The following is a 118,958-nucleotide window of genomic DNA, read 5'->3' on the forward strand; positions in this document are numbered from 1 at the left end:
ACTTAGATAAACAGTCAGATAACTACACTCCATATCTACTAGCTGCAGTGTTGCTCTTTTGCTTTCGTCCCTCATTCTTTCTAGCGAATCAACAGCTGCAGCCCCAACCTCAACCCGGAGACCAGGATACTGCTTCAAGTCCTGTAAATCATCCAAACTATGCATTAGCTGGGAAGATTATGAACCCCATAGAACTTTGAATTAATGGAAAGAAAAAATTAAAGCTCCAGTATATGTTAAGTAAAATTACACTGCCAACATGACGAACTATTTATTTGGATAAATAGTTTTTAAAATTATTTATTTTTAATATTTTGAATTTTTTTATTTATATAGGCCAAAAAGCCTATTATCTATCCAACATCTACTTTCTCTTCTTTCTTATCTTTCCGTCTATTTCTGTGTTCACTAGTTTTTCTTCCTATATTTATCTCACGACATTCAATTCGTCTATCACTGTCTTTTACTCTCTATCTTCATTCCATCCATACACCTAAAAAAAAGTGTATATTTAACATTTTCAGGGTCAAAATGAACATTTCTACAGATGACCCTTTAAGCTAATATTTAAGACCTTGTAATTAATGCAAAAGTTGAAACGAAAAATCGTTACAAATCCTAGATCAGAAGGTCACAAACTTCATAGGCATTGTCATTTTAGCCCATATGCTAATAAATTGGGCTACAAACACGGACCATTCAATAAGTAAAACAATATACAGTTTAGTCCCCAAAAAATATAAGCTCGGATATAAATGATACTCAATGGAACAACATGAAATCAAACAATCGGCAACCATACCTGACATCTTTTTCCATTTCTCTCCAAGTACTCTTCCCACATCCGTAAATGAAATTCCAGGATTAGTTTTCTTCAGATTCTGTCAAACAAAATTCAGGAATATTATGTAGAGAGAACTATTTCGGGTAGACTTTGTTAAAGGTCATTTGGCTACAGAGTTCGGTCTTAAAAGCATGCCTCTTTCACTTGCATTAATTAGAGAATTTGTTGGATGATCTCATTATTATTTATTTTACCCGGCATTGTAAAGATTTTTTTTCCTTACCCACCCTGAGACTTCTATGTTCTCCACCAAAATATCCAGTAGAGCAAACAAAATGAAGTATACAATTCTACTTAAACTACCACTGTAACCTAGAGCTATGCAGATGTGATAAATACTCCCATCCAAAACCATACAGCCCATCTATATGATATAGAATAGAACACACCTCTCTTTCCAATTTAGAAAAGAACATGAAACCAGACATTGCCCTCTTCGGTGCATTTGGGTCCTTTTTCTTCTTCTGTTTTTTCTTCTTTCCATCTTCATCATCTTTTGGTTTCTTTTTAGAAGTAGATGCCTTAGAAGGCAAGTCCTTCTTTGATTCTTTTTTGGCAGGCTTCTGAAAATTGGCCATATTAAGCTTGTTAGACACCATATATTTAAAGAATATAGAAGAATCACAAAGATAACAAACAAACGCAAAAAAAAATCACTTGCCTCTTTCTCATCACCACTATCACTGCCATCAGAATCGTCTGCCCCAGAATCATTAGTGGGAGAACCTTCATCATCCTTGTCAGCAACAAAATCAGAATCCTGTAGACATTTACCACCATTTAATGTATACAGAAACAAACACTATGAAATCCAGCCACATTTAACCCCCCCCCAACCAATGACCAAAATGGTGCCAAGTTGCATAGAGTCCATACTGAAAATGTGTACATAAGTAAATGACAAATGCACACAAACACAATAGAAAGCAAAACAGACAAAATGAATAAACACTTAAAATAGAAGAAAGGTCAACTGCATGAATTCAATAATTGCATAAACTGAAACCTAAGCTTTAGGTTCACTCAAGTTTTTTCACGGCCAACTATTTTCAGATGTTGGTCAACATATATAAATTTGTCTCCTTGATTTATAAAACTAGAACACTTATTAACTAAATGCTACTCAAACTGAAAGATAAGGATGAAAAATATATTAAAAAAATATCTGTTTGATCACCTCCTCATCACTTTCATCTCCACCAGCTTCATTTTTTATGCGCTCAAGATGTGGATCAACAGCATCATCATCATCATTCTCGAGAACCTTCTTTATACCAACAGTGGGTTGGGCATCTCCCAAGTTCAAAATTTTTAAGCCCTTCGAACTGCATGTGCAGGAAAAAAAAACAAATTATTTATATAACAGTTAGTTGTGTGTAAAATTTGGCATTAGGCTAACAGTTACCTGATAAATTCATACAAATTGTGGTACTCGTTTCTCTGAATATTATGGAAGAGATGCTCTTGTGCAAATTTTAATCTAATAAGAAGGTCAAAATAATGCATATTGGAACCACCAGCAGCATGCCGCTCAAATTCCACATAGTCAATCTAATAGGAAAGGGAAAAACATAGACAAAGTCTAATATCATTTTATCACCGAAATAGATTTAGCTTCCGAAACACAGAAAGAAAGTAGAGTACAATAGATAATTGGAATCCAAATTCTTGTACCGTGACAATATTTGCCTGTCAAGTTCCTCCTTCAGAGGAAAAGCAGTTCCATACAAGTTGACTTTGCATTGCCTCTTCATCGCTTCTTCCATTCTCCTTGTCTACACATGAGAAACACAAGAAAAACAAATGCAGAGTATAATTAAATACACCGAAGCTATAAACCTGCTAGAGTGGATAATAATTTAAATTATTTTCATTTAGAAGGTTTTCTTTTCAAAATGAACCCTAATTTAAAAGGGGAAATGGTGACGAGTGAATGGGATAAAGCGGTTCCAGAAGCAAAGAGTAGTAAAAAAAACGCAGAAAAGATTAAAAGCGAGAGATAGGGTTTAGAGAGATTACAGATTGGAGGGAAGATTGGAGAGGGTGAGAACCAACGATGTCGCTCTTGACTCCATGGAGACCGAATCGAAGCGCGTCGTTTTGGACACCTCCGATTTCGTGCGGGATGAACTTCGAAGCTGATGCATCCTCCATATAAAACCATATAATAATGAGTTAGGTAAATATGCTTCAGCGCGTGGCCTTTGCCTCCGTCAAGGTCGAAGGCCGCATCGTCTCCGAGATTGGCCTCCCGTCAAGGTTGAGAGTTATCGGAGGGCCGTCGCTGAGAATTTGAACGCAAGAATGTGGAGAGAAGTGAGATAGACTGAGAGAGAACTGAGAACTGGGAGACGGAAGGGCGCATGAATTGAGAGAGGACGTGCGCGCGTTACTTTTGGGTCTCCATCTAAGTCGGTTATACACAAAAACGGTAGTAGATCACTTAACATCTAAGTCGGTTTTACTATAAACCGTCGTAGATATATTTGTGTAGGCTATTCTACTACGGTTATTTTCTAAACCGTCGTAGATTACGTTTATTTTATTTACAAAATTGCCACCGCTTCTTATTTTACATCGTTTTTAATAAACATGAACCACTTGTTGTAGTGTAGAGGTCAATATAGAGCAATAGTACGATATTAAGAAAATAAGAATTTGTTTTATAGAAATAATACATTTTCGTTTGGTCTTTATAGTTATCCTTATTTTTAGTTCCTATAGAAGAAAATTAAAAATTTTAGTTCCTACTTGGAATCTCATCCTTTCCATAAAAGCATATCTTTGGAGAACATTTTATGTGATTTGATTTGCAAATTTTTGGATTAGATTCTGATGCAGTAATGTTTTCCATTTGTTATTTGATGTGTTGTAGGAGAAAATCGAAAGGTTGTTTTACAAGATTCTACTTGATCATGTTGAGGAGTTATTTCCTTTTGGTACACTCTAACTATTGGTGAAGCTTTCTAGAAATATGGAATCATCTTCTTGCATCCTCATGATTTTTATATAATTTTGAAGGAAAAGTTTAAGTTCAGTTATATTTTCATCCTCCTAGAATTCTCTATCCTTATAACCTTTTAGATAAAGGAGTTGTTTCTATTATCTGTCCAAAAAGTAATTATTTCATTTTTTGGGATATGGTTTAAAGAGGGAGGATTTTTGAAATGCTAGGGGATTGGCCTAAGAAGAACATTCAAGTCATTATTATAATTGATGGAGAGCGAACTCTTTGTCTTGGGGATCTTGGTTGTTAGGTACTTTTATCATACTTGTTCATGTATTATGATGTTTGTATTATATGATCTAATATTGTAATTTCTCCTTTGATAATTAATGTTGTGTTGTAAAGGAATGGGAATACCAATAGGAAAACTTTCTTTATATATAATAGTTGGTGGAGTTCGGCCTTCTACTGTAAGTATTTTTAGTTTACTATTCATGTTGTCACAAATTTCTTGTGATCAGCTAATTCATTTTAATATGTTGCTTGGCTTTCACTTCTTATTAAAATTGTGTTATTACATTATCAAATTGTTTTAGTGCTTGCCTATTACCATCAATGCGGGTACAAATAATGAGAAGTTGTTGAATGATGAATTGTATATAGAGTTGAAGAATAAACAAGTAATTGGGTAGGTTGGTTCATAATTTGTTTTCTTTAATTGGTCTCGTTTTTAAATTTTCATTTAATATTACCATAACAATAAATTTTCTTCAACTTTTTTCAATTCCAAAAATATGTTGAACTTTTGAATGAATTTATGACTACAATCAAGCAAAATTATGTTGAAAAAATCCTCGTTCAAGTATTAAGTAATATATGCAAAGACATAATTTCTCCCTTTATCTAATAGGAAGTGCAACACTTGTTAATTTCAATATTCTTGTCATTTTAATGTTTTCTTATCAACAAATTAAGTGAACAATGTTAATTGGAACATCAGAACAAGGGAAAACTTTTACTAAAGATGTGGTTGAAGCCATGACTTCCAATAAAAAGGTAATATTCCATTCTACTTATTATGCATTTGGAAGTCCACAAAAGCTAATCTATCTATCATTTGTATATACTTGTAGAAATCTATTATTCTTGTTCTTTCCAGCCCAACATTACAATTTGAATGCAATATTGAGGAAGCATAGCCAGGTAATATGAAAAAAAATGCTATACTCTTTTCCTATTATAATAATCATAATATCACCTAACTATATAAATAATTAGAGTTCATTGAGATCACTACAAAAAAAGACAATTTAGTGACCATTTTATTCGATTTGTTTAATTACATAAATAAGTTATTATTTACCATAGCGATTGACTTAAGGTGGTTGAAGAAACCTTGTCATAAAGCCATTTAGTGACAAAAAATACATTGTCACTAGTTTGTGATTGAATATTTTTACCTCACATAGATAAATTATATGTTACTGTCATTTTGGCTGCTTTGCTAATGGAACTCAATTGTGTAATCGAACTATCTATCACCAAATCGATCACTATATTTAATATTTAATTTTAAAAAATTAAATATACTCTTCTTTTGATCATGATTTAAGTCATTAACTAATCAAATATAACGATGCATTTTTTTTGTTGCTATGTCGATGAATTTAAGAATATAATTTATTATATCATATTAACATTTCAGTTACTATTTTGAAAGTTACATTTACATAGCAAACTTTGTCACAAACATATCAAATCTATTTCCTTTATATGGCGAGCTAAAAAATATCAATCACTAAATGTGTTCCACAATACTATTTTATTTATTCATATGTCAATTTATATTTTTAAACTACTTAATGGTCAAAAATGATATATAAATAGAATTAATAACATTGAAAAAGATAATGCATATATAGTAACAATATTAATCATAGGAAAAGTGATTATTAACATATACAATGTACAATATAATTTTCAAAACTACAACCGGTAAAAACATTCAAAAGTATATGATATATAACTAATAGAAAAAAAACCAACATAAGTATATGATATCATAAAAGACAGATACATATGCAATCAATAGTCTTTTGATGTGTCATTGACATGATCATCTTGGACATCTTCATCATGGTATTTGGTGTCATCCATAGTCATAGTCAATATATTAGGCTTTAGCATGAAAAGGTTAATATAAAGTGTCATAGGATTTACTCATCTTATTGTCACATATACTCACTTTGTTATCTCTTTGTTCACTTTGTAACTCATGATTTTGCATCAATTGCTCCATTTTTTATGCAAGCGTCATCTCCTTAGCTTCCTTTGCCATAAGCTCAACATTCAATTTCTCAATTCTCTCATTCATTTTCTTTATTTGCTCTACTACTAGAGCTTGGGATCACATAAATTGAGTACGTGTTGAGTGATTAAACTTTTTGTTGAATGTATTAAGTCCATACACATTTCCTTTGTCATTCTCACCTCCAACAACTCCTAAATATATTTCATTGTCATTGATAAAGGTACAAGAGACTTTTGTGTAGATGTTCCTTCCCCGACAACACACTATAGGACTTCCTTTCAACATTTTTGATATCCTTCTTGCAAAAAATAAATTCAAATATCTTTTTTTTATGATTAATACATAATGATAAACTTCAAAGTATATTTAGAAAAGTTGAAAGGTAAAACTTATAGCAAGGTCAGGGGTTTTGTCATTAACCCATGCTCCAATCTTCAATTTATTTGTTCTCTCCACTACCTCTTATAAATTATGCATAGTGGACCTACAAGAACATCAAATATATTTCTATTGAAATTACGTGAACATGCAATTGTAGTAAATACACTATAAATGGTCTAGCTTTTATTGAATTATTCTTGCTAAAATTATAATAACATTACAATTGGTAAAACGATCTAACACAAATTTTCATTAAGAAAAACATAATAGTGATGTGAAAAACTTCTCATAAAAACTTAAAATAGTGACTCTAGTCTTGATTTTTTAAAGGAAATTTTGAATACAAATTGTTGCACCACAAATATATCAACTTAGTGTTCAACAAATTATATAAGATATATCTTCATAAATTTTTATAGATCATAGATAAAGTAGCATACTTACCCATTATAAAGCATCAAGGGCATTTCTAAGCCATTATCTTGTACAAATTATAATGTCTACTTTCTCACACGGAAACATAAATACAACAATGTAAAAAATATTGCACACTATATAATATGGATCACTAATCATTTGGATCACTATATATATGCACTTCCTACAGTTATAATCCTAAGGCCTTCCTACTCAAACAAATACATTCAAATTTTTTTCTTTACTCTGTTACCTTTGCATAACAACTGTAATTTTCAAATAGAGTATTACAAGTTTGTCCTTAATTTTTCTATCAAAATCATAAAACCATGCAACAAGATATTGGGCTTAAATTTGAAATAAAAATACCATTTCCCATAATGAGTTGCTCTAGATATGGATCCACCACAATAGGTTGAAACTCCCTTATCATTAGCTCGATTTGCCTAGGTAGTGGAGCTTTTATTTTGGAAACTCACGGAACCCCAATGTTGGTCCAAAGCTACTTGAACATTAGCTTGAATCCATGCCCCTTTATCTTGACCATTCCTGACCTTGTTCATGGCATTTTTTTTAAAATGTGCAAAATTTTTGCTTGAAAAACATACTTGATGACTTGCTCTTATTGTGGGTCCCACCTAAACTCTTTATGCAAAAAAAGATTGAATAGGGTAATAATCATAATTCAACAAACAACACATTTTAAATTGAACTCCCATTTAATTTACCTTAAATTCTCCAAACCATTTGTCTTGAAGGTTAAATGTTACCTTTTACCAAGATGAACTTGGTTGATCGAATTTTTGCTTGATGATCCGTGAAATTACAACAGAAGGGCCATTGGCTAGTATAAATCTGTATAAAAAGATATTATCAAAGTCATATTTGAATAATATTATAACAAACAAAAAATATTAAATCAAAATTTACTTACTCACCTTTTTCTACATAAAGCCAAAGCCTTTGATAAGTTGGATGTCCAAACTTTAAAAAAGGTGGGTACTCAGGTGCAAATGAACCTTCTCGTGTCAAAGGTGTATCCTCTTTAGAAAGAGTAGAAAGAATTAATTCCCCTATGGTGGTGGGATTAGGTTCTTTTTGAACTATATAAACTAGAGCATGTTCAATAGGATTTATCAACTTTGAGATTGAGATGTGAATTTTGGTAGGAAAGTTTGTAGTGAATGAAATGCTAAATCCTACCAATGACTCCAACACCCTCAAAGGCCATAAACACATCTTCTCATTCATCAGACAATTCCTTTGAATCATCCCCATCAAGAAGGTTAGCCTTATTCATAACTTTTCCATCAATAACGTCAAAATCGACATTTAACTTACTACATGGAAAATTTGGGACATGAAACACCACTTTCCTCACAACCCTTTGAAAACCACGAGTGTGCTCCCAAGACACAATCTTTTCCAACTTTGTCACACGGGCCTGACAATCCCTACTATGTTCTAACAACAACGTCCTCTTGAATGACAAGTTACCTACGTCCTCAGTGAACTTATCGCACTCTCACAACACCATACCTTTCTCGATAATAAGCTTTTCCATCTAGGCAGCAAAAACATCTCCCTTCCTCCTCAAAGATCATCTCTTGCCAATCAACCTCTCCCTTTTCCATAAAGACGTGTGCATGTAATGGCCAACGCAACCCTCTCTGACTGGCTAACATCCAACTCAAAATAATCATCAATGCATCTTTATCCCTTTGAGCAAAACCACTATCACTCAGCCTAGCAGCTAATCCCTAACCATTGTCATCAATCTACTTCCACATGTCGTCTCTCCAACCAACCTACACAAAGACCATGTTATGTCATAAAAATCCCAAGACATAAATACACACGACCACCCTCAACTCAACAACGACCCATACACACAAGAATCTTTGCTAGCAAGGTCTATTAACAAAATCAATAAGAATCAACAAAACGGAGAAATGACAAGTGACAAAGCATTCTGCCTTGTTCTCCTTTCACAAAAACAACAAAGGGAAGGAAGAATACCTACGATCTTGAAGGTCTTAAAGACAACGTGGAAAGAAGACACAAGAAAAATAGAAGAATAATAAAGAAATGGTGCAAAAAAATCACCAAGACACCATCTTCATTAATGGACATATAGATAACCAACACTTATATGCCACAAATCAATAGACAACACTCACCATCAATTTCTCGCCAACGACCCATATTTCATGACATATTTGTAAACACCAATTTTTATTCCACTAACTTTTCTACTAATTTATTTCTCAAAATTTTCAAATTAATGATTCAAGAACAAGTAATTTACAAACCAGATTTTAACTTAAATAAAAATATATACAATAATAATAATAAAAGAAAATCAGAAAAGACAAAGGAAGAGGGAAACAATATCTTCCTCTGTACCAAATCTCTACCATCCTATACTTTTCTATGCTGTTAATTCTCCTCCAACAAGTTTGTTGAGCTTCTCTGCCATAGCCACCAACATGTCCCCATGAGCATGCTTCTGCCATATATGCTTTCAAAGCATGAGCTTGGCACCAACTGCCAAAGAATAATTAAAACAATAGTGAGTCTATAAATAATAGAACAGAACATGAACAAATTTTTTCAGAGGCAAACAGAGAACCACGGATAATAACCAAATTTCAAACAGGGAGAACTCAAGCAGAAGATAAAAGAAGAGGCTAAAGCAGTGCGAGTATCAATATTTCTCTCTGATTTTATGATGTTGTTGTCATAGAATGCAAATTAATTTCTAATCATTAAAATAATTTTATTTTTTAGTGAACCTTTTACCATGAAACTGAAACCCTCATCTTAGCAAAGCATTTAACAAATAAAAATTAGTTATAGTAAGAACAGATAGTAATAAAGAATCAAAGAGAAGACTAATCCATACCAATGCGACAAAAGATCGGTTCCTATGAACACTGGAAACGATTTTCGGTGGATGTTGCTTCCGTCTTCTCCCTCACTTCCTTATTACACCAACGAGCCGCTGCACTAACCAAACCACTGTAAACACCGTTGTGCACCACCATCAGAATAGTAATAATAATAATAATATGATAATAATAATAATAGTTATTATAATTGTAATTACTGTAATAGTAATAGTATGATCGAAGCCATATCCGGTCAAATAAATACAATTAAATGTAGTACTAGGAAGTGACTCCTAGGTCGTCTCCCAAGGACCGTCTTTTACTGTTAAAGGCTTAAACACACAGGGGGGTTGTTTTCAGTTTTTCAGTTGGTAACACAATAATACGAAATAAAACAGTAAGTAAAACGGATTGGTTCCCTGCTCAGATTGCAACTATTTTATCCCTGGTTCTCAGAACATTTCTCTGTTCATAACTTAATCCTTGTTCCATCCGAGTTAACCAACTAAGCGAAGATTAACTCAAGATTTCCCTACACGAATTAAGTAGACGTATACAACATTAAACCTCCCCACAAGATTAAGCAAATTGTGAGCAACCTGATTCATTAAGCATGATCAGCTATCAAAAAAACGAAAACGTTTCAGAGGTTCAATGAAGAGGAACCAAGTAGAACACAGATTCAAATACAAATAAAACCTCAAATAGATATTGCAATCTGCTCAAGGAACCAACCCCAAGGGTTTTTAGCCTTCCATTAAAACAGAACAGCAACATAAATACAAACAGAAAGTAAAACGAAAATGCAAGGAAGAGAAGGAAAACGAAATGGCAGCTCACAGAACAAAACGTAAAAGAACCTAGCTATATGAGAAGCAAACGTGAAGGAAACAGAAAACAGAAGCTTTATAAAGAGAAAAACGTGAATACAACAATGGATTTTTTCACCAGAGCAGACCAGGAGAAAACAAAACGTCCAAGAACAGCTACAAGAGAGAAAACGTAAAAACTAAACTAAGGGAGGCTACTGTTCACGTAGACACTTCAGCCTCTCATGTTAGTGCTGCCCAGTCAGCCTTACCCTAGGTGCAGTTGACCTAAAACGAAAATTGGGCCCCCATCATACAAGTCTGACCCAATAATACAATAAAATAAAATACAGATTGAAATTAAATGCTGAGGTGGAAAAATGGTGCAGTGGTGACATGGAAGATGACGTGGCAGTTACTCTTGAAGTCCAAAAATTAATTCCAAGCTCAATTAATTATTAAACTGTCCTGAAAAAAAAATTTGGAATAATTAGATTCAGAAAATTCAAATTAGTTAAAATATGAATTACCGGTCCAATTAAAGCCCTAATAGAAAATAGTGCAGAATATCAACAATTAAGCACAAATCGGAGATTAAAATAAGTACGGAAAGGTAAGAAAATAAGGGAAAATAATAACTCATCATAGTAATAATAATAATCAATAATAGTAATAACAATAACTATGAGATTCTTCTTCAACATTTATAATAACTATTATTTTAAAAAAAAATGATTATTTGAATGTAACATTCTCTTGATTCTAGAACTTAAATGTACAAGTTGTGACAAGTTGTTATCTTAAAGTCCTTTTATTTAAAATATAATTAAATATCAAATAATATTACTGCAATATTCAACATAAATATTCAAAGTTATTATATAAAAGATTTTATTTGAGAAATGGTTAATTAGATGAGACACCTTTTTAACTTTTAAATTTAAGATACAAGTTATGTCAACTTGATATCTTTAGATTTGTTCCCAAAAATAAAAATATCCAACAAAAAATCTTTTAAGTATATATCGTAATAACAATAATATCAATAATAATGATTATAATTAATATTAAATATATATATATATATACACATTTTTTGAATTGACTCTGGTGTACACCTCAGTCAATTTTATATTTTAAGGTGAATGAGCTAAGACAGTTCAAAAATCTTAAATTTTAAAAGAAATTAATTAAAAATATATCAACATAGAAATTTTTTTTACAAAGAACTACGTGACTTTGATTCTTTATTATACATAGAGATACATAGGAGCAAGAAATAAATCTTGTCGAGGCAAAAAATAAAAAATAATATTATCTTCCTTTTTGCATAACAATAATAAATTTAACTTTTTTTTTAAATGCATTGGTTAAATTAGTTAAATAAAGTACATTTGATCATTATAGTTAATTAATTTAGGGTGAGATAAATATTTTATAAATTATAAATAATTTGTTTAATTAATTAAATGTAATCGTCTTAGGACGAACGTCGCGAGGTGCTAATACCTTCCTTACACGTAATCGACTCTCGAACTCAAAAATATGATTTTTGTAGACCATTTTCTATTTCGTGATTTTTCTAATGTTTTTCCATAAAAATAAACATTAGTGGCGACTTCATTATTTTAAATTTTATTTTTTATCGTCCCGTTGTGATCTCGGTTGCAACAATATTGAAGCATTAATTTCCCATTAATGCATGCAGGAAACTGTCAACAAAACATAGCACATGCAGTCAAAACAAAATAAATAGTATAACTTCTTTACTTTAACTAACTTGGAGTTCGGGGGACTTATAGATCGTTTTGCTCAAACGAATCGAGCTAACCCCTCCTAATTCAAATGTGCCCACCAACTTGGAACGACCGCACTTATAACTCATTTGTTCTAATAAGCTCAAAGCTTAGGGGGAATTATATACCATCCAACTCAATCAAGTCAAGCTAACTTTCTTTTACTCACCTACACCAGGCCTTCAATCCATCATCATAAAAGAAAACCCTAAACGGCTAACTCCTAACAACTAGCGGGATATCTTGGCATGAATATCTTTTAGAATATTGTAATCAAACACACTATTCACCTAACAAAATATCTTCACTTATCAAAAACAATATCTCTACATAATCACCATAATATATCTCTAAGATATCATTCAACATTATCTCAAAATCTAATTATAAGAGCAATCACCTATATATGGAACACTAGGTATTATCCTACCATAATCTCATTCTTAACCTAGACTCTCCTCTAACTTGAGTGTCAAAGTGTTTTTGCAAGTGCCCCCATCGTTGTAGATATCAAAGCAACTAAATGTCATTCCTACCATTGGAGAACTTGTAGATTTTGCTAAGAACATATATTACCTCATTTGATTTACATCCTATTACCTCTATTATTTATATATTTTATTTTTATTATTTAAAAAAATACATAGAGGCATAAAGTACCTTGACTCTACTAATCTATATTTACTATATTTAAAGGAGACACCACATTTTGGTTTCCACTTTTTTAAGACTCATTTACCCTTTAACTTATTTATCTATATTTATTTAAAATATTTTTATTTTTACCCTTATTTGTCATTTTAACTAGAGATTTTTTTTAATAATTACACATTATCTTCTCTAATAATAATCTTCATTGAATAACTATCTTCTCTCATTGAATAAAACCACACTCATTATCTTTTTAATAACTTTTGTTATTTTTATTTTTTTTTAAATATATTCAATACATATGTCATGACACAAAATGTCTCTTTCACTCCTATATACTATCATAATAGATAAAGAGTAAAAAAAATTGTTTAATCTTTTCTTAAGATACATTTATCCTTTAATTAATTTATTTATATATTTTTTAAAAATATTTTTAATTTTACTCTTAGTTGTTATTTACAATTCTCTCTTTTAAATAAACTACCTTTAATTATAAACACAAAAAATTAGATTTAGCATACTCTCTTTCTAGTGCAAACAATAATATCATGTCTTATTTAAATTTTTTTTCCTCTAATTCTTTATATTTTACTTTTTATTTAAATTAAAGAGATTAATTAGCATACATTGTTAGTGTAAACCCACTTTACACATACATCAAATGATATTTATATTATTAGTCATGGAAACATTGTTATTTAAAAAACTATATTTTAAATTAAAAATAAGTAGTTATTTAAAAAATGTAAAAACTTTTTCGTGCAGTTCGTGTTTCTTCTCACAGTATTCGCATATAGTGCTTGAGAAATTAAACCATGGGGTTGTCATTGTTCTGCTGCTCACTTTTCTTTGTTATTATACAACTAAAAACAATGACTTTTTTTTCAACTTAAAGTTTAGAGTAAAAAAAACACCATTTATGTAACAACTTCTTTTGTCCTTTTTTGTAGGTATGTAGAGGGAAATATTAATCATGTTTTGTGGAGTTTCTTTATAACCAAAAAGATTTAGATGTTTCTCATTATGGGTATGGCAAAAAAAATTTTCTCCCAATAAGGGTCATAATATTTGAAACAACAGTGGCTAAAGAAGGAGTTATATGTACTATTTCAGTAGAACTAAAGACATTTCCATTTTTTTTCTTGTAGAAGGTTTTGTATTACAAGAGTTGTCATTAATCAACCTTAGTTGATTCTCTATTCGCATAGTCAGAGAAACTTCATGGTAGGGACTTAGAAACAAATTCCCAACAACATTGTTAAACAAATTCCCATATAAGTTGTTAAAAGATACATTGAATGTAGGGTGTGTTGTGGAAAATCTTTGGATAAAATTGTGTCATGATATGCTACAATAGCCATTGTTTTGTCTTAGTTTGTAGCTTTATCCAAGTTGTGTTTACATTTTTACTTCTTATCAAGTTATGTGGTGACTTATTTTAGGACTTAAAACTTGCTTTTAAATGTTCCTATATATGCAAAATACAATGAACTGTTTAACTACTTGCTTATTTGTACAAAACATTGTTTCAATTTTGGTTAGTTTATTTTCTTATAGTGTCATTCAAGCGGTGCATGGTGCAAGAAGTTTCTCAACCTAACCCCCATCCTTTTATTATTTTTCCTTTTCTTTTGTATGTCATGTGCACACCAAAAATCAAGTAGTTCTAAAAATTGTATACTTCTGCTTAAATTGCAATTGATAGATCAAATAAATAATCCAAAGAGTTGGTGGTTGCAAAATTTGTGAGCAATTATTTTCTAATAACTTGTACAACAATGATATATTTTATAAAACATTTGAGTTAAGATTATTGTTTCTAATGCATTTAAATTCAAATCTAGTGAACCTTATTGCTATGGATAATCATGGCCTACCAATCATTGTGAATGAATATTGAGATAGTTTTATAGTAGAAAAGCAAAATCACTAATAAAAAACTAAATATAGAATTACAATAAGTTATCTATTGAATATCAAGCATCTAACCTCCAACATAGAATCATGAATTTAACAATCAATACAAGAAATTTTTTTCAAAGCATTAATATCGTATCTTAAGACAAAAAGTAAACAAAGTTGCTGGGAAATAGTTCAAGCCACTTCTTATTTGGAAAGTTTATGAAAGTCTTTTAGTCATCATAAACGAGGATCACACAAATTATGATTCCATACTTTCCTACAATGTAAAGTGATAACAACAGTTTTAGGATGAAAACAATTATTACAAATGATAGCAAATAAAATGCTAATATTGCTATCTTTAAGTCAGCCAAACTAGAAGCTTCAATATTATAATTTGAAAACTGATCATTAATAATGCCACACCTAAAAAGCATGATGTGTCACACTGTGGAGAAAAGATAAACATTCAAAGGAGACTTGAATAATGTATATCAAAACTCGCACATTTTTTTATAGTAAAGTAGTAATGTCAGTCAGATAAAGCGTGAAGAGCAATCAAATGGAATACTGAGTATTTTTATATTGGTTCATCTTAACTACCAACATTACATCCAGTTCTCAATCTAATTAGATTGAGTTTCACTATCTTTAAACAAATATATAAGTATTCTTTTAACAAGTTACTTCTTGCTCAACCCTTAGTATTCTTTGACTTATCTATTCAAGCAACTACTCAAGTATTCTTTTAACAATAAGTCTCTCCAAGCTTAACAACCAAGTTCAAGCCTCTCTAGGCTCAAAACAAGTATTATTTTTGAAACAAGTCTCTCCAGGCTCAACCTTATAATAATGGTTATGAAAATTACAGAAGTGTTGTGTTCATTTCACTCAAATATTATACAACCAGTATGGAGCAATGGATATTTACAAGAAATAATAAATTTACAAAGTATGTTTCTGTACAAGTGTATCTATATGTCTATTCTTCTTTCTTGAGCTTTGAATCTTCTTATATAATAGCTCAAAGAAGATGAACATTGCAATGCTGAGTCTAGCTCACAAATTTTTTTCGTCTATCTTCATCGTTTTTCCTTGTGATGGTAGGTAACCATTCAACTCATTTAATGTGAGCACTAAATGTATTTCACCAGATGGTACCTCTTATTGATTAAGAAAGCTACTTATCAACTTTCCATACCAATCAGAGCTTGTAGAAACAATATCAACGTAGTGCAATAGTAATAATGACTTTATCTACTTTTCTTCATGACAAAAATTATAATCTTGTTCTCTTTAACAAATTTGTGAATTCTGAGATAATCTTCTTGTTCGATCTGTTAAGGAATGAAGTATTCAAAAAGTTTTAGTTATTAGTCTCAATAAATAATAAGCATATAATGTATGTGAGACACACTAGATGTTTTGTCTAATTTACATTATCTTATAGATAATCAGCATCTTACACTTTGTCTGATAAATATTTTTAAAGATATTTTTTTTGAAAATATTTTCTCTTATAAAAATATTTTGTTTGTTAATATTAAAACTCTAAGCTCAAGAGGTTCAAGGTTGTCTTTTGACTTAACATACACATCCAACTTATCATAGTGAAAATGAAAAGCAAAAACTAACAAGATATTTATGAGTAATGTGGATTTTGAGCATACCGTGATTTGTTTAAACTTGGACATTAGCATTCATTATGATCTTTCTTCTTACAATTATTATTGTAATGTATAATAGTATAAATATTAATCCCAATTTTATACGTATATATGTATATAAATTATATATATTTATAGATTGAAAACACAAGTAAGTTATTAATAATATTATACGTGATAATAAAGAAAAAATTTTCAAACTCACATACACATAATTAACTTATAATGACATTAAAATATTTGCAATAACATACGTAACTATAAACTACTTATATCTTACATTATTATTTCAATATTTACATTACATATTATTCTAATAATATTTACAACACATACCTATTTACATGCCATTTTTTTTCTCTACTTATACGTTAGTATTTACATTGGTGGAGGAAATAAGTTTATAATAGGATTAGCATGGTTAGTGGGTGGTAAAAAGAAAGTGACTATTATTGAGCCGTTGATGTAGGGACTTCTTGGTTTGGAGAGAAGGTAAAAGATGACACTACCACTCCATTGAATGTGACCGCGTTTGCTGTCGCGTCTACACTCCATATAGTTCCGAAAAATACTATAGATATCACTGAGGGAAAAAGGTCCTGGAATGGCTGGCACATCCATCTATATGTATATATATTTGTTTTCTATATAAATTAATTACAAATTTTAAACAAGAAACATAAGGAGTGAGAACAATAATCCAATAAATATCAACAATTACATAATATGCATAGAAATATTTAATACTAGTAAATATATATTAATTTTTCTTGATATAAAAAATTTGAATTATACTTGTAGTGACTAGTAAGGACAAATGAACATTATAATAACAAATAATTAAAGGTTATTTCACCTTAAATCTTTACTCATTTAAATCCCTAAGGTAAACCTTCGAATTAATTCAAATTTTCATTCTTATGGCCATAGAATAATATTTATCTTTATAAATGCATGAAGAAATAACAATAAATTTAAGATATTCTTAATAAAACTATATTATAATTAATATTAATATCAAAAAAATACTTGAACTAAATTACATAAATGGAATGTATTAGCGAATATTAATCAAATAATTGACATTAATAATATCATAAAATAATTAAACAACATAAACTAGGAACACCTCATTAAATATTATGAGTAAAAATTATCATAGATTAAGCAAATAAATGAGATTAGGGACACCTCACTAAATAAATACACATAAAATATAACATAATTAAATAAACATAATAGCATATAAAGTTTTAAAAAGATAAAGTTTTCCTCCCCTTTACCTTAAGAAAGTGATATATCCTTGAAATACTTCAACAAGTTGTATTATATTTTTTTCTCTCTCTCTTTCTCTCTTTTCTTTTCTCTCTTTCTTCTCACTATTTTTCTATACATGATCTGTTGCTTTTCTACCTTCAGAATTCTTCAATTGCATCTCACCTATTTATAGTGAATTTTGCAATGATGACTTTGGTTAGCATTGTATAATATTTTTTTACATTTGGTTTGATGTTAATTTCTCATTACAAGATTAGTTTCTTATAGATAAGGGTTAATAAATATAGGATAAGAGAGGTTAGTATAGTAGAGATTTTCTACTGCAGATTTTTTTTCGTTTTTTTTAATAAATTTTCTTTTTGTTTTTTTTCTTTTCCATTTTTTTCATATATATTTTTATATATAAAAATTTAATATAATTACTTACATTAAACATTTGAAATTTTAACAATATATATATATATATATATATATATATATATACATATATACATATTTATATATATATAATGATTAAAATATCAATAAAAAAATTTATATATAAAAATTGAATAATAAATATTTCTAAAATTATAAGGTAATAAAACATTCATATTTATTAATTTTTAATAAGGTAAATAAAAAATATTATTTTAAGAATATATATAAGATGAAATTGAGAATGTTGTATCACAAATTTAGGATATTACAATTACAAGTAGAGGAACCTTTATTTAGTAACTCCAAGTTGTTTTTCATTCACAAAGTTTGTGGAAGTCCTTTAGTTGCCACAAGAAGAGGATCACACAAAGTTATAATAGTGTTAGAGACTTTTGAAATATCTTATTTTATTGAATTACCACGTTTTTCCTTTGATTCTTTAACTTCCAATAGTTCAAGCTTTCCTATTAACTCTTTTGTGCCTACAATTGCATCATCATGATGTTATTTTAATTTTGAAGCTCTTTCAAATAATTCAAGAGAATGAACCATAACACTATTAAACAATAAAGTGCTATAAGCTTTGTTAGTGCCTTTATGAAAATTTTCACATGCTAATCCTTTAACTTTCTCTTTCTTAGCATTAATGATCCATTGACTCAGAATATATTATGCAGGGAGATATAAAACTTTTTTTCTTTAAGAATACATGTAAGATGTGTATACAAAGAATACCCAAAAATTCAAACATGTGACAACTACAATTTATTTCTTTTGAAATGACATGAAAAGTCACATAATAGTTGGACTTCTCTTTGTGAATTTAATGAACCTTGTATGTGGAAATTTTAGTAGAAGGTTTAACTTTCTTAGAGATAAGTAACTGAGCACCAACCAATTCATCTTAAAATATTCTAAATAATTTTCTCATATAACATGTTGGAACTTCTTCCATAGGATAGAAAGTTCTCACTAATGGTTTTGATTTGATTGTCTTGGAAGTCTTCTATTTTTCCTTGTTGTAACATGCATCAAGAGTCTCTCATATTGTATCACAAGCTTGGTCAATGGAGTACTTGAACTTACAAAATCCTTAAAAGATTTATTCATACTTTCACTCCTTTGTGTGGTGGACTTTTTGGCACAAAAATTCTAATGTACATAAGTAAGAATCATTTTTTTTTCTTGAATAGAGTATATTTTCTTTAACCACGTATTATCTTGAAGCCTATATTTATCAATAATTGTTTCCTAATTAGATTCAAATTCTTTAATAGTGATAGATTGGTAAATGCACCTAGAAAATTGACTTTTTAATTCCTTATGCTTCTGATAAATATGGCTCAAATACTCTGGATTTGTTTTTCTACCACATATAATAATGATGACTAACCTCCAAAAACATCCTTACAATTGCATTTGCGATAGCAACATCTTGATTGGTGACAGTAGCATTAGGACAAATTTTAGACATTGCTTCTAGCCAAGTACTTAACAACCAAACAAAACTATCTTCTATTTTATCCCATAATAGACCACAAACAAAAACAATGGATTGTTAATGGTGATTAACTCCAATGAATGGAACAAAAGACATTCTTTATTTATTTTTCAAGTATCGGATCAAAAGTCACCACATCACCAAAATATTTGTAAGCCATTCTAGACCTTCAATCAACCCAAAAGCAATTTGCTAATCGTTCTTCAGCACCATTTCAAATGCATAAAAAATTCCAGGATTCTTCAATTGTCAATTCCTAAAATATGACAACATTAATTGAGCATCACCTTTTTCTAGTTGTTTTTGTCTCTTTCCAATTAAGTAATTGACAACATCATGTTGACTAAATCCAATATTATCAATGCTTCCACTTTCAATGCATAACATAGATGTTATTTTACTACGACCTAAACTAGAATCATGCAGCGCATCAATAAATCAATTTTGTACTTTAGTTTTCTTTTTATGCACTCGAAGAAATTGTGAACTTCTTGGGGAAAAAATTCATGATTATGGTATTTTACAAATTGAGAAATAACCCACTCATCTTCGTTTTTCTTTACATATAACATTGTCTTGCATCCTATCCTTGTTTCATCATGTACTACAAGGTTACCATTTCCTTTTATTGCATAGTTTTTTGCTTGAAAACCCTTTTTTGAAGAAACAATCTCTTGACCAATTATCATTCAATTTATCTTGGATTTAGTAACACAGCCCATTTGAAAGCTAAAACCTTTTTTCTTTGCATACCATGTATAGTAATTTTTTTGCATCTTCAATTGATGCAAACTTCATTCCTTCATACGGCTCTAATGGTTGTTCATGACAAAGAAGATCTACATTAATAGCACTTTCAATAACTAACATTCATAACTAAACACTACACCAAAGAAAATAGATTTTTATTCACTTTTAGAAGAGATGAGGTTAAGATAACCAGCAAGTTAATATATTTTGTCTTACTTAAATGACATCCATTTTATTTCATATATTCTTGAAATTAAAATAATTATTTTTGTACAATAAATTACATATGTTATCGCTTTACATAAGTTAGTGCATACCTTATGTTGTTATTTTTGTCTACTTCGATGACTTGTGGTGTTGAGACATAGGAAACATGACAATCACCTTTCTCTTGCAAATAATATATATATATATATATATATATATATATATATATATATATATATGTATATATATGTGTGTGTGTAATGTTAGATATGGGTATCATACAATAAAAATATATATATATATATACACAATGTCTGATATTGATATCATACAATAGATTGAATACATGAAATTTAGTTTCATCATTCAAGTTGCAACAAGACCAACTAAAAATAAGCAAAAAAACATATATTTTTACCACTACAAGGCCAAAATAGTAGACAACTTCCTATTTACTTGCTTCTTTGATTGCCAACATAAAAAAATAATCATAGTTGAGAAAAAAATAACTAATACATGAATTTAATAGCATAACTAGAGTGTCATAGAGTCAAATAATAAATCAATCTAACCAATATTAGCTATTCAATAATGTAAAGACAACAACATCATTTTAGTAACAAGTAAATTCCTATTTTAGTCATCCATTCATGCAACTAAAAATTGTAATTAATTTTGTAAAAATACCAATTTGAAAATCATTTGATACTTCATTTCATTAATTCAAATCAATGTACGAAAGGATTTTATGATTATCCGTTAATTTGAACATACTCTTAGAGTAAATTGATCCCTCCTCATATAGAGGAGGGATCAGTTTAATATAAAGTTATTGAGCGGTGTAACACTTAGTAAAAGTTACACCGGTGTCGTTTGAACCCTCCTCATATATATATATATATATATATATATATATATATATATATATATATATATATATATATATATATATATATATATATATATTTGCTAAGTTCTGTAGAATCTCCTCTAAAGTTAGAGAACTCAATCTTGATCCTACTATCCAGGATCAGTTAAACAATCTCTTGATCAACTCATCTGATAACAGTGATGAAGATGTTCATAATCAAATGTCCTCTTCCGAATTTGACATGAAATCTGGATTTTGGCAAATCCAAATCAATCCCGGTGACCGCTATAAGACAGCTTTCACTGTTCCGTTTAGGCAATACGAATGGAACGTAATGCCTTTTGGTCTTAAGAATGCTCCTTCAGAGATTCAGAATATCATGAATGATATTTTCAATCCTTATTCAAATTTTTGCATTGTCTATATTGATGATGTTCTTATTTTTTCTACATCCATTGATCAACATTTCAAGCATCTTGAGATATTCTTCAATGTTATCAAACGAAGTACCTCCTAAAAACAATATCTTCGAAGAGGAAGTCTGCTTTGAAGATATCAATCAAGCAATCGATAACTGGGAAATCCCTAAAATCCCTCAGGATGATCTTTACATCCCTGATGAAAACAAACATGTCCGCAGTTCTGATTATAAGCCTCAATCAGATTGATCAGAAACTCAACCAGATCAATTTTCTTAAAGAAGAAATCTCTTTCAAACATATTGAAAGCCAACTTTCTCAACCCTTCATCAAACAAAAGATCATGAGTCTCCATGATCGTTTTCAAAACAACGTATGTTCTGATCTTCCTAATGCCTTTTGGGACAAGAAAAAATATATGGTAAGTCTCCCTTATGAAAAGGATTTTTCTGATAGACAAATCCCGACCAAAGCTCGGCCAATCCAAATGAGTCATGAGCTTGTCAAACACTGTCAACAAGAGATCAAAGATCTTCTCTCCAAAGGTTTAATCAAGAAAAGCAAGAGCCCTTGGTCTTGTGCAGCCTTTTATGTTAACAAGGCTTTTGAAATCGAGCGTGGTGCTCCCAGATTGGTTATCAATTATAAACCTCTCAATCAAGCTCTTCAATGGATTAGATATCCGATTCCCAATAAGAAAGATCTTCTTGCCCGATTACATTCAGCAAAGATCTTTTCTAAATTTGACATGAAATCTGGATTTTGGCAAATCCAAATCAATCCCGGTGACCGCTATAAGACAGCTTTCACTGTTCCGTTTGGGCAATACGAATGGAACGTAATGCCTTTTGGTCTTAAGAATGCTCCTTCAGAGTTTTAGAATATCATGAATGATATTTTCAATCCTTATTCAAATTTTTGCATTGTCTATATTGATGATGTTCTTATTTTTTCTACATCCATTGATCAACATTTCCAGCATCTTGAGATATTCTTCAATGTTATCAAACGAAACGGCCTTGCTGTTTCCAAAACTAAAATCTGCCTCTTCCAGACAAAAATCAAGTTCCTTGGTCATGAAATCTTTCAGGGAACTATCCGACCAATTTGTCGAGTCATAGAGTTTGCTGATAAATTTCCAAATCAGATTCTTGAGAAAACCCAACTCCAGAGGTTTTTAGGGTGTTTAAATTATGTTTCTGATTTTTTCCCACAACTCAGTAACATCACCAAACCCCTTCATGAAAGACTCAAGAAATCTCCTCCGCCATGGACCGATGTCCATACCAATATTGTAAAACAAATCAGACAACAGGTTAAAGTTTTACCCTGCCTATACCTACCCAATCCCGATCTTCCAAAGATTGTTGAAACAGATGCCTCTGACATTGGTTATGGGGGTGTTCTCAAACAACGCATGCATCACACTGAAAATTGCATTGCTTTTACATCTAAACATTGGAACAAGGCCCAACAGAATTACTCTACTATTAAAAAGGAAGTGTTGGCCATTGTTCTATGCATTTCAAAATTCCAATCTGATTTGTTAAATCAAAGATTTTTAGTCCGGGTTGATTGTAAATCAGCCAAAGATATTTTACAGAAAGATGTAAAAAATTTAGCATCAAAACAAATTTTTGCTAGATGGCAAGCTATTTTAAGTGTTTTTGATTTTGATATTGAATTTATCAAAGGCACCTCAAACACTTTACCTGACTATCTTACCCGTGAATTCCTACAGGGCAAGACAGAATGAAATGACGCCAAAATTAAGGCTTCGATCATCCTCTTCCAGGGGAAGGGGAAGGGGAAAAGGATTAATTTTGGGCAAGCCAAACCGCCCAGAAAAATCATCATCCTCTGCAGAGGATATCCAATCAATCAAGGTCTCCTCCGAGACCTCTAAGAAAGGGTCATCTACCCAAGCTAAGTCATCTACTCAGCAGGCCATTGTAAAATCTGGGTCATCTACCCAGCAGACCAAGCCATCTGACTATGCTATGGCTTTACCAGCCTTTCAAGCCCTTCTAGATTGTGGGCTTACCAATCTCCCTTCCAAATCATGGAAACAAATATTTTCAGAAGAACCTAATGAACTCTTCTAGGACCAAAACCTGAAATCAATTATTTCAGAAATAGCCAAATCCAAAATCACCTTGCAACCAAAAGAGTTGGTTGAGCAGCCTCGGCCAATTACCCAAAAACAACCGTCTTCCTATCAACTGAAAGAAGGAAGATTTTATCCAACAATCCAAATGGAGCCCGAATTCTGGGATCCAAATCCAAATAAAATTTGTGAAATCATCTTTCCGCCAAGTTTTCTATTTAAACCCCTGAGTCTTAATAAGACCAAGACATTTTATGAATTTATTTTGGTGGATACTAAATCTGTTTCTGTAAAACACCATTTTCAAAAGGGGGATAACCAGTTTATCACCCATTCAACATTTCAAATTCTTAAAGTTCTAACTTTCAAAGATTTTGAAAACAAACCAAATCAAGTCAGGAAGTTTTCCCAGCCTTTTGATCTGATAGGATATAACTACTGGGATTACATTAATGCTTGGACTTATGTTTTCTGGTTACAGAACAAAAATCATAAGCATTCTTGGCTTATCTATTTTAAACAAAAAATTCGATATTTCTTCCCTTAGTGGTTTTCTGAATGGTGGGAATATTTTGGACCGATTCAAAGCATCCTTCCCCAGGACATCAAAGAAGGATACAATCAATTTAAATCAAGGTTTGAAGAAGGAAATAGTGCAATTCATCCTTCTCTTCACTTCTTTTCAAAATTTTCCCTGTCCTGGATTTTTGCCTGGCAACATCAATATAAGAAGAATTCAAAGCTTCTTCCTATCCTGGGGAAACAAGCCTCAGTCAAATGGTGGGATCAATTTGACGCATCCCGGGCAAATACTCAAGGAGTGGCTCTATGGTTTCAAAAGAACCCAAAGAGTCTTAAAGCTGCCGATCCAGAAACCTGCCAGTTTCTCAATCGGAAAGCTAAAATCGCTGCCGCACTTGCAGCCGCAACCAGTGATGAAGCTTTAACCACAAATCTTCATCAAATTCTTGATCTCCTACAGACAGACTCAGAAACCAGTTCGTCAAAAGGAAAAACTAAAAAGGAAGTCTCTTCACCATCTTCCTCATCCGGATCATATTTCCAGAATGAAGATGACTGCTTTGGTATCAATCTTAATGAAGCATTTGAAGAAGACTAGGTTACTTCAATCTTCAAGATTATCCAGAATTATTATGATAATTTTGTTAAGAGGAGGACATGTCCATGTTACAACTTGGGAGTTCCCTGCTCCACATATCATCATCGTCACTTATCGATATTACTCCCAGACTATGACCATGGTCATCCACCCAATCTGAAGAAGTCAATCAAAAGTCAACAATCACTGCTCCTTTTGCGGAAAGGAACTGTTCACTGTAGCGGAAGTGGAAGTGCACTATTCACTGTAGCGGAAGACTTCATTTTACTGTTGTAATAGTAACTTTAGTTTTCCTATAAATTTGTATCCTGCCCACATTAGAAGGTAGAACTTGTAATCGAGAGATATCTCCGTGTAAGAGAGCCTAGAGTGAGAAACTCCTCCTTCTCTCTTCTCTCTTGCCTTTGTAATTTCTCTTCAATCAATACAACAATTTTGTATTAAACTTATTTTGCATTTCATCTTCATAAAATTTATTGTGAAAACCTGGGATTTGTAAGCTTGATTCGTCAGGTGTGCCCTTGATATCCAGTATTGTGCGGACTACCGCCGAGTAAATCTGGTTCATTGTTGCATGTTCTGCATATTCCTTCTTTCCCCGTTTTTCCCGTTTTTCTCCTAGATCCACTTCGGGACTTCCTCCGCCATGGACCGATGTCCATACCAATATTGTAAAACAAATCAGACAACAGGTTAAAGTTTTACCCTGCCTATACCTACCCAATCCCGATCTTCCAAAGATTGTTGAAACAGATGCCTCTGACATTGGTCATGGGGGTGTTCTCAAACAACGCATGCATCACACTGAAAATTGCATTGCTTTTACATCTAAATATTGGATCAAGGCCCAACAGAATTACTCTACTATTAAAAAGGAAGTGTTGGCCATTGTTCTATGCATTTCAAAATTCCAATCTGATTTGTTAAATCAAAGATTTTTAGTCCGGGTTGATTGTAAATCAGCCAAAGATATTTTACAGAAAGATGTAAAAAATTTAGCATCAAAACAAATTTTTGCTAGATGGCAAGCTATTTTAAGTGTTTTTGATTTTGATATTGAATTTATCAAAGGCACTTTTACAATATTGGTATGGACATCGGTCCATGGCGGAGGAGATTTCTTGAGTCTTTCATGAAGGGGTTTGGTGATGTTACTGAGTTGTGGGAAAAAATCAGAAACATAATTTAAACACCCTAAAAACCTCTGGAGTTGGGTTTTCTCAAGAATCTGATTTGGAAATTTATCAGCAAACTCTATGACTCGACAAATTGGTCGGATAGTTCCCTGAAAGATTTCATGACCAAGGAACTTGATTTTTGTCTGGAAGAGGCAGATTTTAGTTTTGGAAACAGCAAGGCCGTTTCGTTTGATAACATTGAAGAATATCTCAAGATGCTGGAAATGTTGATCAATGGATGTAGAAAAAATAAGAACATCATCAATATAGACAATGCAAAAATTTGAATAAGGATTGAAAATATCATTCATGATATTCTAAAACTCTGAAGGAGCATTCTTAAGACCAAAAGGCATTACGTTCCATTCGTATTGCCCAAACGGAACAGTGAAAGCTGTCTTATAGCGGTCACCGGGATTGATTTGGATTTGCCAAAATCCAGATTTCATGTCAAATTTAGAAAAGATCTTTGCTGAATGTAATCGGGCAAGAAGATCTTTCTTATTGGGAATCGGATATCTAATCCATTGAAGAGCTTGATTGAGAGGTTTATAATTGATAACCAATCTGGGAGCACCACGCTCGATTTCAAAAGCCTTGTTAACATAAAAGGCTGCACAAGACCAAGGGCTCTTGCTTTTCTTGATTAAACCTTTGGAGAGAAGATCTTTGATCTCTTGTTGACAGTGTTTGACAAGCTCATGACTCATTTGGATTGGCCGAGCTTTGGTCGGGATTTGTCTATCAGAAAAATCCTTTTCATAAGGGAGACTTACCATATGTTTTTTCTTGTCCCAAAAGGCATTAGGAAGATCAGAACATACGTTGTTTTGAAAACGATCATGGAGACTCATGATCTTTTGTTTGATGAAGGGTTGAGAAAGTTGGCTTTCAATATGTTTGAAAGAGATTTCTTCTTTAAGAAAATTGATCTGGTTGAGTTTCTGATCAATCTGATTGAGGCTTATAATCAGAACTGCGGACATGTTTGTTTTCATCAGGGATGTAAAGATCATCCTGAGGGATTTTAGGGATTTCCCAGTTATCGATTGCTTGATTGATATCTTCAAAGCAGACTTCCTCTTCGAAGATATTGTTTTTAGGAGGTACTTCGTTTGATAACATTGAAGAATATCTCAAGATGCTTGAAATGTTGATCAATGGATGTAGAAAAAATAAGAACATCATCAATATAGACAATGCAAAAATTTGAATAAGGATTGAAAATATCATTCATGATATTCTGAATCTCTGAAGGAGCATTCTTAAGACCAAAAGGCATTACGTTCCATTCGTATTGCCTAAACGGAACAGTGAAAGCTGTCTTATAGCGGTCACCGGGATTGATTTGGATTTGCCAAAATCCAGATTTCATGTCAAATTTAGAAAAGATCTTTGCTGAATGTAATCGGGCAAGAAGATCTTTCTTATTGGGAATCAGATATCTAATCCATTGAAGAGCTTGATTGAGAGGTTTATAATTGATAACCAATCTGGGAGCACCACGCTCGATTTCAGAAGCCTTGTTAACATAAAAGGCTGCACAAGACCAAGGGCTCTTGCTTTTCTTGATTAAACCTTTGGAGAGAAGATCTTTGATCTCTTGTTGACAGTGTTTGACAAGCTCATGACTCATTTGGATTGGCCGAGCTTTCGTCGGGATTTGTCTATCAGAAAAATCCTTTTCATAAGGGAGACTTACCATATGTTTTTTCCTGTTCCAAAAGGCATTAGGAAGATCAGAACATACGTTGTTTTGAAAACGATCATGGAGACTCATGATCTTTTGTTTGATGAAGGGTTGAGAAAGTTGGCTTTCAATATGTTTGAAAGAGATTTCTTCTTTAAGAAAATTGATCTGGTTGAGTTTCTGATCAATCTGATTGAGGCTTCGATGGAGAGGTCGATTGAGGAATTTGAATGTAATTGTTTTTCCTAAGTGTTGGGTAGAGATTCCTTCACTAGAAATGTTGATTGGAAAGATTGATTTAATAAATGGTGTTCCTAAAATTACATCATTCTTAAGGTTTTTTACCAAGAGAAAAGGGGTCTCAACTTGGAGATTATCATTTTTGATAATTGCCAAAGGGAGCTTATACTGGATTTCAAGCCGTGATCCACTAGCCGTCCTAAGCTTTTCAGAGGTTTTATAAAAGTATTTGGTTGGGATAAGTCCTTCCAAAATACAATTGGAATCAGCTCCAGTATCAAACAGAGCAATTGTTTTTAAGACAAAATCTTCGATAAGAATAGTAACATCAATATAAAATTTCTGGATGCTACATTGATTAATCAAAGCATTGAAGAGAGTATCTGCGGAATCATGATTAGAATCATGGTCCTCCTCGTGATTGTTATGTTCCGGCTGAACCATGTCATCAGAAAAAGCTTCAGTTATCTGAGATATAAAGGTCTCATGTAACTGTTGCTTCTTTTTGAGATCTCGGACCTCAGTTTTTAGGGAACTGATTTTGATCTGCAGATCCTGAATAGTAACCGGCTTAGCTGCAGATTTTTCTAGGCGCTTGAGGGTTTGAGTGAGATCAAACCTGTTGTTGACAAACCTATTATCAAGTTGAGAATTGTTAGGCTTGCGCAGGATCTGCTTGAGTTTTTCAAGATACTCATCCCTTTCATGTGGATCTTGAATAGATTTTAAAACATCGAGGAGAAGATTTTGCTCATCATTGTGAATGACATTGATGAGAGGAGAGTCGGAGCCTTCATCACTGGTGGAGGAAAGGTCGTCATCGGCTTGATCATCTTCGGAAGAGGACATTTGATTATGAACATCTTCATCACTGTTATCAGATGAGTTGATCAAGAGATTGTTTAACTGATCCTGGATAGTAGGATCAAGATTGAGTTCTCTAACTTTAGAGGAGATTCTACAGAACTTTGCTAAGTGACCTTTGCGGCCACATTTAAAACAAGTCCTGGTTTCCCTAAAATTATTTGGGAAATTGGAGCCCTGAGGGGTGGTTTTGACAGCAGGAGGCCTACCGGTTCTGGGATTAGAATGCCGAACCTTAGTCCTAGAGATCTTTGGTCTAGTTTTTTGGGTTTTTCCCAGCAAGGGTTGAGAAGGTTTTCTGCGCTTGTGGGTCTTAGTAGAATCCTTAGAGCAGGGAAGACCAAATTGCTGGCAAAAATTTCCCAAATCCTTGCGGTTCTGGGCCTTTTCTTTGGCCAGTTGGTTTTGGATTTTGTCATCTTGACAGATTTTGAGAGCTACTCTTTGGACATAAGCTATGAGATTACCATAACTTAACTGGTTGTAAGGGATGTCACCATTAATTTGGGATCGGATTTTTTCTCTAACCTTATCTCCTAAAGACTTTGGAAGACCAGCTAGGAATTTTTCTTTCCAGAAAGGTTGATTACTATCATCCCGTGTATAAACTCTAGTAAGGAAGGTGTCCTTATACCACCTAAAATCTCCCAAAGTTCTACACTTAAGATTGGATAGGAGTTCACCAGATCGGTCTTTCCAGATGCTAGGATCTCCGATAAAATGTTTGATGATGGCCATGATAGGAGTATTGACAACATCAGGGATCGACTCACCCTTAGCTGTGGTGATGAGATTACCTTCAGCATCAGTTTTGACTGCTGTAAGGATCTCATGTTTCTCTTCTCTAGAAACATAATTATCCCACCAACCTTTGAGTTGCCCAGAAAATCCGGACGTTAAAATCTCAACAATAGCTTCATCAGCACTATCGAGAGCAGTTTGATATGTTGTAGAAACCATTGTCATATGTTAAAGAGTATTAAGGATATTATACTCGGTTAAACCATCTATGTTCCACTCATAGATGTTGGTAGCACTGAATGACCGGAAACTTTGATCATTCTTTTCCTCAAGAAGGAGGTCAGGGGCTGTGGCCCGATTATAATAAAGCTTAGAAGGCTGCTTCCAGTTGACAGCCTTAGTAATAACAGGATTAACCTGAAGAGCGGACTTATTACTGGGTTCAGTGTCTTCAGAGTCAGAACCTATAGAGGAGGTTCCTAATTTGTTAATCCTAAGAGATTGTTCTCTTTGAGAGGTACTCCTAGTAACAGGTCCTATCTTGACAGATCCGACTTGTGATGAACCAGGGGTATCTGGAATAACAATAGAGTTATCCTTGACTCCTTTAGAATCTTCTAAAGTTTTAGTCCAATTAAGATGGATGGCCCTAAATTTATTTTTAGTCTGACTAGAAAGACTAAAAGGTTTAAACAAGGGTTTGGTAAATGATTCATCATCCTTAGTACCAGAGGACGAGGATTTTCTTTCAAGATTTTCTCCTAAAACCTGGAGATACTTGTTGGTGTAGTTGTTTTGTTCCATAAGGGCTCTAATATCCTGAGCTCCTACGGTTTCATCCGATTTATACTTAAAAGGTAAAGCTAAATACTTATCCTCTAAGTTCGGGATGTGATAACTACTGTTAGGCGGAAGGTCAGATTTAACCAACTTACCATCCTTTCGGTGCCACACAGTAAGTGTATTAACAGAAAGGTCTTCTGTGATGGTAATAGTCCAAGGAGGATAGATATTGTTTCTACGAAGGTAGACATTTAACCAATCGAAGAAACACACATGGGTTTGGACATTGTTAAGAAAAGTATAGAACAAATCTATGATTTCTGACCTACGGTCACCCTTAAAACTATTAAGAAACCATTTTCTCTGAGTTGTCCAAACATCAGAGTAGAATTCCTTTGAAGGGAAGGTTTGTCTATGGTGTACTTATTCATAAGTGACCATATTGCATTTCAGATTGAGTAGGGGAATGGATTTCAGATGAGGTTTCTTCCTCAGCCGTACTGTAGATTGTTCTAGGAACAGACGAAGAATTGTCTAATCCTTGAAGGTTGGTTTCAGGAATAATGATTCTAGGAGCAGAGTCCTTAAAAGATTGAGAGGCTACAGAAAAAGACCTTCTAGCACTATTGTACTCCGATCTAGTAGCTTCTGATCTTGAAGAGAAAGAATTTCTCCGGTCAAAGATGATTTCTACCTTACCAGCCTCAGACTGCCTAATTTCTTGGAATTCTGGGGCTTGTCTAGGTAAAGTTGGGGTTGCTCTATCAATTTGCCAGGATGTAGGTAATTCAACCTCATCCCATTTTATGAGTTTGGGAACGGCCACGTTGGCTTTTGTCATGTCTGTGACAAACAAAGTGGTTTCCCGATTAGTTGTTTTAAGCAGAACCCTTGAATTACAAGTGTTCATGACTTTGTATTGGATTCTGTAAAGAAGGGCTACAGGGATAGATCCTTCTTTCATGTCCAACCCATGCAGTCTGATGTTTAAAAACAGCGAATCTAGAACATTTCTGTCTAAAAGACTCACAGTTTTGTTAGGGAAACAATTGAAATAGACAGGACCATGTCCTAAGCTTGTTTCTACGGTTCCTATAAGAGAATCGTGGAAGTCATTGTGCCTAATATCTCTAAGACACATAAGGATTGAGGCATTAAGCCCTTCTCTGATGAGAGGTTTGACAGCTACTTGGACACATCCTATATGGAGGTATTTATACTTCCTAGAATGCTCAGTAATTGATTGCTTTGTGAGGAGGTGGAATTCTTCACCAGTTTGGGGGTCCAAAGGGATGTTGTTTTCGGCAGTCTTGATGATATAATCAGAACTGCGGACATGTTTGTTTTCATCAGGGATGTAAAGATCATCCTGAGGGATTTTAGGGATTTCCCAGTTATCGATTGCTTGATTGATATCTTCAAAGCAGACTTCCTCTTCGAAGATATTGTTTTTAGGAGGTACTTCCTCCGTAGATTGGTGTTGCTCTGTGAGCAGATTTTTAGAAGAAGAAGACGAGGAGGAAGAAGCTTTGATAGTAAGACGACGGGAAAGGGAGCGAAGGAAATTACTCATGGTTTATCAATATCTAGTATCATTACCCTCACTTGGTTCCATAAGAAGTTATAGTAAGGTCTAAGTTAATTTTAATACAAAACCATCATATAAAGTTACTGAAGAGTTAAGGATCATAAACTAATTTTACTCAGAAAAACTCTTTTTTTTTTTTTTTTTTTTTTAGTTCGTGGCGTTGTTGGTGACTCTGTGACGAGTCTCTCTGGGGGTGTATGAAGACACTCTTCTGTACCAAAAGATCCAGAGTTTTCCAGCCAATAAACCAGTTAGAGAAATCTTTACAAAAATTTTCCAGATCTAGTAAGTATCTATGGTGATCTACGGTCAGCATATAAACTCCTGGACTTACAGCCTCTCCTTAGGTCTTACAGCCTCACGCCCCATACCAGAAACACCATAGATCCTCTACTAGATCCGAATGAAGATTTACACAACATTTACAAAACAAAATTTAAAGAAAGCAGTAAAGGGTAAAACATAGCTCATAGATCCAAAACATAATAACCTTACATCATAATTTTAATATTAAAAATAAACTTAAACCTTGCCATAAATTCCTACTTCCCCATCAGGCTCTGATACCAGAATGAAATGACGCCAAAATTAAGGCTTCGATCATCCTCTTCCAGGGGAAGGGAAGGGGAAAAGGATTAATTTTGGGCAAGCCAAACCGCCTAGAAAAATCATCATCCTCTGCAGAGGATATCCAATCAATCAAGGTCTCCTCCGAGACCTCTAAGAAAGGGTCATCTACCCAAGCTGAGTCATCTACTCAGCAGGCCATTGTAAAATCTGGGTCATCTACCCAGCAGACCAAGCCATCTGACTATGTCATGGCTTTACCAGCCCTTCAAGCCCTTCAAGATTGTGGGCTTACCAATCTCCCTTCCAAATCATGGAAACAAATATTTTCAGAAGAACCTAATGAACTCTTCTGGGACCAAAACCTGAAATCAATTATTTCAGAAATAGCCAAATCCAAAATCACCTTGCAACCAAAAGAGTTGGTTGAGCAGCCTCGGCCAATTACCCAAAAACAACCGTCTTCCTATCAACTGAAAGAAGGAAGATTTTATCCAACAATCCAAATGGAGCCCGAATTCTGGGATCCAAATCCAAATAAAATTTGTGAAATCATCTTTCCGCCAAGTTTTCTATTTAAACCCCTGAGTCTTAATAAGACCAGGACATTTTATGAATTTATTTTGGTGGATACTAAATCTGTTTCTATAAAACACCATTTTCAAAAGGGGGATAACCAGTTTATCACCCATTCAACATTTCAAATTCTTAAAGTTCTAACTTTCAAAGATTTTATATATATATATATATATATATATATATATATATATATATATATATATATATATATATATATATATATAAAGTAAGTTTAGAGCGTCCGTGTATACTAATTAATCTCAATTCAATATGTAAAGGTTAGCTTACGTAGCTGGTAAATATAAAATGAGTACTACAATGGTCCAATTGCAAAAACGGTTTATCATTATCCATGATTTGTCGGACCTATTCCACCTTCTATTTAATTTTATTTTTGGCAAAACATCTAATTTAGTCCCTTATAATAACTAATAGTTTCAATTTCGTCCCTCAATACTTTTTTATTTCAATTTAGTCCCCAATAATTTTAAAAAATGTCAATGTGGGACTTTCTGTCCAAATTTCACAAATGGCGTTAAATGTGATGACGTGGATGTCACGTAGATGTATAGGTGGCATGCATCCTCTCCCCCTTCTTTAATGATCTGGAACGGTCCGTTCTGAAATCAAAACGGTCCGTTTCGCTTGCATTCCTTGTGTGTTAATTTTGCATCTAGAACGGGCCGTTCCAGATTCAAAAAAAAACACACAAAGAATGCAAGCGGAACGGGTCGTTCTGGTTTCAGAACGGGCCGTTCCAGATCCTAGGTTTGTTCTTGAATATCTTAGTTCTCTGCATATTGAAATTTTAACCGGGGCAAATTGTGAACCAAGATTGATTTTCTTTAAACTTTTTAATATAGAGTATCGTCTCAATTTGGAGGAATTTAATGATATCTTTGGATTTCAAACCATAAGGGAAAAAAATCCAAGATCATTTAATTCATACATGTTTTGGGGGTTGTAACAGGTCATACGCCTAATTAATTTATTATTTATATGGGCAATGATGAAAAATAAGGATGAAAAGATCAACTCTAGTGCATATTTTAATATTTGAATTTATGTTATGTTATTAATTTTTGTTTTCAATCTTTAAACTGCTACGTTTTGTTGAACATTTTTTTGAAATGTAACACTTAAATTTAAACATTAATCCTGGTTGGCGTTCCAGAACGACCCGTACTGAATCCAGAACAGGCCGTTCTTAAACCAGAACAGCGTGTTCTGATTCACTCGTTGTGTGTTACATTTGCATCTGGAATGGGCCGTTTCAGTTACAAAATTAACACATAATGAGTGAGATCAGAACGACCTGTTCTGGTTTCAGAACAGGTCGTTCCATTAAAAAAAGACTATGAAAACTTGTCATGTATGTATCTACGTGACATCCACGTCATCTATATTTGACACCGTTTGTAAAATTTGAACGAAAAGTCTCACATTGACATTTTTTAAATTATTTGGGACCAAATTGAAACAAAAAATTATAGAGAGACGAAATTAAAATTATTAATTATTATAAGGGACCAAATTAGGTGTTTTGCCTTTTATTTTTAATTTTCAATTAAGTTTTTATTTTATTAAATAGAATGACATCTTTAGCCTTAATTAAATCATATCATGACCTTTATAATCTTAATGAAATCGGTCTAAGATCCTTGGTATTTGGTAATCTCTACAAAAGAAACATGTTGAATTAGGTAGACATTACATTAGTAAGACAATTTCCTAAGAATATCCTTACACGTGTGAAAAGACCCTACAACTTAGTATCGGAAGGGATCATAGAAAGCGTCAGCAACAACACTAACAAACCGGTTTCCCAATTCACAGACGGTGAAATCCCATGGCGGAGGAAGCGAAACCCGACGCAGAGCTCTTTCAGCTTCTCTTCAATCTCCTCCACGAGGTTCGTTTCCCTCTCTAAGTCTTTCCGTCTCAATATGTTGTTCTGTTTTCGAATTAAGCTTCAATTTTTCATTTTTGTGGAATTTGATCATCTGGGTATCTCACTTTTTGCCTTCTTGTTGTTCCCAGATCTGTGAATTGCGTTTCTGTTGCGATTTTTTTATGGTTTTGGGCTTGAATTCAGTTTGATTTTACACACTGGAGGCTGTTATCTAGCATAGGCACATACTTTGTTATCTCTCTGAGTGTGTGTTAGGTTTGTGATTAGTCCTTGTATGAACTCTGAATTACTGATGTTGCCCCTCTGTATGCATTTATAGTTTTATATGCTTCTTATGCTTAAAATGTGTGAATTAGGGGGATTAATCATAAAAGAAATTTTCCTGTTATTCTGATGCCATGATCTGAATTTGTATGATAAATGCAATGTAAGATGAATAGTTGGACAATCAATGGTTGATTGTCTTTGTCTCCTGGTGACATGTAGTAAGATATCATCATATCAAAACTTTGACGAGTTTTTTAAAAGAAAAAAAAATGAAACGAAAATTTGGTGGGTGTTGATGTGAGTTAAAGGATAACTAGCCTGAAGTTGCGACTATCAATTTTCATTGCTCCACATCCATCTCCATTTGTGAGTGGTTTCTTTGGTCAGCCTTCTTCTAGCGGCATGCACTTCTTGTCTTTATTTGCTTTCATTATATTTGTGATGGCTGCATGATTCAAGCATCCAAGAATTTGACTATGCATTTAGAGGTGTAATCAAGTTGGATTGGGTTGGGTTTGGCATGTTAAGAAATTCAAATCAATAAATGAGTCACATCACATGTTGGATTTTGGGTATGCAACCCTCACCGAATAAACCTGATCTCAATTGGGTTGGGTGATCGAGTTTAGGGCTCTTTTTTCTTGCACTGACTGGTTGAGCCACAAACCCCTGCTTGCAAGCAGCACACTACCACGAGATCTGCAAAGTGAAAGATTTACAAAGCCCTCATTTCCTTAGTCAGTATATTTTTTCATTTTGGGTCATTTTTGTCGGTTTGAAAACCAGTTACCTTAAAACTGAACGGAAGAAGATTGGGTTGGGTAGAATATAACCAGATTAATCCAAACCAACAGAATTGGGTCAGGTTGACTGGTTTGTGGTTCATCCCATACCCACTTAGACTCCTATGTGCAATGATGCACCTTGTAGTTCATTGTGCCCATCATGTATTACATACAGTACACCCTTGTAATATCGCTGCACATGTAATAACAGATAATCACATGCCTTTTCATGAAGCTGCTGTTATCCATGTTTCAATTAGGAATGATGTTTGGATAATAATGATGCAAAGGAAATAAAAAGTTACCCATATATGCCTTAAACAGTGTGTTTGGACCAAGTAAATGATTGATACGAGTCATGTTTGTTTGCAAAATTTGGAGATGAATGAGCATTATTTAGTGAGGATATTGTATGACAACCAAAACCTTTTCCCATTAAATGGAATTGGCAACATGGATCAAACAATATCATTATTCATTATGTTGTGTCAAAAATAAAATCTTTGTAGAGGCCAGTTGGAATTAAATTTATTTTAATGGTTTCACTTGAAGTCTTTATTTGCTTCCTACTCTAACTAGTGGATTATTCTCCATCTTATCATCACTTCCAACTGGCTCTTCTATTGCTCTTCTTCTCAACTGTAAAACAAATCTATGACTGCCAAAAAATAAAAGGGAGACCAAGTTCACGAGTTCCAATTATTGGGGCCTAGGGAGTGTAAATGCACACCACCTTACCCTTTCAAAAGGAAAGGCTGTTTCTAGAGTTGTTACCCATGATATGACCCTCCAGTGAGGATACTGTACCCAACAAAAGAAAAATCTAGAGGCTTTTTGTGAAAACTATGGAGTTCTGGATTTCTCCATTGGGAATCTGTAGTGTGAATTACACATAATCATTTACAGTGTAATGAAATGAATTTCTTTTATTAGGCCCAAGCTAGAGCAAGATGAAGATCAGTGTTTTATGGTGGAGAATAATATATGTATAGCATTCTGTGATCTTCATTTTGTTGAACTATGACCTTAATCCCCTGCTTCCAATAATAAGATTTAATTTGTTTCCACTGTTCTTGTAAACATAAAAATATTTGACTACTTTTTTTTATTTTTTTATATTATTATATTATATTCATAATTTTAATATCTTTGGTCATGCTTCTACAAATTGCAAACTTCTAAATCACTGAAGTATACATTCTAATGCTTAAAAATATTGAAGAATATTACATATGTATGCTGCTTCTCTGGATTCCATCCATAACTTCCTCCACATTCTCTCTTATTGGCCGCAGCTATATAATATACTCATGCATGTTTGATGGTAACTGTGTAGGTGGAATCACTAACGAATCAAGAAGAAGTTGAGCTGCGTTCTAAAATTGAAACTCTTGGATTAGAGGTTACAAAAATTCCTTCAAAGTCAACCCAGCACCTTGACGAGGTAGTTTTCTCTTTATAGTTTAGCCATTCATTACTTGAGTTCTTTTATTCCTGTTTAAATGTGTTGGAACATACATGAAAAGATTTTATAATACCTTAGATTATCTTATGTTTTTTTTTTATCTCCTAGGATTATTTATCGTATTTTCTTTTCTTATCATGATTTATTATCTTAATTAGTTAGGATTATGATTATTATAAATAAGGGTTAGTGCTTTAAGTTTTATGAACATATCAAACACATAATTTCAACAAAATGCAATAACATTCTCTCTCTGTTTTTTTTTTTAATTCATTTTAGTTGGAAATAGCCAAGGAGTTGGATAAATTATCAGCAAGATTGGATGATCTTGATGAAATGGTATCAACGTCAATGGCTTCAGATCCACAGGTTCAGTCACTCTTGAGTGGTACAGCTGATGTGTGGATACCGGTTATCACTGCTACCTCTGAGGAAAGACGCAATTTCACGGGGTCTACTGTTGACAACACCACTCAAACAGATGTGGAGAAGTCCAAATAGATTCCTATTTTCTTGTATTTGAATGTAGACATATTTTTGGTGCTGTCTAGTGTACTATTTCCATTTATGTGTAATAAACTGAGTTGAGTTACACAAAGGAAGTTCTTCATTACATTGTTCCTTTCATGGACTTGCTATTGATGCCAATCAAATATTGAAATTGGAAACAGATGAGGAAAAAAAAAACATTTCTTTCAAAGATTTTGAGACATTCTACAAGGAGAACTGAGCATGAGGAGTTACTTTTTTTCTCTCTCTTTGTTTTTCTGGGTTAAATGGTAAGATCTTTGACTCAAGAATGGAAGAGGAGAGGTTGATTCCTGCCATCTTGATTTGATTTTGATTTTTCAATTTGTTAATCTTGAGTGGGGAAGTTGAAACCCAGGGTCTTGTTAATGCGATTCATGTGGTGCCTTTAATTTAATATCTTACATTGTGGATTTGGGATTCATAGTGGAGCAGATTGTTTATGAAACTAGAGTAAAAACATATTTTATGGGCTTTAGTTAGTTGTGAGCCCTGTTTAATATGTAAGGAATGGAGAATTTGTCATCTCACAATGTAACCGGGTGACAATGCCCACATTAAATAAGAAGCAATTATGTTTTTATGACTTTCCTTTGAAAGATTCAGAAATTTGGAACCTCTAAGAACCCAGAAAGAAAGTTTTATGTGTGTGGAAGATATTATTATTATTATGCATGTTTGGTAGATGTGTTGGTGAATCATGTGATGTTGGGGTGTGGGGAGGATGGAGGAGAGGGGACTAGCTGGGTGTGTTCCGAGGTGTGATTGGGTTTGGTGTGGTTTGGAAGGGATGAATGTGGTATTGAGATGCCAAGGGGGAATTTGAATGCTCAATTTAATTCCTTCTGCTTCAGTCCTATTATTTATGCCACTAACTCTAAGTTAACAGTTAATAGATAGATTTCATGTTATTGTTTCCCCAATTCTATCCATTTCTTCATCCCCATTGGCTTCTTTTAACAACAAACATTTTAGTCCTAACAACACCACCCCTCCTAGACCTTCTAATGTGAGGAATGTGATAAAGACTGCATGGTGCCGCTTTGCTTTATAAACCACAAAGCCGGTAATATTAAGTATGTTTAAGATTTAAGATTGAAAGAAGAACAAGAGTTTGTTATGTGCTTCTGCTGTTATTCACTTACACAGACATGGATTTGCATATATTAGAGTGACTTAACTTGTAGTTGAAGTGATCCCTTGTCATTTTGAAAGGTTGGATTCCATTCTATCATGAGTGGAAGTATATTGTTTCTTATTGTTTCAAATGTGCCTTGATAGTGTTAGACGTCATGAATGCAGCGCAGGGAATTTGTCGAAGTATACTAAATAGTCTGTGATCAGCCAATTTGTTTTTAGTCCTAGGGTATGCTTGAACAAGCCTTTCCAGAAGCATTTTTAGATGAAAAAATATAAAGCCAAACTAAATTAAATTTTTTTTATAAGCTAAAAATAACTTATACATAAGTTAAAAATAAGATTTTTGAGAAGGTAATAAGAGAAAGCTTTTAAAGAATAACTTATGTATAAGCTAATTTTAACTTATGGAGAAGTTTATTTTATTTTTTCTTTTTATTTTGCTTTTTTAGAAGTACTTTTAGATAAATTTACCCAAACAATTCCTAAATAACATGATGTACATCAAATTTTGCTCTTAGATTGGTCAAAAAACTAATGTAGAACTAACCAACTCAAGGGAGATCATAGCTCATAAACATAAATGTCAATGTTATTTTGGTCAACTGGAAGTTTCACTTAAGTGGTTAGAGGACCTGTAGAAATGCATATACTAAAACAATGGAAATATAGGAGAGGAAACAGAATGAGTCCATATGGTAATCCTTTTCTCATAGGAGAATTTAATTTCTTTATATATAAATTTATGAGCTAAATTTAGAGTTCACACTTATATAGACGAAAATTTAATGAAATTAAACTTCAACTGCTTTCTAATCGAGAGCAATATACGTATCTCCTCCTTTCCTCTAATCAAATATATTGATTACCAAACCAACCCCATGTCAAATTTCAATTTTGGACTATAAATATTGACAAGAGGAACCCCTTTTGTTTCAAATTTCTAAGTTTCAACTTTGAATTTGTAACCCAGTATTATGAGTTGTATGTTTTATATATATTGCATGTTATTTGATTTATGTTGATGTGATGTTTTTAGTGTTTTTAGAACTTTAAGGATTAAATTTTTTTTAAGAGTTTAATTATTTGGAGTTATTTTGTGTTGAGATCAAAGTTGATCTATAATGAAGTTTTACAGAGAAGTTTCTTAAGAGATAGACTTTTTTCTTTTATGAATTCATATAAGTGTTCTAATATTTTTGCAGAGTAAAGTAGTAGTAACTGAGTTGAGATTTGGAGCTAAGAATCAGTAAAAGAAGTCGTCATACAAAAGTTTGGGGTTCTCGAGATTTCCTTTTTCTATTTCTTATTTATGGAAGATTTGAGAGGTAAGGAAAACTTGTAGTTTAATCTTTTTGTGTTGAATATATTGGTTTTGTTGTGTTGATCACGCCTTGGATGACATTGATGTTTGTTAGGTCAAAAGATAATCTTAGACCCAGACTTTATGTTTTAATGATAACAAACATAAACATATTATTAAAGAAAAAGTTTTTCAAATCAAGCCTTAAACAAATAGAGAAAATATAATATATTAAAACGATTAGTTATTAGGATATTAAGTCTTATAGATGAAACACTTCTTCTAAAAGGCAAATGTTTTGTATTTATATCATTTATGATGTCTAATAACAATAATTATCTTTGTCTACATAATTCCTTAATAGATTGAATGAAAAGTTTCTTTGATACTAACAATTCACTAAAGGAACTAAAGGTATGTTTTGCATTAGAAAGGAACTAGCATATCTTGTAAAGCATAAAAAACTACAGGAAAAGATGCTTAGAACTAGCACACGCATGGTTCCTCTGTTTTGGTACCTAAAAGGTGATAAGTAGCTTCTTTGATTAAATAAGAAGTGATAATTTGGTGAAATGCATTTAATGCACCAACAAACTCTTTTCTCTACATCGAATGAAAATGAAGACAAATGAAGCAAGTTTGTGAGAGACGTTTAAGGATTTGTAACGGTCACCTTCATGCACCACCTATATAAAGAAACTTGAAGATTCAAAAGAAAGAAAATAGATAGATTTGACATGAACATCATTGTACATTTCTTTATAAGTCTTGTACTTAATTGGTTGTATCATGTCTTAATAGTATAACGAAACAACATTGTTAGCTTATCCAACTTTAACTTTGTGTTATTGCTTTGAGTTTGAAAAGGCTTGAATGTAAAAGAACACTTGGTTGAACTAAAAGTGACTTATAAAAGCATACTTGTATCTTTGTAAAATATAATGGAACTTGATCGGGTTGATCAAGAGCTGAACGTAGTCTCAATGATCGAGATGAATCAATATAAAAACTTAGTGTGCTCTTCTTACTTTACTTTATGTCTGCTTTCTTATGATCTTGTTACTATTTCACTATTTCAAAAAGGTTTTGATTTTTTCATAGACACTATTCAACCGTTATTCTAGTGTCTCTCTTTTCTCTAAAATATTGAATTGGAAAGGCTTGAGCCTTGATGTTTTATATTCTTGGGTTTTTTCTTGGTGTTGGAAGAAGAATTGATGATCTTGTGGTATTGTTGTTGCATGTCATAATTATTTCAATTTATAAGTTGTATGATATAAGTAGATGATGAATTTTGAATTGCATGGATGAATTATGATGTATAATGAGAGGATTTTAAGTGAAAAGTTGGATTTTGTGTGTGAAAACCCTATTTTTGCCTAAAAAGAGTTCATGGCGCCCAACTATCATTTATGATCTAATGAACACCTACCTAGAATTATGATCTCGCTCAACTATTGATGTGTGATCTAGCGAGATAACAATTATATTGCTAAGCTCGACCAGCGAGACATATCGTGTCCGACAACAGGTCCCACAGAGGATCTTGATTTCCTAACAAGATATGGCCACCCAACAAGAGGACCTATGATAGACTATGGCCAAGGCCAAGGAATCCAAGAGATGATATCTTAAAAGAACCAAGAGGAATGGGATGATATTAAAGACCTTTCATATGTTTGTACATATAGTAGTCTCTTTGTATAGGCTTATTTTTGCCTTTGTATTTGTAAGACACTTTACTTGCTTTTAACTAGTGATTGTATATTGATTTTAGGGTGGGTTACTTGGAGAGTTTAACTCCATTTAACCTCCCTAGTTGATACATTCATTTTGTATTTTTCAGTAGAGAAAAAGGGGTGACAATTAGCAAAGCTAGGGAGTGTACTTAGAAATTAGGCCTGAGTTGGGCCTAGGCAAAATTTTGCATATTGGACTCATTTTTCTCCTAATTTTTCATAGATTTGATTTAGCTAGGTCTCATCATCATTTGATGAACCTAACTAAACCAAATCAATAATTTTTGAAACAAATCAAAGGAGAAAAATAAGCCAAGGCCGCCTAGCTCCTTCATTTCTCTTTGGCCGAAATTTCCATGTACATTCTTGAGTTTTTGAAGCTTATCCTCCAAGTTTCTAAACCATTGTAAGTTAGGTTGACCTTACCATGGTTCTTAAGTGAACCATGGTCAAGGATAGCTTCTCCTACAAGTTTTAGAAACCATGGATGGTTAGCTTCACCTTACCATGGTTCCTAGTGAACCATGGTTAAGGTTAGCTTCTCCTAGAAGCTACCTCTCCCTATATATTTGTAAAACCTTCTCTTGTATTCACTTTTGGACATTTATGAGAAAAAGAATTCAGAACTCTCTCTCATTTTCAAGAGTCAAAATTCGTGAGAAACCTTCTCTTAGGTTCTCTCTCAAGGTTCCTTCTCCTAGAAGCTTGGTTTCTCAAGTTTCTTCACTTCTTCAAGAGGTAACCGAACCTCTCTTAGGTGCTTCTCCACCATTGGAGAATCCTCTAAGGTGATTCCGCCACCTTCAAGGAGTTCAACCTCATGGAGCATTTCGGTCCTTGCATGGAAAGCTTGGAAGAATATCAATCCTCTCCAAGTACTTCCATCAACCTATAAAAGTATTCATAGCTTAATGAGCTTTTGATCGCCCAACAAGAAGCTCTAGAAGGGTTTGGCTCCCGAAGAGCCAAAATCCCTCTTAATAAGGAAAGTCACGGAGCATTTTCTTCGTTAAAAAAGGGTAGTGTCACTTAGTGAGGATCTCTAAAGAGCTTATGATGGAAACTTGGTTTGGAACCAGATTTATGTTGATTCCTCTTCCAGCTTCTCCCTACACTTGACTTCTTGGTTCTCCTTAAGCTTCTCCAAAGCTACCAATGGACAAAGAAGCTTCAGATTTCACCTTCAATGGTGAAGAACACTCTCAAGTGGCGCCACTCCTTGGAGAAAGATTAGCCACTTCAAATCTCACCACACTCTTGTATGAAGAGGATAAGAGAAATGGATTAAAATCAAAGAGGTTGAGACTTTTGGAAGAGAGAAAATCTGAACAATTTTCGAAATTCTCTCAATATATGCATCAAAAGTGTTTACAAAGTGAAGGAAAAGACTTATATAGTGAGGAGGTGGCTTATGGTGCAAGCTAGGCTAACTATGGTTCAAGGAGAACCATGGTTAGCCTTCTTACACTCAAGCTAACCGATCTAGTAACCTGGAAGCTTGTGGAACAAACTAAGCTTCAAAGCTTATGGAGCAAGCCAAGCTAGAAGCTTATAGTACAAGTTAACCAAGTGTGTGGGAGAAGCTAGAAGAGCTAGGCGAACTATCTTGTTTTCCTTCACTTAATCCAATCCAAAAATGTTGGAATTGGTACAGTTAGGTTCATCTAATGAGGATGAGACCTAGCTAAATCAATTCCTTGGATTAAATGGAGCAAAACAAGCCCAATATGTAAAAATTAGCCTAGGCCCACTATAGGCTCAATTGTTAGCTTCACCTACACACTTTACTATTTGTCACCCCACTTTTACTACGAAAAATATGAAAATCAATGACCCTTAATACAAGGTCAACTGTAGCAAAAGTCTCCAAACAGCATACCCTAAAATCCCAAAGGGGTGACCTATAAGGAAAGGAAAATGTGCCTTATAAATACAAAGGCAAAATACACCTATGCAATTATCTACTAAATACAAGGTACAAGAATTCAAACTATACAAGGAATAAAGACTATGAGACTAAAAAGAGGAATCATACTCAATGTTCGTATTGAGCATGGGTCTAAGAAGCACCTCCTCTATAGAAGTCTTTTCTAGCCTCCTAATCATGGACCTAGTTAAAGGCCTAATGGTCTTCAAGTGTGAACTCTCCTATGGATCAACCTTCACCTTCCTTGGTATTATTTCTTCCAAAGGGATCCTTAGGAATTAGATTTCCATCGGCTTAGCTCTCCCAGCGAGAGCACCCTTGCCCAACAAAAGCCATGTTTCATGACTTTTTATGCTTAGTGATTTTATATGATATGTTGAGATGATAAGTTGAACATTTATGAAATTGTGTTGTATTGTGTTGCTATGATTGATGAATCATGTTGTAGAAAGTTGAAAGTGAAGTATGTTAAATTGTTTAAGTTGAATTATATGACGTTCCAATGTTGTAAGTTGTGTGTTGAGTTGAATCATATTGATAAGATGCATGATGTTGAACTATGTTGTGAACTTAGAAATAGAGGAGAAATTGTTATTATTGAAAGTTGGAATGTCCCATTGTATGAGTATGTGTTGTGGTGCTCTAAGAGTCCAATGTTGAAAAATCATTCTTAAGTAAGTTACCTCTTAAAGTGTTGAGTCTCTTAGAAGTCCTCAGTTGAGATCGTATAGGGCCAAGGTAAGATTGGTTTAGAAGTGACCAAATTGAGTAAGGTATAAAGTTGATGGATAAAATCCTTAACTGATTACTAGAAAGGTGCGTGGTATCGAGATAATAGTCAGCGAACTAAACCTACATGTGACTTGGTTAATGCATGTCAATATTGTTGTGGACTCACACCCAAGTCATACTATATTTGACGTGATACCAAACTTTTTTGGTTTAAGTGACAAAATTTGAGAAATCATTGTTGCCTAGATATTAAATTGATATCCAAAATTGTGTTGTATGACCTAGATATTATGAGTCTTTTGTGTTGTTGATTCAGTAGGGTCAAGTCACTTAACTACTCACTTGTCTTGTAAGAGATCTCTTAGTTGAAATGTGTGAAGACACACATAAATGTGTGTTATAAAGTTATTGTGTTGTTATGTTGATGTGATGATATGTTGTTAAGTTGAATAATGTGTTGTTGTGTTGTAAAGTTGGAATATCGATATAAGATGTAAAGATGTTGAACTACATTCACTTTATGAAGATGCTTATATAGTTAGTTGATTGCTCTATATTATATGTTATTTTCTTTTCATACAAGTTTATTTTTACTTTTCTATGTTGTTGATTTGCAATGATCATTTTATTATAAGAGTAGAATAAGATTAGGTTGAAGGGTGAGTAAAATGTTATGTCATGCAAAAAATAGTGTGTTTTGATGGAGGTTATTATAATATAATTAGTGTTGAAGAATTTTATTATAATTTAAAACCTCATTAAATGATTTTATTTAATTACTTTTTTTGTTATGGTGTTTTATTAAATCAGTTTTATGTTTTAATATATTTTTAATTATTTTTAATTAATGTTTTAATAGATTAAATAATTGTATTTTTAATTTTTTTATTTAATCCTTTTAACATATTTGACCAAGTCTTATTTTACTATTTTGTTGGGAAGTTATTTTTCATTTTGTACATTAGAAAAACTATGCACGTTACAAATTTGTTATTTGGTTATTTATATATTATGTGGATTTTGGTCCTTTTGTGATCATAAATATATCTCTTGGTTTTAGATTAAAACTGGACCGTCCCAGTTGCAGTCCGACTGACGCTCCCTGCGCGCACAGGACCGACTATAAACCCACGAAACATCCCAGTGGGAAGCCTGCCGAGTCCCAAGGGACTAGGAATCGAGGCGACAGGCGTATATCCCCATTCCCGACATGTCTACAAGGGCCACATTTCAAGCCTTTCCGCCTTATAGGCTCAAGGCTAGAAGGCTAGTGGACCATCCCGGTCAGAACCCGACTGGTCAACGTGACCCGACCTGACTCCACCATATATAGCAGACTGATTAGAACCTACGCCGACCCCCTCTTTTAGGGGTACTCGGTCTATGACTGACTATTCCCCTCGCGTGAGCCTGGCCGACCCCACATTAATCCCACTTGTCTAAGAACCTACTCGGTAAATTACTGACTAGGTCCCCCAAGTGGTCCTAGTCGGTAGGAAGCCGAGCCCTACCCCTTATATCGATACCATCTCGTGGCAAGGGAAAAACCCCACCCTTGCTCATCAGTTGTTTTATGGATAAGAGCGATTAAGGAAATCCCTGTATTCCCGGGGCCCGCGAGGCCTATAAGCAAGAAGACTATATAATCTAAAACCATAGAGTTAGGATGGCAGATTACACTTTTGAATGCTCTGGCTCTAAGGCACGATCTAGGAAAAAACCCTAGTCCACCCTTTGGCCAGAACATTTTGGCGCCCACCGTGGGGTTACGGTGAAACTTTTCCTATGCCCCAAGAAACACAAAAAACCTACACTTTACCATGGCGAGAGGCGGCAACAACAACAACAACTCGCAACCACCAACCATGGAGGAGATGATGGCCATGATCAATGGCTTAAGGGAGGAGAATGCGTGATCCAGGGAGAGAGAGGAGGCCATTCAACGAGAAAACGAGGAGATCAGGAGACGAGCGGATGAGATGTAGGCCAGAATAGCAGCTAGTACCAGGACTGTGGAGGAGGACATCATCCTGGAGGTCCCTAGAGACTTTCGACCATTCTCGGAAGCCGTAGAGGCTGAGATGATCCCTAGGGATCATCGGATACCACAGGTCGAACCCTTTGATGGAACGCAGGACCCCAGTCAGCATTTGACGGACTTCCGGGCTCAAATGTTGATCTGTCGAGGGAGCATGGAAGTCCGCTGCAAGTTGTTCATGGGCACACTCAAGAAGGCGGCGCTCGACTGGTTTAGCAGTCTTCCGGATCGATCGATCACCGACTTTGATGTATTTAGCCGACTCTTCATGGCGCAGTTCGCCGCTAACAAAAAGAAGCTGCCGATCACGTCGGATTTGTTTGACCTCAAACAACAACGCGAGGAGTCTCTGAAAGATTTCCTACAAAGGTTCAACGAGGTCGCCTTGAGGATAGCGTCGTTGGACGAGAGGATGGCGGTCATCGCATTTCAGAAAGGTTTGAGGTCTGGAGCCTTCGACATTACGCTCGAAAGGGCGAACTGTCAAACGATGTCGAAAGTATGGGCTTTCACCTTGAGCCACATTAAGACGGAGGAGAACCAGATTATTAAAAGGGCAGCTAAGAACCGAGAAGTAGGGGGCAGCAATAAGGAGGGAAATAAGCACCTTCGACTGTGATCAGACTGGAGTAAACGACGTGACCGATACAACGTGAAGGAGGGCAATTACAGGCAGGCCGATCATGGTGGTCGGTCAAGGGGCGAGTGGATGCGCAACAATGAAGAAGAGAAGTTTACTCCACTCACTGTTCCCAGGCAACAGATACTCCACGATGTCAACAGCGCATCATTGTTCGAGTTTCCGGCGGCGACGGAGCGTCAGTTGGGGCCCTTCAAAATCGATTGGTGTGAGTTCCATATGGCTCACGGGCACTCTACTGAAAATTGCTTCGTCTTGGGGAGGCAGATTGAGTGCTTGATCAAGGAGGGACGATTGAAGGAGTTTGTGGCAAGAAAGCAGGAGGGAAGTTCGTCGGATAGGCGATCCAGGCGCATGCAGGATGACACCAGGAGGGATAGGCGTAGGGAGAGATCTCCCCCTAGAGACACACCAGCAAAGGTGTTAGAAACCCATCAGCAGCCCATCCATGGGGATTTCAATACCGTAGCAGGGGGCTTTGCCGGTGGGGGACCTACCTCCGCTGCCCGAAAGAGGTACTCTCGGTCGGTGTTAACTGTATCGGAATTCAGGCGACCACCCCAGCCTGAGATTTCATTCTCAGACTCGGATTACGAAGGAGTAGCTCCTCATGAGGATGACCCCGTCGTTGTATCGGCGATTGTCATGGGGTACAATGTGAAGCGTGTGTTGATCGACCAGGGAAGTTCCGCGGATATTTTATTCTGGGAAACTTTTGAGGGAATGAAAATACCTAACGACCGACTAATTCCTTATGCAGGAACTCTAGTGGGTTTTGCAGGAGACCAGGTCATAGCAAGGGGATATGCCGATCTGGAGACGACCTTCGGCCAGGGTGCTCAGATGAAGACGGTGGTCGTTCGGTATTTGGTGGTTAATGCTCAGTCATCCTACAGCATACTGATCGGCAGACCGACCCTGAACAAACTAGGAGCGGTAGTGTCTACTCCCCATCTGAAGGTAAAGTACCTGTTGCCGAGCGGTTCTATGGGGACTCTCAGAGTGGATCAGGAGGTTGCTCGGAAGTGCTACGGTGATAGTTTAAAAGCACGAAGGCGACTATATACCGCGCAGGTCGAGCAGGAGGTCCACTCCATCGATCTAGACCCTAGAGTGAGCCATTTTGATCGCTGACCAGTCCCTGTCGAGGACATTAAGGAAGTGACGTTGGCGGAAGAAAAGAAAGTAAAGGTCGGTACGTCCCTGAGCCAGGAGGGCGCAGAGAAATTGGTTGAAGTATTGAAAGCGAACATGTCGGCATTCGCGTGGCATGTCAAAGATATGCCAGGAGTGGACCCCGATTTCATGTGCCACAAGCTAGCCATTGATCCACGTGCGAAGCCAGTTATCCAGAAGAGGAGGAAGTTTGGCGACGACAAGCGTAAAGCCATTGCTGAAGAGACCGACAAGTTACTGACGGCGGGGTTCATACGAGAAGTACAGTACCCGACCTGGCTTGCAAATGTCGTGATGGTACGTAAAAGCAGTTGAAAGTGGAGAATGTGCACAGATTTCACTGACTTAAATAAGGCATGCCCGAAAGATTCGTACCCTCTGCCGAATATAGACTGCCTCGTTGATGGTGCGTCGGGGTACAAGCTGCTAAGTTTCATGGACGCGTATTCCGGTTACAATCAGATCCGAATGCACCCAGCCGATGAGGATAAAACCGCGTTCATTGCCGACCAGGCCAATTATTGCTACAAGGTAATGCCTTTTGGTTTGAAGAATGCAGGTGCAACGTATCAGCGTTTGATGGACAAGGTGTTGGTGGACCAGCTGGGTAGGAATGTGGAGGCTTACGTAGACGACATGGTGGTAAAGTCAATGAGTTTGGATCGGCATTTAGACGACTTGAAGGAGCTATTTGAAACCATAGGAAAATACCAGCTCAAGTTGAACCCCGAGAAATGTTCTTTTGGAGTCCAAGCAGGAAAATTCCTCGGTTTCTTGCTAACTCATCGCGGCATCGAGGCAAATCCTGAGAAGTGCTCGGCAATCATCAACATGAGGAGTCCTTCCACGGTGAAGGAGGTGCAGCAGCTCGCGGGGAGGATGGCTTCATTATCTCGTTTCCTGTCCAAGTCAGCCGACAAGGCGTTGCCGCTATTCCAATGCTTAAAGAAGAACGACCGATTCGCCTGGACAAACGAGTGCGAGGAAGCCTTCACAGAACTAAAGAAATCGCTAGCATCGCCGCTGATCCTGACTAAACCGCGGCTGAATCTTCCCCTATTGATTTACATATTGGCATCCGACCGAGCAATCAGTGCAGTACTGGTTCAAGAGCCGGAAAGCACCCAAGTTCCGGTATACTTCGTGAGTCGGGTCCTACAAGGCGCAGAAACAAGGTATCAGAAGATCGAGAAACTGGCTCTTGCAATACTGGTTACAACGCGGAAGTTAAGACACTATTTCCAGAGTTATGAAGTGATAGTCCGTACTGACCATCCGATTAGACAAGTACTACAGAAGCCCGACCTGGCAGGAAGGATGATGAAGTGGTCTATAGAGCTATCAGAGCATTCCATCAAGTATGAGCCGAGAGGAGCAATCAAAGCTCAAGCACTAGCCGACTTCATAATGGAGTTGACCGCGCCCGCCGACGAGGGTGAGGTCGGAGAGACACAGTGGATCTTGTCAGTGGATGGAGCATCGAACCTTGGAGGAAGTGGAGCAGGGATCGTCTTGGAAGGACCGGGAGGAGTTTTGTTGGAACAGTCGTTGCGCTTCGAATTCTGAGCAAGCAATAACCAGGCCGAATATGAGGCGTTGTTGGCTGGCATGGCATTGGCGAAGGAAATGGGGGCGGCGAGTCTGTCAGCACGAAGCGACTCTCAATTGATCACGGGGCAGGTAGCAGGCACTTTCCAAGCAAAGGACCCTCAACTGGCTAAGTACTTGGAAAAAGTTAAACTTCTATCGGAGAATTTCCGAGAGTTCACGCTTAACTACGTTCCACGAGAGCAAAATTCACGAGCCGATCTGCTCTCAAAGCTTGCAAGCACAAAGAAGCCAGGAGCCACTCGGTCAGTCATCCAGGAAACATTGACTCAGTCGAGCATCAACACTCCACAGGGGAATGTTCTTTTCATCCAAGAAGAGCTCGATTCATGGATGGGACCGTACATTGCATACTTGACTCGGGGGGAGTTGCCAGAGGATAAGAAGGAGGCGTCACTGATACAGAGAGAGTCGGCCAGGTTCGTAATCATCAATGAAAGATTATATCGAAGAGGCTTTAGCTCTCCCCTCTTAAGGTGTTTGACCACGTCACAAGCGCAAAGAGTGATGGACGAAGTGCATAGCGGAATGTGTGGAAGCCATATCGGGGGACGAGCTCTGGTGTACAAAGTGGCAAGGGCAGGTTACTTTTGGCCGAGTCTGAGGAATGACTGCGTCAATTGGGTTCAGAAATGTGATGGATGTCAAAGGCATGCAACTCTGCACCATTCCCCGGCTGAACGACTCCACTCGATCCTGTCTCCTTGGCCATTCAACAAATGGGGTATTGATATTCTCGGTCCATTTCCGATTGCTGTGAGACAGTTAAAATTCTTGATAGTGGCTGTGGACTACTTTAGCAAATGGATTGAGGCAGAGCCTGTAGCAACCATCTCGGCAGAGAAGGTTAGAGCGTTTCTATGGAAGAATGTGGTGTGCAGGTTTGGCGTTCCCCAAGTACTAGTTTCTGACAATGGGACACAATTTGCAAGCGCGAGAGTTCGCGACTTTTACAGGCAGATCGGCATCCGAATGACATTCACCTCTGTCAAGCACCCTCAATCTAACGGTCAAGCTGAGTCGGCAAACAAGGTCATACTCTCGAGTTTGAAGAAGCGCGTCCAAGACTCAGGCGCTTCATGGGTAGAGGAGCTTCCCCGGGTGTTATGGTCATACCACACAACCGTTCATTCGTCGACTCAAGACACTCCATTCAATTTAGTGTACGGAACAGACGCCATGATCCCGATTGAAATCATAGAGCCCTCCGTACGCACCACATCTTTTTCTGAAGCGGAATCCGACCAGGGAAGGCGAGTTGACTTGGACTTGATCGCCGAGACGAGAGAGAGAGCAAAGATAAATCAAGTAGCAGCCCAGAGAAGAGCAGCTTTCAAGTACAACACAAAGGTCGTTCGAAGAGACTTCGTTGTAGGAGACCTCGTTTTGAAGCGTGCTCAGCTAACACAAATGAGGAACAAGTTGTCACCGAAATGGGTCGGCCCGTATAAAATTGATGATGTGGTCGGCAAAGGAGCTTACCGACTCAGGACCTTGGATGGAGGGATGATACCAAGGACGTGGAACGCTGCAAATTTGCGCTTTTACTATAGCTAGTCCGTTTATCCATTTGTATTAGGTGCACTCTTTTCCTAACTCAGTATTTTGTCCCTGTAAAAATATGAGGGGGTTTTGCTGAGAAGGTTTTTAACGAGGCACCACCTTTTCAATCCTAATAAATGTCATCTCATTGCTCTCTTTTATTGACTCCTAACATGTCTTATTTTAAAGGCACAAAACTCGTGATTGTCGGCAAAAGTCCGACTGGGCGAGTATAAATAACTCGAAGACAAAACTCGTGATTGTCGGTAAAAGTCTGACTGGGGGAGTATAAATAACTCGAAGACAAAACTCGTGATTGTCGGCAAAAGTCCGACTGGGCGAGTATAAATAACTCGAAGATAAAACTCGTGATTGTCGGCAAAAGTCCGACTGGGCGAGTATAAATAACTCGAAGACAAAACTCGTGATTGTCGGCAAAAGTCCGACTGGGCGAGTATAAATAACTCGAAGACAAAACTCGTCATTGTCGGCAAAAGTCCGACTGGGCGAGTATAAATAACTCGAAGACAAAACTCGTGATTATCGGCAAAAGTTCGACAGGGCGAGTATAAATAACTCGAAGACCAAACTCGTGATTGTCGGTCAAAATCCGACTAGACGAGTATAAAAAACTCGAAGACCAAAAACTCCCAAATCAAATCGAGAAACAGTCAACACGACGGATGACAACATTTAATATAGTCGGATTTTAGGCGACTCCTTCATGCAAGAAAATTTGATTCTTTCACTAGGCTAAATGTTGTTTCATTCCCAGTCAAGCAATTAGTAGGGAAAGAAGATCGGAATCCAACTGATCAAGTGTTTTTCACTTAAATATGTGAAGTCGGAATTTGGACTACCAGTTCCATCAAGACGGCATTCGGCCGACTGGTTCCGTCAAAATTCAAATTTTTAACGGAAAAATCGTTGCTTTGTTTCAAGTCGGTAGCTAGACGATTATTTACATTAAAGTTCTTTTTAATCTCCTTACTATGATCGGGATTGGGCCGATATTATGGCCAAAGTTCACTTTTGATCTTATAACATCTTCCTTTACTAAAGTCGGTATTTGGACGACTTCGGCCTTGAGATAAAATTTTAACTAGAAAATTTTTGGTATTTTCTCGTCGGTATCTGGACGACTAGGTGCCTTGAATTTCACTTTTTAACTGAAATTTTTTTTCCATTTCCTAGTCGATTTTTGGACGACAGAAAAAATCAGTTATTTTTCCAGTCGGTAATTGGGCGACTGGTTGCATTGATTTTCAAATGATTAACGGAGAATATTCGTCATTTTAGTAGTCAGGATCTGGACGACTGGTTGCATTGATTTTCAAATGTTAACGGAAAATACTCGTATTCTTTCTAGTCGGTATTTGGACGACTAGATACCTTGAGATTCATTTTCAACTTAGAAAAATTTTGCTAGTCGGTATTTTGACGACTAGTCACCTGGAGATTCAATTTTTAACTTAGAAAAATTTTGTTATTTTTTCTCTAGTCGGTATGTGGACGACTAGTTACCTTGAGATTCATTTTTAAGTTGGAAAAAATTCTGGTATTCTCTCTAGTCGGTATTTGGACGACTAGTTACCCTGAGATTCATTTTTAACTTAGAAAAATTGTTATTTTATTAATCGGTATTTTGACGACTAGTCACATGGAGATTCAATTTTTAACTTAGAAAAATTTTGTTATTTTTTCTCTAGTCGGTATTTGGACGACTAGTTACCTTGAGATTCATTTTTAAGTTGGAAAAAATTCTGGTATTCTCTCTAGTCGGTATTTGGACGACTAGTCACCTGGAGATTCAATTTTTAACTTAGAAAAATTTTGTTATTTTTCTCTAGTCGGTATTTGGACGACTAGTTGCCTTGAGATTCATTTTTAAGTTGGAAAAATTGTTATTTTATTAATCGGTATTTTGACGACTAGTCACCTAGAGATTCAATTTTTAACTTAGAAAAATTTTGTTATTTTTCTCTAGTCGGTATTTGGACGACTAGTTGCCTTGAGATTCATTTTTAAGTTGGAAAAAATTCTGGTATTCTCTAGTCGGTATTTGGACGACCTGGACGACCAATTGTCCTGAGAATCAATTTTAACTTCAAAAACTTTCCACAGTTGTGCGAGTCGAGATTTGGGCAATCCATTAGTAAAAGTTGTTTTTACTTGGAAAATCATACACTCAGAGTACTATGAAATATCATGCATTCGAATTATACCAAAAAAAGCAATGATGAGTAAAGTCATATCGGATTCAAAAAGGAAGGACCACAATCGTTTTTAAAAGAAAATGACAATAATGCGAAAATACAACATCCTAAACAAAGAACTTAGTCATCCTTGGGGGGATCCACCAACTCTCCGTCAACAATCTCTTTGAAGTACCCAACACCTCCAAGGTCCAAGTTGGCATGGAGGAACTTCACTTGCGTGGTTGCCGCATCAAAACCTGCAGTAAATTTCTTCAAAGCCTCCATTTTGGCAGCATGAAGTTCGGCCTCCAAGTTACTGAGTTCGATTTTGAGTTTAGACACATCGGTCTCAAAAACTTGGGCAGCATCAGCATTCTTGTCCCGAGCCAGTCGAGTCTCTTCAAGTTCCTTCTCCATTCGCGCTTTCTCTTCGATCCACGCCTTTCTTTCACTCTCGAACTCTCGGCGATCGTCGAGCAGCTTGTCTCTCTCATTGGACACCCATTTTAAATCAGCCCTCCCCTTATTTAAACTTTCCTCCAGGCTGTTCACTCTCTTCCCCTGAAGCTTAAATTCCTGCGTCAAACTCCGGACTTTATCTTCATTAACTATGGAAAGAACGGAAAGTCGATTAGACAGAGACTCGATGCCTTTCACAATGGAAAAAGCACTCATCTTCTCCAAATCTTCCTTGTCACCCTCCAACAGGTCAGTCCCACGAATATGGCCGGAGTGGTTGAACTTGTCGTCCCAGAATGAAACACCCTTTCCCCTCTTGGCCCCACGGTCTGTAGGCTCCCAGCCTTCACCAAGACACATGCTCAGGGTCCTTTCGGCTAACTGAGCCTCGTTCTCTTCATCTCTTTCACCACCGTCTTCGTTGGCAACTATAGTTTCCAGATTCACGACCGATACTGTAACAGCCCAAGCAACCCGCATGTGGATATTGTCCGCTTTGGCCCACGGCCGCACGGTTTTGCTCTTGGCGATGACACGCATGCCACCCCAAAAGGCCTCCACACAAGGAAGGTATCCACACCCATATATATGGCATGCTTCGTTCCCCTTCCTAACCGATGTGGGACTATATCCACCCCCCCTCAAGGGAGTCCAGCGCCCTCGCTGGCACACCGATCCGGGCCCCGGCTCTGATACCAATGTAACAGCCCAAGCAACCCGCATGTGGATATTGTCCGCTTTAGCCCACGGCCGCACGGTTTTGCTCTTGGCGATGACACGCATGCCACCCCAAAAGGCCTCCACACAAGGAAGGTATCCACACCCATATATATGGCATGCTTCGTTCCCCTTCCTAACCGATGTGGGACTATATCAAATATTTGGGTCTGTCAGACAACCGTGTGACCATCTCGGCCACCACTGGACCAAGAACGATCCTCTACAGTCGCAGATGAAGCTCCCCCTAGAGGAACACATCAGACAGTTAATCACGCTCTGATCACACGGTCGTGGCTCATCAACCAGACGTAGGTTCCTGTCTCCTTAGATCTCAAGGTAGTGATAAAAGTTGTACATCAACAAGGTAGTGATGTTGCATAAGAATTAGAAGTAAGAATGCGAAGAGTTTACCATTGCAAAAATTTCGGGGACGAAATTTCTAAAAGGAGGGGAGAATTGTAACATCCCAAATTTTATTTAATGAAAAGAAATATTTTTTTTATGTATTTATTATGTGAATAAGTATTTTATTTATGTATTTTACTATTTACGTATACGTATTTTTACTATTTATATATACGTATTTTACTATTTATGTATACGTATTTTACTATTTACGTATACGTATGTATGAATAGTATTTCACTATGCAATTGCACAGTGAAGGGCGGCTGACGCGGGTTCAAATTTTATAATAAATTTGAATATAATAATGAATAGTGCATAGTAATTTATAATATTATTTTAATGAATAGTGCATAATGCATAGTAATTTATAATATTATTTTAATGAATAGTGCATAGTGCATAGTAACTTCAAAAATTCTATAAATAGGGACTTAAGGTTTTGAAAATTTAGAATTCTAGAGAGAAGGAAATTCTGGAGAAATAGAGAGAGAAAGTAAGAGAGAGAGAAGGAGAAAGAAAAGGAGGTTCTGCTCTAGTGTCTTGTTTAAGGAGAAAGAGGAAGAGATTCTGCCCTAATTCCGATTCCTTTTAAGGAAAGATAGAGAGGAGGAGATTCTGCCCAAATTTCTGTAAACCCAGGTAAGGGGGGGAGTGGGAAACCTCGCTTGGGGGGTGTGGGAATAATTGTTAAATAGTTTGTTTGTTGGATTGGCTCCCGATCCCTTGCCTGTTGTTTATTTCTTTGAATATGTATTATTGATGTGTTTTGTTTTATATCTTATTTATTTACATATTAGAATCTGTTATTTGAATGGAAGGCTAAGCCTCCTAAGTATTTATAAATTTGTAATCTATTATTTAAATGGAAGGCTGAGCCTCCTTATTATCTTATATTACCTTTTAAGCTTCCTACTTTACTTAAAAGATCTTAATATATTATTATTGAAAAATATGATACCTAAGCAACCTCTGGACTGTTGGATTGTTGGACTGTTGGACTGTTTGGACTGTTGGACTGTTTGGACTGTTGGACTATTGGACTATTAAATTGGATTATTGAAATAATTCTTAATTATGAAATATGAATATGATATGTGTAACATGCTAAAGGTTGAGTCTGTGAATGTATGACATGCATCATATGCACATATTACTCCAGGTGTGCCGCTGAGGCCGCATACCCACGACTAACAAGGTGTACCTTTGGGTCACCCACGATATGCTAACGAGGTGTATGAACACCAATGATAGGTGTACCTTAGGGTCACCGACAATTGTATAGGTGTGCCTTCGGGTCACCAATGATGATATGTGAACTTCCGTATGGCGCCACATGCATACATTAGTGAGTCAAGTCAAGAAAATCATTATACATAAGCATATATGTGAGATTGATTATATATGTGAATTATATTGCGTGTGTGTGTGCTATTTAACTTTTATTTCTATATCTGCAACTGAGTGAGAAGTTTCTCACTCCCTTGTCATTTTTGTGTATATTTAAATTGTGATGCAGATAATTAGCATGAGGCTGAGGATGTTGGTGGTGAAGCTTAGGCTTCTGTTTGGGTTTCGCTCTGATAGGATGTGACATCGGGATTAGCTAGACTTATTGTTAAATTATTATTATTTTTCTTTTGTAATTTTTATGTTATTTATGTTGAAAGTGTGTATTTTTATCATATTATAATTTTACTAAAAGATTATAAGTTAATTCCTAACTAGGAGGCTCTGCCACCTTTACTGGGATTAATTTATAATCTTTGTTTTATAATAACTTCTTGATTTTTAATATTTATGTGTATGAATTATGAATGTGCATCTTCTACCTTATGATACTTATTGTTTTATATCATTCTATGAAAATCTTTTATAAATATAGTTTATGTTTATTAATGATGTTGGGGTAGAGGGTGTCACATTTAGTGACGAAGCATGCCATATATATGGGTGTGGACACCTTGCCTTGGTAGACGCGTTTTGGGGTGGCATGCGTGCCATTGCCAGAAACAAATCCGTGAGGGCTGCGGCCAAAGCGGACAATATCCACATGCGGGTTGCTTGGGCTGTTACATTGGTATCAAAGCCGGGGCCCGGATCGGTGTGCCAGCGAGGGCGCTGGACTCCCTTGAGGGGGGGTGGATATAGTCCCACATCGGTTAGGAAGGGGAACTAAGCATGCCATATATATGGGTGTGGATACCTTCCTTGTGTGGAGGCCCTTAGGGATGCCATGAGGGCATTGCCTAGGACAAAACCCATTGTGGGACAATATCTGGCCATGTGGGGTCGCTGCGCTACTCTGATGGGGTTGGCAGGACTTGCCTTGGAAGACGCGTTTTGGGGTGGCATGCGTGCCATCGCCAAGAACAAATCCGTGAGGGCTTGCGGCCAAAGCGGACAATATCTACATGCGGGTTCTTGGGCTGTTATAGTCCCACATCGGTTAGGAAGGCGAACGAAGCATGCCATATATATGGGTGTGGATACCTTCCTTGTGAGGAGGCCTTTTGGGGTGGCATGCGTGTCATCGCCAAGAGCAAAACCGTGCGGCCGTGGGCCAAAGCGGACAATATCCACATGCGGGTTGCTTGGGCTGTTACATTGGTATCAGAGCCGGGGCCCGGATCGGTGTGCCAGCGAGGGCGCTGGACTCCCTTGAGGGGGGGGTGGATATAGTCCCACATCGGTTAGGAAGGCGAACGAAGCATGCCATATATATGGGTGTGGATACCTTCCTTGTGAGGAGGCCTTTTGGGGGTGGCATGCGTGTCATCGCCAAGAGCAAAACCGTGCGGCCGTGGGCCAAAGCGGACAATATCCTCATGCGGGTTGCTTGGGCTGTTACATTGGTATCAGAGCCGGTTCCCGGGCCGATGTGCCAGCGAGGGCGCTGGACTCCCTTGAGGGGGGGTGGATATAGTCCCACATCGGTTAGGAAGGAGAACGAAGCATGCCATATATATGGGTGTGGACACCTTCCTTGTTTAGACGCGTTTTGGGGTGGCATGCGTGCCATTGCCAAGAGCAAAACCGTGCGGCCGTGGGCCAAAGCGGACAATATCCACATGCGGGTTGCTTGGGCTATTACATTGGTATCAGAGCCGGGGCCCGGATCGGTGTGCCAGCGAGGGCGCTGGACTCCCTTGAGGGGGGGTGGATATAGTCCCACATCGGTTAGGAAGGGGAACTAAGCATGCCATATATATGGGTGTGGATACCTTCCTTGAGAGGAGGCCCTTAGGGATGCCATGAGGGCATTGCCTAGGACAAAACCATGAGGCCTGAGGGCAAAAGGGGACAATATCTGGCCATGTGGGGTCGCTGCGCTACTCTGATGGGTTGGCAGGACTTGCCTTGGTGGAGGCCTTTTGGGGTGGCATGCGTGTCATCGCCAAGAGCAAAACCGTGCGGCCGTGGGCCAAAGCGGACAATATCCACATGCGGGTTGCTTGGGCTGTTACAGATACTGACTTATCGACCTCTCGGCGACGCTTAAGCGGGGGAGCACCCGCCTGTTTCTGCGGAAGGTGCGTTCTAGACTCCGCCACCTTCTCGGTCGCCGACCCTTCAACCCCGACAGCTTTGGACGCTTCTTGCTCTTTCCACAGTTTCCTAAGCTCTCGGTTACTTAGACTGGCCATGTTTTCTGCAATAAGTTCAGCAATACACTATGTTCACAATTGAATTTGGTTTAGTAAAGCAACGACAATAATCACAGAAAAATCGTAAATACCTATATAGATTTTCAGTTCAGTGGGCCTATTTTCTAAATCTAGAAGTTTGGCAGTGTTGAAGATGGTTTTGAGGTCTTCAAGTTTTTTAACCTCCTCTCGGTCCTTTTCCGATAAGGCATCGGCCTCTAACCCCTTAATAGGCAAAGGTCTCTCACACCAATACAACGGGTACCCCTCGAGCAAGCTTTCGTTACCCACCGTACAACGAATCCGGAAGTAAGCCCTTTTAAAATCTTTATAGGATTGTTGGAATAGGGATAACAACCCCTTGCCCATAACTCCACCGACCGACACCCAACCACTACGTTTAGATATTCGACTTTCAAAGAAGTAAAAGAACTTGTTTACAGTCGGCGAAATACCGAGACCTGAGCATAAAATCTCGAACCCACGAACAAAAGCCCATCCATTTGGGTGAAGTTGGGTGGGGGCCACATTTAACACTCGAAGTATTCCTTTCTCACACTCGGTAAGGGGCCACCTAAGTTTAATTTTGGAAATAAGTGTAGCATAACAAAATGTGAAACGTTCTAGCGGCGGAGCACTAGGGGTACTAACACAGACAGGTTCCTTATCTACACACGGCTCACAAATAATAATACCAGCACCCTCACTACACACTACGTGCTCCCGGCAAAAACCATCCATGGCAGCACAAGAATTCAGGGATGAATCACATCTTAGCACATCGTCCCTAACCCATTTGTACAAGTCTTTATAACTTACAGTAGCCATTTCCATTTTATAAACAAAACCTAACTTTACTAACGGCAGAGGAAGGATTTGGCTTCAAAATAAAAGCTACTAAGACGAGGAAATAGATGCGCGTACCTAGGGTTCACCCTCACAACCTTCTCCCACCCAACACAGGCACAGAACCACTGTGCACCGCCGTAGACCACAAGAAGGCAAAAACTATCACCGGAGGAAGGGGACGCGCAGAATAGGAGGCAAAAACAAAATCAAAAGTTCCAAAATGATGCATATTTATAAGGAGAAGGGCCGCGCGTGAGGGGTGAGGCCCAAGAGTTGCAACGCGCGCGTGGTAACTGAGACCCAAGGGTCACAACGCACGCGAGGCGTTACGAGACCTTCACTGGAGGGCCCCACACCCTCGACTTTAATGACAAACACCTCCACGTGGCTCCGCATTAACTCACATCCTGCAACGCCGGTTTCGCAATAAATACATGTCTCTTCGTTGATGAAATGAAAAGACACTTTTGGTCAAGTCCCAAGGAACCAAGAATCGAGGCGACAGGCGTATCGCCCCATTCCCGACATGTCTACAAGGGCCACATTTCAAGCCTTTCCGCCTTATAGGCTCAAGGCTGGAAGGCTAGTGGATCGTCCCGGTTGCAGTCTGATTGACGCTCCCTGCGCGCACAGGACTGACTATAAACCCACGAAACATCCCAGTGGGAAGCCTGCCGAGTCCCAAGGGACTAGGAATCGAGGCGACAGGCGTATCGCCCCATTCCCGACATGTCTACAAGGGCCACATTTCAAGCCTTTCCGCCTTATAGGCTCAAGGCTGGAAGGCTAGTGGACCATCCCGGTCAGAACCCAACTGGTCAACGTGACCCGACCTGACTCCACCATATATAGCAGACTGATTAGAACCTACGTCGACCCCCTCTTTTAGGGGTACTCGGTCTATGACTGATTATTCCCCTCGCGTGAGCCTGGCAGACCCCACATTAATCCCACTTGTCTAAGAACCTACTCGGTAAATTACTGACTAGGTCCCCCAAGTGGTCCTAGTCGGTAGGAAGCCGAGCCCTACCCCTTATATCGATACCATCCCGTGGCAAGGGAAAAACCCCACCCTTGCTCATCAGTTGTTTTATGGATAAGAGCGGTTAAGGAAATCCCTGTATTCTCGGGGCCCGCGAGGCCTATAAGCAAGAAGACTATATAATCTAAAACCCTAGACTTAGGATGGCAGATTACACTTTTGAATGTTCTAGCTCTAAGGCACGATCTAGGAAAAAATCCTAGTCCACCCTTTGGCCGGAACAAAAACAATTATAGAAGACATATTATTGTGAAAATTATTATTGCTCTCTTAGAGAATTATTTCTTATTATTAAATATATTTTGGAGTGGTGTTTTTTGATTCTGAAATTTTTTACTGCACACGATTGATTTGACATATTGTATCTTGAGAGAACATTACAAATTAATTAATTTATCATGATGTGTTTTCTTTCTAAGGATAATATTTAGCATGTTTTAACCTAATTTTCTTTAAATTTCTATCTTATTTATTTTAGTTTTTGTAATTTTAATTTATCATTTATTAATATTTATTTTGATGTAGTTTCATTTATAAATAATATTTGTTTTTTATTTTATTTCTATAGTTCTAATAATTAGTCATTATTTAACTGACAATTTTATTTATCATTCGTTGTTGATGTTCATCTTAATATAATTTTATTAAAAAATAATATTTGAATTTTCCATACATGAGCATGCTCAATCTTAATTGGTATCCAATTATAATTTGTTCATGTAACAAAGGCACCGAAGTTGTCAGATGGTAGTGGCACATTAGTATTTGCCTTGGATAAATCCATTTTGTTACTCTAACTATCATTATAAAAAGTGGATCATCTATCATGCACTTCAATATGTCCATTATCAATAGCTTATTTGTCCATGATTAGCATATAATATAAAGTTTTCTAACTTAAATCTTATAAAAATTTAGTGTGAAGCGTGTTGATCTTGAGCATATTATTTTATTTATACTTCATTTGGACACAAAAAATATAATGAAAAGATCAAGAAAACAAAAACTAAAAAGAGAAAAAAGAAATTCTCTTTTATGGGTTGGATGTAAAGAAAAAAGAAAATGAAAGAAAATATAAGTATATTATATCCTTTCTAATTTTTATTATAAAGTACAATTTAACAATTTTTTTATAAAGTATTATATAATTTTTATAAAGTGTTATTTTTTTAAATTTTTTTTTATTAAAGATTGTAAGTATATGCTCTTCTATTGATCAATGATAAGAACATTTAATAAATAAATATTCTCTATCACTTATTAAATTTTTCATCTATCATTTATCAATTATTAGTGTCTAAACTTTGGTATAAGATAATATTTTTTTTATTTAACTAAGAGATATAATTTCTCATCAAGTCAATTTTTATAGAGATATGGAGTAATATATTTGTCTTACAACTTAATAATAATTAATAAGAAAAAAATTAATCTACCATAATTAAAAAAGCTAATAAAATCAAGGTAAAAAATTTAATTTGGTCCCTTATAATATTAAAAGTTTTTAATTTGATCCTACTTTAATTTTTTTATTTTAATTTAGTCTCAATTTAATTTAAAATACCTGAATGTGAGATTTCCGTCCAAATTTAACTAACGAAGTTAACTCTTGACCACGTAAATGTCAACTTGATGCCAACTGGCTCCTGAATCCGGTATCAGCCAGACTGCCTGAGTCCTATGTACCTCCTCAAACATCCCATTGAAGGCCTTGAACCTCTCCCTTGGAACACTCTTGGACACCTCAGAAGAAAACCCTCCACTATCACAGAAAACCCCCATCAATACTAATATAGTACAGTCCAACACCACCAAAATTAATCCCAATATCGACTCAAAATATTCGATTAACAAAAGCCAATTTATCAATACCATTCCAGAATGCAGCGACAGAAGTCAAATGTGCCTCAGACTTATTAGTAGTGTTAGCATCATTAACAATATTATTTTCTTCCACCACAGCACCCTACAAAATAAATACCGCACTAAAATCAACACAAACAAACACGAAAAAAAATCCCAATCGAATCGAGACACATCGGAACGCAACAATCAATCAATCAATCAAACAACCCCTTGCGAGGAATCAGATCAAATTGAGAAGAGCATTGCTACGACGTCCGAAATTTTGTCTGAATCATGGTTTGAAAAATTAAAATATTAATATATTTTAATAAATTTATTATAAAATAATTATTTAATTTAATATTTTATAATTTAAAATATTATTTTATTTATTCAGAATGATTTTCAGCGTACAGATTCGGAGCCTCAATCATTTTTCAATTGAGAATCTTGGGCAAAACAAATTCCCTAAACGAAAATGAAAAGGCGTGGAATAAAAGAGGGGAAAATTCCAGTGCGCGGCGACGTTGATTCTGATGGGGTTCTGCTTACAGCGACGTCGATTTCGTCAATGAGAAGGGCACGACTGAAGCTGCGCGTGGCGGACTTGAGGTCGGCAAAGGCAACAACGCGGTAGTTGTTGGCGCGGTGCTATGTGAGGAATTGATGGAGGTCTAGGGTTTCGGTGGAAGAAGAAGAGAGAAGAAGAAAATTTTAAGTAAATCCACATAAGCATTCACGTGGCCAAGATTAATTCCGTTAGTTAAATTTGGACGAAAATCTCACATTAAGATATTATAAATTAAAATTAAAATAGGATCAAATTAAATTTTTTTAATATTATAAAAGATCAAATTAGATTTTTAACCTAAAATCAATTGAAATAATTATTTATATTATATTAGTTTATATGATTCAAGTGAAATTTTTACGTAAATAATATTTTTAAAAGAAAAATTATAAAAATGATACATGTATAACTTTATTTACAGGAATAGACCTGTTTACTGTTCATGCTTGAAATTCGGTTTTTCGGGAATCGAATTCTGAGTTTCAAAATTCTTTTTCTTTTCAGAATTCGGTTCCCCAGGAACCGAATTTCGAGTTATTTTAATTTTTTTTTTCTTTTTGTGTTTCTGGCCCATTTTGGGCAAATGTTGGAAGTGGAACGGCCCGTTCCGGAAGCAGAACGGGCCGTTCTGCTTAAAGACACAAAGTCTTTTTTTTTTAAATTAAAACGGGCCAAGAACGGCCCGTTCCAGAATAGAAATTTTAACATTTTTTTGAATCTGGAACGGCCTTGGAACGGCCCGTTCCGGAAGACGTTTTCAGGAAGTAGAACGTGGTTTGGAACGGGCCGTTCTGGTTTTGGAACGACCCGTTCTGACAAACAGTAAAAATGCTACAATTTAATCCTATAATTACTCTTATTTCTTCCTTTTCAAAACTTTTAGTGTTTTAGTCTTTAATTTTTATTCCAAAGTAATTAATGTTTTATAAATTTCAAATCTCAATAATTTCAAGTCGCGAAATATAGTATAAATATTAATTGAGATTATTTTAAACTATGCTTGACGGACGAGAAATTTTCCTATCAAAGAGAACACTTGGACGGTGAAGTGTGATAATTTGACCCTTAATTTTTTAAATTTAATTTATAACAAAATATATTATTTTAATAAAATTGATTGAATAGTTAAAATTTTATCCGATAATTATATTGTTGGAGAGAATAGATTCCCTATAGTTCAAGGATAATTGTACGTTTTAAGCGTAAGATATTATCTTAAGTGGTTGTCTAAATATATTATTTATAACTGATATTAAATGTTTCTTAACTTCTAAGCATTAATATTAAATATTATTTCACTCATCTTAAACTTTTGGCCATTTTAACATTCTTTTATTTATAAAGAAATATCATTAGAATTTTACAGTCTAATTAATATCTTTTTACTCAATTATATTCCTATCTAATAAGCATTTTGTTCATCAACTATTCACGTTTTTTTTACAAAAAAAAAGAAGATAATAAAGTTAAAATAATGGGATATTAAGCAATAAATTTTTAGTCCTCACTCACATTCATTGGATATTTCTTGATCCAAGATAATTAACCTTAAAGGATTAAATTTGGGATGGAGTTATAGTTTTGAATTCTAATAGTAAATTTTAATTTTTAGTGTATTGTTAACATAAAAATTATAATAATATCAATTAATCAGGATTCGTGAAATATACAAGATAATTATTATGAATAGAATTTGTAAAAAAAAAGTAAAATACTTCTTTCACTGTTTGTCCAGAACGGGTCATTCTAAAACTAGAACGGCCCGTTCCAAAACACGTTCTACTTCCTGAAACGTCTTCTGGAACGGGTCGTTCCAAGGCCGTTCCAGATTCAAAAAAATGTCAAAATTTCTATTCTGAAACGGGTTGTTCTTAGGGGTGAGCAACGGGTGGGTTTGGTCGGGTTCGGGTGAAAAATGTCCAACCCATTGTAAACCGACTTTGAAAAACTGTGACCCATATCCGACCGACTGAGCTTTCGATTTGAGGCGGTTCGGGTTGAAACGTATTCGGATTTAAGCGGGTGGGTATAATCGGGTTTGAATTTTTTTGTAAACCAATTTATCTTAAGGAAGATGAAGCTTAAAACGATAAAAAATATTTTTAAAATAGTGTATAAAAATAGAATGAAGGTGACAATAGATGGTGTAAGTAGATTCGTAGTTGAAACATTTACAAACTAAAGAAGCAAAAATAAAAGATAACAAAATTCATAGTTGTTACATGGAAAAGAAATATAAAGTTAGATTACAAAATCATAAGAAATCACAGTCACACAAAATGTACTCAAAATGGAGATAAGAAGATGGAAAAGAAAGACAAAGAAAGAAGCAAAAAGATAACTCTAAAAATGGACTAGTGTGTTGAGAAGTTGAATGAGGAAGGAGAAGACAAAATAAATATCTAAGTTATGAGAAAAAGGAAAAAAATAAGTTACAAATTGATGACTATATTATACTTGAAATAAAGACTTTTAAGTTTGGACCATTGTTGTTTAGTTATACAAAAGTAATAAAAATTTAAACTTATTTCATTTTCGGTTGGGTTCGGTTTTTGGCGGGTTTAAAAATTCAAAACCGAACCCGCCCAATATAACCCGTATAAAATCAAAATTTTAACCCGATTTACCCATAAGACCCGCCTGAACCCACCAAAAAACAATATTTTTTATCGGTTTTTCGGGTTCGGTTCGGGTGTCGGTTTAATGCTCACCCCTAGCTGTTCTTGGCCTGTTTTAAATTAAAAAAAAAAAAGACTCTGTGTCTTTCAGCAGAACCGCCCGTTCTGCTTCTAGAACGGGCTGTTCCACTTCCAACATTTGCCCAAAATGGGCTAGAAACACGAAAAAAAGAAAAATAAAATAAAATAACTCGGAATTCGGTTCCCCGGGAACCGAATTCTGAGGAAAAAAAAAGTTTGTAACTCAGAATTCGGTTCCCGGAGAACCGAATTCTGAGCATGAACAATAAACAGATCTATTCTTGTAAATAAAGTTGTGCAGGTGTCATTTTTATAATTTTTCTTTTAAAAAATATTATTTACGTAAAAATTTCTGATTCAAGTTTAAGTGCTTTATGGTGAGGATGGAGCAAAGGAAATATGATATTTAAACTCTTACACCCAGTGTTTAAAAAATCGGACCGAACCGACCGGTCGGACCGGGAACCGGTGGTCCAGCCGGTCCGAACTTTAAGTTGGATCGGTTATGCAGTCGACCCGTTTCAAACCGGATTGAACCGGTCAATTTTCCGGTTCAACCGGTGAACCGGTGGGTCAAACCGGTTCAACCACTTTTTTTTTAATATTTTTTAAGGGACCATAAATCACAAAAATAATAATGAAAATTGAATCTCTCAACGGAAGAACAAAGATTCTTATTAAATATAACAACGACTACTTGTTCTAATGTATTTGTTTATATAATATACAACTTAAATAACTTTTATAGTATATTATTAATTTTATATTATATATTTAATAATATAATATATATGTAGATATTACATATATTATTTTGTGATATCAATTGCAAGCATATTATATATGTACATATTATTTATATTTTTAATTTGTATTAATATACAGTTTAACATGTAATTTTTTATATATTTTTTTACAAAATAAAAATAAAATAATTTTAAATAAGATAGAAAAATTGAAATTTAAAATAAGATATAAATTTATTAAAATTTATAAATATAAAATATATTTAATATGAATATTTTTTTAATAAAAATAAATAAAAACCGAGTCATTCGTTTCAACTAGTGACCCACTAGTTCAACCTTTGACCCACTGACCTGACCCAGTACCTTAACCAGTTCCATCCAGTTTTTAAAACTATGCTTACACCGTTAGAATAATCGGAAGTTTGGAACAAAAGTATATTATAAATTTGTAATATTTATAAATGAATGACACAGCATATATGTGTTAGTTAATTTGGGCATGGCAGCGACGCGTTTGGGTAGACGAATAGGCACAGCGGCGAAGGAGGAGCTAAGAAGTAAGAAGAAAGCATGGCGTGATTCTTTCATGGCCGCTGCGTCTCGCGCAGTCGCCGAACGAATCCCAATGGCGGATCTCATCGTCCATGTCAGAGACGCAAGGGTTTCACTTTTTACTCATTCCCTTCCCTTTTTGCTTCTTCCACTACACTCTTCTCCGTTACTTACACCATTTTTATTTGTTTGTTCAATTTTCAGATTCCGCTGTCTTCCCAATGCGACATTCTCGCAAACAATTCACGTTCCTCGCCCAAACAAATCATAGCGCTCAACAAAATGGATCTCGCTGCCACATCGTCTCTCAAGGTGCTTCTTCTTCTTGCATTATTTTATTTATTTATTTATTTTCGATTTATCATTTTTAAGCTTTTTAATTTTTACTTGTAAAAACATTTTGAGTGAAGGTTGCTTCAATTGTTAATAACAAAAGAATATATAATTTTTCTGACATCAAGTTTGCTGACATCATTAGTTAAGGAAAGAAAGTGTCAATAAACTATGAGTCTTGACTCTTAAGGAACTTGAGACTTTTTGACATACAAGAACAAGCATCTGGGCTACGCGCCCAGATAAAGGATAAGAATGACCTAGATCCTCCTTCTGACGCCTATCTAGAGTTATACTGTCAGAATATGTAAGTATTTTTCTTTTGGAATGTGATTCAAGGTCTAGAAGAGAAAATTGAGAGAAAGTGGTGAGAGAAGAAAATGAAAATTAAGGGCATGTTTGTTTTATCATTGAGTTTCGTTGAATAAAATCACAAAGATATGCAATCAGAATAGAGAGAGCGTAAAAAGCTCGTAAGAATGATCAACAGAGGCCTGCTTTCATTATTACAGAGAATGGTGTATATATATACAATGCCAGCTAAGAGAATAACAGAATATTAACAGTACAGCAAAACAGAAAATATAACAGAAAAAATAACAAGAAACTAATTTCTGTTAAGATAAAAAAAAAAATACACATTCCAAAGCACCAAACCAAGAAGTAAGATTTTTTATCTTTTCCATTGAACCTGGTTTTGTGAGTTTCCAACGGGAAAGCAAACACACTAAATGAGAAAGGTTGTGTGTAAACAAAATAGTTATGGGCTTCTAAAGAAGCTCTCAAGGGAGCTAGTCTAATTAGAGTAATCAACAATGCAATCTGGGCTACAATGTAATCTGGGCTAAGGGTTTGTTTGGATACAAGTTAGAAGTATTTTTAAGAGTTTAGCTACTGAAAATGAAAAGTATTTTCCAATAGAGAAGTCTTCAAAAGTGATTCTAAGCTTATATTCAACTAGAATCTAACTTCCTAACCAAATAAGTTACTGCTTACTAACTAAAACTATTCTGAAAAATTGACTTATGGAGTTTAACCAAACTCAACCAAATAACCATGTTAGGTAACGAGTGAAAATGTATTCCTTTTAGATTTATTAATTAGTGAATTTTGTTTTATTTAGTAAATGTTTTGTGAATAGGCATGGATGGAATATTTTAGGGAAAGGAACTGCATATCTTGTGGAGTCAATGCTCATAACAAGGACAGCATCAAACAGGTAAACTGCGTTCCCTTTCTGTGCATTCTTCCAAGGAGCTTCAGGAATGAATGATCTCATTGTAAATATCATGGTGTTTTTAGCCTCATAAATTATTAAAGAACATGAAACCAAGTTTCGAATTTTGAATACTACTGTTGTGTACATTAATGTTTAAATAGATTTGAATTAATTTTGAACTCACATTTGATATCACTTGTATATAAGGAATATGTGTACATCTGGTGCATCTGTTGTTTTTGTCTGTAAAGCACATCAATAGTAGGGAGAATAACCTATCAGTTAGAGATTCTGAAAAATGTTTGAACTATATTGTTGCCAATTCTTTTGGTTCTTTCTCTTTTTTGTTTTCCTCTCCCTTTCCTTTTAATGATTCTGTGATTTTTTTATTTTTTATTTTTGCTTTGTTTCTATTGCCATTGCATCTTTAAGTCTGTGGAAAAGACCTTAGCAAATGGGCCATGGCTGGAATGACTTGTGAGATTCCATATTTGGTATTGGATGTCCTACCGTAGTACATTATATTCTCAGTACTAATATTGAGTTTTTTCTTTAATTTAATTACATTATTTTTTGTTAATTGATGCTGATTTTAGAGTTGTTCATAAACAAATTTACTAATTGGGACTTTTGCTTTTAGATAGCTTTTAAGCCTAATACAACGCCAAGTGAGTGAATTGAGGGGAACTGATCAGTGTGACAATAATTATACTGCTACAGTAATGTTAATTGGGATTTCTAATGTTGGAAAGTCGGCACTTACCAATGCCTTGCATCAAGTAGGGAGAATCAGTGCAGCAGGTATTCAAATTATTATTACAATTCTAATGAATAGGCTAAATGACGTGCTCAACTTGTGAGAATACTGGTGGATGCATATATTCAGATAATTTTCAGTTTTATCTTGTAACATTTTTTTTCTTGTTCACTTTTTATTTTATAGAAAAGGGAAAGTTAAAGCATGCAACTGTGAGTCCAGAGCCAGGGGAGACTAAAGATATACGAAGTTTTAAGGTTAGCCTTTTGTTTTCTCTATATATTATATTGACTTGCACCAGGGAATAACAGTTTTGAATGGGGTAAATGTCTGTTTGAAGAAAATATTCACATATGTATATGTTTAGATAAGGTTGTTATCCTTTTTGTTGGCCTATCTATGCTACTATGATCTCCATACTTCCTGTGCACGTACGTATTCATGTGTTTGTACACCTTTTGTGCTTTTCTCACTTTTAAAACTTCTGAATTCCTTTCAGATTGGTAGCCATCCCAACATCTACGTATTAGACACTCCAGCTATTTTATCTCCCAAGGTTCCTAGTGTTGATGTTTTATCTAAATTAATTTTAACAGGTATGTTCTATTAATTTTGTACTTCCTCTGGTTTGCTTTGTTTCATAGCTCAAATGAATATTATTGAAATTTGGAACCGCTGCATAAGATTTGGTATTTGTTGATTAAAACTGAAGACATTATTAGTTAGCAATCAACAATAGGCCAAATGTTTTTATATCATTGGGTGGTGGTTTAAGTATCTTGCGTCCTTCATATAAAATGAGGAGGAAATAGAGGATCATGTAAATTATAAGATTCAAACACGGTAGATGAAATGGAAAATTGCTTAAGATGTCATTCATGATAGAAAAGCATCGTGACAGCTTGAAGGAATTTTTTTTTACCGCACAAATATAAGACCTAGAATGTTGTGATCCAGCTAGAAAATAAACTCAATACCACAAGTTGAAAATGTTACAAGTTACAACAGGTGAATGGACACAGAAGACCAGACTAGCAAAAACAATTGAACTATCCTATTCCAAACTAATTATGTTGGTGCATATTAAAATGGTTCTCGAATATTCTTCCATTTTGCTCTGCACGTTGCACCATACTATCGCATATATGCTCATGCTTTGATATTTTCTACACAATGCACTTTCTACTTAGCATCATCCTACATCTTTTTTGTTATACCAAGTTAGTGTAGAGTAATTTTCATTTCACGAGCACACGGTAACTTCCAAGTGAGTGAACCCAAGAACAAAACCAATCCCATAAAAGGAAATGTGTTATTTATTTTGTAGTTAAAACTTCCACATAAACTATTCTAGTTTTTCGGGTTCTTACCTTCATTTTAATCTATATCCAGGAGCAATTGGAGATTGTTTGGTCAGGAGAAAAGAAGTTGCTCAATATTTTCTAGCTGTTCACAACTCTAGTGAGCAATATAAAAAATGGGCAAAATTATCTACCAGTGATAATGATAGATTATTCCTTAACGGCACAACAGAATGCTTCTTGACTAGCTCTGGGTTGCATATGAAGCAGAAAAACAAAATCCCAACTGATCACACACAGGTACCTTATTTTATTACAATTATTATCTTAATGCTCATCTAATGTTTTCCAGTGTATGATTAAAAAAATTATTAATTGTATTCTGGAAAAAATAACACAGCTAGCAAAAGAATAAAAGGACAATCAAAGAGATCCTTAGAATTTTGGGTTTGAGCTTGACTCAATTCCAAAAACTAGCTCATGAGATGAAGGTTATTTTCCCCTTGTATACATTAATGAATTGCCCAAACATGAGTTGTCCACCGATACCATGGCAGAATTCTATCAAGAGATGCAACTAACCCCAAGTTGATGAGACTAAAAATCATAGAGCTCATGGAACAAGATAGGATTTCCATAGAATTATTCCATTGTGTTGATTGATATGAAAAAGATCATGGAGATTAGTGATAATCAAAAGAATTTAACCCAAACAAAAGATTCCCAAGTTAAATATGTAACTACAAAATTTTGGAAACTAATAAAGGAGGCAAATTTTTGTAAGTAGTTAGCATTTCTTTGGAAGTTGACTGACTTCTATTGGAGCTCCAGTGAAGAATCAGCATGAGGATTTCCAGTTTGACACTAGAAATTGAAATTGAGTTGGATGACAAAGTTCCATATGTGCATTTATTTTCTTCATTTCCCATGGTTCATCTGATTGTGAAGACTAGTTAAACAAACTTCATTGTTGGTCAGTGTCTTTGCTCTCTCAAAAGTTGAAATGCTTTTGCTTTTTAACTTTTGGTTTCACAGGACTGCATAGTGCAGGATGTTCGACGAACACTTTTTGAAACAATTTCATCTTTTGAAGGCGATTTAAGATGTGAAGATGAAATGGAAGCACTTATTGCTAGGCAGTTTACTGCCTTACAGGAAGCGTTCCGCATTTCAATTGAATGTGAAGAAGAAGCTCATGACAAGGTTGCTGGGAAGTTGCTTAATCTTTTTCGTACAGGCCGTCTTGGACATTATATTTTAGATCATCTTCCCAGAAATATTCAATGATCATTGTTGGCTAATTGATACAAGTACTTCTATGATAGAGTCATTTTGTGAAAAGTCATTGCTTGCCATTGTATCTTCCTGTTGGTCTGTTGTATCCTTTTTGGTTGAAGAGTTAAGAGTAGTCAGGTGTATGTATAGGTGTCAAGCTATTGAATAATCAGAATTTAAGATTTCTTTCTTCTCTCAGCTCTCTTCCTCTGTTCGCCCCTTCTATATCATTTTACCATTTCTCCTTTTAACTACCTCTATCATTTGTATCAAAGCTTGATCCTTGGTCATGAACTCATGGTGAATGCAACCCGTTCTCAAGTTTGCTGCATTTAAGCAGCAATCGAATGGTATAAATGAAATAATGAGATGGCTTAGTAGAAATTACAAATCAAAACCATGAAAGAGGGTTGAATTGGACAATGCTCCCAGAAGCAACCCGACTAGGAGAATCAGTTCCTGCACCCATCTTTTTAAATACTGAACCCATCATGTGTTTCGGAATAAGTGTGCCAGAGTATATATAATGGGTGCAGCATCTATCGGACTGTTATTCACGTGGCTGAGTTGTATTTTTCATATCATTTTCTGGGTAGACTTTTCATGTTTTTCTTTGGTAGAATTTTTTAATATCATTTTAAGAACACGAAAGAGACAAAAAAAAAACCATAAATTTAAAATTCAATAGATCTAATGATCATGGTTAAGACATTATGGAGCCTCCCACCCTACCCTAACACCCGTTCTTGATTAAATGATAACTCACAACAAGAATGCAATTCTATATGAAGGGGTTCCACGGATAATAAGCGTTACAGGATGAGATGTGAATCTCATCACATCTTTAGGGAGATGCTAATCAAATAAAGTCGATAGCTACAAAATAAGTGGTGTATTGAAAAGTGAGGGAATAATAAATGAAATTTAAAGACTCGTGAATAGGGATGACAACGGAACTCGGTAAATATCCATAAAAAAAATATATTAAGATAATTACTTATTTAATGAATACAGATTCAAGTACGATTAATTATTCACAAATATATATAATATCTAATTTTATGTACACATATAACAATAATAACAACAATTATTATTGAAAAATTTAAAAGATTAGTGATTGATTTATTTTTAATTTTTTTGCTTATTTTTTAACTAATTTCATTAATACTTCCTATTTATTGTTAATTCAGGATAATAACTAATTAGTGTAATTTGTTGTTATTTTTCAGATTTTGGAGTGGAGGTTCTAGACTCAAGTTCATAGATTTGTTATTATGAAAGATTATTACAACATTTGTGATGTTTTATGATTATGATTATCATGACTTGTAAAAGATTTTTGAATTGGACTTTAATTTTACTATTCTTATTTTTTTAATAAATATTTTTTATTTATTAATTTTTTAGTTAATTAAAGGGCGAGTAAGAGTTGAGAATGAACATCTAAGTGCCAATTGAGAAGGGTATAAGTTTTAAAATTATTACTCACGTGGAGTGCATACTCTTTTTTAAATAGTGAGCTACTTATTGACATTCTTACTCGCAAAACACTTAAAAAGGTTAAGAAAGAAAAATATTAATGAAAAATGGTAAGAATGGCTACTAGGAGAGCAACAAGCAATACTAACAAAGGTTGAATATTTTACGTAAAGTTAGTATTTTAAAATTTCAATCCAATAAATATCTTACATTAAAATTCAATGGATTTAAAAAATAATAATAAATAAATTATTAAATATTCATAAAATTAAGGTTTTTGTTATATACACCTCCATTAATTAATAATATATCCCTTATATCTTTTTTTCTTTATTTATTCCTTAAATACCATTTTTTTTAAAAATACTTTCTAAAAATATATACTCTAGGAAAGTATTTTTCGAAAATATATCATTTTGCTTTTGTAAAGTCTTTCCTAAAAATATGATTTACACCCCAAATTTCAAGAGTAAAAATATACTTCTAAAAAATATTTTTTTGGAAGATAACAAATACATTTTCGAATAGTACTTTTTGGAACCAAAAAATACACTTCTAGAAAGTACTTTTTGAAAGTATATTTTTTTTCTTATGGATTTTGAAGTATTACACTCCAAACTCTAGGGAGCAATAGGTATGCAAATTTTTTTTACTTCTCCGAAAATCTTGGTTTTTCATGTTTGATAACTATTTAAGAAAAAAAGATTTTCAATAATATAGTTTTTCGAGAACCATTTTTATTTCACTTTCTCACAAGAATATTTTCATAGGAAGGTGGGAATTCAACTTTCCCGATTTAAGGAGAAAGTTTTATGTATTTAACTAAAAATACCATAATATCCCTTTTTAAAACAAAATAAAAATATCTCTTTCTCTATCTCTCTCTTTCTCCCTTTCTTGTTCTCTCTTACACACTCTCACTCCCCCTCTCCCTCTCTCTCTTTGTCTTTATCTTTCTCTCCCTCTCTTTCTTGCTCTGCCTTTCTCGCTCTCACTCCCCCTTCTCTTCCTCTCTTCCTCTCTCCCTCTCCCTCTCCCTCTCCCCCCCCCCACACACACACACTCTCCCCCTCTGTCCCCCCTCTCTCTCATATCTTTATTTCTCTCCATTTTTTATTTCTTGACCTTGTCAATTTTAATAATATTATTAAAATCTATTTTATTTTTACATTTTAACGGTATTTGTTAACACTTTTTATTTTTTATTATTTTTTTTTATTTATATAAAATAAAATAATATATTTTTATTCTTCTTAATTATAATTCAACATTTTTTTGTTGAATTATGTATTAAAATAATTTTAGGAAGCTTTTATTATTTTAAAATAGTTTAATGTCATACTTGTAATAAAATTTGAGTAAATAAATATATTTAATGAGTTTATTTTAATAAACGATATTTTCATAAAAAAAATATATATACCCTGAAATATATTATTGTAGTCAAACATAAAAATCTTTAATTTCTGAAAATCCCATATGAGTATTTTTAACAATTTTTATAAGGGGAAATGCTAATATATTCCCACTTATTTTTTAGTAAGAGTATGTTAACAATTTACACCAAAATTTAAGGACCAAAAAATCACTAATTTTTTTTAATTTAATTAATTCGTATAAAAGATAATATAATAATTTAATTTAATTTTAAATAAAAATAAAATATTTTCTCTCTCTTATCAATTTTATTCTAATAATGAAAAAACATTTTATCATGTGAAGTTTACAGGAGATATGATTAACAGGATGGTGTCGGAATGAAGAATTAACAGGATGTTAGCAGGACATTCTTTCATGATTTAAGGGCTAAACGACTAATTTGGTGTAGTTTTACAAACTAATTACCAAAATGGGGTTGTTTTGAAACATATTACACCTTTGGGGTACTTTTAAGGGGTGTCGCTATGGGCCATAGCGCCACCCGTGACACGTGGACTTTTTGAGTTTGAATATAAGCCATGAAAGCCATATTATGTGAGTCGCTGTAGCTGCTGGAGACCTCTAAAGAGGCGCTATAGCCCATAGCGCCTCATCCTAGCTTAAATTACAACCGTTGTAGCCTATAACACCACCTTTATATAAATAATATATAATAAAAAAATTTATTATAAATATTAAAAAAAAAATTATAAAAATGTCTGATAAAAAACAGAAAAAGAATTTAAATTTTAAAAAATATAAACAGAAAAAATAAAGTATATAACATGAAATAAACTTAAAAACGAAAAAAAAATATAAAATATGAGGCGCTATGGCTTCCAGCGCCTCGTATTTAAGAAAAATACTTAGTATTTTATAAATATAAAAATTAAAAAATAATTTGTTTAAAAAAGTCTGATAAAAAAGAGAAAAAAGAACTGATATTTTAGAAAATATAAAGTTAAAAAAATACAGTAATATAAAATGAAATAAAATTAAAAAGGAAAAATAAATAGAAAAAAATGAGACGCTATGGCTGGCAGCGCCTCATAGGCGTTAGGACTCATAGCGCCTCAACTAGTGTTTTTTTTTAACTTTATAATATTTTTTAAATTTATTTAATGATAAAAAAAATTTTAAAAAATGTCTGATAAAAAACCAAAAAAGAATAAAGATTTATACAAATTTTAGTTTTTAAAAATAGGCATTAGAACGTGAATGAAAATTTAAAAGGGAAAAATATATATATAAAATGAGGCGCTATGGCTTGCAGCGCCTCTTAGGCGTTACAGCTCATAGCGCCTCAAATGGCGTTTTTTGTGTAAATGTTTAAAACATTTTATAAATTTATAATATGCACAAAAAAAATTTTTTAAATGTCTGATAGAAAAGAAAAAAAAATTGACATTTATACAAATTTTAGTTATTAAAAATAAGTAATAGAACGTGAATGAAAATTGAAAAGGAAAAAAAAATAAATATAAAATGAGGCGCTATGGCTTGCAGCGCCTCTTAGGCGTTACAGCTCATAGCGCCTCAAATGGCGTTTTTTGTGTAAATGTTTATAATATTTTATAAATTTATAATATGCAAAAAAAAATTTTTTTAAATGTCTGATAGAAAAGAAAAAAAAAATGACATTTATACAAATTTTAGTTATTAAAAATAAGTAATAGAACGTGAATGAAAATTGAAAAGGAAAAACAAATAAATATAAAATGAGGCGCTATGGCTTGCAGCGCCTCTTAGGCGTTACAGCTCATAGCGCCTCCTGTTACCGCAATTTTGACCAATGACGTAGTGACACGTGGCCATGGGCGCGTTTGAGGCGCTGTGGTTCAAAGCGCCTCACATTTTCACCGCAGATTTGGCCAATGAGAGGCTGACACGTGGCGCTGCCGTTAAGATAATTAATTTTTTACCCTTATAAAATGCAGATGGTCCCCCCCCTCCCCCACTTTTACCTTCGTTTTGTCCTCCTTCTCCGGGTAAGTTTTTGTTTATTTTCTACTTCAGTTTTTTAAATTTTGTTTTATTAAAAATTTATTTTATTTATATTACGTTTTGATTAATAATAATTTATACTTTTTAATTAGATTATTGTTGATTTGGATTGCTGGATTGTTGGTGCTCGTGAGTTTCTGCATTTGAGGTAATTTTTTTTTAAGTTGTTTTTTTTATAAATATTTTAAAGTCGCTATAGGATATTTAAAGTTCAAAAATATTGACTTAATAATTGTTAATTAAAATTTAGTTTTTTATTTTGTTTCTGTGTTATTTATGCAATGTGTTCAATTTTTTGATTTATCTGTTAAGTTAATTAAAATAAATTTAATTATTAGTTATATTAATTAATTATCTGTTATGTGAATTGATTTATCTGTTATTTAATTAATTTATTTATGTGTTATGTTAATTGATTTAATTTATTGCAGTATAATTGATATTAATTAAAATAATTAATATATTTAATTTTTAAAATTATAAAATGATTTCTGTGTGATTTTTATTTATTTAAATAAATAAGTATTTTATTTATATTTGAAATTGCTTAAATTTATTTCTGTTTAATTTAAATTATTTTCGTAAATAAATATATTTAAAATATAAATTGGTATAATTTATTTCTGTGTAATTTATATTTATTAAAAAGTTAATTTTAATTTTTAAAATGATTTAATTTATTTGTGTGTGATTCATTTTTTATTCATAAGTTAATTTATTTAATTTAATTCTGTGTTAATTTTATTTAATTAGAAAATAAGTTTATTTAAATTTTAAATTAATTTAATTTAATTGTGTGTTGTATTTATTTATGGTAAAAAATAAAAATTATTTATATTTATATTTTAAATTGCTTTAAGAACCTTTTTGAAGATACTTTTTTATAACTGTTATGTTATTTATTTTTTTCAGATTATTGTTAGTTAATTTGAATTTATTGGTGGATTTCGTCATCTCAGATATTACCAGGTATTTATCATTTTTAGTTTGAATATTTATTTTTCTTTTAAAATTAAGTAGTCGGTATAGGTTTTATGAAATTATTAGTTTAATTGATTAATTATTGACATTTATTTGAAAATTATATATGATGTTAGTGTGTTATTATTTATTATTTTGGTTTAATAATGTCAATGAAATTTAAAAAATAAATGATATGTTTTAAAATTATTAATTTGATTACATTTTGTTATAGATGACATCATCATCATCATCTTCTACGGGCATGCGTGTGACATGTGGACCAGTCGACGATGATTTATTGTCGTTGCAACATATGCATGTGTCGCAACATGTTTGGAACAGAGATGAAGACAGGAGACTAGTAGCACGACGTGCTGCTCCATCTCGTACTGGAATTACAGGAATTCCACAACAAATAAGCTACCGGGGTAAAAAAGCATAAGATTCTTCCCAATCACCAAATATTTTAACAATTGCTTTTTGTTTAGCCATCCAAGCCTTCCTATATGATATCTTAAACCCAGTTTGAGATGTTATTCTTTCTTGGATAAGGCTAATCTTGATTGCTGGATCTTGGTTAACCATTCCTACATATTAAATATTCAAAATCAATGATATAAATTATTATTAATATAATATTATAAGTTGCAGTTGAGAACTTACCTTGTATAAATGATGCAATTAGCTCAGAATCTAACTTATTATGATCTTGTGACAAAGACATGTTCAAACATGTATGACGTCCACCCCATTGAGTCACTTTCCACTTGTCAGATTTCTTTGACTCAATAGCTCTCATGTACCATGGATATCCATCATGCGCATTTGGACATCTAACAACCCACTTTGTCGTTTTCGATTCAACAACATAAAAACTCTGATGCATTCTCATTGCATTTTGCTTTACTGCATTTTTTACTGCATCTTTATTCTCAAACTCTAATCCAACATATAAATCTTCGCCAATAGACCAATTATTAGCCACATCCATCCCTGGGATTTCTTCTTCATCAGGATGACTCCAATTGATATTAGTGTAGTGAGGTAAATTACCCCAAAATTGACTTCCACCTAATTTAATCATAGTAAATATTTTAAATTCAATAATGTAAATTTAAACAATATTTTTTAAACAAATAACACAAATTGTTAACAAATTTAATTTTTAAATGTTACCTTCAGTAGATGGATACATTGAAATAGGTTCAACCATTGGACTTTCAATAATAGCATCTGACTCCACGTCACTATCAGATACTTCACAATTATCGATTTCATCTTCATTTGATTCATCATTGCTTTCATATGACAATGAAACATGATAGTCTTCATCATCTTCGTCATCTTCATCTTCGTCTCTTGTCATCACCGGTGATCGTTCAATTGACAAATTTTCTAACGAAATTGTTGAAGATTCTAAGTTACCTATTTCAGCATGTAATTCCATTATTGCCATTACATTCTGACTCATAAAAGCTTCTATCATGCATTGTACATCATCATCGTCACTCAATTCCAATGAAGAATATTTGTTCTCATCATGCTGTGAAACAACAAATCTGTAAGTTACAGATAATATAACTTGATTTGACTTAAGATTAAATTTGTTGTGAATCCTTCTCTTTAATATATCCAAAGTTAAACCTCGTTTAATATACATCCCTTTTTTTGGTCCCTCAAATGTTACACCTTCTGCACTTTCATACATCCTTCCAGTGTAAATATAAGCTATAATTTGATCCATGATATCTGCAGAAAAAATCAATTATTAGTACAACACATACAATTTAAATAACAAAAAATTTCAATCATAAATAACAATTTAAAACTTAACTTCACGGGAGTAAAGAACCAACCTGACTGATTTACTGAAAAAATAACAAATACTGTAACAAAATACTATGGCAGAGATAGAGTTGAGATATTGACGTGATTTTTCAGAATGGGGGTATATATAGTGTACAAGTCGCTGTGGGTCACAGCGCCTGTAATAAAAATATATGTAATATTTTTTAATTATAATATTTGCTTAAAAATTTATAAAAAAATATTAGATAAAAGAAAAAAAAAGGTTTCAAAGAAGAAAAAATGTACATTTAAAAAAATAAGTAATATAATGTAAAAAATAATTGAAAAACAAAAAAAAAAAAAATGGGGCGCTGTGACTCACAGCACCACTACATGGGGCGCTGTGAGTCACAGCGCCACTTGCCCCCTCTGCAACAGATCATGTAAAAAAAAATTTTTAACCGAAAAAAATAAAAAACGTGGGGCGCTGTTAGCCACAGCGCCACTTAGGTGCTGGGCCACAGCCCCTGCAAAACAAATAATGTTAAAAAATTATTTACAAAACGAAAAAAAAAAAAAATGGGGCGCTGTGAGCCACAGCGCCATTCAGGCGTGCTGGGCCACAGCGCCTCTTGAGCAAATAATGTAAAAAATAATTTAATAAAGAAAAAAAATATATATAAAAAGGGGGCGCTGTGAGCCACAGCGCCACTCAGGCGTGCTGAGCCACAGCGCCTCTTGAGCAAAATAATTTAATAAAGAAAAAAAAATATATAAAAAGGGGGCGCTGTGAGCCACAGCGCCTCTTGAGCAAATAATGTAAAAAATAATTTAATAAAGAAAAAAAATATATATAAAAAGGGCTCACAGCGCCACTTTTGCGTGATGGGCAAGCCTACAGCGACACTGGTCCAGCCCAATCCAGCCTAAAAAAAAAAAATTGCCACGTGTCATTGGTGTCGCTATGGCCCATAGCGACACCGTACAAAACAGCCCCAAAGGTGTAATATGTTTCAAAACAACCCCATTTTAGTAATTAGTTTGTAAAACTACACCAAATTAGTCGTTTAGCCTGATTTAAGTGAAGCACTGTTATAAGAGATTCAATGGTGTTTAATGTCCATCACATCAAATTTTATCATTTGGTGTTTCTGCCATTTGGTACATCTTGACGTCACTTTCACAAAATATGAGTTGGAAATTTGTGAATTATAGGAGGCTGAACCAGTGCCGTGGCTAAGCCAAGCCCTTAATAAATAAATAAATAAATAAATATATATATATATATATAATATTTTATATAATTAAGAAATATATTTAATTATATTATTTATAATCAATTTGTTAATACATACAATTATACAATCATTTAAAAATGTGTTTATGTATAATATTATGGTAGAATTATTAGTTTATTTTTTTTTTTATAATTAAAAACTTATATTATATTTGTTTGAATTGAATAAAAAATGTTATTAAAATAAATATAAAGGTTAAATTTCATAAAAATATTATATCTTATAAGAAAATGATGCTGAATATAATGATAATGATAATGATAAGAACATTTAGTTAAAGAATAATTCTTCTAATTTTTATAAAAAAAGATATATATATATATATATATATATATTTTATAACTTATTTAAAAATTTTAAAATATGAAATTACTTTGAAATTCGTATTTGAATTTCAATAATTTTAAAAAAGTAATATTGTCTTATTAGAGATTATGACTTTTTTCTCTAAATTAAAATTACTAAAAAAAATATTAACAAGAAAATTAGTGTTTCATTATAAATATTAAACTATATTAAAAAAAATATTTTTAAAACGTGTTACATGTGTTAATTTATAGAATATTATAAATAATATTTTTTATATTCATTTTTTAGATTAATTTGAAACTGTGATGCAAAATAGTTATCAAAAGAATTATCATTAAGTGAGATGTTCAAACTTTTAAACTATTAGATTTAATTGATAATTTTTGTGGAAAAATTAAAATAAAAATCATCAATTATTTGAAAGTAAATTTTAAATAAAATTTTTGTCTTGAGCCTAAAATTTGTTGGACACGGCCCTGGGTTGATCAAGATATGTGAGAAGCCATTTCCGTATCCCATTAATTATTAGATGAATTTTTGAGCTAGATCTTAAATCAAGTTACCACCAAATTCGAATGAGAACGGATGATGCAGAAAATTCTGTTCTGTGACACCCCAAAACACTAATCTTAAACTAAATGTCTGGTTAAGCTAGTCTGGGAAAACATGAATTTAAACTTTTTGAGAGGACTAACAGAAAAATCAAAATTTCTGACATGCTGAAAGCAAGTCTAAAAGACACCCATGTTAATATGCACACAAAGTAAGCCAAAACATACACAACTACAGTTATCCAAAATAGTCCATAATAAAAAGAGGGTTGACAATACCCAGAGATGAACACAAACTCTCAAAAGGTTTTGCCAATTCCTCAGGTCATTACTCCCTCTTCTGTTTCTTCCCTTTATCCTGCTTTTGGCTCACTTTTTTTACCACTCAAATACTATTAAGTCCAAATGCATAAAAAGAAAACTATGACTAAAAGCACAAGGGCCAATGCAGTGGCTTAAAATACAAACATAAACATTACAATAAAATTTATTTTGGAGGGGGTGCATTAACTATTAAACCTATCAGCCACGTTAAAATGGACCAAATGCTCCAACAAACGACAAAAAGGACAAAGAATCCAGCCAAAATAGTAAGGAGAGGAGGTCCCTGAGTAGCTTTGCTAGTTTCATTTACATCTGATCCTTCTTTGGGTGATTTTTCACCTAGAGAGTTGGGGTTTGATGCAAAAACAGTCAATTGCCTTTGATTCACTTGTAATCTCCTAAAACCCTTGCACCTGGATACAATCAAAAACCAGAAGATATATACTCTGATGTTAAATTACTAGCTACAAGATAAAACGTTTGTAATTAAAAAAGATGCAAGTAATACAACAATGTAGTATAGACACACAAGCACACTGCCATTAATTCAACTAGCATGTTTGAATTGAAGAGGAGAGTTGTGCTACGGATACTTAATTGTATCTATATCCAATATCCAAGACTTTAAAAATTTATGTAATCTCGATACCCTTAGATATTTATTGGTGAAATGTATTGGTAAAGGACACGAATCAATAAGAAATTATGAATTAAATAAGATATATAAACATGTTTAATATAAAAACATTGAAAAATTATTTCTTGATGAATTAAAAATAGAAATTATCTTCTTTATGGATGATTATGAGAAAGAAATGAGATTGAAAGTATTATTTCAATTTATAAATAAAAATATGTAATTTATGATGAAATGATTTATAATTTATTTGTTTTTTTAATAATATATAAAAAATATGTTTTTTAATTTGAATTTGCAAAATTAAAATTATATATTTATTATATTTATAACTTTTGATCAAAATTATAATCACACATTATATTTTATGAATATTGATACATATAAAAACATATATTTTGCACGCACCTTCCTTTCATTCCTTGATAAATTTTACGAGTACTTCTATCATTCTCTGAATTTAGAAATGAAAAATAATCCTTCCCAACCTTCCCCTCCAAATTCCATCTATCCAAACATTCCCAACCACATGCAATTAGGGTCTGTTTGGAAGCGATTACTTACAGCTAAGCTTCTTTGAAATTATCTCATGACATTAGCACATTCGGAAGAACTTATGAAAATTTTCAACTTATTGTAATACACTCTGCAGGATAGTTTCTGAATGAAATCAGTTTTACCCTATTTATTCTTCGATCATAAATATTAAGTTTTCATTGAATTGAACAAGTCTTTAACAACTTAAACCCTTAAAAGATTTTCTTTGTTATTTAACTTCAGAAGCCTCCAGTTGTTAAATAAACACAAGGATAAATAACAAAAAAAAAATTAAAAATGATATTAAACAAATTAGATCCTACATTGTACATTTTGTCCAATGAAAATTGAAGAAAGATGAATCCAACCCTCTCCAAAATAAAATTGTCATTGCAAAACAAAAAAAAAATGAAAAACAATAAGCAAAAGCTTATAATAACAATTCAAACCACAACTCTGGTAGTGAGATAAAGTTCAGCACACTGCAAAAACAAACACCGGAATCTACCACCATACAAATTTTGAAATTAAGAATAAAAAAGAAAGTAGCGAGAAACTTGAAATCCAGAAAACAAACAAATGCATAGAAAAATAAAAAACTAAGATGCGAAAAATAAGAAGAAAAAAGTGTGAACCTGAAAGCAGAAGAAGCGAAAGAGGATTTGATAGGAGCAAAAGAGAGAAATTGAGGTGAGGAAGGAAACCCTAGTGTGAGCTGTGTCTGTGCGTGTGACAATCTCAGATACGCCATACCACCTTCTCACTACCCACAACCACAAAATATGATTTTTGTTCTATGTGTTTTGTTATTTAGCTATGGAATATGTATATATATATTTATTTATTTTTTGATAGGAGAGTTAAAGTTCCAAAAACAAAATTTTATACTAACAATAAAATAAATAATCTCATGTAGTACCATGTTTGTTTTGCTGCATATTTTAAGTCATATTCATAGACAGGTATTGAATATTGATGAGTGGTTTGTGATTTATTTATGAAATGTAGTTAGAAATAGAAATAGATTAAGTCAGTGTTTAAATATATAGGTTGTAACTGTTGTGTAAAATTAAAATTTAAATCTTATTATTTATTATAATTTTTTTTAAAATTTTGTTTAACATTTTTAAAGTCTGATATAATATATTAATCTATTAAAAATTCATTTAAAATATTAATATTAATTAGGTCAATAAATTTAATTTTTAAAAATTAATAAAATTATTTTTAAAATATGATTTATTCAATATTATTAAAATTTAAATTTAAAAGAAATATAGGAGAAAAATTGAATCATGATTTGTTGAAGGCCAATTCGTAGCATGTATGTTGATGTATACTAATGCACATGTCTCATGCACATGTCGTATAAAAAATATTATTAATATTAATAATTTATTTTTGTTTTATAAATTTTATTTATTTATATTTTTAATAATATATATTAATTTTTATTATATTATATAAATAAATATGTTGACCTATCAAATCTAACAGATTTTTTTGTAAGTCTAAGTCTGACCATTTTATATAAATAGGTTTTTTTTAGAGGAAATTTTATATAAAGATTTTTTTATTTTAAATTTAATTTTTTTATTAAACAGCCTAAAGTCCTTGTTTAAGATTTGATGTATTTTCGTCCCTAAATGTAATGTATGATATTGTCCGCCAAAAATTTAGATTATACTAAAAAAATAGTTGGCACCAAAATACTATTATAGAGGATTTATTCCTAATACTTATATGATAAAAAAAATAAATAAAAAAAAAACTCAGAACTTAGAATAAAGAGAGATGCAAGAAAGAGAAGAGGCTCAAGTGTGTTTTTCTCCTTCAATAGAGAGTGTTAAACAAAGGAGATTGGACATCACACAAACTAAAAGGTAATTAAAACAATTAAAGAGTAATTAAGCACCAATAGTCTAAAAAAATAAAAATTATTAAAAAGATTTTATGAGTAGAAAATAAAAATCATTAAAAAGATTTTACAAGTAATGAATGTCTAAAGATGCTAAAATTGTTACTCTTATGTAACTTCTTTAAATAAAAAAAGTTAAGAAAAATTGTATCAGTCACATAGAAAAGACAAATCAACTAGTTTGCACTGCAACAAATCCATTAGACCCATGTACATACACACGAGTCTTCACTTTTGTTAACCTTTTTTATGTTTATAAAGGATGTGAGAAAGAGAAGAGAATAGTATTTTTCAGTTTGCTTTTTCCCATGGCAAAGAGTGCCATGTATAAGAGGTTGGATCACATGAATTAAAAGGCAATCAAAACATTTAAAGAGTAATTAAGTACCAATGACCAGAAAATATAAACCATTAAAAGAATTTTATGAGTAATGAATTTTTGAATATGATAAAATTGTTACTCTCTTGTAACCAATGCTTTAAAAATCAGACTCGTCATAAAAAAGGTCAAGTATTAGTAGATTAAGAAAGGTCAAGTATCAGTAAATTAGGAATTGAACAGGTAGGTCACTCATTAAGCTGTAAAAACAGGTTTTAATTAATTTTAAAAAAAAATATTCATGTCATATATATTTAATACCTATAAAGTTTATTAAATGCACAAGTTATCACTCTATGTCTCTATTTTTTAAGCTAAATAAATTAACTAATATAAAATCTGAACCGTATAATTACTTTAATATATGTGCCACTAGTAGATGTAGTAGAATTGGGATCTCCATTTCTTTTATAAAATTGAGAGGATATGAACGAAGTATAGCTATAATGATTAATGAAATTATATTAGGATCCTTACAGTCTTATGTTAATATTTAACATCATAAAGTAAGATATTAACAAATATAAATTTGATAAACTCTAAATTAATAATAATGATAAATCATACCTGGTGATGTTATTATTGTAATTCAGATGTAAAAAGAAATTTTCATATTATAACCTTTTATTAATCTTACATATATTTCTTTCTTTCTACATCATATATTAATTATACATATATTACTCTTTTCTTTTCATAAATATAAACTAACATGATAATCTTTATCTATCAACCTATAATATATATTTATAAATTTTAGGGAGGCAAAAAAACACTTTTAAAATGATTTTGATACATTTTTTAAAAATCTCCCTCTGCCCGAGTAGTACTCACATGAAATTCCAAGCAGTAGTGTTTAATGAGAGCATTAGGGAGTGTATTGATAAGATTTATTTTCTTTTAAGAGAAAGCTACATTTTGTCCACAAGCAAGACTCAAAGTAAATACATGTTAGAAAGAATACAAGGGGACAACCCCAAAACAATAATGCCCTTATTCTTATGCTCCCTCAAACCTAATTTAGAAAAAGTGGAAAGACAACTGTGAGAGTGAAAAACCACTCTCTTTACCTAAATACCAAAATCTCTTCTTAAGCAAACACGATGGGGGAGGGTAATGAATATTCATCATTACAATCGTACCAAATTTTCAACTCAACAGCACCACACATCTGCCGCAGTGTGTATTTTAGCAATTATTAACAGAGAAATGGGGCTTTAGAGTTCAGAATTATTTGGCGCACAATTGCTCGAGTTTCTCCAGCGTGACACTTTTGGGCCTTTCAAGTGGCATTCCAAGAGCCCGGTCCCATATCAACTGAAATCCACCGAAGAGAGATGTTAACCCAAGATAAGAAAAAGAGAAGTGTTAACAAGGAAAAATATGGGGCACGACAGACCTGAGGGCCAACTCCAATGCTCCTCGATACACCAAAGAGAACAGTATAATAGCTGTCCACAAATTTTAACAGAGCATCAGATTCATTCACCCTAAAAATAATTGAAAAATGAAAGCTATTTCATGTCAAAAAGGCGAGATATGCAACATACTTTTCCTCAGTTAGACCATAGTAGTTCAGTAGCACTCCACTGTGAGCATCAACATTAGGCCATGGATTTTTAACCTACACCGTTGAAAAATCAAATTTAAATGCATCATGAATAAATTACGAAGAGAGTAAGGAGTACATCGGTTTAACGTGTGTTCAAATTTAATGCGAGACTCTACATGAAAACATTATGTGACATATCATCTAGGTGCAAATCAGTAAAAACAAAAGTATAAAGCAAACAGAACCAAACTAGAATCTGAAGGGGCGGATCCAAATTCATATGTGATTGTGTAGGTAAAGAAATAGTGAATGCCCACCCTGAAAAAACCCAATACTTGCATCATAAAAACTACAAGACAAAGACAACTTAACAGAGCACATGCTGCATGGTTCTCTCCAATTTTCCCCCCTTCTGAATCTTTATCCACGTTTTTATTCCTTTGGAATTAAAATTAAAATTCTTTACAGATGAAACTCACCATGATTTGTGCAGATGATTGATGTCATCAAATTTAAAAAACTCTAGCAACTTAACATAGAAATAGAAATTCATTATTTAATGAAAAACCATAGTATCAGACTTTTCAACAAGTTACATGTCAAGGGAATATGTAGGTCCCATTAAACAGAGAGAACTCTAGTTATTTGCTGAGATCTATTTGAAGTTTACCCAATAATAAAGAGTGCACCAAATAGTATATTGCTAGCATTTCCCTATTGTAACATGCAGTTCCTATACCATCTTCCATTGTGTTTAATCCAATGTCGGTGCTAAACCTCAGAATCCGCTCTGTTTAATTCAATCCCTGTGCCCCAACCTTAAAATCCTATAATCTTAGTGGAAAAATGTTTTCATATTATACAGGAATTTGGCAGTACATTCATTAAGCATAGACCATTTTGAAAATAATAAAAAAATAAAAAATAAAAAAGGAGAGAGAGAGAGAGAGAAAAAACAAAGTTGAAAATAAATAATTCCATAGAAAGTATATTGAAAAAATAAAAACATAAACACTACCTTGCCCAACTTGGTAAGAATGGGAGGCACAACCTCTTTTATTTTAGACACCTGAAAGGGTCACAGTGGCATTAGATCATGAAGAAATTGAATTACAAGGTAGCTTTGGTTGTGTAGTAAGAAAGCATTCCAAAGCCAAAACAATCTTGGAATTAGGAAATAAGTGATTACCAGCTGGAAAAGTGGATCATTAGGCAAATGCTTTAAAGCAAACTCCCTCTGGCATGTGTATCTTGGATCTGTCTGTCGCAAAACCCCATGTCCATATCCAGGCACAACCTGCAAATCCAAAAAGTGCATTAAGCCAAAGCCTATTTTATCCGAGAAGCTGACAATGAGATTCTCTTAAAATCATTTGGTGCAAAGATACGCATATCATCACATGATAAAACCATTATGCTGCAGTAAAACATAATATATTTATACCTCCCTCATGTAATTTTCTCTAATTAGTAATTTCATATATTAGTCTTTTATTTTGAAAATCTACAAAAAAACTCTGTTTAATTTTCTAGTAGAAACTTCCCGTTAGAGAAGGCTTGTATTGTAAAGAAAGAAAATTTGTAGGGTGGGCATGTGTAGTGCGTGTCTAGATGCATAATGCCCTCCACCTAACAAATCATTGGGCATAACACATTGGACAAAATGACATGCTTTGCTCAATTTTTTTATCTCTCAAGTGTAATTCTCATCCACTGCTCTTCCATAACGAATTTCATTACTTAAGTTTAGACAAAACAAAAAACATAAGAATATTTAATTCATAACTAATTGAGCAAAACAAATAGGCTAAAGTAAAAAATAAAAGGCTACAAAAACTTCATCCAGCATCATAGATTCATATCAGTTATCACATTACCTGGCCACTACTCAATGTTTTATTAATGTAGTCAGTCAATTGTTCTGTACTAATGTTAGGAGTTCCAAACTCCGCAACAATTGATCTGATCCATCGTAGAACTTCCTGTAGCAACATAAAAGTGAACAAAACAATAAATATATGTATTTGCATAGTATCTGATTGCAAAACAGTTTTATTTACAAAAGAAAAATGGTTAAAATGTAGGTCTGAGTAAATATTATAGCCAAACATGATTTCTGAACAGAAAGATGAAATATGTCAAATTTTATATGATATAAACAGAAAACTGATAAAAAGGGAAAACCAAATAACCTGATTGGCCAAACCATGCAGGGGCCCAGCTAAACCATTCAAAGCAGCCGCAAATGCAAGGTAAGGATCTGATAGTGGACTAGCAACCTGAGGGGAACACACCATACAATACATTAAAAAAATAAATATAATAACAACACAGGCATTAACCAAAGAACGAGTGATATATATTAAAATAGATATAATAAAAATTACAACAGGATAAAATAAAGAGCTTGATTAAAGGAAGTAACTCACTAGGTGGGCTGTGTGCGAACTAACATTGCCACCTTCATGATCACTGCAAACAAAATTTAACAAAAATACCAAACATTAGAAATTGGGGTTGTTGGTAAATGGTAAATAAAAGAGAAATAAACAACTGATGATCACAGTATGTGCCACCATTAGCAATAAGCCAATAACTGGGGTCACTGGTGGTAAATTAGAGTAGACACATACAACCATCATGATCATAGTACATGCCATCAGTACTCATTAGCAAACCTGTGGATGGAAATATACAGCCTCATAAACTCCAGCATTTCCGGATCATCAAACCCTAACATGTGAGCATAGTTTGCACCATAATCCAAAGAATCATCCAACGGTATGATTTTCCCATCCTTGTATTTCCTTTAAAACAGGATAACAAGTTAATCCAAATGTAAGAAGATAGTAGAAATCTGTCAAACACTTCTGATCACTGCCATCATACACACATACACACATATATATGTGTGTGTGTGTGTGTATAACATGTCATTGTACGCTAAATGTGCAAGTTTAATTAGGATGATATGCTTTACATACCGTCGATAAATATAAGCAGCAATGGCTGGCAAACGAGCAATTAAATTCAAGCTATCCTCATAAGTTGGCTCCCAATACCTAAATCCAAGCAGCAAACCAGCTACAGTAACATATAAGGTTGCAGATAACACAAACACCGTTTAGAAATTTACCTTGCCTTAGCTATCCCACCCTCATATGCCTTCTGAAACTCACTCTGCACCTGAAAGTGTAATGAATTGATTGTGAATCATTTGTTGCTATTTACAAGACCATGAATGATATAACTGACAGGCAATCAAATTAATTTACTGAGTTTCGGGCCAAATCTGAGAAAGGGTGATGAGAAATAAGTATTGAGGAAATGAGATTAAGGGCTTTTTAAACCAGTAAAGTGGGAATGTAATAGGTGGAACATCCTCTGATCTGTCTGGCTCAGCAATGAACAAATGAGCACTCACTGTGTCTAAAGAGGAATGGATTGAGGAAAACCTATAATGCCCTGGATACAGGATTTGTGTTCCGCTTTTTAACAGATCCATGCAAACTGGATTTATGAAACAAAAGGCTTTAATATTCTGATTCTTGACTTAACATATTTTATTGAGCTGTTTAGTCATAGTCTCTGAGATGTTAAAGGTAGCAGACCACTTTAGCCATTTCTAGATGGTACTAAAAGGATCAAGGCTCATAGCAAAGTAATATAGACTCCATTTTGGTGTGAATCGTTTACAGAGTAGGATAAGTGGATAGGAACATCTATTCTGTTGTAATATCCGAGCACAAAATGGAATTTACACCCCACCTACATTGATTCAGATTTCCCTCCCTTTAGAAAGCCTTCTACTTAATTGTAGGCATCATCCCAGCACATTGAATATACCTAAGTCAGATGTTACTGCTTTATTTTATTGATTTAGTAATTTTTTTAGTTCATGTAACTAGATCCCAAGCACCATGATCATTGGTAACAACATATTGTAAACTAAATACGTTTTCATCCTCCTTTTCATTTTGGAAAAAAGGAAGAATCTAAATCTAGATGGATATTGAGAGTATGATTAGATTAGATTCCTATTAAATATTATTATATGATTGATAGAATAAGTTTTCAGTGTTACTATTCAAATGTGTTGAATGCTTTAGATTATAATCTCAACAAAATAAATAGGTTTTTTGATGATGAACAAAATTTTGGAGCTGATTAAAAGCTAATAGTTTACTTTTGAGTTAACTTATGTTTTTCCATTGTATTCACACCAATTAATTAATTTAAATTTAAAAACAAAGCCAACTGGGAGAAAATGAGAAAGAAATTTTTTCTGTGCTCGAGTGTGTATCTCCACCCAGCATAGTATAGGAACTTAGAAAAATAAACATTAAAAAAGCTCTTATCTTCTAAAATATTCCTATTTACAACACCAACTACTGTAACTAATATAATACCCTTTTTTAAAAATTTATTATAAAAATTATTCTTAGACAAGCATAACAAAATAAATTATCTTAAAACCACTTTTCACCCAAATACCCAAACATAACATATTTCATATAATTGATCTTACCAATAGTCAATTATATCTATAATTGATTACTTAAATAATCTATTTTTCATAACAAATCCAAACACACACTAAGAGTAGAAAGAAACAATATACAAAGAAAATAGCAAAAGAGGGGAAAAAACACTGTAAAACCAAGTATTGGAAAAAACTCAAGTCTTGTCTATCCTAAATCATTAAAAATGGTCATCCACTATTTATTCACATATCAAATTCAATAGTATTAGACGTGGAGGGGTGTATTGAGAAAAACCCAAGTTCCACAATGATTAAGGATAAGGCAATTAAAGAATTTTTAAATGGGAGACAATCCTCACCTTACAAATCGGTTTTGTAATATTGAGTTAGGCCTATAATCCCCCACTATTCTGAGATTGAATTAGGGTTATCCTAGATCTCCTAAAAGGAACACCCACCATTTTATACACGCACTAGGTCCAATAGTCTTAGGTGTGTGAGGGGGTATATTAGAAAAAACTCAAGTCCAACCTACCCTTGATCATTAAAAAAGGTCATTCATTATTAATCCATGCATCAAGCCCAATAATGTTGGACATGAGAAAATATATTGGGAAAAATTCAAATCTCACATCGACCAGAGATAAGACAATCAAAGGGTTTATAAATAGGAGGCAACCCTCACCTTACAAGCTGATTTTGTAGGTTGGTTTAAACTCACAACCCACTATTCTAAGACTCAATAACTATATATTTGGCCTATAATTACAAAAGCATATTTCCATTTTTCTTCTTTTGCAACTGCAACCCAGTTAATTCTCTTTCTTTAATCTCTTTCTTCTATTTAGAAACCAAGCAAGAGCTGCCAAATCAGTCTTTCATATAATGTAATAATATGCAAAAAAAAAATAACAACAAATGCTGATACTAAGCAACTAGACCACAGAAACTACATGCATCCATAACTGATTTAATTATATTCTAAAGACATGCCTAGACCCAATATTTTATGATAACCTTCAATTACTTAAACTTTTGCAATACACACAACATATTTCGCACCAGCATTCCTCCAGATCATATCATCTCAGATGTGGGAAGGAAATGAAAGAAGCAAGTAATCATATATGGTCCTTTGAAGATTATAGCAGCACAGGCATGTGTTTGCTAAGATTGGACCTCAGAGATAATTAGTTTCCAAGTCAAATATGGTTTACAGTTATCAATTGATTACCATCTCTATTTTCTGCTTTTTTCTGAGCTAAAATTTGATCCATTGTCACCATCATTAATCTTTATAAAATAACTTACTCTTGAGTCTTGATACTATTAAAGTATTATCAAATAAATATGATCAACTAACCAATCTAATTACAGAAGATAAATTAATGCTAAAATACAGAGAGAAAAACTATATAAATTAAAAGTTCATGAAAGGAATCTGCTACTCAACCTGAAGGGCCATGACACCAGTTGTGAATTGAGTCATTGGATGAGCCGAAACAGGCAATGCATCAATTGCTTTATAAGCATATTCTGCAATAAAAAGTGATAATAAGAAAAAAGTCCAAATCAGATTCAAGTGCATCAGAATCAAGCTATAGCAACAATTATGTTTAAAACTTCTATACACACCATGCACAACATTTGAGCAAGAGCAAGAACAAGAGCAAAGAGTGAATGTTGACAACACAGACAAAATGCAATAAATCATGTAAGTATCTTTAAGCAACAACCACTTACATGCAGATGTGCAATTCCTCAACAAGAATCATACATATAAATAAGAACAATTGAGATGCAACATGCAAGCCATACAGTTCTTTGCAACAATGATTCTTAACAAAACACGAGCTACCATGAGACTAGAAGTTATAATCATATATCTATTGTCTTGAATATTGTCATGCACTATTTATATTGTGTCAATTCACTTTTATGAGTCAGTACATTAAATTGCAATGAGCAACACATTGCTTAAGGTATGACATCAAAAGAGACAGAACCTGGGATAGTTGCACGACTGCGCAATTCCTGGGCTAACGAGTCTACTTGCTCTTTGTTTGGTATCTGTGACAAAGTGTGTAAATCAAAGATTATACAAACAAAATCTAAACCGAGTGCAGATATTAAAACACCTTCATACAAGGATTGTGTCATATTGTATTACAACTTACAAGTAAGAAAAGTTCAAAACAATTAATTAAACTTGATTTTCTACAACTATTGCATACCTTTCCTGTCAATAGAAGCCACAGTACAGCCTCAGGCAAAGGCTCCCCACCAGGAAAAGCACCTGGAAGCTTTTTCTGACATTCAGGAATTGACATGCCCCTAAAGCGAATTCCCTGTAAGACATAACATGCTGATCTCAGAGATCCATTCAGTAAAAATTAACAAACAGATGAGATGCTACATCAGAAGTTTTATCAGTTAATCAAAATAGTTATAAGCAAGTGTTAACTCACTTTAATAATTCACAGATATATGAAGAATGAAGATTGAGTTAATTTAGATATATACCTCATCTGGGTCAACAGCTGAGCCTAGCCATACTAAAGCTGTCATTCCTCTCATTCCACCAAGTACCTTTAAATTGTGACAAAAGGTGCTCAAAAAATAAGTTAAATCAGAAGCTTATTGAAAAGAAAAGTGGACAGCTTTTGGTAACTGGAAAAGATGTACATCTACAAAAAAGATAAAGTAATTACCATATCAACAGTGATTTTTCCCAACTCAACACTTCCATGTTCTTTCTTCAGCTTCTTAACACGTTCCTACAAGCAGGTTTTACGTATAGATTAAAAATACATATACCACAATTTTTATAAGTATTAATTAAAGATTTTCAAGTTACAAGCTAAGGATGAAGAAGCAATGAAATGAAGGGAACATTGTTTAAGAACCAATCATCACAGAGAATTATAAAGGATATGGTGTTCCCCAAGAATTTCAGACTCATAATAGTATGTGCAAAGCACAAATAACTACAACTCAATTGTGCTTTGCGCATTGCAAGTTGAGCACAAACCAAGAATTTAATTCACATTACTTATCACTCACTATGCCCAATTATATACTAAACCAAGAATACAACAATCAAGCCAACACTCCGTATGAACATCACAAAACTATCCCACACTTGAACGAAAGGCAGACACAAAAACTCACAATAAACCCTGAAAAACATGGATTACAAATTAATGCAACCAACATAAACGGTATCACTACGGAAGCTTAAAAACTTGCAGACTGGCAAACCTGATACTCTGGAACCAATTCCTTCAACTCAGAAAAAAGATCCTGCAAAACAGAAAAATAACCCACTTCAACAAAAATAAAAAAAATATATAAATAAATAAATACAAAGTCCTATATATACAACCAACTTCACGCAATAAAAAAAAATCAATTAGTTTCAGATATCCTCCAAAGTCCAACCGAGACAAACTAATCTCTACAAATTAGAACATCCAATTCCAAACTTCACCACAATAACAGCCATAGCAGCACCGTCCTCAGTTAAAACATAGCATCTAATAACATTCACTGAACACTTTCATCAAGCACCAAATTCGCAATGATAAGGATAGAGCAAGTGCATACAGTGTTACCGGAGCTCGAAGTTTGTAGCCATCTAACTGAATTCGCAAGATTAGATTGTTGACCCTGTCATAAAAAATAAATCAATATCAGCAAGTTACACAAACAAATGCTCAAACTCAAATTAAATAATTGGCGTTGTTGCGAGTTACCACACGAGAGCGAAGGCGAGAAAGCGCGGAAACGCTTCTGAAGAACGCCATTTGCACCAACGCAACAACCTGTATCAGCTTGTCAGCGTTAGCGAGTGAAAATTCGGATCGTGAATCGGAGCAATGAGAGCGACGAGGAATGAGGAAGGAAATGGGAACGAAGTAGTTAGGGTTTGGAAACGAAAGAAGAGCTTACCGGTAAAAGGTCAACGAAATGGAGAAGAAAGATCGCGGATCGAGAAAATTTGGGAGTTGAAGGGTTTTTATAAAGAGAATGATGCTGCAATGAAGAGTGGTTTTTCTTGGGCGTGAAAGCAGGTGTTTAGACTTAGACCCAAACACTTGTCACTTGCAATGTTTTTCGTTAATAAGTCTTAAGACAGTGATGGTAACCACAAAGATCAACTTTGGCTTTTTTTTTTTTTTTTTTTTATTTAATTTTAATAATCAATATTTTTTTTTAATAATTAATTCATATTAAAATGAGTGAAAAAAAATCTTAGAACCAGCTATCACACCTTTTGAGGTGTCTCCAACGTAACTGAGATTAATCACTGTTATCGACGATAGATATTCTAAGGACGAAAAAAAAAAAAAAAAAAACTATAACTCACTAAAAAAATTATCTTGCACACATCATGTAATATATGTCATTAAACATTATTTTTATAAATATTATAAATATAATATATATTATTAAATTTTATTTAAAATTATTATTAAATTATGTATAAATATATATCAAATAGATTTATATATACATATTATATCTATTATAATACGTTTTATATCTTATTATATATAATTTCATGTAAGTAATAATTATTTACAAAATAAAATAATTAAATCTTAAAAGTGTGATACGATGATTTTACTTTTAATTGAATAATCATTCGCAAGATTATATCTGTAAATTTAAATGTTAAAAAGAAATATGATTTCATAAAGTTAGTATGAAACATAAATAAACATAACTTTTGTCATTTTAATTTTTTTTTAAATATAATGTTCATAAAATAAAATATAAATTTCCTTCTTTGTACCATTAATTAGATATTTAACTAATAATGTCATAATTTAATTTATTTAACTTTATTTTGTTGTATATTATTTCATATAATTTATTATGAAACATTATAAATAATAAAAAAAACAACTTTATCTATATAAGTATTTTTGGCAATTTTTCAAACCTTTATAATAAAGTTGATTGATTATTGTCACTCAACTTTCCAAGTGAACTAAACCTACTATACTTTTAATCTAAACAACTTTCTTGTTTGTAGTTTTAGAAAATTCTTAAAAAGGCATCCATGATCTATATTATAAATTGATTGAGAAAAAAGTATTTGTGGTAAATTGCATATTAGATTTCAGTGATTTTTTTTAAATTTATATATAAGATGTTATCAATGAACCTCTTACTTTTTTTTTTGTAAAGTTTTTTTTTTATAAATGATTCTCTTACTTTCTAATATTTATGGAATACAATGAAAGTGATTCTAATTTTTTAATTGAACTAAGAATATTCGTCCATCAATTTAATCATAAAATAATTCATTCTGAGAGATAAAAATTTTCAAAGTGTTATTGTTCTAACAAAATATTTTTCATACATTTTATCGGAATCTCTACAACGTATTTGAGGAACTAACTAGCTACCTATGAATTACACTAAACTTGTTGGAATTAATTTATTAAAATTTAATGCTTAACAAGACAGTTTTGTTTAAAATTATAAAACAAAAAGTTATAAAAAAAATATTTTTTAAAAGTAATTTTTTAAGAAATAAATAAAAATTGTTTCTTTAAATAAAAAAACAAAAAATTGTTTTTCTTTTGATAAACAGTTTAAGAAAACATATAAAAAAAAAGTAACAAAAAATTACTTATTAAGAAACCATTGTTTAAAAGAAAAATGTTTAAACAAAGCGAACTACCAACAGTTTGATTTATAATTTTTTATGTCAAAAATAATAATTTATCAAATATGATAAAATTTAAAATACTATATTATTTACATGTATATAATTATGATATGATATTTCATCTTCCTGATTAATTTCTTTACTTCTTCTTGACAAAAACTGTATTCTTACATAATGTGTAAGAAAAATGATAGGGTTTTGTAGATTATTCAAAAATAAACAACCAAATAATATTCTTTAACACAGATTTATCTCATGAAGAAAAACTCAGTCAAAAAAACATGGCTGCATGTTTGGTTCTAGTGCTTAGACCTCAATTTTCTTTCAAAGTTCCAAAAAGATGGCAAGTGTAAAATAAGAAGGTTAGTTAGGTCACGCGGAACTCGACATCGGGTTTTGACCTGTCTAAAATTGTTGGCTCCTAACACAAAAGTCACACGTGCCTGAAAATTACTAAAATAATAAATAAAAAATACAATTTTTTTTTTAATTTCTTTTTGGTGTAAATTGTGTTCTTGTTATACTTTTAAAAATGTTTAATCATTTGCATAGATTTTAATAATCATGTTTTAATGTTATTATTGTGTATATGTTCTTTCGCGAAATTAAGTTGTATTTTTTTTTATTTATAAGATGATAGACAACGTATGAAGATACTCCATAACTACTGCTTCATAGAGAATCAATTACATATTAAACTTTTTTGGATTAAATACTATTACTTACTTTTTTTTATGGACAGTGAAAATTATAATAAATGTTTAATATGACTAAAGATTTAATTACTTGTTAAATTGGACGTAGAAAAATATGTCGACTAGGCTGAACACCCGAACTGTAAAATAATTAGATCGAATACCCGAGCCCACCGACCACACATAAACGAGTAAAACGCGTCGGTGTGGTCGGCCAAGCTCAGCGCCTCTGCCAGGCTGATTATGGAGAGCTTAATTAACATAACGCATCGGATTAGTCCCCTAATTTTTTGGGGCCCAATCCTTAATCACGGCCTAATACGAACACCTATAAATAGAGCCCCAACGAGGTATGTAACTAACTTTGAACTACCGCATTTATTACGTCGAGCACTAACTTGAGCGTCGGAGTGTCTTTGCAGGCACCCCCCACCTCGTTTCGGACTACTCGGATTCGGACAAGAAGACCATAACCAGAGACCCGACCCGCTTTGCTAAGATAATTGAAGTGTGTGTCCTAACACAGGAACATTTGGCGCCCACCGTGGGGCCGAAGAGACGTTTCAGCCCCTTTTAAACTCTACGACTGAGACCGAGACATGGTAGTTACGCGCAAAGGACAATCAACAACGACTCAACCAATTCCCAACCCCTGAAAGTAATCTCGTCATGACCAACCAAGAACGTTACCCGTACGGAATGCCTCAGACCCAGCCGGAACCCGTGATACAAGAGACCCAGCCGGACACCAATCGAGCTTAGCCCAACCTCCAAGATGACATGCGCGCACTGCGCGAAGAAATGGTCGCCATCCGAAGACAAAGGGAGGCCGATGCCTGAGAGCTTGCCGAGCTGCGTAGACAAAATGCCGAGCTCAGGAGTCTAAACCAAACATACGTGCCGTCAACTCCCACTCTCCAAGAGGAGTCGGCATACCATGCCCCAACCGATCATGTGACCCGAACGCCAGTCACATCTCTAACGGGTAACAAGGCCGACGCCAGCGTTCACTCCTTAAGACACCCATTTTCACGAAGGATAATGGAAGCAACCCTACTAGATCATTGGAAGAGTCTTCCAATCGAAAAGTATGACGGATCTACCGACCCTGAAGAACACCTGAACGTATTTTTGACGCAAGAGACTCTCTCCACCCAAGACGATTCGGCTTTGTGCCGAATATTCCCTACATCGCTAAAAGGAAGAGCCCTGAGCTGGTTCACGAGATTGTCGAGCTCTTCCATCGACTCGTTCAACGAGCTGTCATCCCAATTTACTCTCTAATTCGCGACGAGCAAACCGTATAAGACGACCTCGTTAGCACTAGCGGGGGTTCATCAAGAAAAGAAAGAAAGCCTGAGGAGCTTTATGGACCGATTTAACAAAATTGCAATGGAGATTGGTGATCTTAACCCCGCCGTGGCGTTAGACCGGCTGAGCACTGCACTCAGACTAGGGTCATTCGTGAACAGCTTGTGTAAGAAGCCACCCATCGACATGAACGACCTCCGACGCCGGGCTGAAAATTACATGCAAATGGAAGAACTAGCAGAAACTCGGAACCAAGCCAGGGCCGAGGAAAACTATAACCGAAAGGAATCCGGCCGAGAACCAATGAAAAAGCCGAATGCCGAACCCTCAAATACTCGACCCCCGAGGGGACCGCGCTATACAGCGTATACCCCCCTCAATGCAAGTAGGGCAAAGGTGATGGAGCAGGCCCTCACATCGAAGATCCTTACAATGCCGAAAAGGGCGAACACACCCCCTAGAGCCGACAAAGCCAAGACGTGCCGATTCCACCGAAACAGGGGACACTCGACAAAAGAATGCTAAGTGCTGAAAGACAAATTGAAGGACCTTATCAAGCAGGGTCATCTCAGAAGCTTTGTCACCCCTCAAGCCTACCAGTCAAGAGAGAGAGAGCACCAATCTCGTGACGCTCGTCAATCGAGAGACCGACGTCACCGATCCCGATCTGCTGAGAGGCAGGATCGGACGAGGCATCCCAGAGAAGATAGCAACCGACCATGGAAGGTGATCAACACAATTTCCGGAGGTTTCGCCGGGGGCGGATCCACCTCTTCTGCATGAAAGTGACACCTTCGTGCTGTCCGATCAGTTAATAATGTGAATCAGCCCAAACTGCCGAGAATGCCGCCCATAACCTTCTCCGACCGGGATTTTCGTGGGATCGATCCCGTCCAAGACGACCCCATGGTGATTTCGGTCGAAATGCACAACTGCATTGTAAAGAAAACACTAGTTGATCAGGGGAGCTTAGCCGACATATTATATTGGAACACTTTCGTGCAGTTGGAAATCCCGGAAGAAAGTCTTGAACCGTATCATGAGCCGCTAGTAGGATTTTCCGGCGAAAGGGTGATGACGAGAGGTGATGGAACTAGTTGAAGTAGATTGATGTTTCTTCAAGAGTTCCATGCTAAGGACCGAAATGCCTTGAGGTTTACTCCTTAAGAACTCTGGATTCACCTTTGAAGAAGCTTCAAAGGAGGAGAAGTTCATGAAGAGGTTCGGCCACTTCCTAAATCTTGTGAAGGAAGCTTGAGGAACCAAGCAAAGTTTGAAGAACTTTGCTAGAAACCTAGAGAGAATTGTTCTCACGGTTTTGATGACTCTTGATTGAGAGAAAATTCAGAGGTTTATTTCTCATAAATGTCAAAAGTGAGTACAAGTGTAGGAAAAACAAATATATAGGGGAGGGTAGCTTGTAGGAGAAGTTATCCTTAACCATGGTTCACTAGGAACCATGGTATGGTTAACTTAAACTCCCACGGTTTAGCTAGCTTGTAGGAGAAGCTAATCCTTGACCATGGTTCAATTAAGAACCATGGTAAGGTAAGCTAACCTTGCTTGAGTTTAGAAGCTTGCAAGACAAGCTTCAAACTCAAGAAGGAATGCTTGAGAAATTCGGCCAAAGGAGAAGGAATAAGCTAGGCGGCCCTTGGTTCAAATGCTCCATGAATTAATTTTGAAAATCTTTGATTTGGTTTAGTTAGGTTCATCATTTGATGATAAAACCTAGCTAAATCAAATCTATGAAAAATTAGGAGCAAAATGAGTCCAATATGCAAAATTTTGCCTAGGCCCAACTCAGGCCCAATTTCTAAGCACACCCTCAAACATTGCTAAATGTCACCCCCTTTTCCCTACTGAAAAAATATAAAATGAATGTATCATCTAGGGAGGTTAAATGGAGTTAAACTCTCCAAGTAACCCACCCTAAAAACATTATACAATCACTAATAAAAGCAAGTAAAGTGCCTCACAAATACAAAGGCAAAAATAACCTATACAAAAGACTATGCATAAACTGTACAATATAAACAAATAGAACTAAGGCCTTCTCTTCATGATAGAGCATTCCAAGTGAAGATTATCTTGGGCCTGACAAGCCCATTAGTCTTCTCAAGATCCAGCTCTTCCTGTATCTTCCTAGCCATAGCTCTGGTCACTGGGCCCTTGGCCCATGGTCTATCATCCCCTCCTTCTTGAGAAGGATTTGTCCTCAAATCTGTAGGTTCATCTTCCTCATCATAGCCTGTAAAGGGAATAAGATCACTCACATTAAAAGTGTTACTCACTCCATAATCACTGGGAAGATCTAACCTATAAGCATTATCATTTATTCTTTGGAGGACTTGGAAGGGACCATCTCCTCTTGGGTTGAGTTTAGACTTCCTTTGAGAAGGAAACCTTTCCTTTCTCAAATGAAGCCAAACCCAATCCCCTTCCTCAAAGATGAGGGTTTTCTTTCCCTTGCTTCTCTCTAAAGCAGTTCTCTCATTTTGTTGTTGTATATGAGTTTTAACCTTCTCATGTAATTTCTTAATAAAGTCAGCCCTAGATACCCCTTCTTTATGAAAGTAATGAGAAGAATCTGGTAGAGGTATTAGGTCTAAAGGAGTGAGAGGGTTAAAACCATACACAACCTCAAAAGGTGAGATTTTGGTAGTCTTATGGACTACCCTCTATAAGCAAATTCAATGTGGGGCAAGTACTCATCCCAAGACTTATGGTTACCCTTAAGGACTGCCCTTAACATTGTAGATAGGGATCTATTAAGTACTTTTGTTTGCCCATCAGTCTATGGGTGACAAGTAGTAGAGAAAAGCAATTTAGTTTCTAGCCTACTCCAAAGAGTTTTCCAGAAATGGCTAAGGAACTTAGTATCCCTATCTGAAACAATGGTTTTGGGTAGACCATGAAGTCTAACCACTTCCTTGAAAAAAAGTCTTGCAATGTTACTTGCATCATCTATTTTGTGGCAGGGTATAAAGTGGGCCATTTTACTAAATCTGTCCACTACCACAAAAATAGAATCCATGCCTCTCTGGGTCTTGGGCAAGCCCAAAATAAAGTCCATACTGATATCAACCCATAGAGAGTTAGCAACAGGCAAGGGTGTATAGATGCCATGAGGCATTACTTTAGACTTTGCTTGTAAACAAGCTATACATCTAGAGCAAAACCTCTCAACATCCCTTCTCATATGGGGCCAAAAGAATTTTTCTTTTAAAAAGCTTAGAGTCTTTTCAACTCCAAAGTGCCCCATGAGACCACCCTCATGACTTTCTTTAACAAGGAGTTTTCTTATAGATCCTTGGGGTATACAAATTCTTCCTTCTTTATATAAGTACCCCTCAGAAATATAGAAATCTCCTTGAGGCTTTGCTAAGCATTGGGTATAATTTTCCTTAAATTCGAGATCATTAGTGTACAACTCCTTAATGTGATTAAATCCCAAGATTTGAGATCCAAGGGAGACTAACAAAGTATGTCTCCTAGAAAGGGCATCAGCCACCACGTTATTTTTCCCTTTCTTGTATTTAATCACATATGGGAATTGTTCTAAGAACTCTACCCACTTAGCATGTCTTTTATTTAATTTTCCTAGACCCTTCAAGTATTTAAGTGACTCATGGTCACTATGAATGACAAACTCTTTGGGAATAAGGTAGTGTTCCCAAATTTGAAGGGCCCTAACCAAAACATAGAGCTCTTTGTCATAGGTAGGGTAGTTAAGAGAGGCACCCTTGAGTTTTTCACTAAAATATGCAATGGGATGCCCACCCTGTAACAAAACCGCCCCTATGCCAACTCCAGAGGCATCACATTCTAACTCAAAAGTTTTTGAAAAATCTGGTAGAGCTAGAAGTGGTGCATGGGTAAGCTTATGCTTTAAGGTTGTGAAAGCATTTTCTTGTTTCTCTCCCCGTATAAATTCCACATTTTTCTTGACTAGGTCATTTAATGGGGAGGCTAGTGTGGAGAAGTTAGGAACAAACCTCCTATAGAAGCTTGCCAAACCATGGAAGCTCTTAATATCTCCAACACTTTTAGGAGTGGGCCATTCTTGGATGGCCTTGATTTTCTCGGGGTCCACATGAACCCTTTTTTTGCTAATGATAAAACCTAAGAAAACAACACTATCTACACAAAAAGTACATTTTTCTAGGTTACCAAAAAGTTGATTTTTCCTAAGAATGTCAAATACTTGCCTTAAGTGTCCTATGTGATCACTTAGGCACCTACTATATATGAGAATATCATCAAAATAAACTACTACAAATCTACCTATACAATCCCTTAGAACATGATTCATTAGACGCATAAAGGTGCTAGGAGCATCGGTGAGTCCAAAAGGCATCACCAACCATTCATACAATCCAAACTTGGTCTTGAAAGCGGTTTTCCATTCATCACCTTCTTTAATTCTTATTTGATTATAACCACTTTTAAGATCAACTTTGGAAAATATGATGGCTCCATGAAGTTCATCTAACATATCATCAAGTCTAGGGATAGGATGCCTATATTTCACAGTGATGTTGTTGATGGCTCTACTATCACAACACATTCTCCACTTGCCATCCTTCTTGGGAACCAACAACACTGGAACAACACAAGGACTTAAGCTCTATCGAACCCAGCCCTTCTCCAACAACTCTTGGACCTGAGACTCAATTTCTTTTGTTTCTTGGGGGTTGGTCCTATAGGCAGGCCTATTAGGTAGGCTAGCCCCAGACACCAAATCAATTTGATGCTCTATTCCTCTAGAAGGAGGAAGGCCCATTGGACCCTCGGGAGGAAATAGATCATTAAATTCTTTTAAAAGTGTTTTTACCCCTTTAGGTAAAGTCTCATGCCCACTAGATGTGGCAGTGCAAGAAAGAGTTCCTTTACAGAGAAGGATATAAAAGGGTTGTTGAATCAAGAGGGTTTGTTTGGAAATTGCATTCTCTTGAGTAACAACCTCTAGGGAGGGAACTCCTTTCTCCCTAGATTCCTCTCTATCCTTAGTTTTCACGGACTTTTTTTTTCTTTTTTTTCCTCTTTTTTTTTAAATCTTTTTTCTCTATCTCTTTTGAGTTTCATTTGTGCTTGATCCTCAGCCACCTGTTGAGGAGTAAGAGGATAAAGCACAAATTTCTTTTCTTTATGTGTAAAGGTAATCTCGTTAGTAAGGCCATTATGCATGGTTTTCTTATCAAATTACCATGGCCTTCCTAATAAGATGTGACAAGCTTCCATTGGTACTACATCACATAGCACCTCATCTTCATAGTTCCCAATAGAAAGCTTGACCTTTACTTGTTGGTTAACTGCTAGGTCACCATCCTCATTAATCCAATGGAGTTGATAAGGTTTAGGATGGGGACTAGTAGTTAATCCCAACTTTTCAATCAGCCTAGTGCTACAACAGTTGCACCATGAACCACTATCAACAATGAGAGAACATGCATTGTTTGAAACTTTGCATCTAGTGTGAAAGATGTTCTCCCTTTGTGATAGATTATCACTAGGTTGATTGTTAAGGAGTCTCCTAATCATTAAGAGCTCTCCTTCATAAGGAAAAGTAGACTCTACACCTTCTTCTTGCTCACTTGCTTCTTCCTCACTATTACTAGAGGAAGTAGTAGCCTCATCTTGGCTACTATAAATGTCATGCCCCCTCATGATCATGACTTTCTTTGTGGGGCATTGGGAGGCAATGTGGCCTCTCCCTAAACATTTAAAGCATTTAATATCACTAGTCCTAAAACTAGTGTGTGTAGTGTCCTTTCCCTTTCCTTTGTCTTTTTCTGTGGCTAGATTCTTGGAGGGTTCAAAAGTTTTCTTCTTTTCAAAAGTTTTTCCCTCCTTCTTGGAATATTTCTTTATAAATGAAGAGTGAGAGCTATCTTTTTTGTAAGATTTTCTCATTCTTTGTTGTTCTACCCTTACACAAAGTTGGACCAAGTCATTTAGGTCCCTGTAGGGTAATAGCTCCACTTGGTCTCTTATTTCTAAATTAAGACCACTTAAGAACCTAGCTACAGTTGTTGCTTCCTCTTCCCTAATGCAAGCCCTCATCATTAAAAGCTCCATTTGTTGCCTGTACTGTTCTACAGACATGTCTCTTTGTTGGAGCCTTTGGAGCTTATTCATAAGCTCCCTCCCATAGTAGGTGGGAATGTGCCTCCTTCTCATTGCACTTTTAAGATCATTCCAATATTGAATTGGAGGATCATTGTGGAGGCGTCTCTCTCTCTCTAGGGCTGTCCACCAATACATGGCATGCCCTTGGAAGCTAAGGGCAGCCAAAGGGACTTTCCTCTCTTCACTTATCCTATGGCAAGCAAAGAGTTGCTCAACCTTCATTTCCCAATCTAGATAAGACTCCACATCATCTTTGCCAAAGAATTGTGGGAGGCCAACTTTGACTTCCCTTGGCCTAGTAGTTCTCCTAGGAGTATGTTGGTAGTGATCCCTTTGATTCATGCTTTCATTAGGGGATGTATATTGGGAATGTGAGCTCCTACTCTTTTTCCTATGTTTCTTCATATCTTCTTTCAATTTTTCTTCCTCTTGCCTTAAAATTCTCAATTCTTCCTCTAAATAAGCAAGTTGTCCTTCTCTTTCAATTCTTTCCTTCTCTCTTTGAATGGACTCTTGCTTTTTCCATAGTTTAAGTGATTTGAGCTCTTTAGTGATGTAAGAAAGACTTTTTGGAGAGCCATCACTTTCACTATTGGAGGAATTTTGAGACATTTTAATTCAAGAGATTTTTCCACACAAAAATAGTTTTTATGAAAATAAGATTTTTTTTTTGAAGTGCTTAGACTTGGCACTTGGAGGTCTAAGAGTACAAATTGAACTTTGGAGGGAGGTGAGCTACTAAAGAGCTACTTAATAACCAAGCCTCTTCAAGTAAAAATCTCTAAACCCCCTTGTACTTTTGTCTTGCACAAAATAATTTTCACAAAGAACTTTTCTTAAAGAAAAATAACAAACAAGTGCCTATGTGTACAGTTTATAAGATGCTTGAAAACATAAAGAGCAAGAAAACATAAATTGCTTGAAAACTTAAATGACTGAAAACATAAATTACTTAAAACATAAATTGCTTGAAAACTTAAATGACTGAAAACATAAACTAGGCGTGGTAAACAATTTAAACCTAAGTGAGAGCTTGAGAGGTACCAAAGACCATCAAGGACCCTCTCACAAGTACTAAACGAAATTTACTATGAGAACTTCTTAAGGAGAGATGGAGATACACCAAAGGCACTCCAAGACACTCCTTAATAAAGGCCTTGTACAAAAATTTGGAAATCAAAAATTACAAGAAAATGAAATTCAAATTTTCTTCAAATGAAATGCAAATTCACACTCCAAATGAAATGTAAATTTACAATCAAATGAATTTAGTGGCTGCACCTAATTTAAGTAAAACAAATTTGCCACTAATTAGAAGCAAATTTTAGTCACGGATTTTGTAAGGAAACTAGTTTTAGAATCAAAAATTTCCGTCACTAAAATTTGTTCTAAATTTTCACAAACTTTCACAAATGGTTTAGTTTCTTGTTGCTCCAATTCAGCCACCAATTGCAGCCTCACAAGGTGTTTCACTCCTCTCTTTAGAAGAAACTTTGATGTTAGTCACTTCTAGGTGTTTTCAAGAGCCTAGCCACCAAGAGAGAACAAACTCCCTAAGCAACCACCAAAGCCTTCAAGTGGATGTCCTTTGCCTTGGCCTCCTACACCTTTTAAGAAGCACTCAACCACCTTCAAGATTAGAATATTAGTGCTAAAACTGAAAAAGAACAATTTAGAATAGCTACACCAAATGGTAGAAAAGAATGTGACAAACTAGAAAGAGTTCCACAAAAATGACAAGCAACAATTAAAGGAAATTTTGAAAGCTAGCACACAAAGATTATCCTAGGAAAGGCACTAGAATGGATTACAAAATTAAAAGCTAAGATTAGAAATAAAAATAAGACTCAATTAATGTGGCTGGTCACAAAATTTTAATGCCAAAACAATACCAAAACCGAGAGCAATACAAACAAGTTTTCACTCCTATTTGGCTTTTTTTTTTGCTTTTTCTTTCTTTTCTTTTTAGCAAAATATTTTTCACTTATTTTTCTTTTGATGTTCAGGAGTTTTAATGCCTTTTGAACACTTAGGAGTCTCGGTTTCAAGGTAGAAAAACTGCAGCAAAAATTTTACACAAAACAAGAGGTGTCAACAAGCATGTTTTCACTAGTGTTTCACTATTTTGTAGGATTTTTAGGTCAAATTTTTAAGCACTATTTTTCTTTGTTTTTCTCATGCAATTAGGACACATACACCTCTGTTTTGCCTCTGTTTTATAGTTCAAAGAATTTCAATAAGGTTCAGCCACACAACAAAACACAAAGGAACCTAATAGGAAAGTGTTTATGAACTTATCTTGACAAAACTTTTAATATGACATAATAGAAACCTAACTCTAGGAAATTTGCTAGAACTAATAGCAAATTAAGAACTCAAACATGTAAATCAAAAGCACATATGGTAAGGTACAGATTTAATAAGCAAAAGACACAACAAATTCGGACACAATCAACACAAAACAAAAATTAGGTTAAAACAAGCTAGTCTAGGATTCAATGACATTCAAAGGACTACACATGACTAGACAAAACATATGATTCAAAAACAAAAACATACACTAAGTATTGTCAATGTCCAATCACGGACTCATGCTTATAGGAATAGAGAGACTCAAGCAAAAATAAAAGCACAAGCACATGAACCTAAAGCATAAACCGAATTGATTCAAGGAATTAGGAACAAGCAAAAATCATGAATCAATTACTTCACATGTGACATAAGGATCCATCAAAATTTTTAGAAAACATAGATCCATACAGCAAACTCAATTTCAAGACAAAATAAGGAAGGAACAACACGGATTCAATGAAGAAAAAATTAGAACAAAACCTCAAGAGCACTAGGCTCTAGATACCAAAAATGATGGAACTAGTTGAAGTAGATTGATGTTTCTTCAAGAGTTCCATGCTAAGGACCGAAATGCCTTGAGGTTTACTCCTTAAGAACTCTGGATTCACCTTTGAAGAAGCTTCAAAGGAGGAGAAGTTCATGAAGAGGTTCGGCCACTTCCTAAATCTTGTGAAGGAAGCTTGAGGAACCAAGCAAAGTTTGAATCCGCTATATCGTGGTATATGCGAGCACATCTTACAATATCTTACTTGGCCGACCCTCAATCAACGCGCTGCAAGCCATCGTGTCGACCCCTCACCTGTGCATGAAGTTCCCGTCAAGAGACGGACAGGTAATAACCATCCATGCCGATCAAAAGACGGCAAGGGAATGTTACCTCTCCAGCTTAAAGGTCCAACCCATCGCCGACCCCCCGCCGACGGCAAAAGGTGTGAATGTGATAGGATAGGAGATGACAGAGGGTCTAGATCTCGATCCGCGCCTAGGTGAGGAAGATCGAATCGAGCCAGCCGAAGACCTCGTTTCATTTCAACTCGGAAGGACACCCGAGCAGGTCACACATATGGGATCTCAGCTGAACGAGAACGATTCGAACCAGGTGAAGCAAACGGTTCGAGACAACAGAGACTCGTTTGCATGGAAGGCATCGGACATGCCGGGAATAGATCCTAAATTCCTGTGTCACCGACTAGCCATATGTTGAGACGCTCGACCAGTTGCGCAGAAGAAAAGAAAGATGGGCGACGAGAAAAGGAAAGCAGTCGATGCCGAGGTGAAAAAACTGTTGCAAGACAAATTCATCAGAGAGGTCACTTACACCACCTGGCTAGCCAATGTGGTGTTGGTCAAAAAAGCCAATGGTTAATGGAGAATGTGCACCGACTACACCGACCTCAACAAGGCCTACCCCAAGGATGCCTATCCACTCCCTTGCATTGACCGACTAGTCGACGGAGCGTCCGGACACTCAATCTTCAGCTTCTTAGATGCATATTCCGGTTACAATCAAATACGGATACACCCGGCCGATGAGGAGAAGACGACATTTATAACCGAGAGCGCCAACTTTTGTTATAAAGTGATGTCGTTTGGGCTGAAGAACGCCGGGGCTACCTACCATAGGTTAATGGACAAGGTGTTTCAGGGTCAGATTGGCCGAAACATTGAGATCTATGTGGACGATATGGTGGTCAAGTCCAACTCTTTGGCCGAGCACTTAGCAGACCTAGTCAAAATCTTCCATGAACTCCGCAAGCACAACATGAGACTCAACCCCGACAACTGTACCTTCGGGGTCAAGGGAGGCAAATTCTTAGGTTTCATGCTCTTAGCGAGAGGCATAAAAGCGAACCGAGACAAATGTCAGGCTGTGTTAGACATGCGAAGCCCGAGTAACCTCAAGGAATTGCAACACCTTGCAGGAAGATTGGTCGCCTTATCCCAATTCCTCCCACGGTTAGGCGACAAAATTAGTCCGATGACTAAACTATTGCGAAAGGCTTCGGCCTTCGCGTGGAACGAACAATGCGAAATCTCCTTCGCGGCGTTGAAAGCAACCTTGGCGACCCCGCCGATCCTAAAGAGGCCTGATGCTTCCAACCCACTCCTGATATATTTGGCTATTTCCGACGAGGCGATCAACTCGGTCCTGGTGCAGGAAAAGGAAGGCGCCCAAGCTCCCGTGTACTTCATCAACCGACTCCTCCAGGAATCTGAGACCAGATACCAACTAATAGAAAAAGTTGCGCTCAGATTGGTGCACACATCCCGATGCCTGCGACATTACTTCCAAAGCCACCAAGTAGTTGTGCACACAGACTGCCCAATTTCTAAGGTTTTGGGCAAGCCTGAACTCGCCGGGAGAATGATGGCATGGTCGGTAGAACTCTCACAATTTGACATCAGCTATAAACTGAGAGGGCCGATCAAAGCTCAATGTCTAGCGGACTTTATAAATGAACTACACCCGCATGGCCACTTTGAAGAGTAGTGGTGGACCCTCCACATGGACGGATCCTTAAATTACCGAGGAAGCGGAGCAGGAGTAATTCTGGAGGGACCCAAAGGGATAGTCTTGGAACAATCCCTCCGTTTTCGGTTCAAAGCCTCGAACAACCAAGCCGAGTACGAAGCCTTATTGGCCGGGTTAAGACTGGCCGAAGACATGGGCGCTTCGAGAATCAAATGTTTGCCGACTCCAAGCTTGTGGTCGAGCAGGTGGGCAGTAACTTCCAAGTAAAAGACCATAACATGATGAAGTACTACCATGCCTACCAAAGGTTGAAGGCAAACTTTCAAGAGGTGATAGTCGAGCATATCCCGCGTGAGGACAACACCCGGGCTGACCAGTTGGCCAGGTTGGCCGCGACCAAGAAGCCAGGTCAGCTGAGAACCATTATCCAACAAGAAATTGACCACCCAAGCGTCGAAGAGCAAGTCATCGCAAGCGTCAGTGCCGAACTCCCTGAGAAGAGCGACTCGTCCGACTGGCGAGACAAAATCAAGGCGTTCATCACCATTGGTGATGGAGGAGGCCCATGGGCTAAGGGCCCAACTACTAGAGCAATGGCAAGAAGGATGCATGAAGAGTGGGCCCAAGCCCAAGGAAAGCCCACCACTTTATTTTGTTGGGCTTTGTATCAAGCCCATTAGATTAGGGTTAGTATAGGAGTGGGCCTTAGTGCCATGTATTTCTTTTGGGCCTTGTATTTTCGGCCTAGTAGTATAGGAATTTCATTTGAAGGTCATTTGAATTTAGGTTAATTAGAGTTACATGTGAAATTACATTAGCATCTAATTAGAAGCACATTTGGTGTGCATTTCGGCCATGTGCAACACATGCACATGGTGTGATCCGAAATGCAACTCAAATGGCCTCCTAATTACATGCCAAATGTGTGCACATGGGGGGGTGACCGGTTGGCACCAAAATTTGAATTTTAGAATTCAAATTTTGGCGCCTAGAGTTAAGATAACCATACCATGGTTTTACTTAACTCTAGGTAAACCCAACTTAAACCCTTAACCTAATTTAGCCTATAAGTTCCTTATGACCGAGTTATGTAGCTACTTTTGGACATTATTGAATGAGTATTCTTCTCAAAGAAATCTCTTCTCCGAAGTCACTTTGATCCTAGCCTCTACCCTCCTTGAGAGCTTCTCCTTGTAGAGCTAGGACACCTTATCTTCTTAGGACTTAGCTTGTATGCAAGCCTAGGTCACCTTGCTCCTTTGAGGCGTCTCAAATCCTTGAAGAATCATCTAAGGAATCCGAGAAGGAGTGAAGAATCCATGTGCATCCAAGAGGAAGCACATCAAGTGGTATCAAAGCTTCGGTCTTCAAGAGATAAGTTCATCTTCTTGAATTTTGATCCGTGGTTCCAAATTGTTCTTGAGTTCATCTTGTTCAATTTTTGAGTTCATGTCACTATTGAGTTGATTCCTTCCTAGATCTAGTTTTTGTTTCAAAATTTGATGGATCTAGTTTGTATTGCTTGAATGATTCATATGCGCCTATGTTATATGCTTCCATGAATCATGCTCCATTCTCTTGTGTTTAATTAGGAATTTTCTGCCTATTAGCCTTTGATTTTGTTTGAGTCTTCTTTGCATCTTATTCGGTCAATTAAATGCTTGAGTCTTTTATTTTTAAATCCATGTCTAGTAGGTTTGTGTAGTTCTTATATGTTAATCTTTCTTAGCTATGCTTGTTGATCCTTGTTAATTTTTGATTTGCATCTTGAAACAATTTTCTGGATTTGGCCGAGATCCATTTCTTTTCTTTGGTATAAGCTCATGAATTTTGTTTCATTTTTGAGTTCATAAACTACTACTAGATCATTAGTAGTTTTCTTAGAATTTTAGGCTTCCAAAATTTTTGAAAATGTCTTACACAAAAATTTTAATTCCGTGAGGTTTGATTTTGTTTCATTAGTGTGTGCTGGAAAATTGTGTTTGGATTGCAATTTGAATTTGAAAATTGGAGCCAAAACCGTGCATGTGCTACTTAAACCAACCAAGCATCAAAAGCATGTCACATGTTCATTACATTTTAACCTAATTTGTGTGGCATTTGAATTTCAATTTGAATCCGGTTTTGGTGCTTCATTTAAGGTGTGACCGAGAATTTGTGAGGTTCTTTTGAATTAAAAGAAAAAGGCAACTCCTAAGATTTAAAAAAAAAAAAAATCAAAAATCAAAAGTGAATTTAAAAAAAAAAATGCTAAACCTAATTTGAAAAGCAAAAGCCAAATTAAGGAGTTTAGTTTCTCAATTTGTTCTTCTCGGTTTCTACTTGTTTTGGATTCATTAAAAGAAATTTTCAGCTCACCTATTTTTGAGAGTTTGGTTTTGTGCATCTACTCTAGAACTATTCCTAGGTCAATTCCTTCTAATTCTAGTCAACTACTTCATTTGTGTCATATAAGCTTGTCATTACTTAATCTACTCTTGTCTTCTTTTCCTTCCATATTTTCTTTTGCTGTTCTTATCTTGTGCTAATCAAAGAGTGACCTAAGCTTGACCTAGCCTATCTTCTTAGAAGCTAGTTCTACAAGGGTCATCAAAAGAAGCCTAAGGAAAGGAGGAGGAAGGAAGATATAAGTGGCTTGCGGATTTTGACTCCTTAAACACAAACCATAAACACCTCTTGGCTGGAAATTTGGTGGCGGTTGGACTGGAAAACCGTGAAGCATCTTGGAGTTTAATTTCATTTGTATTTGAATTTAAAAAAAAAAAATGTATAAGCATTAGTGACCGATTTTAGTGACCGATTTTACCTTACTAATTTGAATTTTTGTTGCAAAATTTGGTCACTAATCTATCACTAATTCTTTGTGGCTGTTTTTAATACTTCATTTCAGCCACTTGTTCTTTGTTGTTTATACTTTGTATTTGGCCTTTACAAGGAGTGTCTTGGGAGTGTCTTTGGTACACAACCATCTCTCCTTAAGTTTACAATTTTCGTTAGTACTTGGTGGGAGTGGTCCTTGATTGATCTTTGGTATCTCTCAAGCTCTCACCTTAGGACATGTTTAGGTAGTTTAATTTTTGTTGCTTAATCCTTGTTTTACTTGCTTTTATACGTCTAGCTTATCATAGTTCACAAAACATCAAAAAAATCATTTTCATTGAAAAGAATTTGGTAGAGATTAACTACAAAGGGGATTAGTAATTTTTACTTGAAGAGGCTTGGTTTTTAAGTGGCTCCTAGTAGCTCACCTCCCTCCAAAGTTCAATTTGTATACATAATCCTCTAAGTACTTAGTCTTAACCTTGCATAAAAACAATTGATTTTCAAAAATCATTTCTCAAAAAGCCACTTTCTCCTATAATGGAAGAGTTTTCTACTCCTCAAAGTGATAGTAATTCAAGTGATTACAATGACTTGTCAAAAGTAACACATGAATTAAGATCACTTAAGCTTTGGAAGAAGCAAGAAGCCAAGCAAAAACTTAAAGAAAAACTTGAAAGAGAGGCTCAACTTGCTACTTTAGAGGAAGAGATTCGAATATTAAAGGAGAAAGAAGAAAAATTACACCACAAGCACCGAAGTAGACATAGCTCCCACCATAGTTCTACTCTAGGAGAGTCAATGAATGATGATAGCCTTGCTTTGGGAGATCATTATCAACCACCTCCTAGAAGAGTGCATAGGGCCCCCAAGCCAAGGGAATCTAGGGTAGATCTCCCTTATTTTCATGGGAAAGATGATGTTGAGGGGTACCAAGATTGGGAAATGAAGGTGGAACAAATTTTCACTTGTCATCAAGTGAATGAAGAAAGAAAAGTCTCCTTAGCAACCCTCAGTTTTCAAGGTCACGCCATGTATTGGTGGACTTCTTTAGTGAGAGATAGGCGTCTCCATAATGACCCTCCAATTCAATATTGGAATGAATTAAGGAGTGCCTTGAGGAGGAGACATATTCCCTCTTACTATACTAGGGAGCTTATCAATAAGCTCCAAAGACTCCATCAAAAAAATATGACTGTGGAAGAGTATAGACAAACAATGGAGTTGTACTTAATGAGGGCTGGTATTAGGGAGGAAGAAGATATTACAATTGCTAGGTTTTTGAGTGGGTTGACTTTTGAAATAAGAGATAAAGTAGAGCTTCTCCCTTATAGGGATTTAAATGATTTGGTTCAACTTTGCATCAAGGTTGAACAACAAAATTTGAGAAAAGGTTCTAAAAGCTCATACTCATCATCTTTTTCAAAAGTTGACTACAAGAGGGAGGGCAAGAAAAATGATTTCGAAAAAAATATTTTCCCCTCTAAAAACCTAGACAAAGGTAAAGAAAAAGAAAAAGAGAAGAAAACAAACACTTCACACACTAGCACTAAGACTAGTGACATAAAATGCTTTAAGTGTCTTGGGAGAGGCCACATTGCTTCTCAATGCCCTACTAAGAAAGTTATGATTTTAAGGGGCCAAGACATTTATAGTAGCCAAGATGAAGCTACTACTTCTTCATCTTCCAGTGAGGATGAAGAAGAAGCAAGTGAAGAAGAGTCATGTGAGGTTACTTACCCTTATAATGGGGAACTTCTTATGATGAGAAGGATCCTCAATAACCAACCTAGTGATACACAATCCCAAAGAGAGAACATCTTTCATACAAGATGTAACATTTCAAACAAGGCTTGTTCTCTCATAGTGGATAGTGGGTCTTGGTGCAATTGTTGTAGCACTAGGATGATTGAAAAGTTGGGTTTGACTACCACACCCCACCCAAAACCTTATCAACTTCATTGGCTTAATGATGATGGGGATATGGTGGTCAACCAACAAGTGGAAGTAGAGTTTTCTATAGGGAACTATCAAGATAAAGTTAAATGTGATGTAGTTCCTATGGAGGCTTGTCATATTTTATTAGGTAGGCCATGGCAATTTGATAAACAAACTCATCATGATGGCCTAACTAATAAAATAACTTTCACACATAAGGGTAAAAAGTTTGTGCTTCATCCTTTATCACCTTCACAAGTGAAAGAAGATCAAGTACAAATGAAGGCCAAACGTGAGCAAGAAAAAGGAAAACAAAAAAAAGTTGAAAAAAAAAAAAAACTTCTAAAAATTGATGAAAAGGAGGATTCTAGAGAGATTAATGTTCCCTCTCTAGAGATAGTTCAAGAAGAGAGTTTTCAATCAAAACCTTTACACAAAACTTCTCTCTTTCTTGAATCATCATCTCATATCCTCATGTGTAGAGGAACATTAACTTGCACTGCCACATCTTCTTTGGAAACTACTCTACCTCTTAAGGTGAAAAATCTTTTAGATGAATTTGATGATATATTTCCCAAAGAAGGTCCAGTTGGACTTCCACCTTTTAGGGGAATAGAGCATCAAATAGATCTTGTGCCTGGGGCTAGTCTTCCAAATAGACCAGCTTATAGGACTAATCCACAAGAAACCAAAGAGATAGAGAAGCAAGTACAAGAGTTGTTGGAGAAGGGCTGGATTCAAAAGAGTCTAAGTCCTTGTGCTGTACCTGTCATTTTGGTGCCCAAAAAAGATGGAAAATGGAGGATGTGTTGTGACTGTAGAGCCATCAACAACATTACCATAAAATATAGGCACCCAATTCCTAGGCTTGATGACATGCTTGATGAATTGCATGGGTCATCCATATTTTCCAAGGTATATCTTAAGAGTGGATATCACCAAATTAGAATCAAAGAAGGTGATGAGTGGAAAACCGCTTTTAAGACTAAGTTTGGATTATATGAATGGTTAGTAATGCCTTTTGGGCTTACTAATGCACCTAGCACATTCATGAGGTTGATGAATCATGCTCTTAGGGATTGCATTGGTAAGTTTGTAGTTGTTTATTTTGATGATATTCTAATCTATAGCCAAAGTCTAAGTGATCATGTGGATCACCTAAGACAAGTATTTTTTGTTCTTAGAGACAATCAATTGTTTGCCAATGTAGACAAGTGTACTTTTTGTGTAGATAATGTTATCTTTTTAGGTTTTGTGGTGAGTAAAAATGGGGTTCATGTGGACCCCGAGAAAATCAAAGCCATCCAAGAATGGCCTATTCCTACTAATGTAAGTGAAGTTAGGAGCTTCCATGGATTGGCAAGCTTTTATAGGAGATTTGTTCCTAACTTCTCTACATTAGCTTCACCTCTCAATGAGTTGGTGAAGAAGGATGTGGCCTTTGAATGGAAGGAAAAACATAACTTAGCTTTCCAAGATCTAAAGCATAAGCTCACTCAAGCACCTGTTCTAGCTCTGCCTGATTTTTCTAAAACTTTTGAGCTAGAATGTGATGCTTCAGGACTTGGCATAGGAGCTGTGTTGTTACAAGGTGGCCACCCAATAGCTTATTTCAGTGAAAAACTTCATGGGGCTACCTTGAACTACCCTACCTATGACAAAGAGTTATATGCTTTAGTTCGTGCCCTTCAAACTTGGGAACATTATCTTGTGACCAAGGAATTTGTCATACATAGTGATCATGAATCACTTAAATATTTGAAGGGTCAACATAAATTAAATAAAAGGCATGCAAAATGGGTTGAGTATTTAGAACAATTTCCTTATGTCATCAAATACAAAAAGGGTTCTACTAATGTAGTAGCTGATGCTTTGTCAAGAAGACATGTTTTATTAAACACCCTAGGTTCTCAAATACTAGGGTTTGATGACATCAAGGAGTTGTATGAGAAAGACCTTGATTTTGCTAACTTTTATTCTTTATGTATTCAAAAACCTTACCAAGGTTACTATATTTCTGAGGGGTTTCTTTTTAAAGAAAACAAACTTTGTATACCCCAAGGATCTATTAGAAAACTTTTGGTTAGGGAGAGCCATGAGGGTGGGCTCATGGGGCATTTTGGAATTGAGAAAACTCTTTCTCTTTTGAGAGAGAAATTCTTTTGGCCTCATATGAAAAGAGATGTCCAACGGTTTTGTAGTAGTTGCATTGCTTGTTTGCAAGCAAAGTCTACCACTAAACCTCATGGGCTTTATACCCCCTTGCCTATATCCTCTTCTCCTTGGGTGGACATTTCCATGGATTTTATCCTTGGTTTGCCTAGAACCCAAAGAGGCAAGGATTCCATATTTGTGGTAGTGGACCGTTTTAGCAAAATGGCACACTTTATTCCATGCCACAAAGTGGATGATGCAAGTCATATTGCTAAATTATTCTTTCAAGAGATTGTGAGACTACATGGGTTACCCAAAACTATAGTCTCTGATAGAGATGTTAAGTTCTTAAGCCATTTTTGGAAAACTCTTTGGGCAAGGCTTGGAACTAAACTTCTATTTTCTACCACATGTCATCCTCAAACTGATGGCCAGACTGAGGTAGTCAATAGGTCTCTAGGGACTATGTTGAGGGCAATCCTCAAGGGCAACAAAAAGTCATGGGATGACTACCTCCCTCATGTGGAGTTTGCCTATAATAGAGTGGTTCATAAGACCACCAACATGTCTCCTTTTGAGATTGTCTATGGCTTTAATCCTCTTACTCCTTTGGATTTATTACCATTCCCTGATGTGACTTCTTTTATCCATAAAGAAGGTACATCTAGGGCTGAATTTGTTAAGAAATTACATGAGAGGGTTAGAGATCATATTCAATCTCAAACTGAAAAATACCAAAAATATAATAATAAGGGTAGGAAGGAAGTTATCTTCAAGGAAGGTGACTGGGTTTGGCTACACCTTAGGAAGGATA

At 34.8% G+C, this 118,958-nt stretch overlaps 4 protein-coding genes, 1 long non-coding RNA gene and 1 other non-coding gene across 7 annotated transcripts; 2 read left to right on the forward strand and 4 right to left on the reverse strand.

The window, feature by feature from the left end:
• Positions 1–554: 554 nt before the first annotated feature.
• LOC109811730 (FACT complex subunit SSRP1-like) lies at positions 555–2,365 on the reverse strand. Its single transcript, XM_083065935.1, has 5 exons — positions 2,250–2,365; positions 2,022–2,169; positions 1,506–1,604; positions 1,234–1,407; positions 555–881 (listed from the first exon to the last, which is right to left on the reverse strand). The coding sequence occupies exons 1-5, from the start codon at positions 2,348–2,350 to the stop codon at positions 624–626; spliced, it is 780 nt and encodes a 259-aa protein (XP_082922061.1). The 5' UTR covers positions 2,351–2,365; the 3' UTR covers positions 555–623.
• Positions 2,366–35,294: 32,929 nt separating this feature from the next.
• LOC109805434 (ecotropic viral integration site protein) lies at positions 35,295–38,578 on the forward strand. The gene is made up of 3 exons (XM_020367501.3): positions 35,295–35,434; positions 37,823–37,930; positions 38,231–38,578. Exons 1-3 carry the CDS (start codon positions 35,372–35,374, stop codon positions 38,450–38,452), a joined length of 393 nt encoding a protein of 130 aa, XP_020223090.1. The 5' UTR covers positions 35,295–35,371; the 3' UTR covers positions 38,453–38,578.
• Positions 35,434–64,240, reverse strand: LOC145952579 (uncharacterized). The gene is made up of 4 exons (XR_014430024.1): positions 64,039–64,240; positions 63,514–63,607; positions 63,206–63,403; positions 35,434–36,679 (listed from the first exon to the last, which is right to left on the reverse strand). It is a non-coding gene; the product is annotated as an uncharacterized LOC145952579 (long non-coding RNA).
• On the reverse strand, positions 55,863–56,067 carry LOC145952941 (small nucleolar RNA U3). The gene has a single exon (XR_014430447.1). It is a non-coding gene; the product is annotated as a small nucleolar RNA U3 (small nucleolar RNA).
• A 3,730-nt stretch (positions 64,241–67,970) lies between the features above and the next one.
• LOC109806744 (P-loop containing nucleoside triphosphate hydrolases superfamily protein) lies at positions 67,971–73,140 on the forward strand. Of its 2 annotated transcripts, none has more exons than XM_020369248.3 (8): positions 67,971–68,151; positions 68,262–68,369; positions 69,532–69,609; positions 70,254–70,410; positions 70,553–70,623; positions 70,866–70,962; positions 71,759–71,967; positions 72,703–73,140. In XM_020369248.3, exons 1-8 carry the CDS (start codon positions 68,005–68,007, stop codon positions 72,952–72,954), a joined length of 1,119 nt encoding a protein of 372 aa, XP_020224837.1. In that variant the 5' UTR covers positions 67,971–68,004; the 3' UTR covers positions 72,955–73,140. The 2 variants fall into 2 exon arrangements, with proteins under 2 accessions (XP_020224837.1, XP_020224836.1); XM_020369247.3 differs by having other exon boundaries at positions 67,974–68,166.
• Positions 73,141–87,419: 14,279 nt separating this feature from the next.
• ATCS (Citrate synthase family protein) lies at positions 87,420–96,696 on the reverse strand. The gene is made up of 20 exons (XM_020368503.3): positions 96,538–96,696; positions 96,342–96,410; positions 96,193–96,255; positions 95,848–95,889; positions 95,298–95,363; positions 95,110–95,175; positions 94,821–94,934; positions 94,593–94,656; positions 94,040–94,122; positions 91,240–91,289; positions 91,088–91,165; positions 90,782–90,910; positions 90,533–90,575; positions 90,296–90,382; positions 89,981–90,085; positions 89,293–89,400; positions 89,122–89,172; positions 88,102–88,175; positions 87,951–88,002; positions 87,420–87,868 (listed from the first exon to the last, which is right to left on the reverse strand). The coding sequence occupies exons 2-20, from the start codon at positions 96,390–96,392 to the stop codon at positions 87,782–87,784; spliced, it is 1,413 nt and encodes a 470-aa protein (XP_020224092.1). The 5' UTR covers positions 96,393–96,410; positions 96,538–96,696; the 3' UTR covers positions 87,420–87,781.
• Positions 96,697–118,958: the final 22,262 nt, after the last annotated feature.

The sequence above is a fragment of the Cajanus cajan genome, chromosome 10 (genome assembly GCF_000230855.2).
Source record: "Cajanus cajan strain Asha chromosome 10, NIPB_CcT2T_4, whole genome shotgun sequence".
Taxonomy (NCBI): Eukaryota; Viridiplantae; Streptophyta; class Magnoliopsida; order Fabales; family Fabaceae; genus Cajanus; species Cajanus cajan.

What these genes read in the sequence shown, in the direction of transcription:
- LOC109805434 (XM_020367501.3), top strand. Translation starts at nt 35,372, where the DNA reads ATGGCGGAGGAAGCGAAACCCGACGCAGAGCTCTTTCAGCTTCTCTTC. An exon ending in TCTTCAATCTCCTCCACGAG is followed by an intron (nt 35,435 to 37,822) that starts GTTCGTTTCCCT and finishes GTAACTGTGTAG; the next exon opens with GTGGAATCACTAACGAATCA. An exon ending in CAACCCAGCACCTTGACGAG is followed by an intron (nt 37,931 to 38,230) that starts GTAGTTTTCTCT and finishes AATTCATTTTAG; the next exon opens with TTGGAAATAGCCAAGGAGTT.
- LOC109811730 (XM_083065935.1), bottom strand. Translation starts at nt 2,350, where the DNA reads ATGCATTATTTTGACCTTCTTATTAGATTAAAATTTGCACAAGAGCAT. An exon ending in GAGATGAAAGTGATGAGGAG is followed by an intron (nt 1,605 to 2,021) that starts GTGATCAAACAG and finishes AAATGTCTACAG; the next exon opens with GATTCTGATTTTGTTGCTGA. An exon ending in TTTCTAAATTGGAAAGAGAG is followed by an intron (nt 882 to 1,233) that starts GTGTGTTCTATT and finishes TTTGTTTGACAG; the next exon opens with AATCTGAAGAAAACTAATCC.
- LOC109806744 (XM_020369247.3), top strand. Translation starts at nt 68,005, where the DNA reads ATGGCAGCGACGCGTTTGGGTAGACGAATAGGCACAGCGGCGAAGGAG. An exon ending in TCCATGTCAGAGACGCAAGG is followed by an intron (nt 68,167 to 68,261) that starts GTTTCACTTTTT and finishes TTCAATTTTCAG; the next exon opens with ATTCCGCTGTCTTCCCAATG. An exon ending in TCCCAACTGATCACACACAG is followed by an intron (nt 71,968 to 72,702) that starts GTACCTTATTTT and finishes TTGGTTTCACAG; the next exon opens with GACTGCATAGTGCAGGATGT.
- ATCS (XM_020368503.3), bottom strand. Translation starts at nt 96,392, where the DNA reads ATGGCGTTCTTCAGAAGCGTTTCCGCGCTTTCTCGCCTTCGCTCTCGT. An exon ending in AATTGGTTCCAGAGTATCAG is followed by an intron (nt 95,364 to 95,847) that starts GTTTGCCAGTCT and finishes ACCTGCTTGTAG; the next exon opens with GAACGTGTTAAGAAGCTGAA. An exon ending in CAGTCGTGCAACTATCCCAG is followed by an intron (nt 94,123 to 94,592) that starts GTTCTGTCTCTT and finishes TTTTTATTGCAG; the next exon opens with AATATGCTTATAAAGCAATT.